The sequence below is a fragment of the Pseudochaenichthys georgianus genome, chromosome 22, assembly GCF_902827115.2.
Source record: "Pseudochaenichthys georgianus chromosome 22, fPseGeo1.2, whole genome shotgun sequence".
NCBI classification, from domain to species: domain Eukaryota; kingdom Metazoa; phylum Chordata; class Actinopteri; order Perciformes; family Channichthyidae; genus Pseudochaenichthys; species Pseudochaenichthys georgianus.
This window is the reverse complement of record NC_047524.1, coordinates 14,236,341-14,369,748: the sequence shown is the minus strand read 5'-3', so window position 1 is coordinate 14,369,748 and position 133,408 is coordinate 14,236,341. Positions and strand designations below refer to the sequence as shown.

At 40.6% G+C, this 133,408-nt stretch overlaps 7 protein-coding genes across 12 annotated transcripts; 4 read left to right on the top strand and 3 right to left on the bottom strand.

The window, feature by feature from the left end:
• The first annotated feature begins 18,054 nt into the window (after positions 1-18,054).
• On the top strand, positions 18,055-25,139 carry LOC117467558 (14-3-3 protein beta/alpha-like). The gene is made up of 6 exons (XM_034111242.1): positions 18,055-18,163; positions 18,686-19,110; positions 21,778-21,898; positions 22,672-22,835; positions 22,918-23,013; positions 24,075-25,139. Exons 2-6 carry the CDS (start codon positions 18,817-18,819, stop codon positions 24,147-24,149), a joined length of 750 nt encoding a protein of 249 aa, XP_033967133.1. The 5' UTR covers positions 18,055-18,163; positions 18,686-18,816; the 3' UTR covers positions 24,150-25,139.
• Positions 25,140-26,623: 1,484 nt separating this feature from the next.
• On the top strand, positions 26,624-41,528 carry LOC117467499 (disintegrin and metalloproteinase domain-containing protein 17-like). Of its 2 annotated transcripts, XM_071207148.1 has the most exons (20): positions 26,624-26,876; positions 27,098-27,230; positions 28,747-28,880; positions 29,185-29,273; positions 29,880-30,069; positions 31,517-31,647; positions 32,225-32,311; positions 33,216-33,338; positions 33,788-33,932; positions 34,610-34,698; positions 35,087-35,239; positions 36,185-36,384; positions 36,513-36,616; positions 36,702-36,836; positions 37,203-37,333; positions 37,502-37,580; positions 38,021-38,109; positions 38,238-38,297; positions 39,930-39,975; positions 40,133-40,218. In XM_071207148.1, the coding sequence occupies exons 1-19, from the start codon at positions 26,771-26,773 to the stop codon at positions 39,963-39,965; spliced, it is 2,214 nt and encodes a 737-aa protein (XP_071063249.1). In that variant the 5' UTR covers positions 26,624-26,770; the 3' UTR covers positions 39,966-39,975; positions 40,133-40,218. The 2 variants fall into 2 exon arrangements, with proteins under 2 accessions (XP_071063249.1, XP_033967028.1); XM_034111137.2 differs by lacking the exon at positions 39,930-39,975 and having other exon boundaries at positions 26,625-26,876; positions 40,133-41,528.
• On the bottom strand, positions 41,495-46,638 carry iah1 (isoamyl acetate hydrolyzing esterase 1 (putative)). Its single transcript, XM_034111140.2, has 6 exons — positions 46,505-46,638; positions 46,295-46,347; positions 44,431-44,582; positions 43,636-43,797; positions 43,404-43,525; positions 41,495-41,865 (listed from the first exon to the last, which is right to left on the bottom strand). Exons 1-6 carry the CDS (start codon positions 46,595-46,597, stop codon positions 41,689-41,691), a joined length of 759 nt encoding a protein of 252 aa, XP_033967031.1. The 5' UTR covers positions 46,598-46,638; the 3' UTR covers positions 41,495-41,688.
• A 374-nt stretch (positions 46,639-47,012) lies between these two features.
• On the top strand, positions 47,013-48,815 carry LOC117467590 (dnaJ homolog subfamily C member 30, mitochondrial-like). Its single transcript, XM_034111309.1, has one exon. The coding sequence runs from the start codon at positions 47,052-47,054 to the stop codon at positions 48,045-48,047; it is 996 nt and encodes a 331-aa protein (XP_033967200.1). The 5' UTR covers positions 47,013-47,051; the 3' UTR covers positions 48,048-48,815.
• An 85-nt stretch (positions 48,816-48,900) lies between these two features.
• Positions 48,901-56,263, bottom strand: cpsf3 (cleavage and polyadenylation specific factor 3). The gene is given in 19 exon segments (XM_034111314.1): positions 48,901-49,583; positions 49,674-49,711; positions 49,714-49,763; positions 49,873-49,939; positions 50,984-51,071; positions 51,187-51,281; positions 51,415-51,513; positions 52,195-52,303; positions 52,433-52,585; positions 52,945-53,091; positions 53,432-53,590; positions 53,673-53,848; positions 54,266-54,416; positions 54,502-54,561; positions 54,680-54,857; positions 54,943-55,071; positions 55,220-55,317; positions 55,842-55,905; positions 56,034-56,263. Coding segments are annotated over 19 exon segments (2,001 nt in total). The 5' UTR covers positions 56,072-56,263; the 3' UTR covers positions 48,901-49,481.
• Positions 56,264-56,368: 105 nt separating this feature from the next.
• On the top strand, positions 56,369-61,165 carry itgb1bp1 (integrin beta 1 binding protein 1). Of its 4 annotated transcripts, none has more exons than XM_034111313.2 (7): positions 56,369-56,452; positions 57,650-57,766; positions 58,165-58,243; positions 58,868-58,998; positions 59,098-59,190; positions 59,938-60,087; positions 60,177-61,165. In XM_034111313.2, the coding sequence occupies exons 2-7, from the start codon at positions 57,695-57,697 to the stop codon at positions 60,240-60,242; spliced, it is 591 nt and encodes a 196-aa protein (XP_033967204.1). In that variant the 5' UTR covers positions 56,369-56,452; positions 57,650-57,694; the 3' UTR covers positions 60,243-61,165. The 4 variants fall into 4 exon arrangements, with proteins under 4 accessions (XP_033967204.1, XP_033967201.1, XP_033967202.1 ...); XM_034111310.2 differs by having other exon boundaries at positions 56,371-56,452; positions 60,171-61,165; XM_034111311.1 differs by having other exon boundaries at positions 56,429-56,507; positions 60,171-61,165.
• A 1,230-nt stretch (positions 61,166-62,395) lies between these two features.
• asap2a (ArfGAP with SH3 domain, ankyrin repeat and PH domain 2a) lies at positions 62,396-126,792 on the bottom strand. 2 transcript variants are annotated; one of them, XM_034111378.2, is made up of 28 exons: positions 126,209-126,792; positions 100,550-100,622; positions 93,571-93,716; positions 90,323-90,397; positions 85,205-85,254; positions 81,727-81,856; positions 81,351-81,436; positions 81,201-81,276; positions 80,425-80,511; positions 79,151-79,254; positions 78,473-78,542; positions 78,003-78,090; positions 77,299-77,347; positions 76,582-76,748; positions 75,001-75,134; positions 74,362-74,456; positions 73,360-73,549; positions 72,052-72,137; positions 71,583-71,698; positions 70,640-70,707; positions 70,425-70,532; positions 69,415-69,643; positions 67,659-67,811; positions 67,033-67,126; positions 66,304-66,359; positions 66,054-66,133; positions 64,714-64,833; positions 62,396-63,135 (listed from the first exon to the last, which is right to left on the bottom strand). In XM_034111378.2, exons 1-28 carry the CDS (start codon positions 126,332-126,334, stop codon positions 63,061-63,063), a joined length of 2,931 nt encoding a protein of 976 aa, XP_033967269.1. In that variant the 5' UTR covers positions 126,335-126,792; the 3' UTR covers positions 62,396-63,060. The 2 variants fall into 2 exon arrangements, with proteins under 2 accessions (XP_033967269.1, XP_033967271.1); XM_034111380.2 differs by having other exon boundaries at positions 64,718-64,833.
• Positions 126,793-133,408: the final 6,616 nt, after the last annotated feature.

Sequence of the window (133,408 nt, the reverse complement as noted above, 5' to 3'; positions counted from 1 at the left end):
TGACAAGTGTCTAAGATTTACCATGGATTAACAGCAAGAAAGATGTGAACATTACAATAAACATTACATCTGTTTGACAATGTGTCCTTCCAGTGTAACAATGTTTATCTAAATAAACATACCAGTAATCATCAAATAAATTGCCTTATAATGAATAATTATAAATTATTCATTATGTTCTATTGTTATGTTCATTTCCTTCCTCCTCTTGTCACTAGAAACCCTTACATTATTCCACTGAATTAATTCCTTTTATCCGTGATTTTTATTTTTATTTAAAAGCTTCTAATGAGATTGCAAACCATTTATTTTGGGAATATAAAGTGCAAACGTTTTTCAGATGAAACTATTTGCTTATTTGACAAGAAAGGTTGTTTCTTGTGAAAATGTGTTGTTTTGTTTATTTGACCTCATAAAGCATGGTAAAGAAAATTGTACCAGATGAATTTGATCATTATGATGGCCATCAATAAGATATTTGAATATTGGGAACAGTACATTTACAGAAAACCTAAGGTAGCTTTTCCTGGATTGTCTCACTTAAGAGGTCTTCCTGACCAAACTAAGAAAGACAGTGAAAGCTCAGGAAAAAGCCAGTAAGTGGATCCCCCCAACAGCAATGCTTTTTTGTACGAACATCTTTTTAATAGGTCCAGTGGTCCAATGCTAACCATCTTTTTTACAAGACATCCCACCTCTCATCAAATCTTCTCTTTGTATCCACTACTTGTTAATATATTTTTGATATGACTCCAAGGTAGGACAAACACACTGCCACTGCAGTACCAGAAGGGTTTTTAACTTTGTATACAGGGCTTGTGTATACAGCTTGAATAGATATGAGCTCCCCTGCAGGCAGAGAAAAAAAGGCAGGTTAGACACAAGACAAAAATGCTCTTTAAACCCATGAATCTCTAATAGTTGAGTGTATATCCACTATGGTTTTTAACAATATGATTAAGGATATTGCCACCCTAAGAGATTTGAAAGTGTATTTATGAAACCTTATTCTATAAACCATTATGCAACGTTGTACTTGTTCTGTGTTCGTATAAGCACTGTCTGTTTTTCTCACACTGCAAGCTGTTAACGCCCTACGACGGTTGTCGTGGTGGAATGTAAACAGACTCACGATTGAGGGAAAAAACCTTTACTGTAGTGTTAACACTAGAAGCCACATAAAGACACTGACTCGCTCTTTCTGTTATTCTTGCTTTGTGTGTGTAGCACCACCAGGTGTTGGCCAGATTACCGACCAGTCGGTGGTGACACACTCTCCTGGCATCCTTCCTCTGTCTGCCCCAAAATCTGCCTCTCTCTCTCTCTCTCTCTCTCTCTCTCTCTCTCTCTCTCTCTCTCTCTCTCTCTCTCTCTCTCTCTCTCTCTCTCTCTCTCACGGTTGTATGTATGCACCACAAGACCTCACAGCAGATCACACATCACGCTGTGAGCATGTCAATCTGTTTCCTACTGTCCTTGGTCTCCATGGCAACAGTCAAATGTCAGGCAGTGGGAGAGAGGCGCTGAGCGAGGCAGGTTTGTGAAGATAAATCATGACAGGAAGCAGACCATTTAAAGCTCTGGGTGTGACTGGATGAGCTACTACAATAAAACATATTCATGTAGTCACAAGGGAGGGATTTCCACAGGGATACACCCCAGAGTGCCATTCACAAGGATAATTCGCTTTGAATGTTATCAGCCCATTGAATGGCCTTTATTAGCTATTATCATCAATGATTTAATGGTCCGGATAGGGAAAAATAGGCCAACTGCACTATGACAAACATCAACCTCCATGTCCTAAAAGAGAATTTAATGCAGTAGTGCCTTCAACCTGCCGTCTCTCTAACGGCCAGCAGGGGGCTTTTCATTGGTTGCGAAATAAAAAAATGTATAGAAGTCTATGATAAATGTAGCCTACGTACATTACCTCCCACTTGAATTATACGCTTAGTTAACATTTTCCTCAAGAGGTTATGGTCTCAATTGCTTTTTTCAACTCTTCTTCAATACATTACAATGTTCATTTTGTAAATGTGGGTCCCATTTAGAGTAACACATGATAAGGCGAGACTACCTTGTTGTCTGGTTTGTGTTTTCTTATGACTTTAACCTTTTTACAGTGTTTTCAGTTCATGACGGTTATTTTATAGTAGTTATGGTAGGTTATTTTCATGTAAAAGGGATGGACAAAATAAAGTCAAATATGAAAAATAATAATTTAAAACTGTTTGAAAATATATAATATTTTGCGGGGGATATTTTCAAGACAAAATGTAAAAAAAATGGGATGAAGACAATAAATGGGACTTTATTCAAGCATGAAAAAAAACGACAAAAGACAAATAGCAATAATCATGTAGTAGTAGCCTAGTATGTCAGTTACATAGTTAAGAAAATATAAGAAAGAGGACACGCTACAAATGACAGCTGAGAGTAATTTGGTGCAAAGGATCCCTTTTTTCCAAAGCTCTCTGCAACATCATCACAGAGAGGGGTCACCTTGGGTGAGGAGAGGAGGAGGAGGGAAAATAGAAAGGAGAGCAGAGAGCTCGTCATCAGAGCAGAACGTGACCTGAGGCCCGCAGCCTCTCTCTCCTCTGCCGTCTGTGCTTTTCAGCCTTTTAGCCAGATTACCTCAGTAAAACAAAGCCATTGTGTCGACAGTTTTGTGCATCATTCATCATAAGTGTAAAAGCTGAAGATCATGCTGATCTCCATCTGTGTGAGTCTAATGGTGTTGCATAATCAGCTCCAACAAGACAATACTTAGATATAATATTTACATTTCGCATTTAAATGGTGGTTGCTGCCATAAGCTGTCATACATTGACTTTTCATCCATTTAAAGCCACAAAACACGTTGTTACCTTTATCTTGGTTCTTTTTAAGTAGATATTCAAAAGCATTGCAGTAGCCAAACAGCATCTGAGAAACACTTTTTGATTTAACAAAGTGTTCGGGAGAGGAGCATAATTAAAAGAAGCTGCCTGCATTGACAAAAACAATGACATATTGTACGTTTAAAAAACACATCAATTGTATTCCTGCGATACACCATAGGGTTTCCGTGCTGTAAATATGTTTTGGAAAAACGTAATGATTCAAAATGTTAAATGGATGAAAAAAGTATGATGCAACAAATACAGTAACACACATAGCACCAAACATCTTTCAGATTTCCATATTTGGGTTATAAATCACTTCCTGTTAAAGCATTGTGGTCAGAAGACAGTGTGGCATCACTTCCTCCAGGGATATCCTTTGTGTGTTTATGGCCACAGGATATTTGTACCCCCTCTGGCTCCAAGCCTGTTCCAAATATAACTTAACGGATAGTAAATGAAGAAAATAGTGAACGGTGTTAGCCCACTTGTTCTTTTTCTGAGACTAATTCAAATAATATCTTATCATAAAACGGTTTAATCTGCTTACAGTGGAAAGTTCACTTATGCAGGCATCTTCTGTGTTTTCATTTCTATTCAATGGAGATGTTGTTTTTAAATGATAATGGAAAGCGTGGGCAGGCAGCTCACATTGCTATGGTGACAAAGAGCACAGCAGGAGGTAATAGAGGCAGAAGAGCAGGAATCTGAACCATGAGAGGGAAGAGAGAATATTGACAAGATGACCATGTTGGAAGAAAAAAAAGCATAGACATGGATATAATAGGGCTCACAAAATGACACAGAGAAATCCTTTCTAATGGAAGTGTAATATTGTAGAGAGCGGAAATGTCAGCATCTCAATGATATCTAAAACAAATACTTGGTATGATGGAGGCCTTTGTCACATTCAAATACAACCCAGTAAAAACACACATAGGCCTGCATGCAAAAGCCCAAATACACAGATTAGCACTTTGGGAACAATGTTTATTTGCATACTTACTGAGAGGTAGATGAGAAGATAAATAGCCTACTACCCATTGTTTACACGTCAAATATTAGGCTTCAGCCTGCAGTTTAGCTTTGTACAAACAACACTGGAAACAAAGCCTTGCTCTGTTAAAAGCTAACAAAATCCTCGTACCTGCACCTTTAAAGCTCTCTTAAGAAAAACAACACATTATGGTAACAGTAATTGTGTTACTCGCTAATGATTCGCAGTCTCCTGCAAGAAAACGTGCAGGGCCTCAGACAATGAGAGAAGTAATTTGTGTGGAAGCGGTATCTTTTTTTAACTAAATTCTCAGTTCACTGGACTGCAAGCTGAAATTGTGTCTCCTTGTCGCTAAAACAAGGCAAGTTACTTCATCTTTCTTGGACAAAGAGTTATTTTTACATGTTGGTGTTTGTACTACATAGACTAACGTGTTATTTAGTTAGCTTCAGACTTAGACAGCTGGCTAGCTGCCTTTCCATGCTCTCAGTGTTTTGTTGTGCTAAGCTAACAGGCTGCTCCACTTATGTTATTCTGTATGAAACCAAAAACTGGTTTCCTAAAGCTTAACGTATTGTGTACAATAGCCTACATGCTCAAGTGTAAAATATTATTGGTTATGTTTTCCTTGTTTTCCTTTTTATTCATCATTACTTCCAATATGCCTTATAAATCTACAGGAACGCTCTTTTCTGTAATCCTGTTTTTACCTGCTGTGTGGCTAATTCCCCCCCCCCCCCCCCCCTCTCTCTCTCTCTCTCTCTCTCTCTCTCTCTCTCTCTCTCTCTCTCTCTCTCTCTCTCTCTCTCTCAGGGTTGCAGTCCGACCCGGCTAGCTGTTGCTAAGTTTATCTCCGTGCCATTCTGTGCCCCAGAGGCATGCAGAGGCAACCCAGAAAAGACAGAGTGCACTGTCAGTTAGAATAATCAGGGGAGGGAGGAGGGGATGAAAACTCATGATGGCCTGCTCTGTTTTACACGAGCCGCGGGCTGTGGGCGAGCATGTGCATGTACAAATGTGGGTGTGTGATGGTTAAACCATTTGCACCATATTACAGTAGCATCACACAATTACTGTATATGCAAATTGTAGCAGGGTGCAGTTTAAATCAGTAGAAATGTGCTCAATTATGTTCCCAGTGACCTTTGCGATGCTGTTCGTCATCATGCCATAAAATACAACACTTAGTGGATTTCCGGTTCTTCAGCTTACTAGGTTTCTAGTCAGCCATGCTACAGCATACAGCATACATATGATAATATACAATATAAGCCTGCCTTAAACTAACCCAATATCATGATGATTATAACTAAATCTGTTATGATCTTCTGTCTTTTGTTTTCTTCACTAAAGTCTTGACACCAGAAACCAAACATGACTTAAGATATCCAAATATGCGATTGTTCAGGAATTATCAAGATCCTCTACCTAAGTAAAAGTAACAATAACACAATGTAAAAAATACTCTGTACAAGTTCTAAAGAGATATTAATTTTTGGTTGTATATTCATCTATTCATGCTGCAGTTGATAAAGGCGGGGGTGATTTTAATTACTTGAATTCTCTAGTATAGTACACATATCCCATCGTTATTCTTAGTATAGTACTTGAGTTAATCAGCCACAGCATGTATGTTCACAGTTCACACAGTAACTGGTGCAGTAGAATATAATCAAAACCCATTAATCAATATATTGATCACAAGTGAGATGTACTTGTGAATAATTGAGCCGTGACTCCTGTGCAGCGAGCTGACATGGCCACTCGTGTTAGGAGCCTAACGCCCTGCTGGTGATGTGCTGCATCCGGTATAGCTGAGGGCTTGAAATGATGCCGTGTCACTCAGTTAGAGGCAGAGCGTCCCGCTGCATAGCTCCAGGCTCGGCCGGCACTGGGACCCTTTGATACGACTGCTTACGGATGATGAGAGGCTGCAGAGAACAAGCTGTAAGGTCTTTTGTTAGTGAGACATGTGGCAGCCTACTGCTTGTTTTCTTCAGGGTCTTGTATTTTTGCTATTATTTCATACAGTTTTATTGTATCATTTTAATGTCTACAGTTGTTTCTAAGTTTTTCAATTTAGTTTATTTAACAGTATATATTGAATGTGATCCAAAATGACTACAATGTTTTTATTGGTTTCTAGAAGCTTCATACTCCTACATGATTGCGACTATAGAAAACATTTCCATGACTCATCTTTAATTTAGCTGCAGGAGCTTTCTCCTCGGGCATGTTGCAGCACAGTCAGGGCAGTGAATATTTGATACTGGCCCAGTGGTTGAGCCCTGCCCGCCGATGACTCATAGGCATAGACGACAGAAAAAGATGCATCTGCACTTTGTATTATGTCCATGTCGTGGTCAAACTGTTGCTATGTTGCTGGTCACAAGCAAATCCCTGCATTTATTAATCCTAAATGGTTTATCTGCAGCCACATGAGGGTCACGCCCTGTTACACATTACAGAGTGTGACTGTGAGGACTACAGCAGCATGCCACTCATCTCACCTTTGAGTAAACCACAGGGAGTGGCTGACAGTTCATTAAATACAGCTTTAGTAACTTTCCTTTTCAGAACAGTGAACCACAGAGGAGGAAGGGAGAGGCTTGTGTGATAGCTAGACGTCTTGAGCAATAGTTTTATAGTCTTAACATAATCACAAACACTTCCTTACTAATACAAACTTAAAGGGAACAAAGCATTGTGTTTGTAATTATTACTCATTAAACATTATTATTTAAATACATGCTGCACTTTGTTCATATTTTTGTTTTATAGTATTTATTTTTATTTTCCAATCATCTACAATTTTACATTTTATTTGGTTGCACATTTGGAGTCATGTTATGAGTCTTTATTTAAAAAAGTTGTATGGAAATAATGCACCTTAACAAAGCAGCGAAATAGTTTTTGTGTAAATTATAGATGATATTTAGTAAATGTGCTACAATAAAACTACACAGAATTAATAGTTTCAGAAAAAATACATATTACTGGTTAATCTCGCTTTGAGAAAATGCAGATCACTCCAGTTGCTGAACATAATATGTTAAACATGTAGAGAGAATGCTTTCATGCACACACTACTATCACTACAAAATGCACTCCTACCATTCACCCTCAGGAGACACATGTCTTTATCATGTGCACTTCCTGGGACCGAGCCCTCCCGCTCTTTGTAAGGCCTCATTCATTCTGGGCTCAGTGGGCTGCATTCCTGTGCAGGGTTGGCTGCGTCTCATCTCTGCAGGTCGACACAGGAGCCAATCAGCCCTCCTGTCGGATCTACCTGACGAATTTCAGAATGACTGATTGTATTTGGGTGTGTACCTTGCAAATACAGAGCAACAATGTGTACTATACATATGAAAAGGTTTTCTATCCAGTGGTGATATTGCATGTTTTCGAGAACTATCAGTTTATTCTTGAACTTTGCGGGGGACTGGAAACGGAGGCTTATATTTCAAACACCATGCATGCAGTCAATTTGAGCCCTAATGTGCTGTGAAAAGCACATCATGTGCTTTCTAGTGATGTAATACACATGAGGGTGTGGCCAGCAGAACACATCTTCTGTCTATTCAAAATGGCAAACATGATTTATGGCAGTGAGAGAGAAGTTAGAGATTAGTTAAATAATGTATAACCAGTTAAAGCATGAACAATACCTTCAAAATGTTTGATGAAAAAATCTATGTGTCATGTTTCTCATATTCCAGTATGAAAATCTAGATCTTTATTCCTGGTCTCAGGAGAAAAAAGGGGATATGTCGTACACCATCAGCATGAATAACAAATACTTTGAGGGAAAGAAAATAAAGCAGTGTGATGGAGACAGATGGTAAATGAAAGAGGGATTCAGCACTTCAGCCTACTCGTATCTCTGCTTCATTTGGCCGACTCTGGTGCTGTAGGTGGGAGTATTGGAAGCCCACTTGTTGTGTAACACCTTTTCCCTCCTCCACACTATCGCCAAACTGTGCTACAACAAGGTTGAATCACAACAGCTTTCATCTTTCACTGTGGGGTTTTTTAAAATGTTAATGCAGTTTCCATGTTTCCCCTTCTTCCCACTAAACCTATAGTGAATCAGACAGCAAGCTGAGTGGACAATCAGGTGGACCCACAAAGAAACAAAAAATAATTTCAACATGTATTATTTTTGCTAGAAGTAACCTGCTGCCAAGTCCGAAAACACATGACTAATCGATACTGTAAAAACAAAAATATATTAAATAATTACAGAGGTTTCAGGTACATGGGAAAAGGGCTTTCGGACAATGATTTACTTGTGTTCACGCAACAAAATTAATTGGTCATTGATCCGAAAAGGATCATGGTTGGTTTCAAATAGGTTAACTTTTTGAATGCACGCGTTCAGGGACAGGACCAGGAAGTCTTGAGCTGACTGTCTTTCTCAATGTACAACTTTCTGTAATCTCACAAGACCCATTTCTGAGAAAACCTGTAATACTGCATCATTTTTATGGCCCTATCTTTTTGGAACTGGATAATGCTGGATATGGATTGAATGTCTTGAAAACCCTTTTTTCTCTTAAAGGGCCCATGTCATGCTTTTCCGGTCATTACCCGTCCCCTTGTGTGTTATGAAGGTTTTTATGCATGTAAACGGTCTGCAGAGTCAAAAACCCTCAAAGTACACCCTGTAGCGAGTAAAACTCTAACACAGAAAAGACCTGTCTATGCTGCCCCAGAACGCCTCGTTGGAGATTCCTCATTTTCCATTGTTTGCTTCCTGGGTTCTGTACCGTGTGAACACCCAAATCAACAAAAATGACCGGATTGGCCCAAATGGACCAATCCGCAGAGCACCTCACACACCAGGATCCCTTGGCTAACTAACAGGGAGTCCCCATTGACTTGCATAGAGGTCCCTGAACGCTGGTAATAGACGAGTTGGGATTGCGGAGAAATGCTCTCCGCAGACCCATTCTCACAGCGTTATAAACCTTTTTCTTACTCTATAGCCGCTTTCACACCAAGTACTTTGCCGTACTTAGTGCCCCAGGGCATGCCACTTAGTGCCCCAGGGCACTAAGTACAGATCACGTTCACACCGGAATAATTTCCCTGAGGGAAGATTACGCAAATGAGCCGCTGACGTCACTTCGTCTTCTTCTGCTTTGGGTTTACTGGCAGGCCGCAAACAACCCAGCAGCTTCTACTGAAGCCTTCCGAGTAAATCGCCAGAACGCCGACACCTCCTCATCACTCCACCGCTCCCATGTTTTTTTTTGTGTTGCCATAAGTTATTCTCTCTCCGTTGGTGCGTGGGGCTAATGCTAATAATGCTAATGCCACAAATACAATGGCGGCTTCACAAAACGAGTTTTACGGGGCGTGGTTTGCAATTCGCCCAGCCAATAGAAATTGGTACTTTTTTGGTACCACCTCTCCAGCAGGCACTAAAAATGGGAGTAAAAGTTCCCGGCACTAAGTACTCTTTTTGGTGTGAACGCAACATAAGGGGTACTAACGGAACTAAACGGGCAAAGTACGGGGAAAAGTACTTCGGTGTGAACGCGCCTAATATCAAGCCACACTTATTGTTTTTACTTCGGCTGTGAGTGTTTGTGTGTGCTCAGGATGAGTATCGCTTGTTCTCGCTGTATCGCCGACCCGGAAACTTGTCCGCTCCTTGCAGCAGCTCGCAGCAGCAACGAGCCTCGCAACGTCCCGACCAATCAGAGCACACTGGGCTCACAGGGAGGGGGGGGGGGGGCAGGAGCTCCAACAAGCCGTTTAGGACAGAGAGTGAATACCTGCTGAATACACATACTATACAGAGATGCTGTATGAGAAACCAATGTGATTTTGGAAAATTGCACAATTTAAATCTTTTCTGGTAGACCTCAACAATGGAAATATGATCAGTATAAATGGCCATGACATGGGACCTTTAATTTATTTTATTTTTCAAGCTTATGATTTCTTGAATGAGTAAAAATTAGAATAAATATAGAGGATGCAGTACCTAATTTTGTGATATATCTGCATTTCTTTCACAATAACACTTTTATTTCATGTGTTTATCTAAGAACTAACATCAGTGGTGATCGATCAAGATGCTGCAGACGGCACCATTTGGCTAAAGAGCAATCACGCTTCCTGACGAACATCATTGATTTCTCTGATCTACTCTCCCTTGACCTCAACAATAGTTTTCTACAGTGCTGAGTTGGAGCATAGCTTCCTTTTACTTCAAGTTTGATGATGAGACAACAATAAAACAGCCTCTACAGTCTACATCATCATATTTAAGAGTTCTGCAGAAATGAGTCCAAAAACCTGAAAATTAGTTAGCATTAGTCTGGTTCATTTGTCGCAAAGTAAAACATGTCATGGGTTTCTGGTTAGATGCCTGACAAAGTCATCAAGAGATTTAATGTTTTGTTTAACAAAATATTTGTCAAATAATAATATCTTGCTGAACAAAATACGTAAGTATCATGAACCACAGTGCTTTGTTTCTGGAATCCAAAATCTAATTTAAAAATCTATTTGGCTTTCTGTTTGGCAACCATTGTGATGCTAACAGATTGACCTACAATAGTGCTCTCATCAATGACCTCCCACTGTATTGGACATGGATTTTTGTTGTGAATTTATACACATTTCAGCCACTGCAGCAGAAACTCAAAAGCATATGTTTTACCTTTATCCCATTACATCCTACATTTCTGATCCTTCTTTTATTTTCTCTGGATCTCTCTGGATTGTTCTCAGCGAGTGAAAACAGGCGCATTTCTGAACATGATTTTCTGTCAGTGATGAGCCAGCGCATATGTGTCTGAACATGTTTGACTTTTCCAGCATCTGAGGAACGGCTGAGTCAGTCAAAAGAAATACAGAGGGAGTGTGAGGCGGGGGGGGGGGGGGGGACTGGCACTGCGCAGACACATCGATTAACCTTGATTAATCAAAAGTCTGTGCAGAAGAACCATAGCAAATTCCGTATTTAAAATAGAGAATTTGAATAGAACGTTTGGTCATTTAGACCTCCTTTTCTTGTATCCCAAAACATCCAGGTGAATAATACACGAGAAGAAAAAGCACCTTTTGAACATTAAAGAATGTAGAGGCAGAAAATACAATTATGCAACCTGAACATTTGCATAAAATGGGCCCTAATGATCAGAGAAGAGAAGGTTAGTAAAAATTAATTCAGCTGGCTTTGTTGAAGGTCATGATGGTTGAAGGAAGCATGTCCTATTCGACACACACACAAACACATGTATAATATATATATATATATATATATATGTATATATATATATATATATGAAGTCTTGGTGCTGTGAATCTCTACAGCGATGTGCACTTTAGCACAGGTGATCTATTATTCATATAAGCAGTCAAAGAAAGAGAGAGGGAATGCAACCTGCATACCAAGCTCTCACACACACACACACACACACACACACACACACACACACACACACACACACACACACACACACACACACACACACACACACACGTGTATGTAGCGCATTTTCCTCACAGGCCTTAGCACATAACCTCTGTTTAAGAGCAGTGGATACTAAAGTGCTGAAGCAGAAATCCACTGCGACAGAAAAATGGAGAGGAGGCTCAGTACGTCAGTGAGATCTGCACAAGCTACGAGGTAAAACACATTCAACTGAAACACAGAAGGAGAGTTTAAATCCTCCTTGATAATTCAAAGACATTTTCTGTTGGATTTAATTAGAGCCTAGACCCTATTAAAATCCTGGTGTGTGCTTCCATGCGTACATGTGTCTGTGTGTGAGACAGTGTAAGAGGGTGAAAGAAAGTGTTTTAATTACCTCTAATTAGAGCTAAGAGATGGTATGTGAACTACAGAGGCCTAATTGCCATGCAACAACCACCCACCACTGTGAGGTGTGGAGCAGGGACCACGGTCTACTTTTACAGACAATTGGCAGTCACAATGGGGTTCACAAAATGCAGGAAAAACAAGCCACCGCACCAACATTTGTCACTAAACTCATCCAATCTTCATTTAAGCAGTTTATGCACAATAGAAGGAATTGAGCAAAAAATAAATAGATTATTAAAGAGAATAGTTATGTTTTTTTTAAGCACAGAATTGAATGAGGTTCAGAAAACAGTTTAATCTATCATTCTACCTCAGCAGCTACACACACACACACACACACACACACACACACACACACACACACACACACACACACACACACACACACACACACACACACACACACACACACACACACACACACACACACACACACACACACACACACACACACACCCACACACACACACACACACACACACACACACACACACACACCACACACACATACACACACACACACACACACACACTGAAAAAACAACGTCCATTTGCTGTAACACATTTACAAATGTAAGTGCCCGTGTTGATTGTGTGTGCACAATTTGCATGCAATTTTAATTATGTTCTTGAGTGAATACTCACACTAAATGTGTGTAGACAAATCTCATAAATCAATGCTTCTTTAAATCTGCTGTAAATGAGAAGGCTTTGTATATCCAATTAATCAAACATAAAACCTGTTCTTTACCTTTTTAGACAGCTAAATCTATTACTGTACTGTATGTGGCCGAGATGGGGAAAAATAGGTTTTGTTGGGAATTTGTTTGCTTTGAGTGCCTTGCTTGTGCCACTTACCTTTCACTGTGCACTTTTCCAAACTGCTTAGTCAAATGCATGGAGCTGCAACCCTTGTCATTGTCAATCAAATCGAGCAAGAGGGGGGGCTTTCCTTTCTGGTTTTGATGCTGGTGATTGTACAGGGGGACAATGGCAATTGAAGATGAAATGTTGATATAAGTGGTATTTCATTTAAATGAACTATACAATGAAAGATTAACCAACGCTAATCAAAAGCTTTATGTTGGCTCAAATCCATATTTTACTGTTAAACACATTTGACGTCCTAGTTTCCACGCAGCCTTCTCCTCAGGCCCAACAGGCCGATTTTTGATACTCATTGATTAAAAACACGTCATACAAAGGCCTATGTCCAGGGGTTATAAAGGATATAGTATTAACAGAATCGACGATCATGTGAATCGTCCACTACTTTGAGAACACGTTTTTCAAGCGTACTATTTTGTCTGCTCCACATATCAGAGGAAATGGGGGAAATGTGAACCTGAGATAAAGAAGCTGCCATGCTGCTGGCTAATATTCACACAAGCAGCTCAAAACTGGAGCTGATGCCATGGGATTTGCCAACCTATTAACCAATACTATTTATAGTCATCTGGCCTACTATGGACAAGAGACTTTTCATCTAAGAGCGCCATGTCTAATGACAGAAATAGATGTCTTAGTTTTTAGCCTATGGAGTTAGAGAGGCAATTCAAATATAGACTTTAAAGTTGGGGGAGGGGACCTTGTTTTGTTAATAAAGGTTTACATTACAATGTTAATGTCATGCTGTTGCATCCTCTCTTGCACTGCTGTATAATGGAACATGGGTGATATACTTTTAATATAGGGGGAATTGCCACACCAGACTATAGATCATATATGATTTGGGAGAGGATTTCAGATATGAAAAAATGAGTTTTACTTAAATTGCTGTCATGACCAATTTGTAAATATTTGAATCAAAATGGAGACTGTTTTGCAAAATATATGGCCTGCCTCGGCTCTTAAGGCACATTCACTCACAGCAGGTCTGACCAGTTCCTCCACATTCTGTAGAAGTGAAGAGAGCAAAACCAATTGATCTAAGATCTATACATGCACTGGAGACCATCAAATGCCATGAAAAAATGGCTGTGTAATTTTAGTTTTAATTTACTTTGAATAATTTTTATTATCGTTGATAATTTAACACATTTTACACTTTCCAAAGAAATGTCATTATTATAAAAAAAGGATAATACTTTGTGTAAAATATGTGTCCATGATTAGCAATCGTGTCAATAGTTGCTCCTTACAGTGCCTAAACTCTGCCGACAGAAGATAATGGCCAAAATGCACATGCAATATTATCAAACTGAACAACACAATCCAGAAACAGCCAGAGATAAAGTATATGATGGATGTCCACATGTCTTTTTATGTTTTACACAAACAGCATCTTGAAAAAGAACACAGTCGTGATTGAAGAGGTTATCTCCTATCTGTATTTTAGACTCTAAATAATTAATTGTAAAAGTGACCCAGATAACAGCTCAGAGTTGTTCCTCATATCACCAGTGAGTCCTTACTGCCACGAGTCGTTCAGACAGCCGGCTTCACCATCAGGGAGTCGCTGCAAGAGCAAGCCTGCAGTCGACCATGAAGAGGAAAGGAGTCACAGAGTAAAAAAAACTACTTTCTACAGCTTTTTAAAAGTATGTTTTCCTTCCTAAACCTTGTCTATTAACCTGTAATCCGGGCGTGACATACTGTAGAAATGCAATCCAACCATTAACTTGTGGTGGACTGTGAATTGTGTGTATTTACTCAAGTACTGCATTTAAGCATTTTGCACACTTGGGTAGTTTCATTTCCTGCTACTTCCTACTTCTACAACACTATATCTCAGAGGCAAATATTGTACGTTATATTTATTATCTGGAACTATTACTGTGAAGATTATGATTCAGATTCAAAATGTAAACTATAATCAGCAGTATACAAAGTAAGAACATTAAAGTGATGAACACATGAATGCATCAATTGTTATAAATAAATGATATAACGTAGACCTATATATCATCTGAAATGGGAACTATGCAGCATAAGTACTTTCAATTTTTGTGCTTCAGTATATTTTGAGGTTGTACTTTTACTTTGAACATTTTGTTCGCAGGACTTTTTCTTGTGACAGAGAATGTCAACAATGGTGTATAACTACTTTTGCTGACGCAAAATATCGAATTACTTCCTCCACCACTGCCAGTAACACAAAAGGGTTTATGATGTTGTAAAAAACAAAGCATGTTTATCAAGAATAAAACATGTTTGTCCGTCTGTCCTGATCGATGGATTTGATTATATCTCCTTTGAGCTGAAGCTGGACTGCTGTCTGTCAGTAATGGTAAATAACTGTGATTATCTGTGGGTGTATGAATAAGCACACAATGATACAAGCAACTACCAGAGGATGGTTTATGATTCTTATTAAACAAAGATAAAACTGAGGTAATGGTTTTTGGAGCCAAGGCAGAACGTATAAAAGTTAGCTCTGAGCTTCAGCCTGCAATGTTCAAAACAACAGATAAAGCCAGAAATCTAGGTGTAGTCATGGACTCTGACCTGAGTTTCAACAGTCACATTAAAACAGTTACTAAATCAGCCTACTATCACCTAAAGAACATATCTAGGATTAAAAGACTAATGTCTCAGCAGGATTTGGAAAAACTTGTCCATGCTTTTATCTTCAGTAGACTGGACTACTACAATGGTGTCTTCACAGGTCTCACTAAAACATCTATTAGAAAGCTGCAGCTGATTCAGAACGCCACTGCTCGAGTCCTCACTAACACTAAGAAAGTGGATCACATCACTCCTGTTCTGAAGTCTTTACACTGGCTTCCTGTGTGTCAAAGAATAGATTTCAAAATACTGCTGCTGGTTTATAAAGCACTGAATGGTTTAGGCCCAAAATACATTTCTGACCTCCTGCTAAATTATGAACCATCCAGATCTCTCAGGTCTTCAGGGACTGGTCAGCTTTCTGTCCCCAGAGTCAGAACTAAACCTGGAGAAGCAGCGTTCAGTTATTATGCTCCAAATATCTGGAACAAGCTCCCAGAAACCTGCAGGTCCGCTGCAACTATTACTACTTTTAAATCCAGGCTGAAGACTTTTCTTTTTGTCGCTGCTTTTAATTGAACTGTTCATATCTTAGACTGCACTTTAACTTTTATCCATGTATTTTTTCTTTTAATGTTTATTTTATTAGCTTTTCTTTTTAATGACTGATTTTAAATGCCATTTTCTTAATGTCTTTCGTTTTTTGTAAAGCACTTTGAATTGCCTTGTGTTGAAAAGTGCTATATAAATAAACTTGCCTTGCCTTGCCTATTGAACTTTCACAAAATGATTACATTCACTGTAAGCCAACAACTGTGTAAAATAAAGTGAATTAAAATATATAAAGCTGTGTAAAAAGAAAAACATATAAATACTTTAACGAAATATAGCCAAAATAAAACCAAATAACTAAAAATAGATAATTGTAAACATTAAGCACACAAGTCATTTACAGGTCTGTATTTTATTCTTTGTACTGCTTTTCAACCAGTTCGTATATATTAATTTATCTGAAATAGGTTTTACAGTTTCTTTATCATTAATAATATTGGTTTGTCACCTATTGTAGACATAGTGTAGGCATCATATTGACCAAAGCCACTGAATGAGAGCTGTTGTCAGGCAGGAAAGGTTTCTGCTGAAACCAAAACCCAGGGGGGTTTCTACACATTACGTAAGCCCAAGTAATTTCATGACCTCAGCAGCTTGTCACCCTGCCTTCCTCTGTGGGTGAGAGGTGAAGAAAAGGTGGGATAACGCAAGCACAAAGGTCAGAATGAGCAGGTTTAATTGTGTAAGAGAAATAACTATAGCTCAAGATAGACATTGGAATAGGGAGGCTGATGCTTCATGAGATTTGATCAGAAATGTCCCCCTAATTTTACTTAGGCAGAGACAAGAAACATACTGCAAGCTGTGCACTGAACAAGTGAGTTATTATAGATATACGCACAAATAGCTGTTATAGTTGACATATTTACATGTGATGTGAGTGTGTGTGTGTGTGTGTGTGTTTACATATTTTAATGAAAGCAAACAAGATAATTTGGGAAATTAAGTCAAAAAACATTGTAGAGTTGTGTAGGCCTACCACATGTTTTGATATCGTTTTTCCGTAGCTTAACACAGCCAATATTTACTCAAATTCATCAAGACTTTTCTCAATTGTTGATTATTTGATCATTGTGGAGGCCTTCAAGAAAAACTAAGGTTTTCTTCAAGAATTAAAAACAGAGGATGGCCATTTTCTAGGTATTTATTCAAATGGGGAAATGCTTGGCACAGCATGTGTAAGTCAATCTGTATCTGATCAACTATTGCCAAAAGTTCTCAGGTATAATTTCAGTTGTCCAACGGGGGACATTCCTGAGTTGAGATCCTTTTCAGGGAGTACATAGCCATTTTCATCTCCACCACACACTGGAAAACACAGCCCATCACTGAGATACCCTGAGTGTGTCCATCTATTGTCCTTTAATATAGGTTACAGATGAAGTTGTTTAAATAGACCCAAACATGACAGCGTTACTTAAAATAATGGTCAAGAAATCTCACAGAAACATCAAAAATCATTAATAGTCAGATACCTAAACAAATCTATCTGAATATAGACTACTTTTCTTTGTACAAATGTACAAGGCAAACCATTTAATAAGAAAGGCTGTATTTAAATGCAACAAAAGCCGCTTATTCAGTTTAAATAGAGAGCAATGTGTATTTGGTTAATGTCTGTTAAGGGCCCCAATTGTAACTGTCAATACTGGGTTGGGCACAGTCATTCATTTCGAAGGAGAGAAACATGTAACTCAGTTTTCCCCCCAAGATGACATAAATAACAATGTTTTGAAAAGAAAAGTAAACATTTTACTATCAAATGTGGTTTATTACACTAGGTTATTGTAGTCCTTGTGTGTTGGTGGGATGAGATTAAGATATTTGGACAACAATGGAGGTCTATGGCACAGATAAAAGAGCTACATCAGGTTTTGACTAAGCAGACCATTCGTGTGAGATGTACATTCATAGTTTATGTTGGTTATATAAACAATATAACATATAATTGTCCGTGAATAAAGATTTGAGAAGGCGAATTGTCTCGTGAGTGCCACACCCGCCTACAGCAAACTACGGCGTGTGAAGGCAGCGAGTGATTGGACGAGCATCACCATGGCAATGCGATGACGTCTTCGTCCCTTGCTCTAATTGGAGGAAACCCCGTGGCCCCAGCCGCTGCAGCGTTCCAGTCTACCAAACTAGCCCAGACGGACCGCCTCTTTCCCCCGCGCTAAACAACTATTCGTTTACACACCTAAATGTTCCTGACAATCAAGTGAGATTTCGACTAGCGATTGGATAGTTGATATCAAGTTGACCCGCCCCATTTGAGCATGTTTAGTTGTATTTTCGCTGCTGTTGCCATTCTTTGCCTTTCTGAGCAACCTCTCAAATCGGATCAATTTCAGGAGCAAATTTGGACCTCAGCAGGTCAGTAACGATGAGTCTTTTTCTTGTTTCTACCCTTTAAGAATATAAACGCTGGTTGTTTGCAGAACTGTGATATTGTCGTTCGTTTAATGCTTAGTGTGAGTAACGCTAACGTGACATTTTTTTTTTTTTAAAGGAGTGGCCGATGTAGCTAACGCCAACTAGCTTTTGCTAACTTGCATAGCTAGCAGCAGCAGCAGCAGACAGCTTTGTGGCTGCAATGGTAGTAACGTTAGCCGATTTCAGCTTATACACCGTGTATAAAGGCAACACTGGGTCTTTTTTATTATTGTAAGTTAAGATAATTGTGGTTGAAGCGAAGCAGTGTCTGTAAACGTTATTTTTATTCGTTCAGCGCATTTCAATGACTGCTGTTAACCTAGATGGTACCACTTTCCAGCACCACCACACCAGGCGGATGTATGTTGTTTCATGTCATGATAATCGGTGGGCCATTTTGCACTGCATTTGCTTAACGTTATATTTATATCCACACCTAATTGAATCTTCTCCTTTACGCAGCTTGTAACCTTACTGAGGGAACTGACACCGTCGATCTCTTGCTACGCCCATTCCTTAGCTCAACAATCCTACAAAGATTGTAGTGTCCCTCCGGATTTCTAGTCCATACGTCTCCAAGACATACAAACACTATGGAAAAAGCGGATCTTATTCAAAAGGCCAAGCTCGCCGAGCAGGCTGAGCGTTACGACGACATGGCACAATGGATGAAGAAGGTTACGGAGCAGGGAGAAGAGCTGTCAAACGAAGAGAGGAACCTGCTCTCCGTCGCCTACAAAAACGTGGTCGGGGCGAGGCGCTCCGCATGGAGGGTGTTGTCCAGTATAGAAACTAAGAGCGAGGAAAGTGAGAATAAACAGAAGATGGTCAAGGAATATCGGGGGAAGGTGGAAAGCGAGTTACAAGATATCTGCAACGACGTCCTGGTAAAATATCATATTTCTACAATTTATGTTTAAGACTGCCCCCTCTCTCCATGTTATCTGTATATGAGCTAAAGATCCCTTTCTTAAAAACCTCATAAGTACATCATTATGATTTAATCAAGTTTCATTAGTGATTGCCATAGCTGCAGTATGGTTTCATTCTTACTCTCGAGGCAAGTTGCCAAGGTGTTCAAGTGTATTAAGAGAAATATCTGATTTAGCTTAGATATTAAGGGATAGACTTTGGAATTGGTGAAAGACACTATGTGGTCAACTTCAGGTGTGATTCCATGCCTTATATGTATTCACAACATTTTAAGTGGTATATATTTATCCATTAAAGATGTGTTAAATTGCATCTTCCCTGTTTCCTGTAAGCTCCTCCTGTAACTATGGCCACAAAGGACAAGGAAGTATTATGTAGTCCTCCCACTGTTCATGTCTTTTGGGAATCTAGAATTAGAACAATGAGCCTGAAATCTTTTGAGGGCATGAACTGACAAAAGGTCATAGTTATTACACCAGCAAGGTGGGTCCGAATGTGTGGAGAGAGAACTCACAGGAAGATATGCTATATTCTCTTGCTCTATAAAGCTCTGATGTGTTAGTATCCATGTAGTCCCATCTGGCCGATAGAAGCTGAATCTGGTCAGTGCAAGAATGACATGCCTAAACAACTCATACACTCCCTGAAGCCCAGTTTGTACAGATCATCAAAGTGACACCCGCCTGCAGAGCCACTTATTGAACCCAATGAGGCTGTGATTGACAGTGGAGCTAAATGCATTCTCATACATTACACACACATGTAAAGGCTTAGCTTTGCTGGAGTACTAGGGGGTTGGTGTTATACTTTCCCCTCTTGTTAAATCTAATGCAACAGCACAGATTGGTGCGTTGCATTTTTTTTCTACCCAGCCTTGATAATGGATTATAGGAGATCTGGGCAGAAGCTTAGCACTAATGTTGAGATAATTTCCATTTGCTGCTGTCTTTAGAAATGCACTGAAACGTTGCAGGGGGCATTCTTGTTCAACCAGATTTCCATACGTGTTCCTGAGAATACGCACTTGCGCAGCTGTGACTCAGCGCTCAGTATCTCTGCCATTGAGTATTGACTGAGAGTTTGTCAGCAGAGAAGGGTGTGTCAGTCCTCATACCTTAACTTGTCTGCACAAAACCTGACGGGTAGGTTATTCACCCACAACGGCAGAAGTGTAGACACCGAAATAGTCAAGTAAGATGATTGTGTGCCCCTTTTCTAGTTTCCTTAAAAAAAAAGACTGAAACCACAAGCTCTTGCATCTCAGCTAAAGGCAGCAACAGGGACTCCAGTTTCTACACAGGATGTGAATGTAGGCCTCGTAGACTAGACGAGAGGCCAGCCGAGCTAAATTATGCGGTTCACTGATCTTCAGAAAAAGACACGGCATACTTTACCCTGACATCTGAAGCTTTTAAAGAAAGGGAATATATCAATTCCTGACATGTTAAAGATCTCACACACGTAAAACCAGGCTTTGATCCACAGCCACTCTACTTTGCTTTCTACTTGGTGCCTGAAACCAGAGCATTGTGTTAAAACACCAGGCTACCCCTCTTTTCTCTATTGTGTAGAGCATTTAGTGATAGAGGAATGTTTAGCACTTGAGACATACATGTGTTTCGGCTGAGCTAATCTTTATGTCAGTAAATTACAGGGGAGTGGCTCCTGGGTTGGGTTAGGCTCAGAAAAGCAAAGGTTATTTTCCCCAGATTTGGATGGGATGGCTCTTTTTAAAGTAAATGTATTTAGGTCCTAGCAAAAAAGTAATCTTAACAACCCTCTCAGGCAGAACTGTTGTTAGGATGAAGTTATTGGGCATTTTCATTCTGATTGTTTAGTTAATATATTCCCTAAATTGTTTAATATGAGCATAAGACATGGTTTCAATGATGCAGATCAGCCGTGGTTATTTTCCAGGATTTCATTTCATTTTTTTTACTGCTATATTACCATTGGTAAAGCATAGATTAAATACATGTTATGCTTTGTAATTTGATTCCAAAATATGTAGGTGTTCTTTAGTGAAGGAAAATACAGTTGCGTTAGAAAACTCACCAACACATTTATTGTGACTGTTGAAACTGAACATGCCAGCAAAAGGGTAGGGTATGGATGGTTATGCCTCATCTGCAACAAGACAGGAGTCAGCAATAAGGCACAGAAGGAGAGTAATGTGTGTACTTTTGGGCAAAAGACAGTTTGGGACACACTTGAGGCCTGGCCTTGTAGAGACTCCAACAGGAGAGACTTAAGCTTTAGCTCACACAGTAAGCCAATACACCTAATAGAGCAGAACTGTTCATATGAATCATTGAACTGAGCAGCCATGAAGTAGTAGTAGTAGTAGTGCTCTCTGGTGGATGGATGCTAGTAGGACACTTACAATGGGTGAGCCCCACCTATTTAGCGTTTGCTCACACACCAATAGTGCCCATTTTGACTGTGGTTTGAAACTGTTTTCTAAATACGTACCGTGTCTGCTGTTTCTGTTTATTCTAAATATCATCCTTCAGATTTGTCTCTTCATCTGTCAGTCAAATGTCACAGTGTGCCAAGTCTTACGGTTAAATATTTTCTCAGTGCATCTGATTAAATTGATCTTGTGTTTTCTGTCTTCACAGAAACTGCTGGATGAGTATTTAATTGAAAAATCCAAAACTTCCGATAGCCAAGTCTTCTATCTTAAGATGAAGGGGGACTACTTTAGATACCTCGCCGAAGTTGCCGGGGATGACAAAAAGAGTGAGTTCATGCCTTCCTGTCAAATTGTCTGTGTTGTTCCTGCTACTTTGCTTCTCATTTTATGTACGGTCTTTAAGATGGGTAGTCATTTAGAATGCATGTTAAAGGGTTGTGCCTTTTTAACCATCCAAATAGTAGTGTGTCCGAGCTGAGAGCTGGAAATGACGTAAAGTAAGACTTTTCGGCCATGTGACCACAGGTCCCCAATCTCACAGGACGGTAAACACGACTGGGTGGCAGCTAATTGGCCTGAACCTTCTAAACGAAAAAAATTGAAGAGAAAAAAAACGTCCCTATCTGCACTCCCTGTTCTCCTACTAGTGATTTGCATTTCAGATCCAATTATGAAAATAAATATTATACAGACATTTTCCATAGGCATATCTTTTAATACTCATATTGGCTTTGAGGTGTTAAGATTGACTTGTTAACAGAGGAAGAAAAAAAGCTGTTGTCGACAAGTGCTGACCTGTTGTCATTGTGCATCTTCATTCCAATATTCCACTAAAATGTCCTGAAACAACCTTTTGCAGTTTGATAAAACATCATTGTAATGTGAACAACAAAAGATGATTTAAAATTGGTTTAGCCCACAAAGCTTATGAAAAGACAAAAACTCCCTCAGAGGAACCCATCCTGTCTGTAGCTCTCTCCCTAATAGATTTTTTTTTTGAAACGACCTAAAAATACAGTTTCAATTTATATTTTAATATTTATTTATCTCTCAAAACATCAATTGACCCTTTTTGTTTATTCTGTTTGTTACCTTTTAGAGACCATTGCAGACTCACAGGAGGCGTACCTGAAGGCGTTTGAAACCAGTAAGATTGAAATGCAGCCCACACATCCCATCCGCTTGGGCCTGGCGCTGAACTTCTCCGTCTTCTACTACGAGATCCTGGGCTCTCCAAAGAAAGCCTGTGAATTGGCTAAAACGGTCTGTATGCTTCATCAGTCACTTTACCTCGTCTACAGGTGTACTATGTTGCATGTATCAACATTTTTCTTTTTGCTTACAGGCATTCGATGAAGCCATTGCTGATCTTGATAAGCTAAATGAGGAGTCCTACAAAGACAGCACTCTGATCATGCAGCTCCTCAGGGACAACCTGACAGTGAGTGTTCCCTTCTCTCATGGCACAAGAATGATCTTCACTATGTCACAATTGCACTATGTTTGCCTAATTGTCTTTCTTATAGTCTGTTTCCTTCAAACAAACTTCAAATGTGTTTGTGTTTTACTTGGGCAAGGACAAAAGCCTGATTTCATAGTAAGGGCGGAGACGCTATGAACCTTAACAATGAGTGTAATGGCCCGCACTTCAGGATTAACAAAAGGTTTTGGAAAATGTATTTCTTGTGTCAAGGATTATTTACACTTGGTGATGTGTACTCTGGTAGCTGCGTCTACAAAGACCTTACCATTTAAGGAACTATGGCTACACATCTAAAAATTAATAATGAACCGTGGCTCTTAAACTTTGACCTCCCTCGCCTTGTCAGAAAAAAAACGACTGCTTATCATCAAGCTCTGAAACAAAAATGACTTAGCATTGCGATGGTCAAACAGAATGGGAAAACAAACACCTGACTTCCTAATCAAAATGTACATCCTCCTTACAAATGAGCTGGGTGGCAAACAAGTGACGGCAACAAGCTACTATAAATACAAAAGTCGGTACCTCAAGAAAAAATAAGTTGGCAGGACAGCCTATTGGATACTGGATCACTTACACTTTGATAATCGGAAAACTTTCCTCATTTTCTGCACAATTAAGCTCTGGTTAAGGTGTTCTTTTGCTTATTATCTCCGATGCTCATTAACAGTTCATCTTAAACAGTTATGAAAATTAATTCCCAACAATGTCCACCCAATCAGCAGTCATGATATTTGCAGTGTCCTTAGTTAACCAACAGGTTAGCTAGTTTGTTTAAGCTGTTCCCCCCCCCCCACTTGGGTTTGGCAGCAGGGGTAACTTCTCATAAAGTAAGCAATAACCAAGCCCACAATGAGTTAGGATACTATTGGTCGTTTTACTCTAAATTATAATTAAATGGGTGTGAATCCTGATTCATGGTCTTGCCAGAAAATGTAACTTGTATCCTAATACAACTAAGATTGTTAAATTGCCTGTTTGAGTAAAGTTGTGTGTTCAATTTGTGTTTCTCTCTTCAGTTATGGACATCAGATGCTGCTAGCCAGGATGAGTGCGAGGCTGAGGGACAACAAGAGGCTGAAAATGAAAACTAAAAACCGCCAACCCTCGATGTTGGGGTCATCTCTAAAAACAACAAAAGGAAGAAAAAAAAAAACTTTTTACACATCCTTCATTCCTTATTGCTCCACTCAAACATTCTACCAATGAAACTGATTGCTGAAAAGAGTCATGTAAGGAAATAATAATGAATAAATAATTCTTTTCATAATGTAGATTTTGGCAACTGGTGAAAAGAGAAACCCTCCATTCCTTTGGTTTATGTTTGTCATGGCCTTCCCCATTTGTGCAGTTTCAGCCGTAGAAAAGTGATCCATAGCTTGACATGGTATCAAACCCTTAGCTAATTTTAGCGGCAGGATAAACTAAAGTCCCATCATTGAACAACTGGATGCTTTATCAAATCATTTGAGACCGTTTGGAATTGTTCCCAATAATTAATGTTCAATATAAAAACTAGTTTCTCCCATACCCTTTTCAAAGTGTGTCTGTCTCTACACAATTACGTGCTACGGTTACAGCAGCTGAACCTTAAACTGATTACATTTGAATATTGCAGGGAAAGCTAGTGCACTTTACATGCTGGCAACAAATAGTATAAAACAGCAAAGTAGTGCTAATTGGTTAGATCCTCACTTTCTGCCCTGGTTATGATGCCACTCTTTCACTGAAGCATGCCTGTTGTTTTTTTTGGGGGGAGGGAATCGCGTGGCTTGTCTGAACAAATGCTGGGACCTTTTTAATGGGAAGAAGACAATTCTGTAATGCATCTCTGGAGATATTACACTGGAATGGGAACAAATGCTGTAACACACATGTCAAAGTCTCAAGTTAAGTCATTTTAAATGCAGGTTTGTACACATCCTTTAAGTGGGTGATTTAAGTCTGTCCAGTGATTGTCATTAGAGATTTGGGCCACTATTGTTTTACTATTCATTCAATTGTAGTCCCCTAAAGCCTTGTGGAACTGTTCCAATCCCTATGTATCAGCTATGTTAACATAAATAAAACATTTTATAAACCAAGTCTGAGTTGGTATGTTTATTTTATTTGCTTGATAATGTACTTCATGTTGTCAATTCTCTATCTATTATTGCTACTTACTTAACAGCTTGATCACCTTTAAGAATGAGAATGTTTCTTTCTTTGGATTTAACATCATTATTTCCCCAGAATGAAACTTATTTTAACAACTTATGCAACTACATTTGAAATGCTAGGTAGAAAATGGATAATTTGCATATATAGTAAATGAACTCCAGTGCATTTAATTTATACTAAGCAAAGCAGCCCCACCTGATATCAGCTGCAGCATCAAAGTGATTATCACAACAATGCAAACATAATAATCTAATGATATAATATGTGCATTGTTCTGAAATGATCCATTCTGCATATTGAGTACACACTGACATTTGAGTGCACTTCTGGTCCCTATCAGTGGTGTAAAGTAACTAAGTAGATTTACTCAAGTGCTGTGCTCGAGTTCAATTTTGTGCTACTTTCTACTTCTACTCCACTACAATTATTTGATGCATTTAGTTACTTTACATATTTGGATTAATGATGTGAAATAGTATCAATATTTAAATCCAATTTACACCTGGAGTAAATTCACAAGCTACCCTGCAGAATAAAAAAGAATTAACACTTGCTGCACCTTTACCAGCTTTGATAACAATTTAATGCAGGGGTGTCCAAACTACGGCCCGTGGGCCAAATGCGGCCCGCGCTCCATTTTGAATCGGCCCTCAGCAAATTCCAAAAGTATAATGGAATATGGCCCACAAACTTGTGCTTGTCTTATATTGTACTTCTTAAATAATATATTACACAGTAGTATTCATGTGTTAAGACCACTTTTCAAATAAATTCAGTCAATTAAAGTTGGAAACTTTTTCTAACATATCTTAGTTGATAAGAAAAAAGCCCAATGACTTATTTACATAGCAAGCTTGAAATATACCCTTCCTATTTCTCCTTATTGTAATCAATCTGAGGTTTCTGTTTTAAGGGATGAGCTGCCAACACTCACAAGCATCATTGACCTACATTTGATTGATTTTGCTAACTTATGAGGCAATGTACCTCTAGTGAGCGGCCCATCCCTTCGTATATATTTCTGTATGTGGACCTCTGTGAAAAAAGTTTGGACACCCCTGCTTTAATGCATCAATAATTATAATTAAAACATATTATTCTGAAATGGACCAATCTGCATAATGAGTAATTCTACTTTTTGTACTTGTTTATGCTAATACTTTTCTACGTTTACTTGGTACAAAGAGTATTCCTACTATGGTACTTATACTTTTACTCAAGTACAAGCTCTGAGTACTTCTTCCAGCCCATTTCCATGCTAATATTTTTGTACTTTTACAACAAATATTTTTAAATGCCAGACTTTTACTTGTAACAGTATTTTAAGAGTGTGATTTGTTACTACTGAAATACATATATCTGAGTACTTTTTGCGCCTTTGGCATGAATAAACTACCTGTGTGTCTCGTCAACGCTTCCTCGCGGGTGGTGAAATCTAAACGCGGATGTTTTCCACTCGGTGCATTTCCGGGTAGCTCAGCTAGCTAGCTGTCCAGACAAACCGAGCAACTTTTGACAATGATAGCACTAGCTTAGCTGGCTGAATTGAGTGAAAATGAAGAGCATACTGTTCATTGCCTTTCTGGCTCCTTGTTGGGTCAACTGTGCTATTAAGTCGAGAGTTATTACGAAGGAGAATCACGAAGAAAACCCGGAGTACGGTGAGTAACGCAAGCTAACTCAGGCTAACATTAGCTAGAATGTTCAGGCTTTCTGTTTTATGAACCATGTGCTTTCTAACTATCTATGTAATTAGTATTTACTGTAATTATCAACCAGTATAAATTACAGTGTAATGCTTAGGCGATGAGTCCTGTATACTTTGAATGAACACACGCAGTTTCTGCTTGGTCCTGGATGACCGTCTCTCCATGTCTTCCAGATGCTCTGAGCTCCATCCTGTCAGATTTTGAGGTGCTGCCATTGTCAGGCCTCCAGCTGCACTCAGTAAGAAAGAGGGACGTCCACACCCAGTCTCACCTGGAGCGCCTGGTGAGCTTCAGAGCTCTGCACAGGTACAGCAGCCCCCTCATGTCTCTGACACAAGCCCACCTCAGAGAACAGCTGTTGTGTACTTTGGAGTAATGATGCAGAATAAGTTCACATTTTAACAGAGGTGGGAGAACTACTCGGAGTACTCAAGTACCAGACTGTAGGAATACTCTGTTACAAGTAACAGTCCTGCATTCAAAATGTTACTCAAGTAAAAGTACAAAAGTATTAGCATCAAAATGTACTTACAGTTCTAAATGCAAGCATGGTTTGATTCCAGAATTGGAGGATATTTCATGTCCCCCATATAAAAAATCTAATAATCCATGCCCAAAATGCTAAAACATGCACTTGTTGTGTTAAACATACTTGTCTTGAGACAAAATGTATATAAAGTTGTAGAAAAAGTGGTTTCAAAATATTATTTAAATGATCAAATAGCTCTCGAACATCCCCTAAAATGGCATTTTTCTCTTGTCCCCGCTTCTTGGTGACCAACTTGCATGTCAAATATAACATTTAAAATAGGGATTTTATTTACTTTTTTTGATATTATTTTATTGATCTCTTGTAATAGTAAAATCAATTTGTTAAATCATAAACATATTTTAAATAACAGTAATTTTGCACAGAAGGTGTGTCCCTCACCATGCGTTCAACCCTGTTACCCAAACCTTTTTAGATTGGCACAGGAAGTGAAACAACTGTAAGTCAGATGACACAGTGGAAGTGACATCAGCAAGCCATGTGCTACTACCATGGGTAGACCAAAACTAAGTCCTCTTTTATTTTTCATATTTTTCAGTCTTAAAAGAGTGTGGCACTCTGACCCACTCAACCCTGTTACTCATATTATCAGAATAAAGCATATTCATTTCAAAGTTATCTTTCTTGCATTAGATATCCAAGTTTGTCCTTGCCTTGAAAGTAGCATTACATGCTACATCTAGCAATAATTCCTGAGGTTAAAGCTGAAATTAGCATTGATTTTCAACCCTGTTACTTTCAACCCTGTTACTATAATTAGAGTAACAGGGGTAATTCTTCATTGGAAAATATACATTTGATGATGAAATTTGATTTATAAAATAAAAGGTTCATTTTTCAAAAATGTTGGTGTTTAAATTGTCTTCCAATTCTGGAATGACGTACATGTATATATCAAAGGTGGAACTAGTTTTAATAACTTTGTATGCAGCAGGGTAGCTTGTGAATGTTACTCTAGGTGTAACTAGTATTAAGTCTTATTTAAGTATTCTCTATATTTCACACTATAAATCCAAATCTGCAAAGTAACTTGTATAAATACACTATTTACCTCTGAACATTAGTGGGGTGGAAGTACAATTGTATTTAAGTACAGTACTTGAGTTAATGTACTACTTAGTTTATACCACTGCATTTTAAACATCATTGGCCAGACTATGACATATGATCGAATAAAGAGATATTATCCTAACAAAAGTACTTTTTGAAGCAGCAATGCAATCATGTTCAGGTTAATGTATATAAGCTTTGTTTTCTTTCTTTCTTTTTTAGAAATTTCAAGCTTTACCTGACCACGAACACACACCTTTTCACTGAGGACTTTAAAGCTGTGTTTGTTGATGAACATGGGAGGGAGGAAAAGTACGATGTTCATCTTCAGAACTATTTCACTGGACATGTTGTTGGTGAGTACAAACTTCTGGCATAAGGGATTCACCAATGTTTCATTTTAAATACAGTTTTTTACCCTAATTTGGATTTCCCAGGCAAGTTTTTTTGCATGTGCAGGAGGAAAACTTTAATCTGAGAAATGATGACTAATTAAATGGCACTATTTGCCATATTATATCAGCAATACATATAATGTTGGGCTGATGTAAATACTCCTTGGTCATTTAATTGATCAGTGCACCTTTTTACTTAAAACGTTACTCGATCTAGTTTGCACATGTCAATCGTTTTAAAGCTTTATTTGTTCTGTGTTTCCAGGGGAGGAGAATTCCCGTGTGCAGGCACACATAGAAGGAGATGAGTTTTCTGCTCACATTCTTACTGATGAAGTCGAGTACAACGTAGAGGTAAGAACTGACTGTAACATAATCGTTTTTATGTGTAGAGTCAGAGTAGAGAGGGTACTGACCCATTTTTTAAAATACACTTAACCCTAAGCCATTTTATCCAAGGCATTTGACTTAGTTTGACAGTAGAGAGGCCACACTGTTGAGGACTGTGATGGCCTTTTCAGCATTACCCAGTGCAATTGTACGCTTGACGCTACAAAACAAAAAAGAACATGGTGCTTTTGCTGTACTCAAAATCTGGGATGCTTTTGGTGTTTATGCCGTTAGATGATATTGCTTCTCAGCATAAAAAAGACTAGTCATGGTAGTGCCATCCTCTGTGATTGCCTTTTGGATATACCAGTGATAATTTGTTATATTGGTATAATAACCTGGGCTTTCTGTCTCTTATCATTTTAACAAAGGGTACAATAGTAGTTTGAAGTTATTTTTGATTTGCCCGTCCAAACTCCACCTGTAGTAGCTTTAGCAAAATATGTTAAAGATGTGAAAAAGGAAGGCAGCTTTTATGCCTTGTAGCCCAGTTTATCTCATGCTGAGAATTTCACATCAATCCATTTGCTTTTGTTCTCAAGTTCCACTTGTTTTTCTCTGGACTTCCAGCCCCTTTGGAGGTTTACAGATTCCCCAGCTGATGGTAGGTTGCTGGTTTATCGCTCGGACGACATCAAGAATCTGAGCCGCATCGCCTCTCCAAAAGTGTGTGGCTACGTCCACGCAGAGGCTAGCGATCTGCTGCCACAGACTGCCAGGAGGAGTTGGGATGGACAGGAGGAGGTGGACCAGGAAAAGGGTGAGCTTGGCTTCTGTTTTCCTCACTAAGCTGTCGATACCTGCAAATGTGTGTGGTGCTATTCGTAGCAGGAATGTGGAGGAGAAAGAAAGGGTAAGTACAGGGTTGGAGATACAAAAAATGTGTTGATCATCTGCTCTGTGCTCTTGTTTGTGGTTAGTTAAGAGTAGATACAAAAGTAAAAGAATAACGCATGTTTAGGATAGAGAGAAGAAAGGAGATGGCTGTAATGGTGAGACAAAAGAGGTGGGTGTTAGGTTTCTGTAACAGTCACTTTAATAAAAGCCTTTTTATCTGTAAAACCTAGCCCAAGCCATTCACATACACACTGCTGACAAGTGGGTATTATGTAACAGACAGATGCCTTTTGATTCCTTTGTGCTGCTTTGGAAATGTAAAGCATATAACCTTGATAATGTGCCAGAGGAGAAATCGAACACCTCTCACTGGCTGCTGCTTGAAAGTACTCATCAGGGATATGATGTGAGGTGAAGGTTCTTATGGAGGAGGCATTCAAATTCATGCGGGCTCTGCTGCCCAATCAGATGCCTCCGAGTCGTCACCGGTCTCCCACCACACAGGGCAGCGCACCCCCACACTTCTGAACAGTGTATGATGTAATGCTCAAATGGAATCTCTTCCTGTTTTTCCATTTCTGTCAATCTTCAACTACTCATTGTTTTAAGACTCAAGGTTTATGAGGCATCTCTGTGGAGTCTATAAAGCCCTGTGTCACAATGTTTTGCCCGGCCATATTGTATCTATACATCAAGGCCTATACTGCACACAAATTAGGCTTTTTATTTTGTCCACTAGATGGGTCAGTTTTGTAAGTAGTAATTCTTAGTCAACTAACACTTAACTGATTTTGTTATGCTGTAAATCAAGCCTTAATTTTCTGGCTGACACAATTGCGTAATTATAGCGAGGCTTGTAGACCGTTACTCAGTTGTTTATGTAAATGTGAACTACATAGATCAAAACTGTGGCTTAGCTATGCAACTCTGTCTATAAGGATCTAACCGCCCACGGGTTCACTACTCTACAGCCTTTACATTGTGCAATCAACATCTTCATTATAATACGAAACAATGTGCTTTCAGATTGAACATAAAATTGATGTATAGAAGTAAAAAACAGTTAGCTCTAACTGGATTTATTCTTGCTCGAAGAACAGAAGCAGCGTTTAATCAGTTCACATGTGAACTAAAAAGAATATGTGCTGCTAATTGTGAAAATGAGGGCAATTAACATTGTAATACTGGAGCATGGCCTCATTGTTTAACTTCCTTTCCTACATTAGTTTCCCTCGACTGTTGCTGCACCTCAATATGACAATGCTTAATGAACATTAGGGCTACTTTGTTCTTTTGCTTTTTGTCCGCCTGTGACCATTTTCCTTTATCTACTCCTTCTGTGTCTCTTTGTGCCGCTGGTGCTTCTTCAGGCTTCCTCCACAGAGAGAAGAGACAGGCTCACGATCACAAGAAGAACACCTGCCCCCTGCTGCTGGTCGCAGATTACCGCTTCTTTGAACACATGGGCCGCGGACAAGAGAGCGTCACTCTCAACTACCTGGTCCGTTTCCATGATGCTATGTACCAAAAATATTCCAGAGATAATTCACCATGTAAAGCTCGAACCTGCATCCATAGGGTATTATGAGGTTGATGTATGTTTTTTATTTCAACAGTTTAGTTTTAAATCAAATGCACTAATATATGATCAGCATGTCGACTATACATGTGAATATATCTAAGGCAAGTTTATTTTGCATCACACAATTCAGCAATACGGCAATTAACTGCTTTACATTAAACATCTAAAACATTGAGACAAAGCGCAAAAGAAACCCACCACAATGGGTGCTTTAATCCAAGTAAAACCGTTGCTAAATAGCTCCAAAAATGAAACATTTGACTACAATAAGACTGGTGTCAAATAAAAAAAAGAGCAACAGATAACAGTGCAGTGTTAGATATTTAATTATTTGATTTCATAAATGACAGCAGGAAGGTTTTCAGTCGGTCTGGATTTCAAATAATCGAGACTTGCAATGGATCTGTAAAAGCACAAATAATTGTTTTTGTGATGTTTAAATATGTCTTAATGTTAAAAAAATCGTCCTATGTGTTTTTTCCCCATCTCACTCCAGATTGAGCTGATTGATCGAGTTGATGACATTTATAGGAACACAACCTGGGATGATGAATTTATAGGCTATGGGGTCCAGATCCATCAGGTGTGTGTTTGTGTGTGATGATGAACTGCATTTTAATATAATTTCACGCCTAACTTGTGGAGCAATTTGTGGCGTTTTAGCATCAGGCATCCCTGCTAACTGACATCAGTGTGTTTGAGAACAGCATTTCTAAGGAGGAACTGAACGCCTTTGTGTTTGCCCTCCGGGGTATTTAATTTGTTCCACTGGCTTTGGGAATGAATGGAGACTCTGTATGTCATATTGTGAGTCCCGGGTTTTCTCATCTTAAAGCTATGCATTCATTTAGCTGCTCAGTTATTTTCTATCCATGCATTTCAATAAAAACTTGTAATGTTTAGGGTTAGGTTAGGGGGTTAGGGTTAGGTTGGTAGATTCCAATACCTATAAAGAAGGCTTCAACTGCAAGCCACAAAACATGATGCTGAATGACTGATTTAGAGTTACATAGTTGTTGTTGTTGTTGTTGTTGTTATTATTAATAATTGCATAGTTTTGACTGAATCTGAGGGAATGATCTTCACACTATCTTTGAAATATATGATGAAGCAATCATGGTGTGATATATATTTTTAAGAGGGTCTGTACCAAACAAGGGGACAACTAAGTCTGTAAAATACCTATGTAGGCCAAGACTCCTCTGCAGCACCCTCATATTTATCTCAGATATTTACCATATACTGCCATTTGGATATTTCATTAGTCCATACTGCCATTTTGAAAGATAAGACAAAGTTAAACAACTTAAAATGTATCTGTGACTTTAGGGGCAAAATATATCTAATGTGTGTTATGCATCTCGGAGTCTTGACTCGTGAGTTTCCCTGAACGATGATCATGAGCCAGTTCACTGAGATTTGTTTTAAGGCTTTGTATCAACTTTGATGAATTGTTCAAAAATTGTGTCTTTGGTTACCTCTCTCAGATCATCATCAACAAGGAGCCTACAAAGCCCCCCCCCGGGCACAACGCCCGCTGGCTCCACTATAACATGAAGGACAGTCCTGTGAAAGGAAAGGTGGTCTGGGACGTGAAGAGACTTCTGGAGGTAAAAAAGGAGACCTAGAAAAAGTGTACATTAGGAGAGGAGAGGTTGGGGAAATACAGTGGATCAGTCAAAACTTATGATATGGGGATATTCAATTTAGAAGAAATGTAAGTGTACGAATATCAAGGATATGTTCGAGATCCTTTGGAAAAACAATTGACTGGTGAAATGTCCTGCTCGGTTCAAATATTTAGATTTTGAAATAGTTTATCCTTTTGTTAATAAAGTTAATACATCTGGATTAGGTTTGATACATGTTTAGAGTAATGCTATCTCAAATAGTTGAATTTCAAAATGTTAATGTACTTGTCTTAATAAGTTCATAAAGTCAATGTCATAAAATGTATACAAAAGAGAACGTCTTACAGTGTTGAGACTGCTTGTGTGAGACAGGGAGTAAAAATAACAAACAAATGGAAGATAATATTTTAAATGTTGTCCCTTTTTAGCAATTCAGCTCGGACATCGCTGACAACGCCTCCACTGTGTGTCTGGCCCACCTGTTCACCTACCAGGATTTCGATGAGGGAACCCTGGGGCTGGCCTACGTGGCCCCCTCCAAACCTCAGGCCCTGGGCGGCCTCTGCCCGAAACGTAAGGACGCATCCCATCATGGCAAACGGCTGTGTGTCTTTCTCATGTAAAACATCACCAGTATGTGGTCAATTCAGTCTGCCATGGATCGATCTCAGAGCAATTGTTTGTCATGTTTACAGACATCTATGTTGACCTTTCAATGACAATCTCCCACGGTCATGTGAAGTTTTATAAAGCTGCTGATCTGTTTGAGTTGTATACTCTCACCGCAGTAACGACAAAAATTACACGCAAGTGTGGGAAAACAGATTAGTGGAGCCATGGGTTTTTTTGTACAGCAAACTGGATAGATAGATAGATCTTTAATTTTGGCATTGTACAGGTACAACGAAATTACAATAAACTCAAGGTGCCAACACGCAACAATAAGACAATATAAAAACAACAAGACACTATAAAAACAATAAATGGGACTTAAAATAGACATGATAGGGAATATGTACATAAATAAATAATAAATAAAATTGCACGATTCCCCTCGTATTGCACGGAAGGCTTATATAATTTAAATATTAGCAGCGTTTAGTGCACATATGGCCCTGGGAAAGAAACTGAACTTGAGTCTGTTTGTCCGGGAAGACATGGTACGGAAGCGCCTGCCTGAGCGCAGCCGTACAAAGTGCTCGTTACCCGGGTGGTGTACTGACATCAAGCTCTGATTTTTCTTCTTGTAGCATACTACCCGTCTAACTCTAAAAAGCCCAGTTACCTCAACACAGGCCTGACCAGCACCAAGAACTACGGCAAAACCATCCTAACAAAGGTTTGTATTCCTCGTTTTCAATCATTATCTCGCGCAAGGCTAGTAACTGGATGCACACGGTTTTAGCAGGATTTTATGCAACATGTCATGCAGTGTCGGCTCTAAGCAGACGCATACTATATGTGTGGGTGGTCTGAGTGAAGATGTTAACACTTGCATTTTGGCACCTCGGTTATCAGTTTCTTGCTCGCTCCTTAGCACAGTTTGAAGTGACTTTTTTACCATAACAAGAGCTTGGAGTGATTTTGTGACCTATTATAATATGTATGTTTTTTGTCAGCAATAAATGGGAGAATGTGCTATAAGACATGTTTTTTGTCCTGCAGTTTGTGCCATTCATTCCTGATTAATACAGTCGTAAACTATATGTTGATGCTTGGCCCTTCAGGAAGCAGATCTAGTGACGACTCACGAACTCGGCCATAACTTTGGAGCAGAACACGATCCTGACAACATCCCATACTGCGCTCCCAGCGACGACCACGGCGGGAAGTTCGTCATGTACCCGATCGCTGTGAGCGGAGACCATGTCAACAACAAGGTACTCGTAAAGCAGTCAAATGTTCAAATCCAACTTCAACATACAGAAGGATACAGCAGAAGCATAACCATCTGCTATACAACAAACTATGCAGACAGTTATGAGTAAACACTGACATTATTCACGCTGCATAATGAGACATGATCTGAGATGCTGAACATTCAGTGTTGGATAAATGTGAGTCACAGTTGTTCCTGTAGAACATGATGACGGTGAATAAACTGCACCTCCCCCGGCATCAGCTTTAGAAACTAATATGCATGACGATGCTGAAGTTAAGGGTTTAAAATGCTGCTGTTTATCAAATGGGATTTTCCTGCACATAAACAACAATACATCTTGGATCACATCAGTATGCATCTTTAAAAAGGCATACAAAGATAGTTAAACTGTTGATGGGGCTGTAACTTCATTCTTACTTATCCAAAGAAGAATCAAACATTTTTCACTGACATTTTATCCTTGCAGCTATTTATTTGACAGAGATTTGCATGAGGGCTGTGAAATATATCGATATTATACCAATATTGTGATATAAGACTAGATATTTTCTTAGATTTATGATAACGTATCTGTTTTTTCCTGGTTGTTAAAGCTACTTTACAGTACAGTTCTGAACCCACCAGACGGTTGAAGCTTTTTCTATTATGTACCTTTAGCTACTTCGGCATTATATCCACATTACTGGTTATTTATCAAGAATCGAATTGTGAAAATATCATGTGAAAGCACCAACAGTGAAGCCGGCAACAATGTTGAAATATCCATATTGAGGTATTTGGTCGAAAATATTCCAAATCATAATACATTTTCTCCGTATCACACAGCCCTAATTTACATGTTGTTGTTTTAATTGTTCCACTTTTAGCAGTCCTTTGCCACATCTTCTTTCCAACACTCCCACTCACTATCTAACCCTCGTTTACTTCTCCTTCCCTCGTGAAGCGCTTCTCCAACTGCAGCAAGATCTCCGTAGGGAAGACGTTGCGTTTCAAGGCCCCCGTGTGCTTCAAGGAGAGGAACAGCAAGGTGTGTGGGAACTCCAGAGTGGAGGAAGGGGAGGAGTGCGACCCCGGGCTGCTCCACCTCAACGACGACCCCTGCTGCTCAGCTGACTGCAAATTCAAACCTGGGGCAAAGTGCAGGTATGAGGTCCAAATCACAGATGCTTTTCTACTAAAAGTCTAAAAGCTCACAACATTTGATTAATTGAGCTTCAGATGCTTCTAGTTCAAGGCACTCACACATTCCTACGTGTCTGTTCTCTCCACAGTGACAGAAACAGCCCTTGCTGTAGGAGCTGCACGTTTGAGCATGCAGGAATAAGATGCCAGGAACCCATTAGTGCGACCTGTAAAGGCATCTCCTCCTGCACTGGTGAGCGCCTCCTGCTGGTCTAACACAAGAACTGCGCAAACGTTTTTATACATTTACACCTCTCTACCTTCCTTTCACCTATTAGGCAACAGCAGTCAATGCCCCCCTCCTGAAAACGCTGAAGACAACATGGTGTGTGTTGACAACGGTCGCTGTCTCAATGGAGAGTGCAACCCTTTCTGTGAGGCCATGCAGAACCTGCAGTCCTGCGCCTGCAACGGTGAGAGCTGCTGTCACAAGTGGATCGGTGTCAAATGGTTGGCCAATGGAACAGCAGAGTCCTAGTGATCATGGAGGCCCCCGAGTTTGACATGAAACATCAAGACATTTGAAAGAAAGAAGTTGAAATCATACCTTGGGGAAATATTTGTTCAATTCTGAAATACATAAAAACATTAGAAGGGCTTCTGGTAGATGTGAAAATCCTACAAGCCAAACAGTTAAACAACCTTTTGTTTAGTTTACATCCAGATATAGGATTTTTAAAGATTGTTTACAGGTCTGAATGACTGGATGTAATGTGTGCACTGCCACTGTTAATGCATGATACAGTTATTCTAACTATTTAAACATTTTCTGTTTGCAGAGACGGAGGACTCCTGTAAAGTGTGCTGCAGAGGGAGCGATGGCGCCTGCGCCCCCTTCATCCAGTCCAATACTAGTCTCCTTTTCCTGCGCAAAGGCAAACCCTGTACCGTGGGCTTCTGTGACGGGAGCGTGAGTCACCAAACCTGTTATATCTGTCCATCAGCTGATTCTACCATGTTTAGTTATTTGTGCTTAGTTCCTATTACTGTCCAGCTCTGAAAAGCCTTGTATGAATGATATATGTTTTAGCTTTATTTGGCTGTTTGAAGATCAGCAACGTCTTCCTGTTGAATACAGGGAAAGTGCATGAAGCAGGTGCAGGACGTGATCGAGAGGTTGTGGGATTTTATCGACAAGCTGGACATCAACACATTTGGTAAGTTTGTTACAACAGACCACTAATCATGAGAATGTGTCAAATGTAGGGTTTTTACAAAATGTAGTTCATTTGATTCTTTTTAGGTTTCGGAAGAAGCCTTAAGTGCTTGCCGTCAGAATGTATGAAAAATGAAAAACACCTCTTTTTAATAAAGAGTGTACCCCTTTATGTGCATGGCAAACAAGCTAAAATATGTTGCTACAAATGTGGATTAAGCAGAATACTTTGTGAGATAAAATTGACTACAGCTTTGTTTAATATATTTTGACTTTTGGACAAAATAAATGCTGTTTTTATATGATGCTGCAAACAATGAAGCTGCACAGCATTCTGTACAGCCCTAATAAAGCAGACATAAGTCATTATCTTCTTTTGGATGACCATTAGCTGAGTCTTACCTTTTCTTTTGTTCCTTCTATCCCCCTAAACCCCATCAGGAAAGTTCCTGGCTGATAACATCGTGGGTTCCGTCGTGGTGTTTTCACTTGTCTTCTGGATTCCTCTCAGTATCCTCGTTCACTGTGTGGTAAGAATCTGCTGCTCATGGATTTTTATTAATTTCCAGCAGTCTTTAATTTTTCAATCATCATTATACTATTATACCATTTTTTACTTAGTCAAATGTTGACAGTCTTTTGTGGTCTTTTTCCGCAGGACAAACGTCTTGACCAGCAGTATGAGGATAACACGAAGTCCCTTTACTACCCTCCAAGCGTAGGTTTCTCCTCTCTTAAATGCCCAAATAGAATCCTGTGCACTAGCCTTGCTGCCACACTAACTTAACTAATACAATCCCAGATGCTGACATCATTAATAAGGGAGGGAGAGGGGAGTCTGAAGGCTGATTGTTCAGGTTGAGTTACTCATTTTTTTCTGAATCTGTCGCTATTAAAAATCAGAAACATATTTTTTCTTCATTAGACTCAAAGCACAATGAAAACAAAGCCAAAATACAATAACAAAAAATACAAAGCCTCTCTCAGTGTAGGTAAACAAATAAATAAAAGTAAATTGGCGCTAAAGCATGTTCAACCATTATTTGAGATTAATTATACAATTTAACCGTTATTACAAACTTGATCAAAAGCTAAACACATTAAGATTACTTTAAGTAAACAACAAACACAGTAATACAATGTGTATTGTAATAAATAAAGGTACAAAATAAATAAAATAATAAGAGGGGCTTACTTCTTGAATTTGACTAAACATATCAGTTTTTTTAACAGTGTAAAAAAAACATGAAAAATGAATAATATTTTATTATGTGCTACACAACTGGCCTTTGCAACCCTTCTTAAAAAAGAATCTTCTTTGGTTAATTTTCTTTTAAAGGCCCTGTAAAACAAATGTTTGCAATCAGTACATGATGTGATTAAGTTAAAAAAGCTCTCGTGAGAAAGATATCAGACAAGAACACAGATATAAAGATTTTCGTAACACCATTCCCAAGACAGTCCTGAGATAACTGATGTTTAGTCTGACAGTGTTGAAAGCACGTGGTGAGAGCAGACCACACATGGATTCAGAATCCATCTCAGCCTCACTGTCAGGTTCCAGCTCCGTTGACCTGTGCATCACTCTTTGCCTTGGCCCTTTTCATTCTCATTGGAACTGCAGCAGATGGTGGAAGTTTGTAGTAGGGCTCCCGCCATAGGTGAGTGCGTCTGGCTTGGTGTTGCGTTGCCATGGAGTCCATGATGATGCATGGTCAGCTGCCCACGTTTGGGATATTCCTGCAGTCACTTACTCCTTGATGTAATCACTGATCTGTTTGCACGTTTCCTGCGTCTTTGAGAGGCTCAAACTGAAGCTAAGCTAATGTGACTGGATAGTTGTAATGTTGTCCACACAGCAGAGTCTTATCTGATCAGAAATTACCTCAAGAAAGCAAGATTGCATTTTAGGAGTATTCAAACATCGAGAGGACTGAACAGGTTGCACCTTGGTTGTGTTTTGTGAAATCGGATGCCGTGTGCGTTTTTTAAGTTTGTATCTGCTGCTGTTCAATGCTCCAAGAGAGGGTGTTTGTTATTCGTTATTTTATTTTACTGGCTGTGTACAATGTGTTCTGTTTAGACTGATTGGGAACTTGTGGAGACTGAGGGTACATTCCTCTATAGACGTTTTTCATGGCAGACATTTTGACAGGAAAAGCAAAGCAGCAACTAATGACATTAATGATGGCAAAATTCCACTTAGGTGTGACAGGAAGTCCTTAAAGTGAGCCAGCATGCACAGTGTGGATGGACTGCAGCCATTATTAATATTAGTTAAACCTTTGATTGACAACACAAAATGTCCACTGTGAGAAATGTTTCTTTTTACTCATTCCCACTTTGAAAGGGGGTGCTGTGGGTGGAGATGGCTGATGGCTATTAGTAAATTATTTGTAAGTATAATTTAACAGCTTTAGAGTTCTGATTATTAACTATAATGTGATGATGAAGATATAAGTAGAATGGAGTAAAAAGGGAATGGATCCCTCCTCAGTCGGAGACAGTCAGATTTGTTGTGTTTTGGTCTCACATGTTGTTCTCGCTCTGCAGAGTCAAGAAATGCTGAACAATCTCGAGTCGGCCTCCGTGCGCATCGTCAAACCTCCCTTCTTCTCCGCCGGCCGGACCGCGCCCTCCTCCCTGCCCCCCCCGCTTCAGCAGCAGAGCCCGGCCGGGGCCTCTCCCGGGGTCAGCACGAGTACCCAGGCCCCCGACCTGAACTCCGGCTCCATCCCGGAGAGCGCCGGGGGGCCGCGGATGGCCACCATCCAGGAGGACACCAGCAGCGGCTCTCACCTGGGAGAGGAGGGCCTGTCGGACGATTTCACAACCGCAGGAGCCTCCTCGTCGGCTACGAAATCCTCCTACGAGGATCTGACCGATCAGAACCCGCAAAGCCGGGACCGGAGGCGCCTCAAGAGGCAGGACTGCATTGACACAAAAGAGACAGAGTGCTGAGAGCACTTTTAGTTTAAAAGCATCCACATGTACATGGTGTGTGTTTTAGGGTTGGCCAGATGAAACCTGCTCTGTGGAAATAAATCCGCCACAGTTCGGCTTCCCAAACACATTCAATTATCTTTTTGTTGAATATGCAATTAAAAAAAGGTGAGCTATTTTCGTGGATCAGTTAGCTTAAAAAAACATCACGTTAACAGCCTCCTTCATGTATGTGCATTTAGTACTGTCTTCAAAGCAATGCAACCTTTGCCCCACTAGCAGATTAACAGGTGAATGATGTGAAATAATATCGATGATGTAGCTGTGGTTATTTTACCGTAAATTAAACATTTCAGTGTGCTCAGCAGCACAACTTGACTTTAAAATGCTTTTTTTTTAACTGCATCAAAACTGCACTTGAAGTATTTTTCACATCACTGGATGGTCTCTTTTTTAAAAGATATTTTATTATAGTTTAACCCTTTGAACCTATTAGTTTGTATTTGTCCAGCTGTTGTCTTCATGGAACATGGTGCCTTTTCTGAATTTGTGCCTCATCATTCTGAGCCAATTTATGTCTTTGCAAAGAGCTCCAGTATACTGTACGAGGCATGAATATAGACAATCATGAATTCAGTGATTTAAGAAACTTCCTGAGGTGATCAATTGATGTGTTTTTTTATTGTGTCAACACGTCTAATGCATCTGTTATTTTATGCTGTCTCCCCACTGTTGCCTGCTGTGTGACATGTTGTAAAAATACATATTGAAAGCTAGTTCATGGGAAAAACTAAAGTGTGGCTAACATTTACTCTCCTGGATTAATTTGAGCTGTTACACGAGCAGATGTCGTGTGTCATATATTCTGATGTGTATATTCTTAATGTTTCTATATTATAAAAAGTAAACCCTTGAGTTCCTTTTTTTTTTTTTTTTTTTTTTTAAAGTTCGTGCTTGTATTGTCTACGCATCTCAAAATAAAAATATCTTTATTGTGCATTTCAAACATTCATCACATTTTAATGGAAAAAAAACTGATCAAAGCTGCTTTGTTGTTTAAAAGCAGGAATGCACTCCTGTGTGAGGCTCTCCGGTTACTCTGGAATTAACATTAGTCCACCACACACAGATGATCCATCTCTGTATGATATTTCAGATCCTCTCCCTCACTGGTCACAGAGGAGGTTGCTCTCGGGGCTCTTGGCGTCCACGTCCCCCCAGTACGGCAGGATGAAGGGCAGGTGGGCCACGCGACTCTCCAGCAGCTCCCACAGGTGCTGAGACACAAACTGGTTCCCCTCCTGGGACAGATGCAGCCCGTCAGACAGAAAGGCTGTGTAGTCCTGTGGACCAGAGGACAAAACAGGAAGGTCAAGTAAAGGTCCATATATACGCCGGGATCCTGAGTCGAGGCTGATCCTGTTGCTGTGGTCGTGTGTCCTGGATCCTCTATCCTGAGTTCTAAATCTGAGTCCTGGACTTCGAGTCGTGGCTGAACCCGTCACTGTGGTCCTGCCTGACTCTCATCATACTACTTCCCTGATGGCTCCCACAAGAATGTTGACATCCTCGTGGATTCATCTTCTTATTATAGACACATGCATTTCCAAACATTTGGACTACCTATGTTGCAAATGTATTATCTCTTCGATTTACACACGGCATCTATTGCACGTCTGTCCGTCCCGGGAGAGGGATCCCTCCTCTGTTGCTCTCCCTGAGGTTTCTCCCATTTCCCCTTTAAACTGTGGGGTTTTTCCTTGTACGATGTGAGGGTCTAAGGACAGAGGGTGTCGTATTGTCATACTGATATTCTGTACAAACTGTGAAGTCCACTGAGACAAATGTAACATTTGTGATATTGGGCTATATAAATAAACATTAATTGATTGATTGAAAGTTCAATGCTTTCAGTCAATCTCATATTGAGACATTTGAAACCTAAGGATGCAGGATTGACGATACATACTACATTTATATAGAATCATTAATATCAAACAAAATACTGACATCTTTGACTGCCTATTCAATTTCTTAGCTTAAAATTCTATACGAATATTGTACAGATTCTGCTGGCCTTTTTTTTTTTTATAGCTGTAAGATCCATTTAGGCACATTATTTTATGGTAATGAATTATGGTATGGTGGTGATGGTAACTCGAATGAGCTGAATAACTATGAATTATAATTATACTGTTTTTGTAACGTATTATTTTGCTTATGGACTGCTCTAGTTTTATGTTTTGTTATTATTTATAGAAAGCAGAATGTAGTAGCGTGCTCAGGTATAAATGACGCTGCCAGCGTGACACAGCAGGAAGTCTAGAGAGGAAGTTGGAAAAATGTTTTGACCGCACACATCCGTACGACTGTTGGATTTGTTTGTTTATATGTTTAAATACCGTGCAAAGGTTGCCAGTCGGCATTGGGCCGCCAGCTGATCCATTGAACTTCCTAATAAAGCACTTGAATGGAACGAGCAAGGTATTTGGATTTCTTGAACATCCGCGAGTCAATACTCAAATTCACCTCTTAGACTAAGTGACCTTTGAACATTCCTTTTTGCATAATTGGCCACTACAATAGCTTTTATGTCATGTGACCCACTTACTCTAAATTGATGCAGCATTGTATTTGATTGTATCTCCTTTGTTGGATTTTAGTCCACTTCTATTTCATGACTATTTTTAAGAAGTTCTTAAGGTGTTTGCTGCACAAGCCTACCAATGATACTAAGAACAATGGCGTGCTCCAAAAACAAGAGGAAAGACCTCTGGCCAACGTTTGTGGTAGTTCAGGCAATGGAAAACTGCTTAATTTACATATAAATGATTATATCAAATAGAAGAAACACTACAATCCATCAATAACAAGTACGCACCTGTCCATCTTTCTGCATGAGTGTCCAGAGGTCCAGCACGTCTGCACCACACTGACTGGCAGCTTGGACACACGCCTGGGCATACTGACCCGCTACAGAGTTATGGCGATTGAGCGTAGATCCTGAAAAAGAGATGAGCAAGCACTCTTATTCTTTGTAGGCCTGAAGCGTATACATGGCTTGTGTAAGGATAGAAGAACAAGAGAGAGGAAACATTGTGAATGAGCGTTACCTTTCACAATGCACTCCTTCTCCCACGCCGACTCATTAATGGGAGGAGGGGTGATGAAGATGATTCTGTCTGCTGACACTCCCACTGAAGCCAGAAACCTGGTGATCTCCTTCAGGTTCTCTGAATACTCCTGCAGAGGGACGTGCTGCTGTGGGTTTTTATCTTGGTAACAGGAACCAATGAAGGGGGGATACATTTATAAAAAGGCAGATTATTATTGGTGACAATGAAAACATTGTTTTCAGTCAATTATCTAGAATAATCCCCAAAAAAAAAATACTAAAAAAGTATGCCGTTTATGCTATATATTGTCCTACAGTTAATTTACCAATTCACACCTGCAAAAGATTATAAAATGTTTTATATAAATAGCAAAGGTTGTGTAAAGATTTGTTGGAGTAGTAAACAAAGCACCACCTTTCAAATATTCATAAAGCAAAAGAAAATCCAACAAGGGATCATGTTAGATATGTGGGTCTTCATTACGATACACTTTTGGGGATAGAAAATAAATAGTATATATTGTTTACTTTGTGTATACTATGGCATACAATACATAGTATGTTGGTCAAAAACCCAAAACTAAAATTGTATACGATAAAAAAAAGTTAGAATGTCAAAAGAAAGTCATAGAATAGTGTCTATAAAAATGACAAAGCATTGTATGTTCTAATAATGTAAACAACATGTAAATACTAATAGTAGTGAATACGATAAGCATGAAGAATTGTGTTGGATCACAAGCGATGTTTACAACACAGGCTGTGTGTTAATAAGGTGTTAGTGAAACTGTACCTTGCAGAGCACAGTCGTTGGATCCAAAGAAGACCGTGACAGCAGCTATGTTGTTTTCTTCTGAGTTGGTGCTGCTGAAGAGGCGAGGCAGCAGTATCTTACCCCACCTGGAGTTGTAGCCAGACAGCCCTCTGTTTAAAACATCACACTTCCTGATGGAGAAAAACAGTGTGAGAAAAAGTTTTTAGAGAGTACTTGTCCATGGACAAGTGAGTTTGGCAATTTACTTGTCCGAATACATTTTTCACTTGTCCAGAATGGACAAAAATTGGGGCCACTGGAATCTTCTTCTTCGCCATCATATTTTACATTTTCCCACGGTTTTTATGACACCGCTTACGTAAGTGAGCGGTAAGATTTTACTGCATCACACAAAGGGTTGGGTGCCGTTTGGATTTTAACGATTCCGGTTTTGCTTTTCGGTTCCAGTTCTTTGAGAAGGTCAAAATAAGTCCCATGACAAACTGGGAGAAAAATATATTTCTTTAAAACATTAAGTCAAATCTGTATTCCTATTTACAAATCACTTCATACTGTTTAATTTCGTACGGTTATTGAATACAATTATATAAAAATAATCTCTGCATTGTTTAGTTAGTTCTAAGTGGTGCAGTTTGAGAATGTAGAATTTGCCCAGTCTCCTCTGATGTTACACTGCAACCTGCCTGTGAGACAGAGTCCAACCACACATGTCCAACACATAGGACATAACATAATAATAATAATACATTATATTTATAGCCTATAGGCCTAGCGCTTTTTTACAACTCAAAGACGCTTGCACGCATTTATTTAGCCTACTTTTACAAACAGTGAGCAGCTGCCCAGCTGTTTGTAAAAGTATATAAATAGTATTTTCATTTCAATAATGTAGCTACTTTCTATACCCTGCTTCATAAACAATACTGACATCCCTGTGCTCCTCCTAGTCTGGGGGTCCGGGGATGTGAGGACAGCGCGAGGACACAGACTGGGAGGCTGCTTTACTTCATAAAGGAAATGGCGGTCAATATTAACAACACATGAGCTAAAATGTTTAATAACCTTCATTACGTGTTAGAGAAAGAACATAAGAAAGTTTGACAAAGATGAGACTGTTAAACGGGCAGCGGATCTGCTGTGTGTAGACAGAAAGAAAGAGAAAGAAAGAAAGAAAGAGAAAGAGAGAGAGAGAGAGAGAGAGAGAGAGAGAGAGAGAGAGAGAGAGAGAGAGACAGACAGAGAGAGACAGACAGAGAGAGAGAGACACGCTGAGCGGCACCGTGCAGCGATCAGCTGATACGGAGCATAGAGAGAGAGAGCTGCGGTCAGCGGGGCTCGGCCTCGCTTACTGTCCTCACAACTCTTATTAATCCCGGTACTGGACAATTGTTTGTTACCAGACTAGTTTTGCTTCCCGCCCCGCCCCTGTGCTACACTTCCCAATCCCGCCCCGTCTAACTGTACAGAAAGCGGCGAGATGCATTTCCTTAGGAATCGACAAGCAGAACCGAAACTAACATTTCTAAACGAACAATGGCGGACACGTACAATTTGCGAATGAGTTCTGCCTTTTGTAAACTGAATGTATTAATAATTTGTCAATAAATCAGGGCGAAAAACGTCACTTGTCCGCCGGATAAGTCAATTGAAAGATCTACTTGTCCGATATTGTAAATAACACGTCCCGGACGGTGGGACGTGTACTTTTTCGCACACTAAAATATATTTTACATTCAGATATTAGTCAATGATGCTTTATTTTTGGTTGATAACCTACATTTAATTAAAAAAAAAAAAAGTGAAATATAAAATAAACATTAAGACGAGCACTTTCATTAAGGTTACAATATATTAAGAACCAATAAATATAGTAAATACGTACCTCGCTAGCTTGTGGGCAATGTCTGCACCCCAACCATTGGGTTGAAATGAACCCTGAAAAAAAACACAGCAGTTGTATTTGTTCCAAAGTTAAGCTAACAAGCTAGTAGCTAACGTTAACTGTGACTACTGCTAGTAAGTTAGAAAGTTAGCATTAGCTGCTAGCTTGCAAAATACATCAGCCTTTAAGATATGTTTTGCATGAGCTTACCTGTGTGATGGAGTCCCCAAATAAAATCACTTCAGGCCAAATTACTGTTTTGATTTTAGACATATTGAAATGAAACCTGCTGAACTGGCTCATGGATGTATAATAAGAACTGGCTGCACAAAACCACACTTCCGGGTTAGGAGGGATGTTGGTTGAGACGTTTTAACAAACTTCAAAAATAAAAAACATATTTACATTTTTTAAAGTATGCAATTTACGAGAAAACGTATTCAATAGAAAAATCAACACAGGATTAATTGCAGGACTGTATATGAATCAATTAGTTTTAGTTATGAACACATAATGCTAAAATATTTTCATTGCCATATCTACACTGTAGATACTTTGGATATGACAATAAAGCCTTCGAATCTTCGAAAATCCTAAAAATATATATACATGTATTTCTTATTTTTGTATCGTGTAAATGTTTGTTTGATATTTTTAATATTTTTTTATTTTATGTTTCACCACATGGGGGCGCTGCGGGCAGACCCGCCCGCATTGGAATCCCGGAAATCATCTTATTTCTTTGCCCCCTTCCAACATGGCGGAGGTCAGGCTTCGCTTTAGAAGGGGAGCCTACAACTTTGCACTCAAAACCTATAATCGACAACTCCTTGAAAGTCAGAATAAGCAACGTGAAAGTGCAATAACAGCCCCGTGTGTCTCTGCGGGGTTTGGATGTGGTGCGTTTCAAGATGGAGAACTTTATGGAGCTGACAGAGCGACCGCGGGAGTTTCTCAGGACAGTTACACAAGGGTACCACCACTGTTTGGTAATATTGACAATGGGAATGTCGCTCAATATCACTCCAATGAAGAGTATTTACTTTCTAATAAATCTCCAATTCAGAATATAGATCTACATCTAATTTACGCCAAATTACGTTGGACTTCCTGGACGTTTAGACCAGCTGATCTACACCAGAGCCTCGGTTTGTGTGGAGGACATCCTTCACATGTTGTGTTTATCAGAGCTTACAGTAGCAACGGGGCCAGATCCGAGCCTCTTTACAAAACCAAAACAGAATACTATGAAATCATGGAGGTGTCACCCACCGCCAGCCATGCCCAGATAAAAACAGCCTACTACAAGCAATCCTTCCTGTACCACCCGGACCGAAACGCAGGCAGTGAGCACGCCACCGTCCGCTTCTCGGAGATAAGCGAGGCCTACACGGTGCTGGGAAACAAGGCTCTGAGGAAGAAGTACGATCGGGGTCTGCTGGGTCCGTCAGACCTCTTAACAACCAGACCCTGCGGCAAGGACACCGGGAGCTCCGAGAAACAGCACGCCGGGAGTAGACTGCGGTCTGTGGTGGGCCTGCGAGAAACAGCCGTTGACTTCGACAGGTTTATCAAGAGCCACTATAGCGAGCAGCTCCAGAAAGAGAAGAACCGCAAGGTCCGCAGAGAGGAGACACGGAGGAAGCAGGAGGAGACGTTTCGGGAGAAGAAGTTGAACACGGCGAGCGAGGTGGGAATTCTGGTGATGCTGATAACAGGCGTGAGTTTACTGATCAGCGTATACAAGGCGTGATGTTCACTCACATGGAGGATGTTGGACTTCATTCATCACCACTTCTCATACTACAACAAAAAGACTGCTGTTGAAATCTCTTTGTTTGAACCCTGTTTGACCGCTCTGCTTGAGAAGGAAACTTTTGTGCAACTTTATTTTTAAGTCAATGTGACGCAGTGCAATTATAATAAGATCACACTGACAGCTACAAATACCACACGGTTCAGCACAGTTCTGTATACTGTCTGTCTGTGGGAACAGTATTCACAGTTTTATCATGGTGTAGCCTTTGTCAAGACTTGAAGGTTCATCTGTTTTTTAACACCAACGGCCATGTAAATCAAAATAACATTATAAATAGTGCATTAAAATCATTAATATTACATTAATAAGAATACAAGAGTTTCACAATACTGATGCAGAAACACTTGATCCAGTACTCACAACGATCAGGTATTGAGGTTTTTAGCTCCACCCATGAGTTTTTAATTCCTTACTCTTCCTTAATGGTGTCTTTTAAATATAGTACACAATTCACAGTTAATTTGTGGCTTTTATAAAGTCATCTGTCATGCAGATTTCTTTATTTTTGATTATGGTTTCAAGTATTGCTATTTAGAAATATTTCAAGCAATGTAAAAAAGTAAGGGATGTGTGAATTAAACCATTTAACAGGGGCATAATAGGAACTGTATGTTTATGCTCAATGAAAAGGTGCCTTGGGATGATATTTATTGTAAAATGTTATATTGTACAGATATTTAACTAATAAATGGTTTATGAGCAGTGCCTGTGTTTATAAACGTTGCCTATAAAACCTCTCAAAGCAGCTGAAAAGTGATGAAAGCAAGCCCATTGCTCAAATATTCAAGACACAAAGCTTTGTTTACGTCTGTTTTAAACATCATGTATTGAACACAACGATTTAGTGCATTAAGAAATTCACAGTTCACATCACAGTTAAAAGTAGACACAATTGTCATATCAGTGCACATTACTAACAAACTGGCCAAACATGACTTACAGTGCATCTACAAGAATACTGATAACTTATTAAATATAATCAATGCTTGCATAACAAAATCAACACTAAAATATATGAAAAAACACAGCTTATGCAATTCCCTTTTTTTACATGGTAGCTCCATGGTCAAGAATAAACTTGTATAGGCCGATCTAGCCTAAAGTTAAATGATCTGCAATGTGCCGATTAGTTTGGTGAAATGTAATTGGGATTAAAAGAACTAAAACACTACAGGGTAGGGCTATCACTATGATTCTTCTGAACACATCCGGTTTTTAGCAAACAAATACAAGCTTCTAATCGGCTTTCAATGCTGAACTTGTGGAAGTATCTTGATGTTTACATCCTTGATGACTTAGCTTCAGAAACTCTGTGCCTCAGTAGTTTAAAGGTGACTGGATTTGAACACGCCTGCAGTCCATCTCTCCTCAGATGACTGGGTTCAGGGCGTCGTAGAGCCGCTGCACTGACAGCTCCACCATCTCTCTCAGGGAGTCGTCGTCGGTGCTTTCATCCTCGTAGCACACCGACTGATTAGGGGAGAAGAAGTCAGTGAGAGAGATAACAACGATTGTACAGCACAGACATTGTTTTGGTGCGTCATTCTTAAAGCTTCTCACCCTCGTTTCCAAGAAGATGTGAACCGTCTTCCCATCTACGAGACGTTTTTACCATCACTGAAATCCACACAATCTAATCCAAACATGTCCCTAAGGAGAGAAGCAATATGTTGTGTTTATACTAAGTTAGCGTATCCAACATAGGTATTCAATGTAACAATGTCATAAACAAAGTTAGTATGAATTGAGCGGCACTCACTGCAACATGACTCCTAGTCTGTTCTGGAAAACCTCCATGTCCAGTATGGCACTCTGGGTCTCCATCGCTGTTGATCATGAATCGTATTAAATAATAATTCATACAAAATAAAAAAATCCATCGCAATAACAAGACACAATGCAATAAATGTAAAGTTAGGATTGTGTTCAGTGGGATTGTATGAGGTATTTATCCATGGTAGGTATTTTAGCCTACCTAAAAATGGCCAGTATTGTAAATTACCCAATATTTACAATATTTTGATCACAATAAAGGGATACAAATATTCAAGACAAAGCATTTTTAGTTGGCTAAAATACCATTAGCTGCTGCCTCTGTCCACAGCAACACATTGCTTGCTCTCACGTGGTAACACCTGACTGTCGCTCGGAAGAGGGGGCATGCAAACCACGTCACTATATACCTAATACAACCCCACCTCAAGCAATCTGAACTGTCCCTTGTGGGGGAAACTTCTGAAGCAATTGGAGTCAGGACTCAGAGAGACACGAGGAGAGCTGGAGCTTTGATGGCAAACACTGACGGTTTATTTGGAGCTTCGGCCAGAGAATTCACAAGACATGTCACGGGCCACGGGTTGACCACACGGTTGAGATGCCACCATCAATTCTCAAAAACCCTCTTGTAGCTCGAGGTTTTAACTAGTTCAGAGTGTAATAATCAACATTCTTCAATAGATAGACTAACAGCTGAGGACACTGAATCACATTTGTTGTCGCTTATGGCTCGGGGTCATCTACACCCCGAAAAGGATGTGTTCCAGGTTTCCCACAACAATAACTATCTCTGACCGACAGTTGCCCGGTCACAAACTGGTAACATCAACAATATGCTAGGGCAGCCCCTCCTTATGGGAGATAACGGCTGCTCAAGGTCGGTCAGCTGCGTCAGAGGGCGAAGGAGGACATGCAGGGTAAATTATTGCATAACAAAATCAACACTAAACATCCCTTACTTTATTTTTTCTTGATTATTGAGCAAATGGGTTGGAGTAAAAGTAAAGTAATTTATTCTATGCTTCCCACAGTCCATACATTATTAAAACTAAGGATCCAGATGAGCAACATAAACAGATGGTTGTCAGACTAACCTTTCTGAGCCTTGGGGTTGGACTGGACTTCCAGCACTACAGTGGTGACGGCGTCAGCATACACGTCGTTGAGAGGGTTTGCTAGCCACTGAAATAGGAGATAGAGAGAAAGGGTTGTTGGGTAAATTAGACTGGAAAGGGTTAAAGTCTTGCTCTTCTGCGTAGGACTCAGCAGGACCATCGCTAAGGGCCTGACCCCTCACCTCCAGCAGCACCATGCCGGCCTCGTGGATCAGAGTGATATTTAAAAAAATCTACAGAGTGTGCTTCTCCATTCCATCAAGCTCTTCCACTTCACCTGAGACAAGAGGAAAACAAATTGCTAGTCAGTATGGTGTAAACTCAGAAAACTGTGAAGCACTGCATGAATGGATCAGAAACAAGAATTATTTGGGAGAAAGTTTGCACACCCGCAAATATGGCAGACTTACCAGTGAGGCTCCTCAGGTGGCAGACGAGCAGTGAGTAGGGCCCAGTGAAGGGGATGGCCTGGGTCTGTTTCACTGTTCCCATGGCCAGCTCTGTGTATGCTGCAAAACAAACACGTCGGATCACTACATGATGCCTTGCTTCTTCGTCCAGTATTGTTTACAGTCTTGTTTCAACAGTTACTTTATCACTTTATTTTTGTATTGTTATCAACATTTTTATTCTATTTTATCTCTATTTTTTACCTTGTGTGAATCCTGTTTTTCACTCTGAGCCCCGTTTTTAGAGATTTGGGTGTGGAGGAAAAGAGAGAGGGTTGTGTTTTCTGACGCTTGGTGAGTTCCCTGACACACCGGGGACACATATTCATGTATAAAAGACAAAAGTGCATTTTGCATGATAGGTCCCCTTTAACAAAAAGGGCAGCAGTTTGCACAACTGAGTAGAGAGATGGCAGAAACACAAAAAGCCTTAGGGGCCAAAAGAAAATGGAAAGAAAATGATCAATAGTACTTTGATTAAATGTCTCAAGTGTTCTTCTTGGTTAATATGAGTTGCAAATATAACAAATAAATATCACACATGCATTTTAAAAAGGCCCATTATAGCACAAAGTACCTATTTTTTATTTTTGTTGTCACATAAGTCAACACGTTTTTTTTACCCTCTTTGACTGAGATTCTCAAATGTATCGTAGCCAATGAAGTGATTCTCCTGGGGCTGACTACCAACGCACAGACGCTGCATCCTACATGGGGGACAGTTTGTACTAAAATACTTACTGGAGAGGTCTGAGGGATTGAGGATGTGGTAGTTGAAGTTCTTTTTCACCAGTATGCCCGACACTCTCTGGCCTTGAACACACTTTTCATCAGCCAGGGAGCCCATCACCTGAAGGACAAGCAATGTAACTCAGGTATTAAACACGTCTAAGCCAAAAGAAGCCCAGAGTGACTTGAGAAAAGGAAATCTCCAATTAAACAGTCTCAGGGATAGAGAAAAAGTGAAAGGTGTATTGACCTTGGCCAGCTTCTCTCCTCTGAAGTTGAGGGTGACAGCTTCTGTGTTTCGAGGGTTGTGGACTTCGATGTGAACCTGGTCATTGTCCTCGTACTCCCTGATCAGGGCAGCCTTCAGACGGGCCATCTCATTCTGCTCCCTGTGGACCAGGATCTGTCGATAAGATGTAGACAGAGAGTAAGGATTTTCATTGCAACTGATACAACTCAAGGGTACAGACAAAAGAGAGGATTGGAACACAAATCAATGCGCCTCATTCAGCACTCACCGTTCCTAAGAATAAAAGTATTTCTGAAACCCACTTAGGAGTTTTCACAAACATCCTGGCTTTGACCACTGTTTCTTATTTCTAATCTACATACACTCAAAGCACACTTTTGCAACTGTCTGCAATTGAAGAACACATCCCGAATCTGACATTGACTTATCTTAGGTCCTTTCTTTATAACACATTTAAAAACCGACTCAGGAAGATATTGGTACATTAGCTAGTTTATTTGAGCTCCTCCTACCACATGTGGTGGTTTGAGGGCCCTGATGAACTCGCTGGTCTGCTGGTAGTCAGTGTGGGCGGAGAAAGAGATGTAGTCCACCGACATCTTCAGCTGCAGCTTCTGCCCCGACATGGTGGTGATCTCCTCGGGCTCAGACATGATGTGCTGCAGAGAGCACAAAACACCACAGTTAGCAGCTGTAATTATACAATCATTGTTTCAACAAGCACATCTGATTTGAGTTCATTTGGATAAAAATGTATATAAATTATGTCGCTTTCACCCAATAAACTAGTTACACCTGTCTATAATGCATGCAGCCACTATGGTTTCTTAATTTTAAAGAATTTTCCCTTTTTCTTAAATTATGATTATTATTAATTCATGTTTTATGTTAATTCCAAGTCTACAACCCTTATTTTAAATCACTTCGTGCAGCATTTCTTGTATGAAAGGGGCTCTAAAAATAAGGTTTGTTAATATTATTATGACAGATCTGCCTGACCTTGGCCAGTGTGCCCTCTACACAGTATCCAGCGATGATGACTCCGTTCCTCTTGTCTGTGCACCAGCTCTCAAACAGCTCTCTGGAGAGCCCGCTCTGCATCATACCCGGAGACGCCATCACCACGCTGGGGCCGATGTCATCGAAGTGATCCATGCTCTGGAAAAACACAGACACCACGTTTACAGATATTCAGCAGCAGCCCAAAGATAAAACAGCCTGTATCTGTTTGGCTCTCTACCTTGAGGTTGCTAGTGTGCTTGAAGACAAAAGGGGTGTTGATATTGATGGCCTTGCGGATCTTGTCGTTCATTGCGTTGACGTACGTCTGGTACACGGCCATGCACTTCTTGGCCAGGGATGAAGCGTAGTAGATGGGGATGTCATGGAGCTCAGGGTGGTTCTGCCAGTATTCATCTACAGGAGAACATGAAACACAATCTTACAAATTGAGATTCAACAGAAGAAAATAAATTGTAAAACAATGGAAATATTAAGCAAATCAGGATAAAGGGCCCTTCATGACAGTTTAGAGTACGGCATGTCAATTTCTGCAATAAACACATCACAAAAAACTGAGAAGGATACTACACATTAAAAAAAATCTTTTTTTTGTATTGGTTTATTTTTATGTCCATAAAAGAATGTTGGAAATAATTTCCTTAAATTATTTTGAAAATTCAACAAGCACGTTTATTTTATTACAGAAATAATAGGAAATCTTATCTGTTTATTTATCCCAATTATTATCAATCCACCCTAGCAGAGAGGTTAACTATGTTGTTCGAATTTGGAGGCACAATTTCGATCAGGGAGTCCCTCTTGACTTCTCACCCAGGATGAGCAGCAGCTCCTGGGCCCGGCCCAAAGCGAACACAGGGATTAAACAATGACCTTCTCTGTTGACAATGTCATGGACTGTGTTACAGAACCGAGCCTCCCGCTCCTCCCTCTTCTCATGGATGTGCGTGCCATGGGTTGACTCCTGCAGAAAGAACACATGTATGCACTTTCCTATTTGATCAGCTAAACATCCATTAAAATTGTGTTCAATGTGAATTATTACATACTATGATTAGGATGTCCGGTTTGACACTGGGGATCTCCGCTGCCATCAGATGCCTGTCTTCCTGTCGGGAGAAGTCAGCAGCTTTTGTAGGAAAAAACACACAAATAATCGATTTGTGAAGTGAACCTATTTTGTATAAATGAACAGAACTCTGTTAAAAGAAAAACAGAAGTAGTTACCTTGACTCCGGCTATTTCGATCATGAACATGGCGGCTCCCAGCACATGGCCAGCGTGGTAGCACCAGAACTTTATTCCAGCCACCTCCTTCACCTCGTGGAAGTTGATGGTCTCAATCTTATCCATGCTCACCTCCAGGTCAGTCTCAGTGTACAGCATGTCATCTGCAGAAATGTTGCTGCAAAGAGAACAAATAACTTAATGGTTATACATATAAATCATTTGTAAATATGTTCCATATCGACATATGCTGTTGCTTCTACCTGACTTTGACGTAGTCCGACAGTAGCCAGCGGTAGATGGCCTTAGTGGCGTGGGTCATGAAGGTCCTGCCTTTAAAGCTGGTCTTCTGGAGGAACCAGGGCAGAGCTCCACAGTGATCCAAGTGGAAACTGGTGGGAGGATACATACATCAAAATGAAATATTGTTTTAGAATAAAATCAAAATGACATACAAGCAGGAGATGCCATAGTAAGGAAATAAGCATTTTAGTTTGAAAATATACATTTAACACACAAAAGAGAGAAGGGAAGACTCACTGGCTGATGAGCAGCAGGTCTATCTCAGCCGGGTCGATCAAGTCTATGTACGGGAGAGCATCCATTCCCTCCAAGCCAGGGTGGATACCACAGTCCAGCTGCAAAACACAAGTATTAGTGTCTACAGAGAGAACATTTCTTTAGATCCTAGGACATATCAAGAGATTTAAAAAAAAGACAGATTAGAATTGTACTTCTCTAGTCTATAAACTATAATAACCACAAAGGTACTTGTGTCACGCAATTGTTTGCTAACATTACAAATCATTTGGTATTGAAGATCTCATAATTTGTTATAAATCAGTGTGCCTTAGTATGTTTTGGTCACTATGACTTGGTTACAAAGCTAAGTACAAGTCTAACTTCTCTCTGTTTGCCCTCACAAATATTACTGTATTTATTTCACCAAGGACAATGCACTCAGTGTCAACACTGCTTTCCATGAATCATCGGCACACAACTAACACAGGACTCAATAAAGCAACAATACAATCATTAAAACATATACAATAATAACAACAGTGAGCCTGCACAAAGTAAGAACATATAATTGCACGACCTATATTCCAGCTCCATAATAAAGATGTGTCTCTAACCTATTCAGTCACAATATAATATTTACCATAATTTTCCTTCCTTTGAACTCCAGAATGATGCATGATCTCCCAACCTCCTGACCAGCACCTCTGTAGTTACATACAATAAAATAGAGGTTAAACTAACATAACATTTATTTCATGTCATACTGGTTAAATAAAGAGGCAGGCGTACAACACCTTTATTGATTTAAAAAAAAGAACCTAAATGAACTCACAGTGGACGAATTAGGAGCTGGTCGCTCTCCTCTGCCATGCAAAATGTTGCAGGACAGTTTAAAATATAGAAGTGATAAATGCGTTCATACTGTGCTGCACTGTTTATAAATGAGGGGAGGTGACGTCACAGTTCCGGTGGTGTGTCAAAATATAGCCGACGAGAATTCAGAAGCGGCAGAAGTTCCGGGACAACCGTTAGCCGGTTTTTGCCGTAACGAATATAAATTAACAAAATTATTAAATGTTACAAACAGTTACGTTCATCATAAATATAACACTTTCTAGAAACTCACAAAAATGTGTTATAAACATGGCTTTCGGCTACATTTGATGTCTTAGAAACTTCGTCGTGTCCCCTTTAAGTGGTGTTGGGTGTAGGCTGTGAAACTCAAAGGGAAGCTAAAGAGTCAAACTGAAGGTAAACAGAAAGCTACTTTGAAGAAATTAAAACTGAGAAGTTACGATATAAACAGGTATTCATTGTGTAGCGAGCTCTATTTAAGATGTTACGTGTGCCATTGCCAACCACCTGTGAATCCTTTTCAACTTCAGTGTGAAAATGACTGCGGTGGGGGACATTTAAGGTGGAGTAGGATGAGTTTCATGCATGTATAATATACAGCATCATTAACGAGCAATGTATTATTCGGAGCATACAAGTAAGGTTGCTAGATAAATGATGCTTTCAAGTCAAACGTAACCTGTTGATTGTATTGTCTGGTGTGACATTAGTCGTGGGGGGCTCTGTTGTAAATAGTTTATGCCCCCCAAGCCCAACCTCTCCCCCCGGTGTGGATACTCCCTCTGACCTGCAATAGTATTTCACTCTGACATGATGGAGAATGGGGTCTTTTTTTACAGTAGCAGGTGTAACACTTAAAATGGTTTCCAATTTAACTGGTGCCACTTTTCACAATACCTCTAAAGCAGTATTACTAGTTTCAATACATTTCAGCCTCAAAGTTAGATAAATAATAGTATTTGAATAAACATATTCACTCAGTATTACAAGCACAACAAAAATACTATGTATTACACTATTATTCCCATATTAATGTTTACATATACAGAACATTCAACTGTACAATAGATATAGGTCAAAGATGGTCATACCTATATATTAATAATTATTGAAACAGTCACCATTTAAAAATGAGTGTATGGCACAATAGAAAGGTGAAGCGTCAACCTCAATTTCTGGTTTTTGAAGTCAATTTCGATGCAATGTTAACAAAATATATATATTTGGAGGAGAATGCTGTTTTTGAAATTGATTGATATCAAACCTTAGCAGGAGATCCTTAAAAGCTATTGGATGCACATTTGTATTTATCAATTCCTTGCAAACCAATCTGTAATGAATGTGTTGATCTCAGGTTCTTGAGACGTCCTAAATAAATACATCTTTAGTAACTAACACTCCTATAATGTGAATACATTTACAGAGCTGTTACAGTAACTATTAAACCATGCAAAGGATAGCTGAAGGATCATTATGTAGCTAAAGGTCCACCATCAATTATTCAGAACTTAGACCTCATTCAATTATTCATCATGTCTATTGAGAAGTGAGAAGGCAGTCCTGTGTTTAATGAGGCCGTCTGTGATGACTCAGGTTTTGGAGAGGCTGGAGGGCTGGATGCTATCGTCATGGTGAAGGATGTTCCGGAAAGTCAAAAAGCGGCACAGTAGCAGCAGCTCGCAAAGCAGTGAGATCAGCACCAAAAGCAAAGTAAGCAAACGTACACACGTACGCACGCACACACACACACACACACACACACACACACACACACACACACACACACACACACACACACACACACACACACACACACACACACACCATGTATACATCACTTCAGGGGACATTACATTGTCTTACATGCATACATGATTTAGGTCCCCACAAGTATAGTAATGCTAGATCACACACACACACACACACACACACACACGCACGCACACACACACACACACACACACACACACACACACACACACACACACACACACACACACACACACACACACACACACACACACACACACACACACACACACACGTTACCGGAGAGCCATGTTCCTCTTGTTGAGCAACCCCCCCCCTCTTGTTTCCAATTCATGTAGTCTGTGGACTCCAGTTTGGGGGGGCTCTCCAGATCCAGCACCGCCGCCAGCCTCGACACTGATTCCACCAAGAGCTCAGGTCAGCTTTCTACGCCTTTTTTTTCTGAATGAGTTTTTTATGTATGTGGCAGAGCATACAGAGACCATATATTTTACTATATTTTTTAAATGTTATTATAGTTTTCTTAAAATAGTTTTCTATCTGTGTTTTTATTTTTTGCTTTATTTTGATGTAGGGTGCCTACAGGTAGGTTAACACATACGAGGAATTTGACAAATTCCTCGTATGTGTTAACCTACCTGCCTGGTAATAAACCTGTTTATGATTCTGATTCTATAAATGTTGTATTCATTAACTCTTAATTAGTTTTTATGTTGTATGATTTCAATTTGCTTTATGTTGCATTTATATGTAGTCCAGTCAACTGCTTTTATTTGGGAGCAATTTGTTTGATTATAACCCAAACTGTTTATGAATTATGTGTATTATTGCCAATAACAGAATCAATGACATTTTCAATCAGTTTTTCTACCCGAATTATCCAAAGATGCAGCTTATGGTATGGCTGCACAATATGAGGAAAATGTGTTTTATAAAAATCAAGTTCAATGAAAACCTATATTAAGAGGTAACACTTAAACACTAACGGTTTACTGTAGTCAAGTGTTTAGTCTTAAAGGAAATGTTATTTACTCTCCGTAGGTAACAGCACGTCTGAAACATGCGCTGAGTTCAGGGTGAAGTATCTCGGAGCCATTGAGAGGTTACAGTTTGACATGAGCAAGTCCCTGCAGGAGCCTCTGGACCTCATCAACTATATCGATGCTGCTCAGGTAAACAGCTGAAGGCCACACACTTTGAGAAGACGTACAGCAGTCGATATCACATTTTTCAGTTATGAAGACGCCATAAATACTCTGCTCCTTTCACAGCAAGATGGAAAGCTGCCCTTTGTGCCCGGAGACGAAGAGATGATACTGGGAGTGTCGAGGTACGGAGTGAAGGTGGCCTCGCTGGACAAGTGTGTGAGTAGAAACAAACTTTGAAAACTTAACTTTAATTAAATGATCATTGACTCTGCAATATTTCTGCTTCATTGATACACCCAAACAGCATGTGTTTATAATGAAGCATCAATTTATATTATGGAGATGATACTGCAAAGCTGCTGACTCAAATATGTCAGCAGTTCCCTGGATCTTTGGTGTCTGCCATATTGCTACATTACTTATTTGACACTAATGTTTAAAAAATACTGAACATATTAAAAACATTGCTCTCATATAATTTCATGATACAAACTGTTAATTAAAAGAAAAGAGACCAAGTCAAATAAACCGAACAATTGAGAAAGGTTAAGGATATGTTTGTAACAGACTGGTCTATTAAAAATGGTCAACTCACGGAAATCATCATATTCATTAATTTCCTTTACAATACTGACAAAACAATGGTAGAGAAATTATTTAGTTTTATATTAAAAAGCTACTATATATCTGCTATGAATAGCAGGTAATACGGTATTTTATCCTGTTAGCGCAATTACTGAATTCTGCTTGCAGTCTAACGTACTGTAGATAACCTTAACCACGTTTTTGTTATATTTTGTGTTACTTGCAGCGAAAATAATAAAAAAACACATGCTTATTCCTTACAAATATGACATGTTTAACAGAGATTTAGTTAGCTTTCTTAACCACATATTACAAATAAAGAAATGTTTGCTTGCATGAGTGGGTAATAATACACTTGAATTGGTTCCTCGGGTCCAGGACGTGCTGCACCGCCACCCTCTGTTCCTGATCGTGCGCATGCTGTGTTACGATGACGGCCTCGGAGCAGGGAAGAACCTCCTGGCTCTGAAAACCACGGACTCAGAGCAGGAGCAGTGCAGCATCTGGGTGTACCAGTGCAGCAGCTCGGTGAGTGTGACGCAGAATAAAATGAAACAGTTTTCTGGACTTTTTGTATTTCCCCGCCTGTTACCTACCATCTGTCTGAACAGGAGCAGGCGCAGTCCGTCTGCAAGGTGCTGTCGGCCTCCTTCGACTGCGCGCTGACCTCTGACAAGTCCTGAGAGAAGAGGGAAGAGACATCTGCAAAACACGAGTTAATCACAAGACTGCCAACATATATGCAACCGTTTCCCTTTTCTTCCCTATGTTGCTTTGTTTTCTTTTAAAGAGATTATCTGGAGCACACATCTGGTGTGTTTGAGCTGATTCAAGCCTTTTTGATGATGGAACGTTTGTGATCCTTTTCAATTATGGAGAAATCACTTCGCTTAGTTTGCTATACACACCTTCATGTTATCACAATTTGTTTGATACCTTGCGGTTTTTATTTTTAAACCTTTCCGGAAGTCAAGAACAAAAATGGAAACTTTAGGAATAAAAGGAAATGGTTGCATTTTTTTTTAAATAATTTGAATGCAGTGAACAATGTGAATGAATATCATTTGATGTAAATCATGATAGAAAGTGGTACATCTATGCGGTAAACAATCATTTGACAACATGCACAATTTGTTTGAGTTTGAATTTACTCAGAACTCTTTCAGTTTCGATCTGCTTTTGTGTGTTTTGTCGTGTTTTTTAACAGTATTGGTACAGTAGCAGTCACTTCTTGACTCACAGGTACAAAGTGAGAGTGTGTGAGAGGAGATTTACCTCTTTTATTTGTGGGATTTGCTCATTTTTAATGACTGTTCTTATTGTATTTTACCAAAGCTTGATTTTATTTGGATTTGTTAACGGATTGTTTTTAATGTAGTGAATACAAATGCGTACATTTCTTTGGATTTGCTGGCACCAGATAAATCCTAAAAGGCCGTTAGAAGCTCATAAAAGATTTTGGAAGAAAACATGTTTACAGTTGTGGTACTTACTTGACTTCACCTTGTACATAATAATAGCCAATCCCCCCTTTACCCTTTGGTTTGGTACAATAAAGGAGTGGATAGCTTTTATTTTTGACTGAATAAAGTGTTATTTCTCCTTATTCCTTCAGTGTCATCTTTTCTTATGAGTGTGTGTAATGTTTCATCTTTGTTTTAATTATAAATAACTGCAGTGTTTTCCTGGGGGCCCATAAATATCACAATGTATGTTTTTACACTGCAGTGTTTTCTGAACCCTGGATAGACATGCTAAAATAATGCCCATCAGAGGGAGCTCTTGGTACATCTGACTTTTAGTTGACACAACTCATATTTTTTTATTGGGAGTGAAACGTCAATAAATAAAGGATGTGGTGTGAGCAAAAATTCAGTATGACATTATTTACTCAAACTCATTAAGAAAGAAACCAAAGCCTTGTGTTATTTAATATTTTTTTATTCCAGTTTCATTTCCCCACTTACTTGCACAATGGAGTTAAACGTCGATGCAGTGATCCACAGACAGTAAATGAGAACGCATGAAGTTTATTTCCCCAGTAATGTGTGTGTGTGTGTGTGTGTATTTGTGTTTTCAGCACACACACAGGTCCAGCTGAGGTTGCATCTGTAACTGCTCGTCACCTCAGCACATTAAAATACATTTACTGCCCAGCTAACGCTTGTTTTTTTACATATAAATATCAACATAATCAAATCTATTTACATGAATAGATTATTAAATCTTCCTGTTTCCAGTGAGTTCATATTAAACATGAAGAAGAGAGTGCATCAGCTACCAATCACACGCTCACCTCTCGTCATTCACAAACCAACAGAAGGCTCTGGGTTCAGGTTAAACGCCTAACATATCAACATTATGAACAGAGAGAAAGTTGCTCTGCAACCAAAATGAAGTTAATTACATTGTCTTTTCATATTTATTTCACAACACTATAGATAAACCCATATTCCTACATTAGTGGACCCCAAAGATGTACACATGAGGTTTAAGCTGTAGGAAGGATATTCTCTCAGTATAAAGTCAAAGATGGAGACAGACGACTCATTTAGGTGGAAGTAAATAGTCAGAGAGCTAACTCCTGCTTTTGATCCCATTTCCACGCTCCATCATATCCTCTTAAATGCTTTCACTCTGAGCAGACAAAGACACGCACACACAACCACTTCCTGTTCCTATAATAAGGCAGATGACAGCCGAGGTGTCAGACTCGGCACTGGCGATTCCAGTGAGTGTCAGTAATGGACCTAAAACATCACAGCAGGAAGTGTTGAATACTATCCTCTCAGGTGAAACCGCAATGTGTGGAAAAGCTGCTCCATCACACATTCACACCGGGGTAAGATGAAAAGCTTCTGCTAGGTGTGAGTCAGAGGCTATTTTTACATTATTTTAGCCCCTTTTCAACGCTGCTCTGTCTTTGAAACGGGGACAGGGGAGCGCTCCTTAGGGTGCAGCTTCTGGTATATTATGCGGTTTACTTAGCACCATTAGAAAGACCTCCACACTGCTACAGAATTTAAAGGTCACACCTATAAGCAGGAAGGCATCTAAAATCGCTCATGCACAGGGGTGGAATGTAAGCATGTTGATCACATTTACAGTTGTTGGAAAGTTAAAATACATCGCTGTCGTCTTCTCATCTGAACATATATGGATTAAATCAATACTGTACATATTAACCTTCATCATGTCACATGTCGTCTTATGTTGTCACGAGGATAAAGACAAGCAAAGTGCATTTATTGCGAGAGGTCATTCATTACAGTCTTTTTTTTAGAAACATTAACAGCAAGCGTCTAAAACCACTAACAGTCCCATGACTTTCTGTCTGTTGCAGCAGAGGTGACGATACAGCAGTGGCACTTTAAGAAGCTCGCTGATGAAGACAACAAAGACAGGGACGATGGAGGAAGTTGTGTGGACTGGCCGGGCAGAGACGGGCGGAGGAGGGACGCTGCATCCGGCGACACTTCCTGAGACCCGGAGAGGAAGCTTTCAGTCAGCGATGAAGTGAACGAATGTCACCGGGAAGGCTCCTCTTCTCATCGGATCGCCTTCGATGTGGCCCAACTGGAGAGAGGGAAGACAGAAGGGACGTCAGAGGATTATCAAAGCCAGCGAAGAAGACTCACAACACTTTAAGACGTGTAGTCAGGTTACATCTACTGGGGGAGGATAACTGATTGAAAACTAGAGCATACGACTGCTTTCAACAACAAAAAAGGTCACGTACTGTAGGGCACATAAACATCAGGGTTGTACCGAACAGATTAAAGCTTCTTTCATAACTTTGATAGCTTTTATTTAATCAACATTTTACTGCGGTCGAAAATCTGTATTGCTTGGGGGTCTAGCAATAATGTCAAAATTATCTATTTTTTCGCCCATTTTTTTGCGTGATGACATTTAATGTGAAGACATACATTGAAAGAATTCAAATGGACTTTAAGAAGCTTGAATGAAATTCGGTACAGCCCTGTCTACCACACTATAACACCAATAAACACAAGGGCTAGGTTACAACATATTTAGAAGTTCAATATCGATACTTAAAAAACAATACTGATGTACACTTAACATTATGCAGCGACTTGTTACGAAAAATCAATGTAGAGTACAATAGTGTAATGTAATATATTCATTGATACAGACATGTTCAGTTTACATGACAACAAATGTACATTTAAATTGTAATTTAAAAAACAATAAGGATTTCTAGGTCGAATAACATTTATTGCAATAACGATTCAGGAGAACATGAACTACCATCTATCCTTACTGGTCATCATCTAATGGACACAGCACACTAGTGGACTATGGGAGGCTAAAACACAATTAAGCTAATTCATATTTAAAAAAGGCATTTCCGTATTATATTACCTTGGCTGATAAAGAAGAAAGTACTAATCATGTCCATTTAAGTCATTTTAAACGTCTTCTATACCTGAAAATAAAAAGCTAGTACATGTTTCTGCTCCATCAATGTGTACACGAGGCTAGAGGCGAACCATGACAAGCAAATGAAGAAATAAATACAGAACAATCATCAATTTAGTTGGTACTAGAAACTTGTGATGTACTTCCATCACGTATTTCACTTCTCTTTTGAAATAATGTTATGCTCAGTTTTTAAATGAAACTTTGAAGCATCCATCAATGATGTTGTCAATCTAATTCCAGTCTCATAAAAAGCACCACAGTCACACTCACTGCAGCTGATTTCACTTCTTCCTGCTGCCTGGTTGATATTCGATATTTCAGCCACTCAAAGAGTGATAATGCAGGAGAGAGAGGAACCATTGGGGGTCCTCGGGGGACTTTAGGGTCCACGCAGAGAGGGAGAGTGACTAAATACGGTCATATCTGCAGAGGTGGCTCAGAGGAAAACAAGTTGCAGCTGGTCGATGCTACACAAGGGGCTCCACAGAGGAAACAGCAGCAGGCGGAAAAAGAGGAGGGGGGGGTGGTATCAGCCTGCATGAGGTCATGGCTTTTTGCACCATGGTAACCGAGTGCACTGACATCCACAGGGTGAAAATAGGACCAGAGTTCGACATGAGTTCGTCTGAGAGCGCTTTGTGATTTAATCAAGTAACATTTTTGAAAACACATCCCGAAATATTCAGTTTATCAGCGTGAGATACTGACCCACCACTCCTGGTCCTCCTCTCCGTCCACGATGATCACCTCGCCCTCGGAGAAGGTCAGCTCGTCCGGGTTGTCAGCCATACAGCTATAGATGGTTTTCACTCGCTTCGGCCTCTGCTTCTGTCAGAACAAAAAGGGTTTGTTCAAGTTGGTGAAGAAGAGAGAGAACATGTAATGGATGCAGCAACACAGTCACCCGTGTATGCTGTCTCATGTTGCCCATTTTGTCTGTATCAAAAATATTGTGATTTTTTGTAGTCATTATAAAGGACTTAAGCAAAGTACAGAGTGTACCTGTACCACCTACTAAAGGTTTGAGGTTGATTTTCAGTGGGTGTTGTATACTGTATTTATTCTAAAGCCCTGAGAGGCCAATTTGGGATTTTCGGCTCTAAAGGCTGAATGAGCAAAACACTTTGTCTTTTGTAAAATAAAGGGACTTCTTGTCATTAAATGAGCACCTCTTCAGTCATCATTAGTCAATATAAGGAATAAAACCAATTAGACGTGAGATCTGACCCCTCCACAAATCACTTCCTCCATCATGAACAAAACTAGATGGACATTTCTCTACAGTTATATAGGACACCTTAATTTACCCCTTCTTTATTAACTGGACATCTATGGTGTGTGTATTTTGTTCCGTTTCAGTATGTTTTTTGCCCGCCTAGCAAACTAATGTCTTGCTGGGAATAATAATAATGTCTTGGATTGGTCCAAATGGGCCAATCCCCGCACTTCCTCACACACACTCAATCTTTTCTCAGCTGCAGCTCCACCGATTTCTCCTCCGAAACGGACGCGGCGAGGCTGTGTGTGAGCACACACACTGACTCACAGCCAGGCTGCGGGTGTGTGTTCGGGCTGGGTTTCGCTGTGTCTCGCTGTCTCGCAGACGGCCACTGGGCTAATAGGGGGGCAGGAGCTCAGCAGCCAGGGGGGGCAGGAGCTCCAACAAGCCGTTTAGGACAGAGAGTGAATACACATACAGAGATGCTGTATGAGAAACCAATGTGAGTTTCGAAAATTGCACAATGTAAATCTGTTTTAGTAGACCTCAACACTGGAATTATGATCCGTAGAAATGGCCATGACATGGGACCTTTAAAAAATCCCAAGGAGAGCTCAACAGCTTCTCTACAAAAACTGAGAAAGAGCTCTTTGCCTTTCAGAGAACAGGAGGGGAAATGACTGCTGGAGTAGGAAATTAAACTACTGAATAACGGGATGAGTAATTACTTGGAAAATCAGCAGCCAGTGAATCTGTACAACAGATGAATGAATAAGCACTTAACAGTCCACAATATGTTGATGACAGTAAGAGGAGGAATGAGACTCACTGGGTAGGCCTTCCTCTGCGTGGGGGCTGCAGGCAGACACTGACCCATGGAGTTCGGGGGGCATCCTGGCACTTCCTTAGCTGGAACAGGAAGAGGAAATTATATCACAACGACAACAAAACTTTCCACGTTTCCACAGGGCAAAGCGGATCTGACAGATAGTAGAACAATGTGAATGCAGCGTTCTGTATACTGGACAAACACAGATTCAACAGCATGGATATGTTGTGTCTCTTATCTGCATGCTCACCCGGTCTTTCGATAGAAACACTTCGATTCAGGGGTCTGCTGTAGCTTTTATCATTGCTGTAAAACAAAACCGGAATGAACTCATCAACAAAGTAATAGTTATATGAAGACACACATCCAAAACGGCCCAGCTCTAACTGCTCTTCAGCTGTGTTGCAGATTGATGGCAGCACTATCAGCCGGTGGGAGACTCAGCGACAGCAGGGCGACTGTAGAGGAGAGTTATTGTTGCTGCAGAGCCGGGAAGCTAATGAAGCGGCTAAACAGCAGCCCTGTCGGCTCATTCTTCTCAGGAAACAGACACAAAAATAAAGACACGCATTCAACAGCAAGATACACAACCCTGGGGTCCAGCACCGTGTCCCTGTGTGTGTGTGGAGAGTTATAGCAATCTGTGAAGCTAATTTAGCTCCACTGGGCTATGACCGCAGACTCAAAGCAAGGTGTACTTCACTCACAAAATAAGCACATTTATGTCAATTATTCACTCTGTTTGAAACTGAATTCTTGAAGCAAACTTGATATTTCATGCATGCCTCCACAGTAAATTGAAAATTAAATTAAAAAAATAATCAAGTTTTCATTCAAGAATTGAAGCTAACACTGGGTGAGAAATTGATGTACAAATTCAATTTTTTGGGGGTGAAATTTTCCTTTGAACACTAACATGTAAACGTTACAGGTATAGTTGTAGACATCATAAAGGGCGGTAGGGGTCTTCTGCTCTTACCCTGCAGGAGATTTAGGGGGCGCCGCTCTGGACCCCAGCGGTCCCTGGCTCGACTTGGTCATGGACTCCATCTTCGCTACAGGAGGACCCAGACCTGAAAAAGACAGTAACACTTTCATTATTTATTTTTCCTTTAATGTCTATGTATGTAGTACACGTTTTTGCATTCTAAATAATCTCTTCATTACGAGATTACATAATACATAAATAATAGTAAAATTAGTGGTTGAAAGTAGAATAATCAATAACAACACTAGTCATTAGTTGTGTCCTTTAATCTTCTTGTGCTGCTAGAAAATTGGTCATTTTAAAAGATGAGAAGAAATGGGAAACTGAAAGCAGTGTCCGGGTACATTGTGCGCATAACTGCTTCCCGATTATTTTTCATTGTGATTTATATATTTTATGAAGATGCTATTAATAAACAAGAAGGGTTATTTTTGGCTTGAACAGTTTTAATTGTTTTGTTGAAGTCATTTGTTATTAATGCAAATAAAAGAACACATGCAAAGAATTTAAACAAAAACAGACCACTTTGAATCTACCACACTATATTAAACTAATATGCCTTCACTGTATCAACGGTGTAGTTTAAGGTGGAAGAATGGGTCGGTTGGGGTTCATACCTCCAGCCGAAGTGAGTCTCAGGGGGGGGACAGGAGGGTGCATGTTGGGGGGGTCCGAGGAAGACCTCTGTCGGCCACCAAGGTCTAAAGGACCGGGTTTCCAGCTGCTGGACGCTGAAGACAGACCGATCCCCCCCAGGCCGGTTAACTGGACTGAGATGTGATAAACAGAGAGAGGTCATTTAGATTAAGCTACAATAATCGTCACACAGCTGTATGCCTCTGACAACATGTCAAGTTGCAGTTTACATCCATATCTGTCTGATCACTTCATCCTATTAAATATCTGTGTGAAACTGTCATAATGAACACATGAAGTCTTAAGTTATAGTTCTAAATGTGTTTTGTCAGGTCACGGTGACCTTGGCCTTTAACAAGCAAAATCTAAATCAGTTCATCCTTCAATCAAAGTGGGTTTTTGTGCCAAATTTGAAGTAATTTCCTTAAGGCATTTCTAAGATATCATGTTCACGAGAATGGGATGTACTGACGGACAGCCCTAAAACATTAGGACTCTGGCCCTGTTGCCAACGTGGAGGCATAAAAAGAGACAGAGAGAGAGAGAGAGAGACAGAGAGACAGAGAGAGGGCACTGCACTTTCCCAAGACCGGCGTCCACTTTAGAAGTGAAGCTGTTTCCATTTGAGTGTAATTGAGAGCGACGGTTAATGGGGAGAGGGAATGTGCAGAATGTGAGGTGGGCAGCACAGCTGGTTGTTTTACTCCGCTCCGTTGGCATTGCTCCAGACGGCCACTGATGTTATTAAAGAGCCACTGAGCTCGATGCGTCACAAGTCGGTAAGCCAGTAAAGCCATGATGAAGGTTTCTTTAGCAGCACATAAAGAGTGTTTTATCATTAAAAGTTTTTTTTTATCAACATAACATACCGTCTCATTACACATAAATTAGTGCCCAAAAACATTCACTCACAAAATGAAATGTAAATCCTGCCAATTTAATAGTGTTTTTAAGTGCTGCATGAGCTGGCACCAGGTTACTTTATTAAACAGCTCATCCCCTAATCCATCTCTCAACCCCTCAGATCTAATCACTGATCTTCCTTCGACACCCAGATATAACACCAAAGGGGATCAGGCATATTCAGCAATGAGCCAATTAGATCTTCTGTGTCCCTTTATACATTTAAACCTGTCTAAAGAGCCATCCTTTTTCTTCATCCCCTTAATTATCACCACAAAGACCTATTCTGACCACACTCTGGTTTACTTGTATTCTCTTATTTATGTATTTGTCTTCACTCATTCATCCCTGTGTTAAATGTCTTTGTAAAGTACTTTGCTCAACATCAGTTTTCTTTTTTAAATAAACTTGACATGACTTCAAGTAGTAAAGATGTCAACAACTTTCTGTAAAATCTGCCCATCCATCTGTCTCCAATGTGACTTCTCCCTGCTTCAGTACTCAGAGACATCTGTGGTGGTGAAACAGGTCAACAAGTCACCAAGACCTGCATAGTAATTACAAAAAAACAAAAAACTGGAATCTAGTGCAACGGGGCCGAATGAGACCAGGCTCTCACAGATACTGTAGATTTAAATGGGGCTTATTTTCTAGGGCAACTCTTCCCCGGGGAAGGTGAGGAGGTCAGACTCAGGAGGTCAGACTCAGGAGGTCAGGATCATCTGGATCCTTTTTATCCATGTAGCATATTTATAATAGTATGATGAAAGAATTAACTCCATTTTCCCTATAAAGGCTAAAATTGCCTTCGAGTGCTGCTGCCTCCGAGCTTACCCAGGTTCCTCGGGGGCAGAGGTGGAGCGGAGTTGGAGGCAGACTGAGCCTGGTTGTTGTTGAGGATGGTGCCGTACGTCTCGTTGTTGACCAGGCTGGGCATGTAGGCTCGCTGCTTGTCCTTCCCGAGGCCATCGCGGCCCGCAGAGCCCAGAGCGCCCTGCAGGTGGGAGCTGCTGCTGGGGGTGTAGCAGCTGACCGGACGCTCGTCTCTGCGGTGAGGGCTGGGCTGCAGGGGCGGCAACATGTAACGGGTTAGAAGTGCGAAACTAGATTGATCTATTGTATGCGTTTACTGAGTGCATGTGGGTCACAATGGCTTTTTACATTTTCTGTTCTTTCTTTAAGAGTTTTTTCATAATATTCTTGAGATTTGCCCACTTTCAAATGTTGTGATATTTTACAACTTTCAAGTCACTAAGGTTGTTATTTTAAAATAACCCTTAAAAAAAACTGCCATTTCATCCTTATTCTACTTTAATAGCTTTGTCACCATACTTTTTGCATAATGCGTTGGACTCCACAACCAACATGATTAGCTCAGGTCAAACAAAACGTAACAAATATGAAAACAAATACCAAACAAAAACTACATTTAAAAAAGGAGACAAAATAATTATTCTTCAACTTGCCCTGAACTGAGCGTTTTGGGAGCTGACAAATATTTTCGGTTAACTACAATATTTAACAGAGTCTCCAAAAGCACTGCATTTATAAAAATAAATGGTTCAGGGAGAAATCTTAACAAAAACACAACGCCGTGGGACTGCTTTATGTGTCTAGTAGTGCATAGATCTTTCAGTAAATAATCTATTAATATATTCAGGGAGAAAAACGCAGAAAAAAATTCGAACAAAACTAAATAAAATAGCCATTAGCAGAAATCTTTAGGGCCCTTCAGTTTGAGGTATAATTATCCTCAAAATGTTACCTTTAAAATTACACCTTTCTTTGGAATTTGTATTTATTAAACTACTCTTATTTCTCACACTGATTACAGCATGTCTCACCTTCTCATCCAGATCTTCGTCACTTTCATCCAAGTCTTCATGCTGCAGGCACCATTCGTATTCAACATGGACGTGAGCGTTGAATTTCCCCGACAGTGCTTGGCTCAACTGCACACAGAAACAAATGCAAACACAAATGACTGACAGCTCTTTACACCGTTTCAGAGAGTGGTATTGATGCAGGCATAAGCCAGGTCTAAACACAGCAGGCTCACCAGCTCTTCACACTGTAGGTGTTTGAGCCTCCGGGCGATATCCAGCGGAGTCTCCCCGGCCTCATTAGCTGGAAGGGACAACAACAACAGAAACATATCATCACTACTTATTCCACATGCCACAAATACAAAGCCCATGGTCCTTCCCCCCGTCGCGCTGTGACATGATACATGTGTGATTAGGCCGTTTCCCACACTGAACAGCACTCTTGTCCCTCGGTGTCCTCCCTCTCTGTGAATCTTTTATCTGGCTGTTTTGTTGCGGAGGAGAAAGATTAGTGTTGTGAGAAAGAGTTGCCATGGTCTTCTGGCAGAGCCCGCACCTCTGGGAACTCCAAGGGGAAGACGAGGATGAAGGGGTGTGCGTTTGAGGGAGAGAGGGGACGTTTGTGTAAGACAGTGGTGGACGAGGTAACCCGATCATTTAGCACTTACTTAGCAAAAAGTAATAATACAGTAATGTAAAACTGCTTGGTTTCATTAAAGGTCCTGGATTCAAAACCTTAAATAATTAAAAGTGCATAAAATATTAACAGCCAAATATTCTTGAGCGTTTACATACTCACTAAGCCTTGTTTATTGTTTATAGGATTATCTTCACTGATACATAAACATGTGAGAAAAACCATAAAAAGTACTTGCAGTGTGGCCTGAATGTTTCAGCTTGCTTTTAATTCAGTTTAAATGTGTATTTGCATATTTATAACAAGACTAAATAACTCATAGAATCATGAAAAATAAGATTTTTCTTGTGCTGCACTAGCTGTTCTTAGCCAAGATATATCTTGAATTGTAAAAGTGCAATGTAATTTAGATCATCAAGCATTAGTTTGAATTTAGGAAGCAATATACATGTGTTTTAAACAATTGGTGCAAATTAATCCAGGTGTAAAATGGAGAAGGATGGAAAAAAGGAGTAGGGAAAGAGAGTCTGTTTCCTTACCGATCTCTATGGAGGCTTTCCCTCGCAGCAGCAGTTTCAGACACTCGCTGTTGTCGGTCAGGCAGCAGTAGTGCAGTGCGCTGCTGCCTTTAGCCGTCTGCTTATCCAGATTTAAACTGCAGAGGGACAGACGGAGAATAAAAACTTAAAATTCTAACACAGAAGGAATAAACACTCCGTCAAGAATGTTGTTTTGCACTAGTGCAATATGTGAAATATTTAAACCCTATATTTATTGTGGTTTTTCACAGTAGAAAACAAAAAATATGGCTCTATAAGAATGAAACAATACTGTTAAACGAAAGAAAGATACAACTAAAATGCATTTTTACACATCAATTTAAAAGAGTAGCATATTCAATGATTGCAAAGTTAAAACCCTCTTCGGCATATTGTATTCTGTGAGTAATACACAAGTGAAGTGAAGTGCAACCTACATTGTACTGTGTTTTTAACTGAATTTGTTTACCTGTTCTGAGTGAGGAAGTCAACAATATGAAGAGACGTTCTGTCCACCAGTCTGACCGCCAGATGGAGGGCCGTCTCTCCTTGTTCCTGAAATAAAAAGATAACACATCTATTAAATATTGTCCCCTGGGTATGCGAGGTGTTTGTTGAGAATTAAGGTAAAAAGCACTAAGGATGCAACAGATTGTTTAGAGCAGGGGTTCTCAAAGTTTTGATGAGTGAGGGCCAATTTAGGTACCCAATGTTGGATTGAGGGCCGCCCAAGAAAAAACGGAACACAAAATAATTCCAAAACAAATCCTTTCTTTATTGTACTAACCAATTACCGCAACTCGCGAGATGCCTAGTTGCCATGAAACCAGTAGTCTAGCAAACTTTCCACAAGCTGTCATTCATAATTTAGGAATGACAACCCAGGGGGCGCAGTTTTACCATTCTTAAATTCCATTCTAATTCTTACTAGATACAACCATGGAGGATTAAAATATAACATGCATTTCAGCGTGTCACATTAACGGCCCCTACACACGGCGGCTTGCGTTGCCGCTTCAACGCTTCTGCCCATTCACTTTGAATGGGGTGACGTTACGATTCGCCGAACTGCATTGAGGGAGCAAAGCATAGCTTCTCTCGCGGTGCTCGCTGCAAAAGTAGAGCAATGTTCTACTTTTGCCGCCTCGACGGAGGCGTCAGCCAATTAAATCCCGCGTATGCAAATCTGACAGTACAAGCACTAGCCAATCAAACCGTGTGTATGTTGGGAGAGCCAGACCGCAGTTATTTCCCATATGTCAAAAAATGGAGGAGAAAATTATCGTGGCGGTAGGGAATCACCCGGTACTATATGACCAGTCCCTCTTTACATACAGGGATACAAACCGGAGGAGCCAGGCATGGGGGGAGGTGGCAGAGACAGTGGGTGAAACTGGTAGGTTTTCGCCTGTTTGGGGAGTTTATATCCAGTGTACTTCGTTTGAATGGACAGCTAGCAAGCATAGACAGTATATTTAGCCAGCATGGATGTAGCATGAATGCTTTGCTTTGTATGTCCGGGGCGGGACATTCATGTGATTGGTTGTTGGTCGCGTTGCTCGCGTTGACTCCCCAAGCTCAAGACACGCCCACCGCCAAGCGGCAACGCACGCCACTGTGTGTAGGCTCCGTAACTATCGCGGGCCGCCAGAAACATTTCCGAGGGCCGCCATTGGCCCGCGGGCCGCACTTTGAGAACCCCTGGTTTAGAGTAAGAAGTCAAACATTAAGTTTCAAATGGTTTCAAACATTAGACATAAATATGTTGTGTCCCTACGTGTCCGTTGGCCAGAGGTATGGGCTCCATGAGGTCCACTCCCTCGGCGTAGACCTGGATGAGGGAGAAGATGTCCCGGGCCTTCACCGCGTCACACAGCGTGTGGAGCCGCGACATGGCGTCAGGACATTTCTTCCTGGCGAATCGTTTCTCTGTGTATTTGGCGGTGATGAAGTCTTTCCTCGCCTGCCTGTTTAAACATGTGAAGAGACTCTGTTAGAGCTGATCATCTAGTGCGTTTCATTAGTGCTTTAAAACTGGGGATTCATCAATAAAAAGCAACTAATCATAACTGATTACAATTTCAGTGTTTGATAGGGTAAATAGTCTACATTGAAAGGAAAGCAGTGACATAATGTCATAGAAATATTAGTGTTAACATGTTTGAATACAGACAAAAACAATGTATCATCATTACTTATTTGTTCTGGTGTGAGCTGTTCACATGTGCTATGACTTTCGTGTTACAAATAACTAACTAATAGGCTAGTGTTATGGCAATTATGGGTTTAAGTTGCAACGACACTACCCTTCAGTACGAGGTTTCGGCAATACAAAAACAAAAACAGATATCTTTAGTTATATAATTTCATTGTTTTTTTACATATTTCTAGTGTGGTTTTTAACATAATTCATGGTCAATAAGTAATTTGTTCCAGTATTTTTATTTCAATATCATTTATGAACTTTCTTTTTAAAACAACTGTTCGCTTTGCTTTTATATAGTTTTTAAAAAATGTATTTAAAAAGTTTGAATCTATTTATATTTAGTCGCTCTATTCATCCGTTTCCCATTTCTCGTCATCAACGTATGGCCTGATTTTACAGTCACATGATCAGAACATTGCTGGATAAGATTTTGCCAATATGTCAGTGACGGTGTGGACAGTTGTTGATCAGCTATGGCAGAGTGTAGTGCAATACAAGTGAGAAGAGAGAGTGTGGTAGATAGAGAGGGGTGATGTGGAGATTGTGGGGGGGAAAGTTGAACGGGTGACTTACATGTCACTGGATGGGTTGGGTTTCACCACATTTTCAGCACTCAAACATGCCTCCATGATTTCATTAAAGCCTGCATTCCCCACATTCTTGGCCAGCTGTGGAGCACACACACATGGACACAGCAACACACACATTACAACTTAGATATAGTAGACATTTTCTGCACCACACGCATTAATCTAAAGGTCATCATCTCTGCCTGCTGGATGCAGTACGGTGTGTGTGGAGCCTTATAACCGGCACAACGCCCGTCTCACTGTGGGTTACAGGACTGGCGTCTGCACACCGAGGAAAGCAATCACGACTGGAAGCATTTAATCCCAACTGTCCCACAGGCGGTAAATCTCTACACTAAACAGTGATTATAAAAGCCATAAACATCTCAGCTATTCTGAGTGCGGAGACTTCCAGAGGGTTTCGAAGGGAAGAGGAGAGGAGATGAGGCTACTCTGCTTCCTTCCTGTCTGTCTCGACTTGCTGTCCCTTATTTCCTCATTTCCTTTTCTTCCAGTTTGATCTGCTTTAAAATCTCCGCAGAGATTCATACAGAAAAATCGATATAATGGAAGGACTCAAACTGCGACATAAACAGGGCGTGAGGTGATTCAGCTAATAAAACAGGCGCCAGCAGTGATTTACCAAGAGCTCTGAGGTGCTGAGAACGTCCAGAGTGAGGGACTGGATCCTGGAGTAGTGGACTCCGAGCTCTCTGTGGATCCCCGAACATTCAATACAGGTGAGGATGCCCAGGTTAGTGGACAGCCACGTCGGGTCTGGGGAGGAGAAGGGGAGAAAAGAGGGAGGAATGAGTTTGGGTGACAGGCTGTCCTTGGGCAGAAACCACTAAAGCGATGGTAATTTCTGCAGCACGCGAGCCAACTTTGAAGTGTCCTTGTGGAAAGCTAAGGGCTGGAGACATTTAATAGCTGCCTGAAGGGCTTTCTGCCATCTGACAGCACACAATGTCAGGGGAAAGTGACCAAGCTGACCTGTAACCAAGTCTGCACTCCATTCTCAGTGCATGTGTGATATATCACTGTATGTGTGAGTTAATGTATACACACACGTCTGGAGGAGGACATTTCATGGGGTTTTAGAAAAATAACTGGGGGACAGAATAAATCAACAAATACAGAGTATCCAGTCTGCAGGACTTTATCATACCAACACCATCCTAGTCTTTTATTCAAATGTACTTTTGATAAACTTTACAACTAACACCTTACAAAAACTACACATTTTTAAGACTGATTTCTAAATGTAAAAGCAAATCTTGTTTTTATTTGTTTTACTTTATTCAAATCCAGAAACTGTTTCAAACAATGTAGTGCAATGTACATATTGTTGGTTTAATTTCCTTGAAGGTAAGGAAGCAAAAACTTGAGTTGAAGGATTGTCAGTGATCTTTATAGTCGGAGAATAATGATATAGGGATTTCTGAAAAGAAATCTAATTTGAAACTGTGGATGATTACTGCTATATCCTTGTTGATCATGTACCGTTGTAGGGATGTTGACCAGCTTCTTTGTAATTGCTAAAAGGATTATAATGTATGTAGTGGCCAATTTTCCAATACAGGAATGTTCAAAGGTCACTTAGTCTAGGAGGCGAATTTTAGTATTGACTCGCGTATGTTCAAGAAATCCAAATACCTTGCTCGTTCCATTCGCTTTATTAGGAAGTTCAATGGATCAGCTGGCGGCCCAATGCCGACGTGCAACCTTTGCACGGTATTTAAACAAACAAATCCCAGTTGTACGAATGTGTGCGGTAAATAACTTTTTCCAACTTCCTCTCTAGACTTCCTGCTGTGTCACGCTGGCAGCGTCATTTATACCTGAGCACGCTGCTACAATCTGCTTTCTATAAATAATAACAAAACATAAAACTAGCAGTCCATAAGCAAAATAATACGTTACAAAAACAGTATAATAATAATTCATCGTTATTCAGCTCATTTAAGTTAAAATAAAAGAATATTCAATTAGCTCACCAAACCATAATTCATTACCATAAAATAATGTGCCTAAATGGCTCTTAGAAAATCCATCTAATATTTATTATGGGTTCTGGAGAAAGGTCAGCGTTAATGGAAACTATGAATAATTTGTAGTTTAGAAGCTTAAAAGCACACAAAACCACTGGTGTCCTCCTGTTTGCCATCATTATCAATCACATTATTATCTTTAAATATGTCATTTGTCTTTCTCTGCCACTCACTGGGCGCTCCACAGTCACAGCACAGGTCGTTTCCCGTCATCCTCTTCACCTCGATCAGGATGGCCTTGGTCAGCTCCTGCACGATGTTGTTCTCTCCGACATGCTGGTCCCCTTTGAAGGCCTGATTCAACGCCTCCTCCTTACTGTTCTGCAGCACGGAGATCCAGCTGGAGGAGGGCGGAGGGGAGGGGGGAGCAACAATGAGAATAATGACAGAAGAAGAAGGAGAAGAGGAGGTCGAGGGAGGAGGAGAAAGTAGGTTTATAGGTGAGGATGGGAGCAGCCGGAGGAGGGAGATAAAAAGGGGAGAGAAGGCCGGATTAAAAGGCTGTTAACATTCAGGAAGTTGGAGGTAAAGACAAGGCCGAGCGTCTGACTGTGTGTGAGGTAGGAAGTGTGTGGAAAGTGGACGAGGCGGTAAACAGGATGCACTTAGGAGCACACACACACACACACACACACACACACACACACACACACACACACACACACACACACACACACACACACACACACACACACACACACACACACACACACACACACACACACACACACACACACACACACACACACACACACACACACACACACACACACACACACACACACACACACACACACACACACACACACACACACACACACACACACACACACACACACACACACACACACACACACACACACACACAGAAGGAAGGAACAGGCACTCACATCTGACAGTCCTGGTCGTCCTCGGCCTGAAAGTGATACGTTCTGTCGTCTGAAACAAAAAGGAAACGGATGACACAACAGCAGAGAGATTTGGGAGAGGAAAGAGAGGACAACATGAACTAAAGAGAGGTGGAAACACAGGGAAGATCTCAGAGCCACTAAAGTATCCTGCTCAACTGAAAACAGTAAATCACTTTTTCAGCGCTTTTCTCTGTCTTCAGATGTGAATACTAATAACCTGGGAGGACTATTTTTAAATCTCTGTTTCCAAAGCAACCTACATCATTTACACCGAAGCTGAATCCTTGCCTCTCCAGCTCAATGGCACTATCTCTTACGTGTGGAAAAACTGGCCAAATTCAAAAGGACTGAAAAGGAAAACAGTTGCTGAATTATTTTCTGTCAATTTACAAATCAATTAATCACGCCAGCTTTTTTGTGTTTTGTTATTACATTCCAAGTTCACGGCTAAATGCTACACTGATGTGCGGGATGTGTACATTTTGAAAAAGCTTATCTGTGGCTTTCTGCCGTTTGCTCAATAGAAAATAAAACTGCTGCACAACAAACCTTGGTCAGCTGCTGCCTGAATGAATGGAGCTAATTAAAATGTGGCATTGAAATGCTACGTATACAGATTATGAAAACCGTGAGAGCAGGACGGCAACATATGAAAAAGCCAAGAGAGAGACGCCTGAACTTACGTGATATGAGGTCGAAGCTTCTCTTCTCTTCAGGATTGTGTTTGACCTGGCAGGTGAGCAGGTTGAGTTTAGCTGGTGGCCGGTTAGCCTGACGGAGAGAGAGAGAGATGGGGAGCAGAGGGAGGGAGGGAGGGTAATGATAACATTGCAAATGAGTGAGAGTGTTGTTTTTAACCATATCTGACTGCAGCTGCAGCCAAGTGAAACATCTGATAAGAGCTGCGTGTGAGAGGCGCTGCTTCAAGGAGCTAAATCTTTATATGGGAACACACGAGAGGCTCAGCAATGAGAGAAGAAATGAGAACTCTCTGCTGTTAATGAATTCATGTTTAATGGGTGAAGATAATGATTGCCTACCAGAAAAGGACACTTTAATGTGTGTGACTAAATTAAGTGTGATGTGTGTATTTGTTTTAACGAGGACACACACATAGATCCTGTTCTTGTGCAACTGAAAGTGTTGTACTCACTGTGCCGTGTGAGATGGTGAGGTAGCCGTTCTTCGCTGTGCACTTTCTCTTCTGCCACACTTTCCTCAACCTGTGACACAGACAGCAGAGGTAACAAGTCACATACACTAAACTCACAGAGCAGACACTTATGATAACATATTTAATATGATCACATGTTATGATAGAGGATGCATTAGTTATGACACACAGACTGAGCAGTGTATTCACATCTATAATTTAAAAAACAAGTGAGATCACCTGAAGCAAGCAGCTCCATTGATCCACAGAAAATGAATCGCAAAAGGTTTCGATAAATGATTATTCTCTTGTGGTTTTTAAAAATCACTAGCTTTTCCAAAAAGAGGATTTGATGATTGTCTGTTTTTTCTTGTTTGTTTGATTTTATATTATAATATTTAAAACAAGCAATTTAAAAGATATCACCTTGGGCTCAGATAAATTGTGATGTGTCATTAACAACTAGTGGAGTAAATGAGAAGGTAACCAGCAAGTTGAAGTAGATACATTATTGTTTATTTAAAATAAGTTAAAATCTTTGTTTCCCTTTGTTATATTATTTTAATATATTATATAACACATTTAGAACTCAACACACAATGGGAACTTACTTCACATAAATTGTGTTTTAACCCCTACACAACCACAACTGATCATTTGAGCTAATTTGCCACTCACCCATCACTCTTCTTGTAGAGGCAGCCGCTGCGCTCCGTGCCGTGCTCCTTGTTGCCCTGAGGCTGGTGCAGGCTGTAGGTGGTGCTCTGCCGCACCTGTGAATCCTGGGAAAGCAAACACAAAGAAACAGACACAAGAAATCAATGCCTACAAACAAACAAAGAAAACTAAATAAAAAGCAGGCGCTACATGAAGGATTTGCAAATTCAAATTGCCGTCTATAGGAGCCACTGAAGCGGTAAATGGCTCTGATTTAATGTCTGACGGAGAGTCTCCTGCTCCTCTGAGAATTTAGAAGCGAGTATGAACAACAAAAGATGGCTGTCAGCCTGAATGATATTGCACACATGGGGATGAGACAAGAATAGAAGCTTTTACACCTCTGAATCTAAATCTGCGACAACAGTTTGCAAAAAGCTTCCAGGATAGAATTACAAATCCCATTTTGATCGTAAGCCTGTAAGCAGTTTGAACAGATTAAACTTGATTGCATTTAACTTTATATTCAGGTTTGAGTGCAATGTAACAACACACAAGTGTAAAAGAAGGACCAAACAAAGGCCAGCGAGTGACGTCATTTCCTGTCTGGAAACACTACGGGGAACAGACTTCAGAAGGCAGCCGTTAATGTGGCTTTAATGATTCTATTGGTGTGTGCTGTTATCAGCAGACACACACAGCCAACAGGATAATCTTGCAGGAGCAGGAATGCAGCTTAAGCTTTTCTCATTGAAAAGTTATTTAAAATAAAAAGCACTGAAACAGATGCGGATTTAAAAAGAACATAACAAATATCAATCTAGCACAACGACAGAAGCAACACAACACAATGGAAACAGAATGCACACAACCACAGACATGTTTTCCATGAAATCCACTTACTCTCCTAGACTTGTTTCACAAAAGACGAAGGCAGCGGAGGAAAGGAGAAAACAACCTTCAGGTGAGACCAGGAGCTGCTTATTTAATGGCTCGCTAAGCAAAAGGCTGGTATAAGTTACAAATCATTTCCACTCAGTCATGTGGAGTGGAACATTGATCATAGCAATGCATGTATAAAACAAATGGGAATCACCTCAGATTTAACTTCTACCACAGACCCGCAGTCTAAAAAAGGGCTGAAAGATAATAGATTGAGGACTGTATATACTTATCATAAATCAGATTTTAAACTATGTATAAGAATTGAGAAACCTAAAATATGATGTTTGACTGACATTGTTATTTGATGTTCAAAAGACCCTCAGTGCTACGTGTTCGTGAGTGTGTGTTACCTCTTTCTGCTCCACCTGCAGTGCTGTCTTCAGGACGTCTCGTAACTGAGTCAGCTGTTTCCTCTCCTCGTCCTGCACCTGCTTTATCTGTCATGAAGAAAACATTTCAAGATTCAAGGCAAGGCAAGTTTATTTATATAGCACCTTTCAACACAAGACAATTCAAGGTGCTTTACAAAAATGAAAGACATTCAGACAAAGGCATTTAAAAACAGTAAAAGACAATAAAAGAAACATTAAAAGAAAAAATACATGAATAAAAAGTTACAGTGCAGTTTATGATATGAATAGTTCACACAGAAGTTCCACTTTACTGATGAACACAACGGCTCAGTTTCAATTAAAAGCAGCGGCAAAAAGATAAGTCTTCAGCCTGGATTTAAAAGTAGTCAGAGTTGCAGCGGACCTGCAGGTTTCTGGGAGTTTGTTCCAGATATTTGGAGCATAATAACTGAACGCTGCTTCTCCAGGTTTAGTTCTGACTCTGGAGACAGAAAGCTGACCAGTCCCTGAAGACCTGAGAGATCTGGATGGTTCATCATTTAGCAGTAGGTCAGAAATGTATTCAGAAGGCTATATTGTCATAAGCACAGTAGCTACAGTGTAGATATGGAAATGGAAATCTTAAGTCCCAGGCTCCTCCAACAATGCAACAAGACCCAAAACAATAAAATAATGCAAGATTATTTTGCCAGACCAACGTGCAAGTGATCCGAAAACAGAGGAAAGGGAGACAAGCGAAAGAAAGAAGGTGAAAGAGTGGACGTTTTTCTCACCGTGTGCAGATCTGTGGCCAGTTTTTCTATGGAAGGTTTTAGGTTGTCCACAGCTTTTAGACCATCCTGAAAGAAACTGAACAGGAAACATGTTAGTTTAATAAGTATGTATGCAACTGATCCCATTTCCCTGCAAGATTTCTGTCTTACTTGCACTGTGCGTGGAAGTACTTGATGAGGTTCTGCAGCAGGTCCACTCCCTTCTTGATTTTGATCTCATTGACTTTGAGGAGATACTGTAAACACATGGAATACAGATTCAGCATGAGGCCAGGTTCAGTCGGAGGGAAAGGCAGCTCCATTTCAAACATTATTCATCCCTTTCATCTCATATGCAGACACTTCAAAGCAGAAGTCTACATCTTTCCAGTGAAGCTTCATTAAAAGTCAAACATCACAGAGGTCCAGACCACACACACGTCATAAATGTAATCTAAGATTTGTATTTCAAAAGTGTATACACATTATGAACTACACAAACTTCTTCTAGGTTTGACAGATAGTTGCAGTAATTAGTCAGACTCACCTCACACATCTGCAGCTGGAAGAATCTCCTCTCCTTCTCCATCTCCTCAGCGATTTCTGCGCCGCTGATTTCCGTCCTGATCATCCCGTGCTGCCTTGCGTGCTCCTTCTTCTCCTTCTCTATCTTGGTGCTGGAAGGAAGTGACATCACAGGGGTCAAAGAGCAAACAGCAAATGCATGGCAGTAGCATAAAACATGGGGGAAACCGTGTGGTTTTGTGGAAAATCAGCTCTATTGCTGACTTTGTTGTTGGAGGAAATGTAGGGATTTGGAGGGTGTGTCGCGTAACGATAATTATGCCATGCTTATACTTCAATGTTTAAATTAAAAAGGGAGTTATGTATTGTAAAAAGTTAGGTATAGGTTTCTGGTATGAGCAAAGGAAATAAGTAGTTTAAGATTTTGATTACTCTTTCATTCCTGCCTCAGGTGAAATCTTTCAAACACTAGGGCCCTTTCTCATTTCATCAAATCCCCCTCCTCGACTCCTCGGTCCTCCGGTAGTGACTCGGAAATGAATTTCAGCGCGCCATGTTGAAGGACATCTCATTTCTCTAAATGCACTTCGAGGACCGAGGATCGAGCATCGAGGAGGCTCTCTGGAGGAGCTCTAACCGAGGAGACACTGATGGGTCCTCCACGGTCCTCCACGGCTCCTTCGTGGATGCATTTCCGGCAACAGAGATGTTTCAAAGAGTCGTGACGGACGGCCGGACTTATCTCAGCCAATGACAGCTCTGCATGCATCCCCTGGATATTATTTTATTAACTGCTCTCATCGCGACGCGATGTTTCCAGAGAGAACAGCTGTGAGGTCCGTGCAGAAAGCAGAGCAGTGTGTATAATATATATCACTCAGTATAACAGGCCTACTCTCTTTATTTGCTGTAGTTTAGTAGATATCTACAAACAAAGAGTTGATATTTTTCTAAAACCACTTAGTGCTTCACATAATAAAATACACAACGGCTGTTCGCTGTAGGTGCGTGTGTGTGGTGTAGGTCTGTGTGGTACAGTGTGTGCGTAGATGCAGCGGACAGACAGGTCTCAGTTGGTTTGGTGTCCTCTGCTTACTTTTAATACTTGTAAATACAACTTTTGGCCCATCATTTATTTTCCTCATTGTAGCGACCAGAGAGGAGAGGGGGGGGGGGATATATCCAGTCTCTGATAGTGTTACGTTATTATGAGAGTGCTCTGTTTGATTCTGAAATTATATATATATATATATATATATATATATATATATATATATGTGTGTGTGTGTGTGTGTGTGTGTGTGTGTGTGTGTGTGTGTGTGTGTCTGCATCTGTAGCCTGTTATTGTCTCATTATACCGCACTGTGAATGAATCAAAGTAAATATATAAGTCATCATGAACACAGCTGTCCATCAGACAGAGGGCTGCTGTGCCTCTTGTCATCATTAATGGACGTCTCTTTAAAATGACCGCTCAGAGGAGAGGAGTTCTCATTTCTCTAACCGCCTGCTGCTTCCCCTCCTCTCTCCTCGGTTCCCCTCCTCGGCTCCTCGGCTCGCATCTCCTGTGGGCGGGACTAAGTCTCAAGGATAGGAGTCGAGGAGGGGAGTTAGAGAAATGAGAAAGGGCCCAGGTTACCTGCCAGTCAGTATTCAGGGCTGATTTTTCACAAATACCATAAACTCTGCATACAGTAGGCTATCTGTAAAAAGCAATCCGCAAAACACACACACAAGGGCGGGGGGGGGCACAAGACCATGCAACAGGGCATTCTTTTCCATATGCTGTTTTTCTGACAGCATATTCCCTACGAAGACGATGCAGCAATCTGTTCCCTCTCGCAGAGACGGGACAAGAGTGTCAGTGTTTGCAAGCTGTTCCACAGATTTCATCATGATTCATGAGCATCAAGCTGTGCTGGTAGGTGGACTTTGCGAACTTTTAATAGACCCAGGCTGTAGCTCCATATTTAACAAATATTGTAATAATATTACATATTTGTTTTACGGTGAATAGATATGAGCTCATGAAACTTCACATTCAGAAGGCATAAAGCGCTACAATGATGTTGCAACACTTTTAAAAGGAAGCAGAAATCAAACTTGTCAAACTTCGCAATTGCACAATATCTACTTTCATGTGTTATTTGTCATGTGCTCAAAGGCTTCATGAAGTAGACACTGACTTGATATTTATGTGTTTGTCATCAACTGTGAGTCGCAGTGGGAGGAGACAGTGATCAGTTTCTGTTTTACCAAGGAAATTGTTTTAGACATGGTTGGAAAACCAGAGTGAAATGAACCACAAAGTAAAGTTAGTTTTGGTTCGTACATTTGCCATTCAGTGCATAATGCCAAAATTAATTTCATCGAGTACAGAGCGTGCCTTTGTCAGCACATGAATCCTCAGCGCTGAGAGTGTTACAACATCATCGGGCTGAGACTAATGGAGAGACACGTGTTCGCCAGGCTGTTTGGACGCCTGCCAAGTGTTCAACTGATGATCGGGCTGAGAACCAAGTCCCTTTCAGTGCCGTCAGTCCAGGAAGTGAGCCACCAATTAGGAAATAAAGACAGGAGACGCAAGAACTTTTGAAGACGCATCAAATATAGGGATAATTTGACTTATTTTAGGAACTCTTCCTGAATGAACAGCATTGTAAACGAGACAACTCCCGACCAGAACACTGAAAATGGATTCCAAACTCAAGAGTCGGATGCAAAGTGCTTGCAAACCAAATCAGGGATTGAGAAATCAATACTGTGCGAGACAAAATGATGCATCTCTTTGTGTCTGTGAATATAAAACAGCAGACTGCAGAGAAGTCAGAGAAGACCGGAGGATCATTGATAAAGAAGAGAGCGGCAAGAGACATTGGGGGTGTTTTCCAATTAGGCAGAAAACTGGCCTCTTTTGATGGTTTCTTTTCACCATCAAAAGAGTAAGCTCAAATGCAAAAGGGAAAACGGTCGAAACAGTCATACAGCATCAGGATGAAACTGGATTTTCGTACAAAGCCCGCACTGTCTGATTGAAATGGTTTGGAGAGAAGATGCATTACCCTTTCAGTAAAGAATGTCCTTTGCCGCTTGTAAAATATATGAAAGTGCAAAAAAATGTCGTGTCCTTTGGATGCACAATCAGTGGAAATGGTGTCTCAGTGTGGAGAGGGAAAGGTGATGGTGAAGGCGAGTTATTCACATCACAGATGTGTTGACAGATCATCACAGATGGGGGTTAGAGGGGGGGGGGGGGGGGGGGGGGGGGGGGGGGGGGGGAGCAGTTAGTCGAGACAAGTAGACAGAGACAGGACACAAACTGCAGTTTAACATACTGACACGTGTGGCTTTAAATTAATCTAAAATAAGGATTGCTGTGTTATAACAAGGTTTAAGCATTGGGTCAGCAGGGAGCACAACAATGTAATCAATTAACTCACACACTGGTTTTATTTATGAAAGAAAAGTAGTTTTTGAAGTATTCATAAAAGGTTTCTTACACTTTTGTCTCGTAGTCCTTCCAGGCTTTGTCAAAAGGCTTTTTCAGATCCTGTCAAAAACAAGCAGACAAATTAAATTGTGAACAAAAGTCAAAAATATAGTGCAGTAATAAAGGAAGGGTTTGACAGTATGAACAGACCATTTTTAGAAATTGGCAACCAATTCCTAGCCTTCCAGGCCACTTTTTGGAAGCCGGCAATATTCAGTTGTGCTTTGAGGATGTGGGATAGGTATTTGACACCTACAGTATTTAGGACACTTTATAGACCAGACAGTTAAAGGAATACTTCCACCACAAGGCCATTAGACAATCATTGAAACACCTTCACAGCAACCACATCACAAAGATCTCAACATCATCACTGTCACCGCTAACCAAATGTGACAAAAATGTTCCTACTAATGAGCAATGCTACTGTATCTCTCTGGGGGGGTGGGGGTGTGTGTGTGTGTATGTGTATGTGTATGTGTATGTGTGTGTGTGTGTGTGTGTGTGTGTGTGTGTGTGTGTGTGTGTGTGTGTGTGTGTGTGTGTGTGTGTGTGTGTGTGTGTGTGTGTGTGTGTGTGTGTGTGTGTGTGTGTGTGTGTGTGTGTGTGTGTGTGTGTGTGTGTGTGTGTGTGTGTGTGTGTGTGTGTGTGTGTGTGTCTCATTATGGCGTGAATCGTTTATCTGAATCATCCTCCTCACAGGTGCAGAGCAGTCTACAGCTGTGGAGGAGCTGTGTAAGATTACTGTGTGGAGGGTTTTTGGGAAGGCAGATGAGTTTTGAAATGGTCACACTGACAACGGGTGATGCTTCCTATTGTCATGGGTGTGCTCTCTACAGCTGCTTGAGCAACGCGCTTGATTAAACAACACCGCGTACACTGCGGGGCTGATTAAACAGCGATTATGTGAAACAAAAGCAGACATCGCTGGGTGTAATTGGCTGTAAAAACTACAATGCATTGAAATTCATTGTTGTCCGATACCAGAGCCAGAACGCCAGGAGTCTGCCCCCGGAGTTTAGACGTCTCTTTGTGAATAAATACCAACAACTACAGTTAGCACCTGCTGAATCCTGGCATGGAAGTCTGATGTTTAGAACATACTAACAATTACTGTTTACTGTGCATTTCTGTCCATGAATGTGAAAAGCACACATATTTCTGTTCGGCTACCAGGCAGCTTATGGCCTCAGTGCGTTGTTAAAGCTCCAGAGTGGACTGTGATCCTGCTGTTGACCTCCACTCCAACAGCAGAGGAGTGGCAGGCTCACCCCGTTAGCCCCCAGGAACACGGCCCAGTTCACTGCGCCAAGGAGCACTCAGCCAGGCAGTCAACCAGCTCAAGAGCACAAACCACCAGAGGAAAGAGAGCATAAAAGGACGATAAAAACACACAAAAGCTGAAAACCAAAAAGAACGCAAATCTGTAAAGAAAAAAGCCCAAAGCAAGAGAGGAAGCAGCTAAAAGAATGTACTGTAGGTCAGCAGAGAGTCAGAAATAACAGAGAGGGTGAGCGGAAGGAAATGTCATAGCCAGAGAGGAGAAAAATGGTAACAAAGGCTAAAAATACCAGAATCAGGCATTGCTGGGCAGGGACCGGCTGAGCAGAATAGGCCAGAGCACGGGGCAAATCTCTCCCTGAAGGAGCAGCGAGCTCTTAGCGCCCTGATTCTCTGTCTGGCTGAATCCAAAGGGCGGAGGAGGAATGTCGTGCCCTTGAAAAGGGCCTCCATTCGCAAATGTATCACCTTTTCCTACCTTCCGACCACACATGTCCATGAATAGCTGTTCCTGTTTCACATTCCTCACACCTTTCCCCACTGCAGTAATGAGTTTAGTTTGGATCTGTAGATGTGGATGTGAATATTTGTAATGGCAGTTCACCGAAATTATAGAAAAGACGTTCTCCCATTTAAAGCTAGGGTTATCTAGCATTAAAGCAACCAAAACCTCTTTTTAATGCAAAAAACTATAGTCCATCATATGAGAAGTAAAGACGAAAAACTAAGAGAAAGATATCTCTTAAAACTTGGCAAATAAAACCAAAGTTTGCATACCAAGATACCACTTGAAGTAAAAAAAGAAATTGTGCTTTGTAATAAATGGATTGAACTGACCCTTTATTATATCTGCTGTTTCTAAATGTATGTTCAGTTATTTTAAAAACGACTGATGCTGCTGATGTAGTTGATGGCAGATTGTGCAAATAAATGTGGCTGATTAGTATTCCAAGCTTATCTTTATCTCATACAGCGAGCATGTGTGGGTGTTTCGGATGTTCACGACCCACTGAACCACACTGAGACCCCCTCCTCACACGACTCCTTACTTACACAAACACAGTAGACTGCGCAGGAACTATGCAGACACTGTAACTGAGCGGTGATAAGCTGCTGTGACTCATGGTGGGTTAGAAACACAGACTGGTCAATGAGCAGGGGATGAGAGGAGCGGTATGACATCATGCATGTGCTTCGTCCACTCTGAAAGGCGCTGTTAGCAGAAAGCTCTCGTGGACTCAGCACTTTCCACTGATGGAGTGTGTTTATCTTCAGTAAAAACACCCCTGGGTCTTCCAGGGACCCCACCAAGCGTTTATGCTACTGCTGCACTAACTGAGCTGTACCCTGGCCTGAATATATACTATAGCTAAATATTGCTTTAAAACAAAATGTCTTTACAGAAACACTTTACCTGCTTCTGAATTGCCCTCTGTCGTGAACCATGGAGGTAGATGAGGTGGAAAAAGGTAGATTTGAACATCAGTGATGGGTTGCTAGGTGGTAGCCCTCTAATCATAGAGCCATTAGTGGCTACCCCCCCTCGGGGTTAGTTCATCACACTCATTGTCAGAGGCAGCACTGGCAGAATATTAACAAGCTCGGAGAGAATAACGGCAAACAGAAAGCCATTAGGTCTCAAGTTAAATCAAATGAAAACGACTGGTGGCTATTATAGCCGCCACATACAGCAGACGTAATTGCAGTGCATTTAAGGATACCAGTTTGCACTTTTTATGCATTGACAGAAGATTAAATATCTTAAAATAACTTGGCATTTACCTGAAAAAGAACCCGAAAAAAGTTATTAAACTAAGTTGAAGTCGTAAATATATGCTACTGACATTTACTCGAGGTGTATTTTTTCACACAGCTCATATACGAATCTTGTTTTTACTTTTGGATAATGACACATCAAAATGATGACTCTGTATACATCTCTCTTCCTCTCTAAGGACGTGCATATCAACCCAATATTATCCTGCTCTCACTACAGCCTTTCATGCAGGTCTGGGCTTCTTCTGCTTTCGCCTCTCCTAACAAGTACTTCCCCTGGGAGACGACAGGAGTGAAGAAGTGGGATAATGACAGAGGAAGAGGAAGATGTTGAAGAGGAAGGCTAAGGGAACTGCTTTGGGCTTTGGAGTTGAGAGGGGAGATGTAGCCATGAAGGAAGAGGAGAAATAATCATCACAGAATGTCTAGATTCTCCTGGCACTGAGGTTAATGACATTGCAACAGTGGTGACATTAACTTAAGTGTGTGTAAATGTGTGTGTGCCCTAAGGTATGACATAACCAGCAGCTCATTAGCCCCCCCCCCCATGTCATTTTGGGTAATAGGAATCATCAGATGGCTAATGAGCAATAAGCGGGTAAGCTTCACAGATGCGACAGAGTGAGGGGTCAGCGGCGGGGACAGAGTGAAGGAAACACAGGGAAAGAAATAATGGGAGAGACAGAAATGATGTAAAAAAAACTAAAAAGCGAGGAGAGAAGCAGATAGAAGCTAATAAGAAAAGCTTGAGATGCACAAAAGAGCAATGGAAGAAAACAGAGGGACAAACAGTCCAGAAGTCGAGAGGGTCACAAGGACAACCGCCATATCCATAGCAACCAGCCTCATTAATGAGCTGGCTTAATCGTATCATACCTCGGTAGAAACTGCAGCCAATCATGTGCCTGCAGAGTGAAAGGTCACAGAGCGGCAGACAGTAACGAGTGCTGATTTCATTACAGAGCAGCAGGGACTGTTAACCTGAGTCTGTCTGGGTTCAGTCCGCTCGCTGACGCACATGACTGACTGGCTGACTGACTGCTGTGTATTAAACCTCAATACCTTTTTGGTTTGTCGCACTAACTATTAAAAACTCTCAAGTACAAGGTAAGGCTGGGCGGGAGAAGTGTTGCATGTCATTCCTTTTGTTTCCCTCCTCTTTTTCCTGTGAAGTCCGCAGAATCAGCAGGCATAAAATACCCTCCAAAATTGCTTTAACAATTCTCAATTCCTGTTTTTAGGGAATAATTCTTAAACGCCTGCTTGTATAATGACTTCAATTTGTAAATTACCCCGCTGCGGGACTAATACATAAAAGAATCCTGACTATATAACAATTCAGAACATCTTGGGGAAGGATTTTGCGGAAAAACATCAATTTCTTAAAGTTTATTATTCAAAATTATGAGTTTGGCGTTGGCACTGAAACGTTTCCACACATTTATAATTCCCTAATATCTTTAAAATAAGATTTTAAAGCAGGAATACATTGCATTTAACTGTGTTCAAGTCTTTCAGAGGCAGATATTACTGTTTGCCAACTTCATTGATTAGATCATTATCCCCAACATGATCCAGTAACTGGTTCACCCTGATGATACAGGCAAAATGTGATGTAACGCTGAGTTAATATCAGCCCCATGCTGACACCTTTTCACCTGCTCGATTGAGTGATTGCATGCTTCCACTTGAGCATAAATGATGTTGATTGATTGGAGACTGCACTCAAAATTAAACACATTTTATAGAGTGATGGTCATTTGCTCCATGCTGACAGTTTTGCACTACTTCATCATGTTGAGTTACTGCAGGCGTCATGTTAATTCTCACGTCAGTAAATGATCAGAGGTAAATAAAGTTTGGGATTTTATTTCTCGATTTTGAAGCTAGGTGTATTCTGGTAACCCTCAATCAATCTAGCCTTTACCCAATTTACCTTTTAATAACACCTCATTGTGATACTATACGTGTGGTGTTCACTGAGGCGCGAGGACAGAGCATTCATCTCCTCGTAGAACACTTTCTGCTCAGTAGTAGAGTAACACAAGACCATGCTGTTTTGTTTCCTTACCCCTTTGACTCCCTTGAGGTCTCCTTTCAGCAGGCTGTCCAGAGGAAAGGTGATGATGTTGTTCATGTTTTGGAACTGGAGGAGGGTGAGGAGAGAGACAGATAAGAGTTGAAGGGTTACATCAGAGGATTTAAAACCTGCAGGAGCCTAAAAGTCAGGGGCACCCGACACCACTGAGAGTCAATCCTTTAAGTGTGTTGTTTAAGTGTGTTGTTTAAGTGTGTGTGTGTGTGTGTGTGTGTGTGTGTGTGTGTGTGTGTGTGTGTGTGTGTGTGTGTGTGTGTGTGTGTGTGGCCTAGCATTACTATTGTGACAAACTGTAAAGCATTAACCCATCACTGTACCCTGTATGCAAGGGCTGGTTTGCTTTCACTAACTGTACGGAGGCTCAGTCACTGGTACATTTTTATATACAAAGCCATGCTAGGGAAACTTCCATCTTATATCTGCTCCCTGATCTCACGGAGAATTGTAAGTGGCTACTGCCTGAGATCGAATGCTGTGGTTTTATTAAATGTGCCAACTGCTAGGACTGTCTTAGGGAAGACAGCTTTTAGATGCGCAGCTCCTCTGTCTTGGAATAGTCTGCAAATTAAATGGAAACGGAACAATCTGGTGCCACTAAATGTTTTTAAAGCTCGGTTGGATGTTAGTCAATCAGAAGCTATTGCTGCTTATGTGGATAATTTTGTAAATGATGCTGTATGATGTCCTTTTGTTGTTCTATTTATGTTTTTATGTTTCATGTGGAACTACTTAAGCAGGTCTCCCTTGGAAAAGAGATCAATGATCTCAATGGGATTTATCTGTATAAATAAAGGTTTGAAATTAAATACCTGTTTACACAGTCACGTGTGGGGACTCGCCTCCCTTATGGGGACAAATTGGAGGTCCCCATAAGAGGAATCATTCATTTTAGGGTGAAGACTTGGTTAGGGTAAGGGTAAGGGTTAGGCATGTGTTAGTTATGGTTAAGGCTAGGATAAGTCTCCAGGAAATGCATGTAAGTCAATGTAATGTCCCCTGAAGTGATGTATACATGGTATGTGTGTGTGTGTGTGTGTGTGTGTGTGTGTATATATATATATATATATATAGGGCTGTCAGTCGATTAAAATATTTAATCGCGATTAATCGCATGATTGTCCATAGTTAATCGCGATTAATCGCAAATTAATCGCACATTTTTTATCTGTTCTAAATGTACCTTAGAGGAATATTTTTCAAGTTTTTAATACTCTTATCAACATATGAGTGGACAAATATGCTTTATGCTAATGTTTATTATCATTTGAACAATGACAAATATTCTCATGAATATTAAACACAACAACCTCTGAACATTACAAATATTCGCCTCAATTCAACCTGGAACCTCTCATACAATACAAATTGTGTGTGTGTGTGTGTGTGTGTGTGTGTGTGTGTGTGTGTGTGTGTGTGTGTGTGTGTGTGTGTGTGTGTGTGTGTGTGTGTGTGTGTGTGTGTGTGTGTGTGTGTGTGTGTGTGTGTGTGTGTGTGTGTGTGTGTGTGTGTGTGTGTGTGATCGTTGGAGCTATGTGCAACTCAAGGCATATGCTCGAACGGGAGCTGCCTGGACGTTGCAATCATGTTGCTGCAATCATGAGTGTGCTGACTTCTCCTACAATGTCCCGCTGTCTGCTTCCTGCATCAAGTCAAGTGCTCGGTGCAGTTGTGTGGATAGAGCGCTCCTCTGTTTTCATTTAAACAGCTCCTTATATCCGTTAGCGCAGCTAGCTAGCACCAGATGCTAACAACAACAATAGCCACGTTCACACTGCGGTAATGCACGTAAGGTCTCTCTCTCTCGCTCGCATCTCCACACACACCACACACACACACACACGACCACACACACCACACACGACCACACTACACACACACACTAACACACGACACACACCACACACACACACACCACACACACACACACACACACACACACACACACACACACCCACACCACACACACACACACACAACCCACCACACACACACCACACATACACAAACACACACACACACCACACACACACTACCACACCACACCACAACACACACCAACACACACACAACACCAACCACTGGACACACACACTCCCGGTCTCTCCCAGTGGCCAGTCGGTTGCCTGCCGTGTGAGCGTTGGAAGTGTGGGCTCTTGCCACCAGCGGGCGGCAGGAGCGGGGCTGTTCAGACAATCAGCTTGTAATGGGTTATTTTAAACTCTATGCGCTCTGAAACTACGGGGCTGCCGACGAAAAAAATACACAGGCGTTAATCGCTTAAAATAATTAGTGGCGTTAATTTTTTTTTGCGTTAACGCGTTATTAACGCGTTAACTTGACAGCCCATATATATATGTATATATATATATATGTATATATGTATATATATATATATATATCTCCATCAACAAACCTGACACATCTGTGTGTGTGTGTGTGTGTGTGTGTGTGTGTGTGTGTGTGTGTGTGTGTGTGTGTGTGTGTGTGTGTGTGTGTGTGTGTGTGTGTGTGTGTGTGTGCGTGCGTGCGTGCGTGCTGGGTGCAAAAGTTAAAACAAATCTAATTATTTTTTCTGAACAGTAAAGATGGTGATAATATCCAACACTGAAGCAATACGGGTTATTGGGTTGAAGTGTGCCCCCTCAGCAGCAATTGCACCATCTTTATTTGCACATTTCAATTTTACATTATTAAAATACATCCATTATAAAACATTACGAACCTCCCCTGTGTGTATTGCTGCACGTGGAGTCTAGGAAGCGAGAGCTCAAGCTTCGAGAGATTACATCTCAGACAGGCAGCTCATATTTCTTTAATATAAGGTGTTGAGATAACACTAATAAAAAGAATCTCCTGATCTCAGTGTGAGTCGATACAGTGTCTAAGGCGGAAGCAACAGACCTCACATGATGGTGTCAGGTTTTTCCAATAAAGCTCTGGCCTCAGTACAACAAAACTGGCTTTAAGAGATCAGGTTGATTTAGATCCAGGAAATATGTTGTGTTGCAGTAGCTCTTTGGCCGCCTCAATGGAAAAACTAGAGCTACCTCCCTGGGGGCTTTAAGTTCCAGCTGGACTCGGTATGTGCTCGATGTGTGTGTGCTAGTTAGAGACTCACAGGGACTCAATGGGATGGAGACAATTAGAGAGGAGAGGATGGAAATCTTGCTTGTTCCCAGAAGATTTTACTCCACCCCCAAATGCACACAACGTAGGCTCACCAGGTTTTTGAAGAGCGCAGTGAGCTCCTTGGTGAAGACGGAGAACTTGAGGAAAGCTGAACCCAGATCCGGATCGTCTCTGTACACGCAGTTCTCTCCAAACTTCTCCAGGGCCTGAGTGTACTGCTCCTCGTTCTCGACATGCGCTGAAAGACACACACACACACACACACACACACACACACACGTCAGCTTGGATGGGCTAGTGTAATCAAACTAAGGGCTTTCACTTTCATTGTTACAATTCAATAAACAATCTCTGGGTATGAATAATGGATGGTGTTCTTCTAGGAGGCCAAGATTTTCCTCCCATTACATTTCAAGGTTTGCTTCTGCACACAAGTGATCGTTTGTATATTATATTTGATATTTGAGTGTAAGAAAATCTTCTGGAATAAGGACAATGAGGTGAGGAGTCTCTTCGATACAATGCTGCAGTTTTCTCATGCAGCTTAATAATAGCTGCATATAACTTAATAATAATTAAAAAAAATTAAAAAAAACATTATTATAGATGTCAACTTATGAGGGAGGTAAGAATCCTGCATCACTCTGACTGGTTCAACTAGTTCTTCTGACCATCACCAAGAAAATAGTCATGAAGTTGATTAGTAAGCCAACAGAAAGTTATTTGCCAATGATCTTGATGGTGAAGGAGGTGATGTGAGAAAGGTCATTTGTATATACTTTTATGCAACGTTTAAATGGCTATGATCCTGATATTTCTACCTCGAATAGCTTCTGCACCCTCGCCTGTATGTGTGATTAAAAACACCAGAGGTAGAAGAATATTTTGATCCTCACTCTATTAATAATTGTACTGAGAGAGGTGAAGACAACTCTCAGAAGTGACAGGTAGGGACAGAGACAAACAAGTGACGGTAAAAGAAATGTAAAGACAGGAAGAGGAAAATAAATATATACAGATTTAACCCCCAAACTCTAAAATAACCCCAGTCAGTTACCAGTGAGGGGGGACCCATAAAGCAGCTGTGACAGAAGTCTCCCAGCGTGTCTAAAGTCGACCTAATCTACCACCGGGCTAGGCCTAGATGATTCCACTTAATTCACTTCACGCCAGGGTAGGCAGCTGATAACAGCTAATGACATCGGGACAGCAGCGGAGGGATGGAGCACTGGGGACTGTTGCTATGACAACGATCACTAAGAGACAGAAAAGGATTTGAGGGTGGCGTGAGGAAAGGACTTAAGGAAAAAAGAGATGTCGGTAAAAGACACCTGCTGCCACATCATGACTGCTTTTTATCTGCCACACACACACACACACACACACACACACACACACACACACACACACACACACACACCACACACACACACACACACACACACACACACACACACACACACACACACACACACACACACACACACACACACACCACACACACACACACACACACACACACACACACACACACACACACACACACACACACACACACACACACACACACACACACACACACACACACACACACACACACACACACACCACACACACACACACACACACACACACACACACACACACACACACACACACACACACACACACACACACACACACACACACACACACACACAGATGTGTCAGGTTTGTTGATGGAGCTGGATAAGCTCATGTCTCTGCTGCAGAGATATCCATCATGTTATTAAAAGGGGAAAGCTAAAAGCTTCTGAGTCACTACCTGCCGACCTCCTCACATCAGACAAATCTAATTTAAACCGCAGCTGAGCTGATGATAAAGCTCCGACAAGACTCAGCACACAAGTGGTAAATGAGGGTTTTGAACAGCTGCTACTACAAAGTACCTGAGATAGTGACTTTTTCCCACTGCCTCGAGAACACAGACAATAAAGTTCAATTGAGTGGTTAATGGTTTAGTCTTAAAAAATATAGTATATGTGAAGTTGCATTGAAAAAAAATACACACCCAATTATTATCACTCAGTCATAACCTTAAACCAGTAATTAAGTAAGTTGTTTTTTAAGCAGCTTTAAAAACATAAATATTTGTCATCTAGACTTTTAGTAAACAACCTACAGTATCTTTGGGAGATAGTTGTTGGGCCAAAACAAGCATTGCATCTTGTTGACGCAACAATTCATAGATTAATGATATTTTAAATAAGCCTTATAAAACAGCTTGTGGTTCAAAGCAGTGAAATGAGTCGCACATATAATAAACTTTAAAAGTGCGTTTTGTGTCAGACACTGAACCTGACCACACACTCCACTGTTTACATATCAGCTCCAGCTGTTTGGCTGCGGCTCTGTTGTTTTTGAAGTGGCACATGAGCGCCGACTAACTGCCCAATCTACCCCCGGCTGCTTAGTGATGTAGTACATGTGTATTTATTGAAACATGAAACGCATCACAAATGCAGTCTGCAGAGCAGCTTCAACCCAAAAAAAGAGTGCATTACAAGCCAAAATATGTATGTACTTTACTCTAGTAAGACGGCAAGTAAACCAAGAGCAGTGACACCGAGGGCAGAGGCAGCCTTTGCTTTAGTCTACACTGCAAACAGAACCTGCTAATTCAATGCGGTTCAACATGTTCACATTTTCAGTGCATTAACCTGATGTTAAAGAGCTTTCTTAAAGTAACATTGTTTTTGCATGCTAACAGGTACTGACTCTGAAAACTACCCCCTCTTCTGTAACCTTTTGTCAATATTACATGCCATTTATAAACGCTGAACACCCACTACTATTGTACCATTTTGATGCTTAAAATGCTTACAACAAATCTATTTCTAACTGTGGCACATTGTCATCAGACATCACTGTTGAGCATTGCTTTATGCGACCATTTGTGAGGATCCCAAACTTCAATTTGAGAACTAGTGAACTACTACTGAAAGTGTCTTAAGGCACGGGTAGCATAACACCATCTACTTATTTTGTTACTGACAACATCTTAGTTTAGCTGATCTGACCAGATTGCGCTGTTTTTCTGGAAATGAATTATTCCTTTTCATTTTAAACCTTTATTTAATCAGATTGGTCCCATTGAGATCATAGATCTCTTTTTCAAGAGACCTGCAGCATATAGGTTCCACATGAAACAATAAAGGACATCATACATTATATTTACAGGATACATTTACATAGTTATAGATATTTACAAGTGTCCATAGTATCAACGAGCATTTCATTTAGCCTAGCTTTAAAAACATGCAGAGGAATGAGATTGCTCAGTTTCAATTCTTGCTGAAGATTGTTCCAAGCAAGTGGAGCTGCGCACATAAAAGCTTAAGCCTATTATTAGCATTTGAGAGCTCATTTATTTAACTAGTAAGAGTTCCTCTGCATTTACTTGTACTAGTGATTTTATACATGTGGTTACGTTCATTACAATTTTACATATTTCCTCATGAGATTAAACTTTGTAAGTGGGTTTTGGCCCATCTAAAGGGTAAGAGATATACTTTAAAATGTTTGTTTGGCACTAAGTGTAAGACACAGAGAGACACAAAAAAAAGATTCCTGTTGCTTGACCTCGGGAAATGATAAGCTTGTGTTATCTGAAGGACAGAGGCCATGATGCGGTTGAACAGACAAAAACACACTTTTTCACCCGGCAAAAATGACTTTCTCATACACAGTTGTTAACAACCTCTTTTACAGTATCTTTACTGTTAAAAAACACATTATAAAGTGTATAAGTCCCTGCTGAGGCTTCTCTGACATCCAATAGGCTTGTTTCTCTATCTTTCTTTCTCACTCACAAACAAACAGTGACACACAGGGTTTAATCACCAGATAGCAGACTGGTCTCTGCTTCCTCTCTCCCACATTCATTCGCTCACACTCTGTTCTGACGGGTCAACGTTTGACGCGCACACAACATATGGCCGAGCTCATATCAATTCCATATCGCTCTACAACTCTATCAAAAAAACACTTGAACCCTCATTTACAATATGGGCACATCTAATATTCCATTATTATTCAGAAATGTGACAATATTCCAAATGAGATATGGGTCATGTTAACACCATATTCCACTTAGATGTTCCTTTATTAGGGCCTTATTCCAATTGCAGCATTTCTGATTAAGACACGATGTTATTCAGGATTAAGAAACATGTGTAGAGCTCATTCGGTATATGCATCTCAATTGGGGGTTCTTCAGAACTTTGCCACAAACACACCACATTTCTGGTCAAAGGAGATACATACTTTAATTATTATGCCAAAGTTGGATATCAACAGGTTTTTGGATATGTGTAAATATTAAAGAGAAAGGCTGTGTTTGCAATGTCGAGCCCAAATTGAAAACATGCTATATTTCATTAGCCGTGAAAATAGCTAAGAACACATATTGCCTTATTTCGAGAAATGTAAAAAAAGTCAAACATTTTCTTCATTTAAACAGTCAGTTACCTTGCAGGCAAGAAATAAATATATGAGTGTGCAGCCGTAACTTAAAAGACATGGCAGCCATCAGTTTGAGTGTTTTCAATGATGCAACATTGTCTGCATTATTCAGGACTTCCTGCCCTCCTGCCCACCTATAGGTCTGCCTCGAGTCGTTACCTGTACAGCAGCTTTGGCACGTCTGTCCGAAGAGCTCTGCTGCAGGTTCTTCAGCGGTTTGAAATGCTGCTGCTGGTTTATTCATCAAAACCAAACATCTGACAACCTGACAGGCCCCTGCAGCAACATGGGGCTCTCTCGCTCATCTGTGCAGCCATTCCTGTATTTTCCCCATTTCTTTAACTGGCAATTCCAATATTTTTTGTATTCACTGCTACAAAATTAGATTGCTTGCTCAGCATCTCTGGTTGTAACCATTCCAACTACACCTCCATCTTCCTCCCTATCCTCTCCTCCTCCTCATTTCATTTCTTTTGTATTTGTCCTGCTCATGGTACGCAAAACCAAATGTACAATAATTGCCACAAAACATGACTCTACCAAAACACCATTGAGCGAAAAGGAGCAGGGAGAAGAGTAAAATCTGATGTGACCTGCCCCTTTCTAAAAAAAACAAAAATAAATACAAATAGATGGTCTGCCTTTCATAATAATATATATATTTTTTTTTTTGTTTCACAGCCAAACATAACAGTATCTTAGGATACTAAGAGCAACACAAAAAAAAAAAACTTATTTCCCACTTGACGGTTAACGGAAAGAAACAAAACAACACCACATGTATAAGGAAAAGACAAGTGCAACACCCTCATCTGAGTCCTACTGGAGAAGAAGGTGGAAAGCGACGCATGATGATGATAATAACAATAACAATGGCATCACTACTATTCCTCACAGCTGAAAATATGCTTCCAGGGTTTGGGCTCGACAGCCTGTCATACCTACAGTTTATCTCTGAGTATTGAGGCAGTCCGTGTTGAGGCTCCCTATTGTGTTTCTCATTATTCAGGATTTGTCACGCATCATCTCTGAAGAACATGCTTTCACTCTCTTTACGGTTTGCTTTAGGTACTGTGTAACAGCTGCTTAGTGCGTGTCAGCAGCAACAGTAAGTATAGGTTGTCTTTGCTTTCTGTGATTGCAAAGCACATTTTCCTTGGGCAAATACAGTCGTCATCTAATTTAGGAATACATTTTACCTGCATGATTTTTAAAAGCTAAAAAAGGGATATATATTTGTTTACTGCCAATATTATTTCTTGACTGAATGAGCGGAAAGAGGCTGAAACACAATTGAGCTGAAAAGGTATAAACTATCTCTACTTCTGTCAGTAACAGCAACCCCTTTCACATTAAAATAACTTGATCAGCTGTTGACATACAACTATTATATTGTTGCTACTGTATCTGCAGTAAATTGGCGTTAACTTTAATCTATATTTGGAACATACATTATATCTTAATCATGTGATTTCTACCAAGTACCCTAGAGTTACAGGGTTGGCAATGGCATAAAACAAAAGGGCTCCAGAGTGTCGTCTTGTTTGTTTTCAAAACAGATCAGAGTCTGGCAGAGATTCCCTTGGAGAACTGTGAATGATAGCATTCCCACAGATAATACAGTGTTTCTATTTTAAACACTGATCTGGACAAGCTTCACACTTTGAGGCAAAAATGTGCTTTCTCACAATTGTTTCGACAGAAAAATACTGCCTGAAACACCGGATAATGTCATACAGGTCTACGTTCCTGCAATAAAGTATAGATTGAAATTAAGGTTATATATATATATATACACACGGTATAAACAACAGGTGCATTTAATCTGGCAGCTGAACGGGAAAACACATACTGACTCGCAATACCAGCCTTTTATGTCATGGGATAACAAAATAGAGGATCTTGTAGCCACCAAAAGGCACTTCCTATATGTAAATGCAAAGTGAGGTGTGTCCATGCCTCAGCACCCACACACAAAACGCAGCGTGTACCCCTCCCCAGCTGTTCCTTTGGGGGTCTGGATCGGACAGCTGCCCCTCTGAAGAGAGCTCACACTGTTCTGAAAAAGACGTGCTCAGCACATTGTTCAGAGGTCCCTCTCTCCCCCTCTCTCTGCGGGGAACTGTAAGGCCGGCCAAACAAAAGACACTGCAAACACCCGACACTGGCCCAACCAGCCACAATGAGCACGGTAATAACAACACAAAAACTCCCCTCCCTAACTCTAACTCCAAGGCAGTGGAACAAATGCATTATGGATGCATCAAATCATATTTTCAAATGTTTATCCATTTTGCATTTTAGTTTGTACCTCATTATACTATGTCAAAGACATATAAATAGAATAAAATGTAAAAAATAGCTGAGTATGCTAACTCAGTCCAGCAGCCACTAAACCCCAAACTCAAAGAGATAGTCATTTGATAAAGAGATATCAGAAATATGAAATCAATGTCTTGATTGTTTTCATCGTGAAAAGGAGCTAAGTGACATCTTTAAAGGCTTCCGACTGAAGTGAAAGATAAGAAAATGGAAAGCCAAACATAAAGAACAGACAGGAGGACTCACCCAGACCAGACGTGTAGATGGCCTTCACAGATTTCTTCATCTTGTACAGAACACTGCGGTCCACGTCCAGCGCCTGCAGACAGACACAAAGAGTCAGAGGCTGAAATGTCACCACTCAACTCAGTGTAGATGTACTACTTCAACTAATTACTTTAATTTACTTTGCATATTTCAAGAAGATAAAGGAAATTTATATATTTCAGATTTCTTTAAATAACGCTTGTTGTCATTTTCCTGACACTTCTTCCAATTAACGTTACTTGGTAGCGAGCCAGCAATGTATGAGTATGACATCCACATTTTATATTCCACCTATAAAGCTTTGATTTGGTGACCTGAGCACAAAACAAGAACTGTGTGAGATGTACGCAGCGATTTATGGGTGTAGAAACAGGTTAGTATTCTGAGACAACAGCACTGTAAATCACCTTTGTATGGATGATAATGTTCAGTGTGTGTGTGTGTGTGTCTTAGTGCCATCTCCATCCGAAATGAATTATTCAAGAGTGAGCTAAAAATAGACCATATCCATCGTCAGTTAGTGTGTGTGTGTGTGTGTGTGTGTGTGTGTGTGTGTGTGTGTGTGTGTGTGTGTGTGTGTGTGTGTGTGTGTGTGTGTGTGTGTGTGTGTGTGTGTGTGTGTGTGTGTGTGTGTGTTTGTGTGCGTGCGGCAAATGAAAAGCAGAGTCATGATGTGCAGTAGCATCAGTATAATAGCTTGTAAGACATGCAATAAGCATCTGCATGCTATACATGAAGCATAATCTCTCTAACCTCTCGAGTTTTATTAGAGGGAAACGGTTTGTAGAGTGGCTTAGACAGGCCGGGGAGTGTTACGATTCGTAGACACAGCGTACCTCCTTATCTCTCATCAATTTCCAGCTCCAGTGGGGACCTTGTTCCCTGAGTGTGCCTCTCCACTTATGTTTCTTACTCTCTTACTTGCTACCCTTTGCCCTCAACCTATTCTAAGGGAGTGCTTGTTCTTCCGTCTGTCTGTCTGTGTCTGTGTATTCTCTTGTTCCGATTAACCCGGCAATTTTTGTTCTTGTTTTGCGTCTATATCTACGCCGGGATCCGGAGTCGAGACTGATCTGGTCTTGGATCCTCTATCCTGAGTTCTGGATTAAGTCGTGGACTTCGGGTCGTGGCTAAACCTGTCTCTGCGGTCCTGCCTTGGGTCTCGTCATGCTGCCTCCCTGATGGCTTCCACAGGATTGTTGACATCTTCGTAGATTCATCTTCTTATTATAGATGCATGCATTTCCTAACATTTGGACTACCTATGCTGTAAAATGTATTATCTCTTCGATTTACACACGGCATCTATTGCACGTCTGTCCGTCCAGGGAGAGGGATCCCTCCTCTGTTGCTCTCCCTGAGGTTTCTCCCATTTGTTCCCCTTAAACTGTGGGGTTTTCTCTGGAAGTTTTTCCTTGTACGATGTGAGGGTCTAAGGATAGAGGGTAGAGATGTCCCGATCCGATCACGTGATCGGGGATCGGAGCCGATCACGTGATTTTCAAAAAATCGGGGATCGGGATTTCTTTTTTATAATTTTTTTTATTTTTTTATTTAATGTTACAAAACAAAAATGACCATGTTCACGTCTTAAAGTCATCCTGAGGACTTAGTTTTGGTTTAAAATTACACAACATTATGTATGTGTTGCTTTCTTTGGGCTTGTTTTCATAGACCTGGTTGCTTATTTCTCTGAAATCTGGCAACAGAGTGGGCAGGGCGCAGTGTCTAATAGTAGCAGTAAGCTAACGAGAGGCTACGTTCAGCTGGTGACTCGGGAGTCGGGACAGAGAGTTTGGAAGTATTGAAATTGAAATGTGTAACCACATTAGTTTCCAAATCGATCAGTAAGCAATTTGAATTTTTAGCCTTAAATATAGAAGTGGCAAAGGGTCAACAGGTCATGGTAGTGAGTTGTTACAGACCCCCCTCAGCTGTCAAAGACTCCTTGTCTTCACTAGCAAATCTTTTATCACAACTAGACTACAAGGAAATAGTCCTACTTGGAGATTTTAACTGGGACTGGTTAACTGCAGTGTCAGAGGATTTTAAAAACCTTTGTATCTCAATGAATGTTACTCAGATTGTGGACAGTCCTACTCGCCCAAATATTAAGTCCCCTAATAAATCCTCCCTAATTGATCTAATTTTAACTAATGTTCCCCATAAATATTCATCTGTGGGAGTATTTGCAAATGATCTGAGCGATCACTGTGTTGTATCCACAATTAGGGACACTAAGGTCCAAAAGGTTAAACCTCGCATTATCATCAAGAGAGACATAAAACATTTTGTGGAGCAGGGTTTTGTGCATGATCTGTTTGATTTTGATTGGGGTAAAATCGATCTGTGTGCTGATGTGGAAACCGCATGGTCTTATTTTTATCTTGGTTTTATGGAGATCATTGATAGACATGCACCCCTGCGTAAATTTAGAGTAAAGGGACGAGACAATCCTTGGTTTTATGCTGAGCTGTCTAGTCTGCTTCATGAGAGAAACAAGGCCTGGGCAAAGGCTAGGAAATCAGGCTCAGAGATAGAGTGGCTGCATTTTAGGCAGCTAAGGAATAGCTTCACTTCAAATGTCAAAAGTGCAAAGTCGAAGTACTATTTGTCAGTTACCACAGAAAACCTAAATAATCCTAGGAAATTTTGGAAAGCAATAAAATCGATATCAACCGGTGAGATCCGTAATGAGCTACCTCCGTGCCTTACCACAGCATCTGGCTCTATATCGGACAGGGCCACTATGCTAAATTGCTTTAATGAGCATTTTGTGTCCTGCGGTTCTATGTTTGATTCTGTGACTAACTCTGCTTCTGTGAACACTACAGTCTGTGACTCTGAACAACGTGGTCTGGAAAACCCTTTCAGTTGTACTCCTTTTACTGTCAATGTTGTTCATGAAGCCTTATCTAAGCTAGATCCTAAGAAACCGGCTGGCCCGGACAACTTAGAACCTTCTTTTTAAAGATAGCTGCAGACTTTATTGCTCCACCTCTTACTTCTCTTTTTAACCTCTCCCTCAGCACAAATACAATTCCAAAAGTATGGAAGTCTGCTTATGTCTTGCCTTTACTGAAAGGAGGGGAGGCAACTATTTTAAATAACTATAGGCCAATCTCTAAATTGTCAGTTCTGGCTAAGGTTCTTGAATGCCTAGTGAGTGAACAGGTAAAGGAGTTTTTATGTACAAATGACATCCTGTCTAAACATCAGTCAGGCTTCAGAAAGAAACACAGCACCATCACTGCCACAATGAAAGTGGTGAATGACATTACTAGTATTTTAGATAATAAGCAGAGTTGTGCAGCTCTGTTTATTGACCTTTCCAAAGCGTTTGACACCGTTGATCATCGCATCTTAAAGCAGAGGCTACTCAGTATTGGCATATCCAGCCTTGCAGTGGGTTGGTTTGTGAACTACCTCTCTGAAAGGTCCCAATGTGTTCATTTTGATGGACTGTCTTCTGAGTGGTTAAACATTTCTAATGGTGTACCACAAGGTTCTGTTTTAGGACCACTTTTATTCTCCATATATATTAACAGTTTAGGTGAAAATGTGGATGAAGCTACTTTACATTTTTATGCGGATGATACTGTGATGTATTGTGCAGGTCCCACCATTAAGGAGGCTGTTGTTAAATTACAGGCTGTTTTTTAACACTATTCAGACTCAGTTCTCTGAATTAAAGCTTCTTTTAAATGTAGATAAAACCGTGGTAATGCTCTTTTCAAAAGCAAAAAAGACACCAGAGCCTGTTTTAGATATTGTAACTACGCAAGGAACAAAACTTGAAGTTGTTGCCTGTTACAAATACCTTGGTATCTGGATTGATGATTGTCTCTTTTAAACTTCATGTCAATAGCCTGCTAAAAAAACTGAGGGTTAGGCTAGGGTTCTTTTTCAGAAACAAGTCCTGTTTCTCGCTTGAGGCCAGGAAAAGGCTAGTCACTGTGACCTTTTTACCTGTGCTGGACTATGGGGATCTGGTCTATATGAATGCACCTGCCAATTGCCTGGTCAAGTTAGATGCTGCGTATCACAGTGCACTGAGATTTGTGACAAACTGTAAAGCATTAACCCATCACTGTACCCTGTATGCAAGGGCTGGTTTGCTTTCACTAACTGTACGGAGGCTCAGTCACTGGTACATTTTTATATACAAAGCCATGTTAGGGAAACTTCCATCTTATATCTGCTCCCTGATCTCACGGAGAATTGTAAGTGGCTACTGCCTGAGATCGAATGCTGTGGTTTTATTAAATGTGCCAACTGCTAGGACTGTTTTAGGGAAGACAGCTTTTAGATGCGCAGCTCCTCTGTCTTGGAATAGTCTGCAAATTAAATGGAAACTGAACAATCTGGTGCCACTAAATGTTTTTAAAGCTCGGTTGGATGCTACTCAATCGGAAGCTATTGGTACCTGTTTATGTGGATAATTATGTAAATGATGCTGTATGATGTCCTTTTGTTGTTCTATTTATGTTTTATGTTTCATGTGGAACTACTTGAGCAGGTCTCCCTTGGAAAAGAGATCAATGATCTCAATGGGATTTTATCTGTATAAATAAAGGTTTGAAATTAAATGAAATGAAAGCGAAGGCAGTGTAACAGCCAGATGCAATGTTTGCAAGGCAGAGGTTCCGCGTGGTGGAAAGAACAGAGCTACGTTCAACGCGACCAATCTAATACGCCACCTGAGAAACAAACACCAACGTGAAAAGGCCAACACAATAACAGCCAAGATAGCTGAATTCATCGCGTTGGATGACCAGCCATTATCTGTTACCTTTTTTTTCTCTTAATGCATTGCATAAAGATCGGATCGGAAAAAATCGGTATCGGCAGATTGTCAAAATCAAATGATCGGAAGCAAAAAAAGGGATCGGGACATCCCTAATAGAGGGTGTCGTTTTTTTTCTCATACTGATATTCTGAACAATCTGTGCTATTGTGTTAGCTGTAAAGTGTCTCTACTGTAGGCTATTTTTATTATATGTACAGCACTTTGGCTGTCGTTTAGAAATGTGCTATATAAATAAAACTTGATTTCACACACACACACACACACACACACACACACACACACACACACACACACACACACACACACACACACACACACACACACACACACACACACACACACACACACACACACACACACACACACACACACACACACACACACACACACACACACACACACACACACACACACACACACACACACACACCACACACACACACACACACACACACACACACACACACACACACACACACACACACACACACACACACACACACACACAGATGAGTGAGGGAGTCTCTGGGGGCGAGGGGGATTTTGGGATATTAGTTTTTAGGGACTTTATTAAGCACGTCTGCCCGAGCTGGCCAAAGTCGGCGCCACTTTTTCCTGCTCTGCTCCCCGACTGACTGAAACACATGAGATCCCCAGACTCTCCGAAACAAAAACACACAATGGCCCCCATTCAAACACACCAATGCTGTACACACCCACACTGCACTGCAACACCACTGCATGCGATGACAACATGTATTACATCCATACATCTGTGCTGTATTTAAAAATCCTAGTTATGAGCTAAAATGGAAGAACTATTCAGAACTTAGTTTTCCCATGGGTCATATTTCACTAACACACATACTTGCAAAAAAAACAAACACATAATGGAACAGAGAGAGAGACAGGCTGACATGACTTTAAAGGAGAACTGACAAATAAATCAAGTGTCAATGGTAGAGGCAGAATGAAAAAATAATAAAAGCATTGACAATATGCGCCTTTTTCAACTACATATTCTTTAAATATAAGGATATTGGCTGAGGTGAAAGTGTAAACAGCCATGCATTTCCTACATTTATTCCATTTTAATCTGTCTTATTCACCTCAGCAGTTACGTTTTACACCTTGGGAAAAGTAGAGACAAAACAAACTAATCAGTCACAAGAAAAAACTCAAGGCTGAGCTGCAATTCAGTCAACAGCTGATTATTGGATTGATAACCACCAGCTGCTGGAGAGACAACTTGACTTGGACTCTTCTTGGGTGACTCGGACTTGGACTGACTCGAACACAGGGAATGATGACTCGGACTCGACTCGGACTCGAACACAGGTAATGATGACTCGGACTCGACTCGGACACTCCTTGGGTGACTCGGACTTGGACTCGAAGAGTGGTGACTCGAGAGTGACTTGGACTCGTGAATTGGTGACTTGACTACAACACTGAAAGGCACACAAAAACTAAATTCTTATGCTTCAGTCTCAGAGTCTTGGTGGGTTGCATGATGGCTTGTGATTTTAAAACTGTTATTAAAACAGAACCATTGTTAATGTTTTTAGTAACACCTGTGCTTTTCCTGCTTTGAAAGGCAAATTGTCCCCAGTGAAAATATTTCAGAGCCTGCATCAAGTTTGGACGAAAATTGCCCACCTCATTTATGTTGCTCAACAAACTGTGTCAAAAAGAATGTTAAAACATAAAAAGAGAACAGCACCATTACTAGTATTACTTCAAAATGTTTCATATATTAACAAGGCTTTTGGCAGTGATCGCAAAATATCGTTGAGATGTTTTTTTTCTCAAGCAACATAAATTACAGTTTTATTCGATCCAAATCTGAAACAATTCAAACTAACAGCTTAAAACAAATGTACAATAACCCAAATGACAAAAACCAGAGCAGGAACCGTTTCCCAACAAAGGTTTTGACGCAAACAAACTTCCAGACAGTAGTATAGCCACTAAAAATAAAATCTGATTTCTTATGGGAACTGTGAAAATTAAATGAAGCCGACCAGAAGCTGCTTGTTCCTCTGAGTCAAGGTAAGACTTAGAGCGATGTGGTTTTAGTTAATTCAAATGTTGTAAAATGACTCATGTTACATATGCTATTATCCTATTAACTGTAGCTGAGACCTCACACAGCCATACTGTTAAACAGGTACTCTCAAAACAGGCAGAGACACAGTGAGAAAAAATACAGCTGCAGAGTACTATCTTTGTCCACACCACCAAACCAATCCAACCACACACAGACTTTTAAAGGGTAACTGGAGACAGCCACTGAGTGTTTTCTTAGCAGAGCTGATACCACTCTGCTCTCTACGTTCAATCTACTCCCAGGACTCAAAGCTAACGCCTTGAGAGCATTTCTGCTGGTAGCCAAGCTTCTGTCAGACAGTAGAAGGCTTGACAGTGGATCTACATTTAAAACAAGAGTTAAGTGTACAACTTAGGATAAAATACAATATTTCACTGGATGTGTAAATCTCTTTATACACTTGTCTTTCACAGAATAAGATCTCTCCTTTGTTTCAGTTGTGCTGGAAGCAATTTCTAAATGAGCCCATAAAACCTTTATTTATCATTTATTGATTGACTTTTTGATGGTGTGACTGTTTGGTACTGAGGATAAGAGGTCAAACGAGGGTGAGCTACTAAAGTCGAAGCATGTAACGGTGTTTGCAGAAAAGACAACAGACTGTCTGCGAGTGCGTTTCATCATGCATCATTTTATAATTTCATAAGAGAAATGCAAAATACTTTCGAAACCAATCTGTGAATGTGGCTTTCTGTTAATAGCTTTGTGCTCAAATATTGGTAAATGCAAGTCACAGATTAGTGTAGCTAGCATGACATCACTGAGTTTATACACAGATATGATAAATCAGGCGGTAAATGGACACGCAGCACTCTGACCAGCTCATCTGGGCTCCCTGGAAGCAGCATTGATGTTTTTGTGGAGGAAGACAAGCCAAATGGACAAAAGATTTATAGTAAGCTGTTCACTTTGTGAGTAAAGCTTTTGATGCATATGCTGCAGCAACACAGTCAGTTTCATGTTACTGCTTTGGTAAGAGAGGTGCTTTATCGGCTACATGCAGCACAATGCAACTATTCAACCCTTTTTGATTGGTTGATTCAAATCACCACAATTGATCCTTTAATGTCATTATCATGGGCTGCCTTGTGATCCAAAATGTGACATGTGAATTTTCCAAAATAGGCTCGAGTTAAAACAGAGCGTGTCATATTGTTAACCGTGTCTACACAATCGCCAGATAAGCAACTTTAAGAGGCCAACCTTTGCCACATTCCAATTCTATACGAATAGAGCATTTGGCGTTTATAGCATTTCCACACTTTGAAAATGACAAATTCGATTTGATTAAAGGCTTCTTACTTTCAAAAGCGTGCCTTGGATCGTTCTTTGATGCACTTAATCTGCTTGATGCAATGCTTAAAAAAGGAGAGAGGAACTACGAACAGCTGAAAAAGAATAATACAAAAGCAGATTCTGGTGAAACGGCTCCCAGCAGAGTTTGGGAAATTAAACAATTTCATATGTTTGCTTGGCAGAGGCTTTTTTTTTTAGAAATTCCCAGTTTGGCTCACATGCGTTGTTGGTGCACAGACATTTCCCTTCGGTATAGAAAGGTGAATGATCAAGACTTGGTGAGTACACCGTCTACTGACACATTGGTAGATCTAAGCCTCTGGTTGACCTCCACGTGACGTCAGTAATCAGCCTGCGAATCAGTTTGATCAGTTTAAGCCTTACACGCATATTGACACTTAATCAGGCGGTATCACGCTCCAGCAGACCCTTTCAATATTCACAGAGTGGTCCTACGGGAGAAAGAGGCGAGACAGGTGGGGGGCAGACAGGCGGGGTAATAAACCAATCGCAGCTGAACACAATAAACACACTGCTCTAAATCATTCACACTCCGATGACATTGCAGTCACTTTCACACATTTCCCCTCCAACGTGCTCTCCAGGGTTCAGCAGAGTGACTCTTCCCCAAGCACCAGGCCACTCTACATGCGAGAACTCGTTAGACTTTTTGAACCCAACAAATGTCAAAGCAAAGGGGACTTCCACTGTACTGTGTCTGGGTGAGAGCTGCATCCTCACACAATAGAAACAGCCTCTGAGCTGCCTCACAAGCACTGTACATTAGGTTACTGCAATGTCAGAATTTTTCCTCTCTTAATAGGCACTCAAAGTAAAAGGAACCAGAGTGGATCTTCTTTCCCTTTACAGCCGCTGACTAATCTTTTTGGAAGGAGGAGAAACTCCCACACGATCCAAAATTATTAACCGCCTTAATGCATGACATCATCTTGCCATCATCATCATCTGGATTACTATAAGGCACCACCTGCTGCCAGCCAATCTGCAGAGACTACCACAACACTGCAGGGTCATAGGGGTTGTCGCCACATTGATTCGTTCACTTATGGTGATGCATTTTGACAAACAGTAGAGCAACGTGTATAAGGTGACTGATGTCTGTGCAGAGATAGTATCTTATGTGTTCACATTGACAAAAAAAGCAGGAAAGGGCTCACTTTAAACACAAAGAAAACACAAAAGATCGCAGCTTGCCTCTCAACTAGGGATGTAACGATATACCAAATATCGCGGTAAATAAAAGGTCCCAATACCGTCGTGAGACTGACAAAATCTACCGCGATTTAAAAAAATAAAAAAATTAATTTAAACCGCTTTTTTTGTTTTAAACCTTTATTAAAATCCAGGTAAATCCAGGTGGTCCCATTGAGATCATTGATCTCTTTTTCAAGAGAGACCTGTCCAACATGGCAGCAAGTAGGTTAGAACATGAACATAAAACAACAGAACACAAAAGGACATCGTATTTACAGGGCTACATTTACACACCTAGAGACATTGACAAGTACTAACAGTATATTTATATCTCGCCCTGTCAATAAGCCTCACCTTCTTGGCAAAAACTGTATTGTTTTTGAAGTGGTGGAGAGACAATGCACAGTTTGACCCACTGCTGTCACCCATGGCCAAAGCATATCTCTCCGTCCCACTGAGGTGGCGTTAGACTTTTTCGCTGTCCGTCATTTTGACAGACAGGATCGTAAAATGTCCGTCATAATCCCTTATTACCCATCGGGTCTGAACAGTTAACGAGAGAGCACGCTCGTGAACTGTCAACGGGGGGGGGGGGGGGGCGGTGTTATGCCGTGTGTGCATGCACCTCGCGGGAGCGCGCACAGCGTAAATCAAAACCTCCCAGATATGTATTGATCTGTACGGCAAAGTACGGTTTGGAAACTATATAATTTCCTTTTGGAGGGCATGCATAACACGGCATAACACCAGAGCCTCGCTGCGGGGAAACGTTGGCGCTGTTCCGAGTTTGTTCTAATCTGTGAAAATGACAGATTTTTCCGTCATTGTTAAATAAAATATTCGGTTAACGCGACCACTGCTGTCCCAGCAACATCAGTACCAAGCGAGAGAGTGTTTTCCAGAGCAGGGGATATTGTAAATGCCCAAACATCCCAGCTTATAAATACCTGGAAATGTGGACATTCTCATATTACTAAAAACCTGTCTGATGATGCTGAGTGAGTGACTAGTGAGTTTGAGTTGAGTTACTTGAAAAACTAAAGTGACGATTTATTTTATTGCAGGGTCTGATTATGAAATGTCCTTGTTTATTTGTGAGATGCAGTGGCACAAAGAAAATGCCTACTTTGTTTGGTAGTACTAGTAGGTACAAAAACACTGGTTTTCTTGTTCCAGTCTGTTACTGTCACTTTGACACACACACACACACACACACACACACACACACACACACACACACACACACACACACACACACACACACACACACACACACACACACACACACACACACACACACACACACACACACACACACACACACACACACACACACACACACACACACACACACACACACACACACACACACACACACACACACACACACACACACACACACACACACACACACACACACACACACACACACACACACACACACACACACACACACACACACACACACACACACACACACACACACACACACACAAATGAGAGAGGTTCCAGGTTGAATTGAGGCGAATATTTGTAATGTTCAGAGGTTGTTGTGTTTAATATTCATGAGAATATTTGTCATTGTTCAAATGATAATAAACATTAGCATAAAGCATATTTGTCCACTCATATGTTGATAAGAGTATTAAAACTTGAAAAATATTCCTCTAAGGTACATTTAGAACAGATCAAAAATATGCGATTAATCGCGATTAACTATGGACAATCATGCGATTAATCGCGATTAAATATTTTAATCGACTGACAGCCCTAATAAATACATCAGGTTTCATAGAGCAAAAACATTTCAAGTGCTACTCAACTGGCTTTCGATAAGCCAGCCCTTTATTAGTATATAAGTGCTTTGTTAATAGTTCTATCGCTCGAAGTAGAGTCGATAGAGATGAGTTTTCAGTCTGCGCCGGAAGGTGTGCAAGCTATCTGCTGTCCTGATGTCAATGGGGAGCTCATTCCACCATTTTGGAGCCAGGATAGCAAACCCACGTGTTTTTGCTGATGGGAACTTGGGTCCCCTCCGCAGCGATGGTGCAGCGAGCCGTTTGGTTGATGCAGAGCGGAGTGCACGTGCTGGGGTGTACGGTTTAACCATGTCCTGGATGTAGGAAGGGCCAGATGCATTCGCAGCATGGTACGCAAGTACCATTGTCTTGAAGTGGATTCTAGCAGTTATCGGAAGCCAGTGGAGGGAGCGGAGGAGCGGCGTGGTGTGGGAGAATTTAGGAAGGTTGAAGACCAGGCGAGCAGCTGCATTCTGGATGAGCTGCAGAGGTTGGATGGCACATGCAGGTAGACCAGCCAGGAGGGAGTTGCAGTAGTCTAGGCAATCAATACTGTAAGGCTATAAATATATCATAATTTGTTCAAATCTAATTAAGGAAAACTGTCATAGTACAAAGAACACACGAATATAAGCATTAAAACAAGTCAATTGTGTTTTCAAAAAGGCAATATAGCATCACAAAATATTATATTGCGATTCTAATTGTTTATGTAATTTTCTTACACCCCCTAGATTTTACAACCTTTCAAAAAATATATGATTTGATTATAGTGGTGAATGAAATCTCATTCAAAAAAGAGAGGGATGGCCCTCTACCAGGCCTCATCAAAACCACCTCTTATTAGCCCTGCAGTTACCACAACCACCTTTTTGAAGAAAAACAGCAAACGTATGCAGAAAAAAATCCCCAAATAAGCGACTAATTTCTGCATACAATTGCATTTTTGACCCACAAGGCAAATCTAAGGTGGGTAAGCACATAGTAGAACGAAAAGTGCCAAAACCAGAGCAAATGAATCCAAAGTGCTTGGCTCAGCATTTGCCAAGGTCTTCAAAACCAAAACAAGAAGGGGAAATTATCACAAAGTCTTCACATAGTGCAGCCATTGTCCACTTTCTGGGTTGTTCACATGAAACGCTCGATGTCCCTTTATATGGCTACAACTCAGGAAGAATGCAAAGCTAGTCCTGGATACTACACAAGGTGGGGACATTTTGGATGAGTTTTCTGCTAAAATGGTACTGCAGTTGGGCTGCTCGATTATGGCAAAAATCATAATCTCGATTATTTGGGTCAATAATGATAATTGCGATTATTAAATGCCATTATTTTGACTTTCAAAAATGTGAACAGTATGTTTTTAACAGTTTATTTACTTTAAGTATAATTCAACTGAAAAACGAAAAAGAAAAGAAAAACGTAATAATAATAAAAAAATAATCGTTTTATTACGTTGTTTCGTAATCCTTGCAAGCCATAGTCGTAATCGCGATTAATTGAGCAGCCCTACACTGCAGTTCACTGATTGACTACTATTTGCTGAATACTTTGTTTATAAATCAATGTATTTAAAACAAAAAAAGAGGCTATTTTTTCATTTCACAAATTAATAAGATGTTTGGTCTGGTAAAAATGTGGGGTTGCATTGCCCCAGGGGGGGGGGGTATTTAAGCACCTTCAGAGCATGAATAACATGGGCTTCTGTGAACAAAAAGCTGACTGCACATGAACACAGAACAAACGTCAAGAGGGCAGGACGCTGCTGTCTAAGAAGAAAATGAAGTCCAGCCTGTTTTAGCGGATAGTGCTCTCCACCTCTCACTCCGCTGTCTGCAGAAGAAAGACATTCCTGGATGATTGCATGCTGGAGTGACTGACAGACAAGACAGAGAGCCATTCCCATTGTTCCTGCAGACTAACTATCTGCTGATGACAGCATGTCTGCTCGGCAAGAAGCTGCCCTGCTTTTCTCAGATCACAATACAACACACACACGTTCAATTTCAACAAAACACAATCCATGCAATCCTTCCCATCTGTAGTAACACTGTCGTCATCACCACACACCATTTTAAAGCACACACACACACACACACACACACACACACACACACACACACACACACAGGTGGTTCTTTTAACTTGTCTGCTAACCTTTCCGAACCCCTTAAGCCCCTTCCCTGCGACAGTAATGCGAGAGGACAGTCTGCCGCACAATGTGAAAACTCTGGGATAAGAATGACGCAGTCTGGGATGCAAATGTCCAACTTCTGTGGTAAATGTGTGGGTTCAATATCTGTGATGGTTGTGGTGGATTGTAATCGTGGTTTTATGAAGGTGCCAGATGTTAAACGCTCAAACTTCAAAACCAGAGAAACTTCACTCGTCAAAGAAAACTACTAAAACATCTAAGAGTGTGTTAAAAGGGCTAGCTCTTGTATAACTCACTCACACTTACCCTGCAGGACTATAAATAAAAAGCTCTTGTTTTGATGTGAAGATCATGGGTAAGACGTGACACCATATTAATCATATTTATTTCACCACAGCAGTGATGCCAACCTACGCTATATGGAGGACAAACTAGAAACTGGATTCCTTCCTTTTGAAATCAATCTTTTTGATCAATAATTGCCGCTGGCTGTGGCACATTGGTGATATCCGTTCTCCTGACAAGCATCAGTCCACTGAATTACAGTTGGGCTGTGATATTTTCACAAAAATCCAATGACATCCGAGTTAAAGGCGTTGAAAGATTGGACCACCAACAAAATATGTATCAGTCCATTATCGGGAAGGTCAAGATTCCCAAAATCCCAGACTGTTCCCACCTCAAGCTTAAAGACTAAAAGGGGTCGAGTGTTTGTGGTGAGGGCTCCTCTGCTGTTAAAAGACCTGCCGGAGAAACATAGGCTTGCTTCATCAGTATCTTTTTTAAATCATTTTTGAAAGCTCTCTTTAATATACTCTTTTATTTATGAGCTTCTTTTATTTCCTATTGATTTACACTGCTTTGTTCTTGGGTGTTGTTGAGGTAATACACCACAACTCCCATATGGCTGCCAGTAGTTATGTTAAGTCACCTGAAAGAAGTGTATGGAGCATTTCCCTGTAGAAAAACATAAAAAACATCCTCAGGCATAGGCAGTCTTGACCACTACATTACAGGAGGAGACACGTTGGCTTTTCTGTAGGTGTGGCATTACAGTGGGCGTCTGGCGCTGTGTTTGCACTGCTGGCCAGCTCTCTGCCAGAGAGAGGGCTCCACATGTGGCACAGTAAGGGTAAACAGAGGAAGGGCACACTCTTTTTACCTCAACATCTACAGAAGAAAAGCTGTGACTCATTCAAAACATATGTCAAATATCCAGTGCAGTCGTCAAAGAGAAGGTAGATCCCTGAGGAAGACGGTGCTCTACTTAAACTGTTCACTGTAACTTTGTTACACTTTAGAGATATCCGATAAGATCGAACCCCTATCCGTGAGACCAACTCTCAACTTCAGTCCGAGTTTCTTCAATGAAGTACAAAGCCACTCTAAGAAAAGAAAATCCATCTGAAAACACCCTTTCAAGTGTTTCATTCACAACTGTTCTTCATGCTGAGAGAGTAAAGTCAATATTGGGATAGAAGTTGGTTCCATGGAGCTGACCGCTGACAGGCCATGGTTTCAGGGTTTCTCTGTGCTCACAGCTGAGATGTGTGTAGTCAGTCTTCCCCGGGGACCACATGGAAAACTCCACCATGCAAGTTCATTGGTAGGCAAGAGAGGAAGGGAGGGGTAGGGTACTTTTTACTACAGTTCGCCTTAAGACTTAATCTAACACAAGCTAATTAACACACACAAGCCCAAATGCACAGATATTGAAACCTACCTTGCGAGACTCAACGCCAAAGATTGACTGAAAACTAGAAGGGCTTCTTTGGTTTAGTTTCCCCTGCAGCTTTTTCTGGCTTTGCCGCAAGTTATTCAAATATCTCATCTACCTTCTGGTATTTTAGCACCGGGACACTTGGGGCTTTATAGCTCCTCGGTGAGCACTACAAAGACCACTGTTGGACCAGAGCCCTGACTGCCAGTTGCCAGAAATCACACTGGGGTGACAACATAAACTGCAGTGATTTAAGTGTTAGAGAAAACAATCTTTTATGTTAACTGCTCGGGCGTTGTTCAGAACTTTTACAAGGTGATATACCAGGGCAGTACCTTTGTTTTTCGTTTAGATTTCCCAGGCGGCTGGTGATAATCCTTCAGTGTCAATGTTTCTTTTTTGTGTATTGTCTTAAGACAATGACTTGTTAGAGCCTCAATGTTACTAACCAAGTTTTAAGTTCACTTAACTGTTGTAATTTAAAGATGAGCATTTACTCAAAGACTGCAATTCTTCCACCATATATTTGCATCCATCACAGCCTCAAAAACAATGGATAAAAGTCCCAGTGGAGACCTGATGACGGCAAGTTTAAAACCTCTTAAAAATGGTCCACCCGACATTGAGGGGAGTCTTTAATTAAGTGTGTAAACTAGCAGGAGACTAATAAAAACCAAGTTGAGAGGAGTGGCCATGAAATAAGGACCAAATGTGCTGAGCTTTGAGAGAGGAAAATCTCCTCTGACTTCACCTTTGAGTCTCTTTGGCTCTTTTCTCATAGATGTACGTGTCGACCTTGTGGCGTTGGAGCAACAACGCCAGAGGCAAAGTGCCCAACTGTTACCGCAAAGTTCTGTGTGTTAGGTTGATGATGTCTGAAAAAGACAGAGGGGAAATTACGTGCTTTCTCCTGGAAAGCACAGCAATGAAACACTACAGAGAGCGTGTGCTTGTATGTGCACCACTGTGGGTTTGAGATCTCCCTTCAGACGCATAAAAAAGATACTTCTTTTAAAGTCCACTGGGAACTTATAACATGAAAAGACAATGACACAGACAACCTGCAACTTGGGGGATGTTCCAAGTCCAAAAAGGTGAAGTTAAAACACTGCAAAACACTAGAATTAGATTCCAGTGGTGGCAGCGTAGGATTGTTTTCTACTCATTTGATGCAACCATTTCCAGTTACTTCATGTTTAACCAACTAAATAGACATTCAAAAAGTGTCATTAGAAGCTTAAAATATAAACTTGTAAAATGACATTAGGTACAGCCCTACATACAATTCATCTAGTTTGTTCTCTGTGGATTCAAAAGCATGCAGATTAAAGCTACCTTGAGAGGGAGATCCCAAGGAGTTCAAAACATTGCCCAACAAAGTAAAAATAAGTTCATAGAGAGAAAGTGACAGCAGGATAACACAACTGTGAGGATTCACCCCTCCCACCCCACTATGGCCCCAATCAGAGCCGAGTGGCCAGGACTACAAATCAATGGTGGAGTTCATTAATGAAGAGGCAGGGCCTGTCAGGGAACAATAGCCGCCAACAGGGGCCTTCTCATACAATATGGGCAAGGACACTGATGGATGAGAAGTTTTAAGATCCCATTTACCCCGAGTGCCCCTAGTGTCCAACCCCCTAACCTCTGAGTCTGACAGAGCACCCTGATCATCATGCTGGACTGAGTGTTACCTTCCTCCAGAAGAAACAGACTAACTAGGACTAGCAATGTCAAATGGTCAATCTTTGATATACTGTATATTCACTAAAATACTAAATGAAGATAGATGGTGTATAAAAATGAGTAAAATCATATGACGTCAAAACATTTAAAGCCTATCTGGGGATAAAAGACATCATGGCTTTGAATCGATGGGGACAGGACTGTGACCTTCGCCCATGGTAGATCCACAGGGAGATCTGCTGCATTATCATAGAGGGCCGGATCAGAGCCTGTCTCTGGGCGATAACACAGATCCTGATCTAACGATCCCGAAGGCTGAAAAGACACCTCGCATTCAGAAACAAAGGTCCCACTGTAAACACTGAGGTACCACACATAGAGGATGAAATTGGGCTTGGACATTCCCAAGGTTAGGGGATTTATTTATTGAAATACCAAAAAAACGATGCATCAAGATATACATTGTTATCAAGATATGAAATTACTTACATCTGGGTTGGAAGATCTGGCGTTATGTCCAGCCCCTGTTAACTAAGGCCAGCTAGCCAGGTTAGTTCAGTCAGTTTATATATCAAGCATCATGAGTGTGGACAATCACATTGAATGTGCCAAAGCTTGAGATCCCAGATCACCTGTTTGGTGTCATTTCCCAAACTATACTACTGTCCAGAACAGAGTTCAAGTAAACGCTTACAGGGACACCAATGAAGTTCTGGTCCAAAACTATCCAGATCAAAAACACTCACTTAAGGAAACTCATGAACAATTATTTACGTAAAACCAAGAGTTCTCGCTCAAGATTTAGATGTAAGCGTGTAGTTGGCATGGCTTCAATGTCCTTGGCCTACTCTGGTGCATTAACTACACTATGGCAATGTTAAGGGACAGTGGCGCAGTGCACAGAGTGCGGGTGTTGAGAGGAGGAGACAAAGCTGCAGTGATCCTGCCAGAAATCTCATTTCAATTATAGGAAGCATTAAGCTTCTTAGGTGGTATGGACTGAGTGGCTGGGGGACTGCTTGCTTGGGCCAGACTGCACACTAAGACCATGTGTGTGTTAAAGCTTGTAGATCCGTCCGTGTGTCCCTAAAGCTATTAAATGTAGATTGTCCCAGCATTGATAATCTTTCAGTCTGGAGCCTTGTTAAAACTTTCCTCCTGACCACCTGTTGCAGGAGGACAGCTGTTGTCCCGAGCCAGGCCACAGCCGTACCCCCCAACCTTGGGGAATGGGGGTGGACTCAGGGCAGCAGAAGTCCAGGCCTTCCCTTGGCCCGGGAACTACTCAAGCATCAACATAAGCCGGCAGACTGACACATGGAGAAGACTTACAACTAGGGATGTCCCGATCACCTTTTTTTGCTCCTGATCCGATTCCGATCATTTGATTTTGACAATCTGCCGATACCGATTTTTAGCGATCCGATCTTTATGCAATGCATTAAGAGAGAACAAAGGTAACAGATAACGGCTGGTCATCCAACGCGATGAATTCAGCTACCTTGGCAGTTATTTTGTTGGCCTTTTCACTGTTCTGAGGCAGTTTCTCTTTCCTTTTAAAAGTCTCTGAAAGTGTCGGTTGTTTCAGTGCCATTACTTGAGTGGCCGCTGTGTACTCGTCGTGTTGTTGTTGGTGTTTGTTTCTCAGGTGGCGTATTAGATGTTGAACGTAGCTCTGTTCTTTCCACCACGCGGAACCTCCACCTTGCAAACATTGCATCTGGCTGTTACACTGCCTTCATTTTCAATTTGATAATACTTCCAAACACCTGACATTTTCTCTGTCCCGACTCCCGAGTCACCAGCTGAACGTAGCCTCTTGTTAGCTTACTGCTACTATTAGACACTGCGCCCACTCTGTTGCCAGATTTGAGAGAAATAAGCAACCAGGTCTGAAAACAAGCCCAAAAGAAGCAACATGATACATGATGTTGTGTAATTTTAAACCAAAACTAAGGCCTCAGGGTGACTTTAAGACGTGAACATGGTCATTTTTGTTTTGTAACATTAAATAAAATAAAAATATTTTATAAAAAAAACAATAAAAAAAAAAAAACCTGATCCCCGATTTTTTTCTCCCGATTCCGATCTTTTGAAAATCACGTGATCGGCTCCGATCCCCGATCACGTGATCGGATCATCTCTACTTACAACACACTTGCCTACAGTTTTTAACACATTGGACATTAATCGTTGCATTTTAAATGTGACCTTTCAGCACAAAGTGAGTGAGAGTGTTTTGTTCTGCAAATACCGGTTATTCAAAGTCAGAGCAGTGTGGCCACAGAGGCAGCTGGAAATTGATATTATCTTGTACTAAAAGAAGGTTTGTGTCAAGTTAAAGCCGGTTGTTTTTGAATACATTCAAACTAACCGGTGGCCTGAGATTAAGCTTAGAGGTGCTATAAAGAGATGAGAGACTAAAGAAGCTCACAGCAGGCACTTGAGTTCATTAAGAATCTACTTACAATTTGACAAGCCCCATTATTACCATCAGCAAAGTCTGAAACAGTCTGTGAGAAGCAGACTCTGCCAACAGTTGCCTGTGGATGCTGGGAATACCGTTGCCATACCCAGAGGTACTCCCTCATAACCTCTCAACAAAAGCGCCAAGGCGGCATGCCATAAGACTGCATAGCTGGCATAGCTGGCATACCAGTCAGTTGGAACTCAGTTGGATGAATTCATAGCCAGAATGAAGACTAATGATGCTTCAGGACTGAGTTAACCCTGACCCCCCTCAACACCAGTAATGACCCATGAAAAGATGACTGGGCTATAAATAACTGTTATTCATGGGTGAAAAATGATTAAACTCAACAAAAAGGGACATGGGACAGAGGGAGAGGCGCACTGGATGGGTGGGTTTCTGGCACTATATAAGGGAGGTTATAGACCATGGTGCAGCACGGTTTTCTCTCAAGGGATACAGGCCATAGATAGCGGCAGTATTGTTGGTGGCTATTTGGCTTCATGGATTCTACAATACATGTTTTTCCTTTGGAGAGACTTCTTTCTCCGTTTGAAAGGATCTCACAGGAACAGATGATAAGTTGCCTTTGATAAAGATTGTAGTGTTACTTCTAATTGCATTTGTTTTTTAGCTGTTTTGTATGTTTGACTTTTGAGCTCTGTGTATGTTTACAAAGGCCCATCTAGGGACAAGTGTTGCAAACTAGCTTCCTTGACAATGGTGTGGTAAGTGGTAGTGGTTGACAATATGAACATGTCCTTCTAAAAATAAACATTAAGTAAATATATAGGGCTTAAAAGATAGACAGGATGAGGACATGAAGTGCAATACCTTTCTTATGTTATAGGCCAAGTGGGTCCAGAAGAAATTGAGGAAATGTGTATTTAAGTGATGTCCAAGCCTGAATTACAAGCATGCGCTCTGCCTGTCAAGCAACTGTAAATAATAAAGCAGCTGTGATGTCATGAGACCTATTATGTCTCTGTCTGAATAACTACATGCAGCTGACAGAATTATCAAAGTGCAACACTGCTGACAACACAAAAGCTGTCTTGAATGTCAAGTAGTCATGGTCGCTTTGCAGCCACAAGCCTTAATACTCAGCAATCTTCTGCAGTCAACTGTATGAGTCAGATCCGTATTGTACTCATTTTGAGGGCTCTTGATGTAATACGCCATTCTGAAGCCAATAACTGATCCACTCTGCCAAGTCATTATTACACCAACAAAGCCTTTAATACTTGCCACAACTGCTCAGTGAGCCATAAGTGCAACCCAAATGTACTGGTATATAAACCTGAGCAACAAGTGAATGCACTTGACAATTGTTCAAGGAGACAGCATCATTAATTGCATCATTTTCAAAGTCTCCCTCTGACGGGTAGGATTCAGTAACTAGGGCGTGAAAAAACCGTCACAGATACAAGAATAGAGCCAAGAAGACTTCAACTTGTGCCAGTTTCTGGCCTCAGACAGACATCCTGCAGACATCCCCATGAGTGTTTCTTGTATGAGACAAAAGCAATGGGGCACTTTCATCTAGATCAGGGGTGGGGAACCTCCAGTCTCCGGGCCGTATACGGACCGCGAGACCATTTGGTACAGCCCTCAGGTAATTTATAAAAACACACGCAAAAAAGAAAAGAATTAAAGAAATCTAGACCGCAAAATAATTAAACAATCGAGTGCCTGTTTTTCCTGGCCAAGGTCAGGGTCCTTGAACGAGCCTAACGTGTCATCACGTGGTATATGTCTCGTCTGACAGGGGTGCGGTTCTGACGGAGAGCACCAGAACGCCACTCCGGCAGAAATTGCAGTACCCATAAGGAGCCGTACACACATGCCGCAGTTTTTACGTGGCTGGCCTTTAGTTGTAAGCCCAGTGGCGTTCATCTGTCATACTGATCATACGGTCAATAACTTTGTTGTTATTAGCATCTGGTTAGCTAGCTATGCTAACAAATATAAGAAGCTTTTTCCACAACCAGTGATGTAAAGGCACATCTTTATATGATCATTATAGTTATAAAAGAGTAAAGTAAACATGTATAAAATACTATACGACAGTAAAAAAAAGTTGTTATTAATAAACAAGAATACAGTTTAAAGTGATTTGTAAAATTATCCATAAAGAAAAATAAAATCTGCTTCCAGTTCTGTTTCATATGGGTGTTGAGAGATGTATCCATAGATCTCTTCATTTTGCTCTCAAAGTGCACCAGATTGATGCTTTTAACTTCCCCCGGACCCCCCTAGAGGAGGTTAGGTCCCCCCCACTTAAATCATGTTCACATGGATAGGAAACTAAATACATTTGCACTAGGGATGGACGATATTGGTTTTTTGAAACCGATACCTTCCTGCTTCTCAAGACCGATACCGATAATAATATAATATATATATATATATATATATATATATATATATATATTAAATGTACCTGTAGTTTTGGCACACCTGGTGGTAAAAAAAAGACTAGTAGTGAGCAAATGACATGAGCATTACTACTATGAACAAAACGAAGCCAAGAACAGTTTTGACTCCATATTTATTTTCCCAAATAAAGTTCTTGCCTTTTTCAAAAGCCTCGTCGATAGGTAAAAGCCCCGGTGCCTTTGCAGCTGGCTTTGGATTCGCCGCTAGTTCAGCAGCGCAGGCGTCTTCGTACGCTTTTAACACACCATCGTAGCGATGGCGATTTTTCAGGTGACTAATCAGGTTTGAAGTATTATAGCTCGTTGCCTTTTTCCCTCCTCGTGGAACTTCTGCATTGCATTTGTTAATACAAATAGCAAGCGAACTATCTAACTCTGAAACTTTGAAATAGTCCCATACCACCACATGTTTGTTTACTGTCCTGGCTTCACGGCCGCACACCATTTACGTCACAGCCAGGCATGAGTTAGGGAGCGCTGGATTTGTGAAAAACTCCCCTCTTCCTAAACCACTAATACCACAGTACTGGCAAAACGGGAGGAGCCGAGGGAAAAACAAGCGCCCCTCATCCCAATCCACCCACACCGCAGTACTTTTTTCTTTTTTTTACCCAAAAAATATATTGTATATTATCGGGGCTATTAATACTGGTATCGGGTTTATCGGGATGACGTCATAATTCCTAATATCGGACCGATAATTATCGGACCGATAATTATCGTGCACCACTAATTTGCACACATCTTGTGTCCATATCTTTCTGTTTTGGTGGTCATGCCACAACCGTGCACGTGCATGCATGCACGAATCATGGTAAGATATCTGGATTAAGAGGTTGCTTTTTCTTTGCACAGCATGAAAGAAAGGTGAAAGGTGAAATGAATGGGCTGTGATTTTAGTATTTTTAAGCAGAGGTCAATCATTTGTACGGCCCTTGGAGGATGTTGAAAAAATTGAAATGGCCCTTGAGAGGAAAAAGGTTCCCCACCCCTGATCTCGATCAATACTTAACACAGAGGTCAGCTCAGCCCTCGGGGTATATGACTTATTTAAAAAAGGGAACTTGTGGGGTCATGTTTTTTACCACAAAAGGTTGAATGCAGAATTGGCTTTGTGTTAACATGATGAAGAGTTAGACATCTGGCAAGGAAAAAGGATGCCATTCAACTTGTCAACTTTTCAAATAGGGACAATTATTTGGAGTACATTTCAAATTGTGTTTTAACTGCATTTCAATGACACACAAAAACATTAGAGCAAAAAGGACAATTCTACAAGAAGCAACCTTTTTTTAACATACATGTCTTATAAAGGCTCATAAAGAAAGAGCAATCAGGAAATATCCACACACCATAACAACGGATCAACTTAGACACCCACTAAGCACTAATGCCATCCTGGTAATTTTGACACTTTAAGGGGAATATCCAGATCCGAGAGCTCTTATTTCTGAACAGTCTGGACTTGCCAGAGAGAAGTCAAGACAAGAGTGGAAGACGCAGAGCCATTACTCACAGGAGCACAGAGGGGGGTCACGCCATAAAGCCTGACATCCTCTTACTGGATAAACAGGTTTTTATTGCTGTCGTTTTACCCACACACACACACACACACACACACACACACACACACACACACACACACACACACACAAACAAGCTCTCTGAATGGCTTCTTAATAGCAGTTTAAAACTACTACGTAGCTTAATCAAGCTTGTGTCAGATGGAATTAGGTTTAGAAAGGAGGAATCCTGCAACATCGGTGCACCCATTTACATTTCCTATACACAAGAGATAGTGGTCAGTTTTAAAATTATTTTTAGACGGTGAAGCTGTAAGTGCATCAGCAATTTTAAACAAGTGCATATCTTCCAAATAGTCAAAGGTGCTGTTTTTGTCCACTACGTTGTTGCCATACACCATATGGTGTTTTTACAATCTGATATACACTCCACAGATTCATAATCAGAACATCAGATTTAAATAGCAGCCCCTCTACTGCTGTCAGTTCAAGGATAAAAGACAAAAAGTCAGCGCTTGTAAAACAAACTGCTCTTTCTAGAGGTCAGAATCAGCACAATGTTTGAAACTCAGCACAATGCTGAAAACAGAAAAATCTGATATTTAGATTTCCACAGTCTTCATGAATAAACAGAATATGGATGTAACATTATACTTGAAGGTGAAAGTGTCCACTTTTTGATGGTCTGTCAAAATGTTCAGGAAGTGCTTACAGCAATATAAAAAGTGCATTCTTTAAACTGCATAAATGACCAGCTACTTGTAGATTCCTGTTTCATGTGTACATATGGAAATGCACTTTTGTTTGCGTGCGTGTGTTTGAGATTCTGGGCAGGCTGGCAGACAATAAGTGGAAGTGTTCCCTGTCCACTGCAGTGTTTAATTGGTCAAACAGCCAAAAGTGAGCAGGGTCTTGTTGTCCCAACAAAAGGCCTTGTGTTCCCTGAGCCTCAGCGTGGGGAGGTCACTGTGAAACAACAACATGCTACTCCACATCTCTGCAACAACAATTCAGCAGCTTCAACTGCAAGGTTGCAGGATTGTATTCTCAACCCAACCTCACAAGCCAGCAATTACTGCTGGGCTACTATTTTAAAAGCGTCAAATCTACACACGTATTTGCTTACTCCTACAGAAAAGCACATTCCTCTCAAAGCAGTGGTGAAATCTTTCCCAAAAGCAGATTAATTATTAACCAAGATAAAAAAATGAACCAGCAGTAGCAGCGAAAGCAGAAGTTTGAATTAAACGGTGTTTGATCCTTGAGTGAAGCACCTGTCTGTCTGAGCAGGTGTATGTGTGGCTCAGCCCTCCACAGACACACGTTACAAAGTAAGTGACTACTTATCTCGTGTTGCACAATCTGAATGTCTGTTGTTACAATAAAAAAGGTAAAACATACAATTTGTCTCTCACAATTTAACTATAACTTTTCCACAGTGAAATCTGGAGGTAACTGTCCAATTTATCACACAATATCACATCAACAGCGCAGAAACACACACATAACACACCGAGCTGCTCATGTGGGAAATTCTATTTTTACCATGAGTCAGGGCGAGGCTCTACCATACAGCACAATAAGTAGGGAAACTATAACAAGGGAGGGAGGGAGGCGGTGGAGGGCTGTCAGGGAACAAAGCGGAAGTGTCCTTCCTCCTGATGACCTGCAACACAAAGTGTTCTCTGTGCACATACAGTGCGATGCAGCTGCAGTAAACTGGAGGAACAGAGTAACATTTCTCCATTTATCGCTGAGGGCACTAATATGTAGGCAGAAAATACAGTATAAATCACCCTGTATTTGCAGTCTATATATATATATATAGTCATTCTGTTGCTCTCCGTTTTCCCTGTTGTTGTCTACACTATAAAGAGGAGATGTATTACATTTCTGTCTAACCTGGAAGAGGGATATCTTGTCTCTCGCTCTTCCTGATGTTTTCTATATTAAAAGGGTATTTTTGTCTTACCTTAACTGAGGGTTTGTAGAAGGGGGAGTTGTATATTGGTCATATTGTAAAGCCCATTGAGGGACATTTGTATGTCATGATGTTGGGCTTTAAAAGGGAACTGATTTGACTTGACTCTTGCTGGCTTATTGTTGAGGGGACAGACATATTTCAACTTGTAATCAACACTACTGTAAAATGGCACAATAGAGATCCAGTACAGTAATAAAAGGTTTTCTTGGATGAGCTTGTGGGAAAAGGAACATGGAGCATGATGGATGAGTAGAGGTGCAATAGAGGGCACTTTCTTCTTGCATGCGTTGAGGTCACCTAAATCCCAGAGCTGACATACATATTTTAAATTAATATTGATAAAACATATCATGGAAGGATAACATAAGAGGCCATTTTGCTCAGATTAGTGTTTATGGAGATTTCTATCCCAGTGCCACTGAAGCCACTCACCTCCTCCAGAGCAGACACTGTATTCCTGCAGTGGGACATCCTGGTGGTGAAGTTAGAGGCAGTCGGTGATTTATAATCTTCATTTGTCTCTGCCACAAACTCGGAAACTGTGATTTGCTCCGGCATAATTAATACTTTGACTGGTGATAAGAATAAAAATAACTTTTTTTTGTAATCCAAGTTCTGTTCTGTACGGTTTTAGGACAGAAAAATTCACAGCAGCAGCAGTAGTTGTGTCTCTGAAGGTCCCCTGGCAAAGTTAACCATCTCTGGGTGTGTTTATGTCATTCCCTTGTTAGTTCCCAACACAATCCAGAGCAGCGGTGTTACACGCTGGATCGAGGAGTTGCACGGTGCCTCGCACACACGGTGCCGAGCTACAAGGTGATGGTGGGATATATTCCTTATGGATTTCAGCCCACTACTATCTTTCCATTCGATTCACGGGTCGTACTCTGGTCACAGCAGAGAGTAAAGCTGCCTCGGTGGAGTCTGTTATCCTATCTCGGTGTTCCCAAACCTCCGGTAGCCCTTGCTGAACAACTTCTTCCTCCTTGCCCGGGGAAACAACAAGCAGGCGTTTCAACGGGAGCGCAAGAAATTGACAAAGATAGAGGAGGGGATTCAATGGACGCGTAACCGCCAATGAGGAACACCAGTTGGTAATTGGCAGCCAATGGAAGCCATGGAAGGCGTGGACTCATGCTGCCTTAAAGTGCTCCTCGTAAACTTTAACAAGTAAGTTCAATTGTATTGTGCTCAGCTTCTCACATAATATTTTGTGTAAATATTGTCTTTATTTTTAATATGTTACAATTGTCTTGCAATAGTTTTAAAAATAGCTTTTATAATAGTACTATTTTTTTGTTTGTATTTTCTATATTCTTCTTTATGTGTCTTTGTATGCACCAAATATACCAACCAAATGTCTTGTATGTGTGTAAACCTACTTGGTTTACGATTCTGATTTAAATATTTGTTTTGGTTATTCTTTAATTATAAATGAAAATCACACTCATAACAGTGCATTTTTATAAATATAATTATACAAAAGAACACTGCTTTTTTATATTTGGCACATAAACTGAAAGGTTAATGTGCATCATTTTTTAAGCGACCCACAATGGTGTGGCAGACAGCACTTTGATATAAATGTTACATGTTTTTACAATAAAGAGAAGATTGTGTTTCATTAAATAATTACAATACTTGTACTTAGTAAGCTTTCAGTCCTAACCTGGTCATGTTAATGCTTTACAGTACTGACCAACTGTGTGTAAACTGATGTTTAATAGTCTTACATTTTCCTGACTTCCCTTCTTTCTCATTTGTTTCTTGTGTCAATGTAAGTATAGACAACAATGCTAGTTCTGATTACCAATGTGGAAAACACTTTGGTGCAATAATGGTCATTAGGAGTTTTAGCACTGAGATTATGATTAATGAAGCTTGTTAGCAGCAGTAGTAGGCTACTTATTCTTCTAGTAAAAAGTGTATGCACACTCTTGGAAAGAAACATGAGCCTGTACTTATAGTTACAGTAGGTTGCTACTTCCCAACTTCAGCAACCTTCCTGTTAATTAACTCAGATGTGACACACATTTAAAAAAAAAAATGTCCTCATTTAGGACCTTGATTGATCCATTGCAGTACAGGCTTTTGTTGCAAAAGTATTTCCAACGGCACTTGAAAGCAGCATCTTGATGTCAGCACCACCAGTAGTTTTTTTAAGGTGGAGATAGGGGAAGCAGCATAATGTGAGAATGATGCAGTGTGTGTTTCTGTGTAAATGTAATGTATGTTTTCTTTCTGATGTGTTAAGGGTGAAAGGCACATTGATACACTCTGTGAAAAACAACTGTTCAAAGAGTTCAGTATCTCATATCCTGGATTAATTATTCACTCAATGGAAATAACATCTATCAATGCAGTGACCTTTCAACACAAGCTACCTCACCATGACACAGGAACCACAGTACTGTTTTAACATGTTGTCAGTGGTTTATGTATTTATTTGAACAAGTATACAAATACATTAATCTCAGAAAAGAAAATAGATGATTTATAGATAATAGTTCTGTGTTTTATAAGGATAACCGATAGCAGTTCTGTACTGTATGTGATCAAGAGTTCACATGATAGCAGTCACTGCATAATGTGAGAATATCTTAAGTTGTGTTATGTTGGACACACCCAAGAATAAATATCTTTCTTTAAGAAAGACTTGTATTTCCCCAAATCCTGTTGGAAAAACCAAAGGAGGAAAAAAATCTGAAACTTGTGAAGACTATATCCCATGAGTTTTAATCAAGAAGAGTTTTACAGAACTGTAGCCTCTGCTCCCTGCATGCCTGCGTTTTTCCTGGGCCATAGATGAAAAATATGCTGATGCTTCCCAGCTCAATCAACGCCGGTTGGACAACTACTGGTATAAATAGCATCCCAGTGGTCGAGGCAAAACCCTGGGCAGCCTTTAAATCACAAACTGGGCTGTGTTCACACATTCTTTTAGCTCTGCAGCGTCTCCTGGCAAGCTGCTAAATGAACAGCCTGAGACCCACGCTGACCCTGGCTAGCTACTCAGGCCTCTACTCCCTTATGAAATGAATACACACACTCCCAGCGAACATCTGCTATCCAGAGACAGAGCAGCTCAGTCAGTGAGGTCAGCAGGATCAAACAACACCAGCCTTCCTCTTCACCGCTGAATTATCTGTACACTTTTTTAAGTAACATCTGCCTTTCTAAATGCATGTTTTATCTTTTAAATCAAGACCAAACCAGGCAAAAAAAATCTGTACTGCATTTCCCTCTTTCTGTTGCTGGAGAACAGCACAGGAAACCAAGGTGAATAGGGTCTTCCAGCATGTACAGGTTGGAAACATCACATGAAAAGGACATTGTTTAATATTTTATGGGACCTGGAAAAAACTCAAACAGGCATATCAGTGAGGTATCATACAAATGCAGCTCAAGGAAACACTGATCAAATACACTGTGCCATGTAACATTTGCATAAATAATCCATACCATACTTTTATTGCATCATATAATCCTCAGTGCCCAAAAAAGATACAAAGGCAGCTTCCTTGTTAAAACAGAACACCAACACCACCCATCATTTATAAAGACCTACTTTGCATGCAAACAACTCAAAGAGTAGTGTAACAAGTCAGAGCGGTATAGCTGGTGGATGCACAGTGACTGAAAAGTGATTTAGTGAGACACCAAACTGATGTGCGTTCACTGCTTTGGTGCACAGTAGACTATTCCCACGAAAACCGAACTGATAGTAATGTAAAAGTGAAACACAATGCAACCAGGCAGCTGCGGACAGAACAATAGCAGAAGCAGATGTCATACTGCTTCTGGAAAAAGATGCTTGTAATTTGTATTGTTAACTTCCCCAGAACCCCGGGTGTGTCAGTACACACGCATCTGATAAACTGTTTTGGTATTTGAATTTTAGCAGGAACAGATAGTCATTGATAGTCATTGTCATAGCAATAGAGGGGACTGGGGTTTGAGTGAGAGTCACTTTTTCCTAATTTCACTGCCATGACATCATTATTTTGTAACGGGTGGGATATCCTTGCAATCCAGCTTCATATGTTCCAAAAAGGGGGAGTTAATGACTTTATTGTTTAGAATAAATAGAAACTAATGCTTACCATCCTTAAACTGTAGATACAATTGCATACCATGGGCCAAGCTCAATACTCAATCATTCTCACATGGGGAACTTATCTTTGCTTCTCATAGATCAAAGACCACATCCGTAACTAAATACTGCATACAGATGAGGGTTTGTTACACAAATCAGTTGGCAGCACATAGGCTTGAACTGATCAAGCGGTGCCTGGTGAACCTGAGTGGACGCTGCACGCTGTGGGACTCCTAATGGGAGAGGGACGAGGAGAAGGGCAAAGGAACAAGAGGGGTGGGAGAGGAGCACTGGGGCAAGAGCAGTGAACTGTAACAGGCGTGTTTCTTTACAAACAGTAATAGAGGACGCTGAATAAGGAATAGAAGCAGAACTACTAAGACCTTTATTTAAAAGGATTCTCGATACATGCAATGCCTTAATAAGAATAATCCAAAAACATTTAGCAGCATTTGAAACAAAACTCAACTTTTGTTGATGTATAAATGTGCTGTGTCGACACAATTGGATGGGAAACTAGATCTGATCTGTTGTTTGTGATTATAGCTGTAGATGTTATACATTTCATCATCACTAAATGTCATTCTGTTGTATTCATTCCTTCATGATGATGCCAACCACATTTCTGAAAGCCAAAATCGGAAGAACAATTCATACTTCTCCACACACTGCCAACATGAAATACCCAACTGCTGGCACCAATCACAGGCAAACTGAAGTAAGTTATAGTCTGGAAATATTTTAGTTTTTTTGGATAAGAGTACTTTGTGGACTCAAATTGAGTTTATTTATTGACGTGTAGACATATCACATCACAGCTCTTAGGTTAAACAGTCTGCCCGGCATATTTCTGTACGACCAGCAGCTCTAGCTTACTGTGTTGCTCGTACAAAACAATGCCCTTGCTTTTTTGGTAAAAAACCTGTTCATAACCACTGTGGCATCTGCAAAATGAAAAACAAAACAGTAGATTGAGTCAATTACTCACAGACCCATAGCCAAAGACATTCTTTTCAAGCCAGTGAAAATGTCAAAAAGGGTCAAAGGTCAGTGGTGGATGCAATTACACAACTTTCAATCAACAATGGAAATTCAATTAGCTACTGGAGATTAAAATATCTCCTTTGCTATGAGGCTGGCTATAATATATGACCTATACACTGCAATGTATGATTGATTGTGTTCATTTTTCTTTACTGAATAGCAAACAAATAAGGTCATTTGGTTATTAAATCCAGCATAAAGCCAACAAAATGATCGGCAAAGAATCACATTGTTTACCCTCCACCTCCAGCTCTTGTACATTTGAAAAAGCATTAGGTTTTCCTTTGTATTAATAATATCCAAATGTTAGCTCGTGACTTTCATTCACACACACACACACACACACACGCACACACACACACACACACACACACACACACACACACACACACACACACACACACACACATACCATGTATACATCACTTCAAGGGACATTACATTGACTTACATGCATTTCCTGGAGACTTATCCTAACCTTAACCATAACCAACACATGCCTAACCCTAACCCTTACCCTTAACCTTACCCTTACCCTAACCCTAATCCTAAACCTAACCAAGTCTTCACCCTAAAATTAATGATTCCCCTCATGGGGACCTCCAATTTGTGGCGAGTCCCCACACGTGACTGTGTAAACAGATTTAGGTCCCCACAATAATAATAATTAATAATTCCTTACATTTATTATAGCGCTTTTTCAATGACTCAAAGCGCTTTACATATACACACATTACACATATATCATACATGCAATGGTCAGAAACTGTGGACAATACCCACAGGAGCAAGTTCAGGTGAAGCGTCTTGCCCAAGGACACACCGGCTTTACAGACGCAGCAGCGGCGGGTTTCACCCCTTGATCTGATGATCATTGCACAGCACACTGCGCCACACCGTCCATCTTCACGCCTCGAGGTCATCGAGGCGCTTTTACAAGTACACATTAGTATCATACATGTACTGTGGACAATACCCACAGGAGCAAATCCAGGTGAAGTGTCTTGCCCAAGGACACAACGGCCTGACGCAGTGGCGGCAGGAGCAGGTTTCGAACTGGAGTTCCCCAGCACCCCCCTTGATCTGATGATCAGATGCACAGACCACTGCGCCACCCGTCCCGACAAAGTATAGTAATGCTAGACCACACACACACACACACACACACACACACACACACACACACACACACACACACACACACACACACACACACACACACACACACACACACACACACACACACACACACACACACACACACACACACACACACACACACACACACACACACACACACACACACACATCTGAGGAATGGTCGCAGAGAGCCTGGGGTCATCATTAGGAGAAAGTGGCTTTTACTGTAATTATTGCTCCTCTTAGGATTTGGCACTTTGAGCCAGAGCATATCAAGTGCCCTGAACTTCATTATACCATGACAGTCTGTGTGTCAACATGCGGTCATCTCTCTGCTTCCCCTTCACTGTAACTCAAGATGAACATAAAGTTTGTGTTGCATACTGCAGCAAAAGTCTTGCCTTATTGCATAGTATGCTGTCCCCTCTGACAGTATGTGGAGGAGGACATCTCTAGTGAGCTCTCCCTGGCTCCTAATAAAAAGTTGAGTGGCTTTGAATTCTTTCTCTGTATATATTTCTAGTCTTCTCCCTTGGCATTGAAACCACAGGATATTATTTATTAAATCGCAAAACATAAACATGATTAAGGTCTCGGAAATCTTAGCAGTTCATTCCCTGTGTCCCTATTCTGGGAATGTAAAGCTGGTCAAATCACTGCATTGAGCAGCTTTACTGCTTGTACACCACATTAATGACATTAAAATAGCAGCCCCACACAAAAAGAGCAAGAGCTACATAAAACAAAACATGCAGACAAAATAAAACAAAAAAAGGTGCCTATGCAAAAAGAAGCACTTCACAGTATGCTGTACAGTGAAGGATCATGGTTTAAATGCAGAACATCACTATTTCAGCATTATCTTTGTCAAATGTCCACAGCTGTATATTCATTTCTCATCATCGTTTTGGATAAACAGACACACTCAACACAGTACAGGTTTACTGACTCTTCTGAATCAATGTTTGCAGGGATCAATTGAGGCCAAAAGAAGAGAAGACAACAATCGTGACAAAAAGTGACACTCTTGCTCTTTTCAAAGTCAAGATATGCAGAAAAATACATGTCTGTACCCAGTACCTCAACTCTAGATCTATATCTTTCTGACTCCCTTACACACATTTAAATTAAACCCAGGGGTAAACACTAAACCAGGGGGTAAAGGTACTGACTGCATCTGCATGTCTGCAGCACCGGGAATCCCAATCAGCCTCATTGACAGTCCAGAGCAATGGCTGTCATGGTGAAGGTGGAAGTTCCTTCTGATGCCACGACAGGTGAGTTGAAAGCCTCTCTGGCATTTGAAGTAGCTGCATTAAAGATCAAGAGGGACGGAATCATAGTGGGAGATA

Coding starts and splice junctions, on each gene's coding strand:
- LOC117467558 (XM_034111242.1), top strand. CDS start 18,817: ATGGAAAAAGCGGATCTTATTCAAAAGGCCAAGCTCGCCGAGCAGGCT. Junction 21,899..22,671: donor TGCCGGGGATGACAAAAAGA/GTGAGTTCATGC, acceptor GTTACCTTTTAG/AGACCATTGCAGACTCACAG. Junction 23,014..24,074: donor TCCTCAGGGACAACCTGACA/GTGAGTGTTCCC, acceptor TTCTCTCTTCAG/TTATGGACATCAGATGCTGC.
- LOC117467499 (XM_034111137.2), top strand. CDS start 26,771: ATGAAGAGCATACTGTTCATTGCCTTTCTGGCTCCTTGTTGGGTCAAC. Junction 35,240..36,184: donor GAGACCATGTCAACAACAAG/GTACTCGTAAAG, acceptor TCCCTCGTGAAG/CGCTTCTCCAACTGCAGCAA. Junction 37,581..38,020: donor GCTGGACATCAACACATTTG/GTAAGTTTGTTA, acceptor AAACCCCATCAG/GAAAGTTCCTGGCTGATAAC.
- iah1 (XM_034111140.2), bottom strand. CDS start 46,597: ATGAGCCAGTTCAGCAGGTTTCATTTCAATATGTCTAAAATCAAAACA. Junction 46,348..46,504: donor TTGGGGACTCCATCACACAG/GTAAGCTCATGC, acceptor GTTTTTTTTCAG/GGTTCATTTCAACCCAATGG. Junction 41,866..43,403: donor TCATGCAGAAAGATGGACAG/GTGCGTACTTGT, acceptor TCTGGTCCACAG/GACTACACAGCCTTTCTGTC.
- LOC117467590 (XM_034111309.1), top strand. CDS start 47,052: ATGGCGGAGGTCAGGCTTCGCTTTAGAAGGGGAGCCTACAACTTTGCA.
- itgb1bp1 (XM_034111310.2), top strand. CDS start 57,695: ATGTTCCGGAAAGTCAAAAAGCGGCACAGTAGCAGCAGCTCGCAAAGC. Junction 58,244..58,867: donor TGATTCCACCAAGAGCTCAG/GTCAGCTTTCTA, acceptor TACTCTCCGTAG/GTAACAGCACGTCTGAAACA. Junction 58,999..59,097: donor ACTATATCGATGCTGCTCAG/GTAAACAGCTGA, acceptor CTCCTTTCACAG/CAAGATGGAAAGCTGCCCTT.
- asap2a (XM_034111378.2), bottom strand. CDS start 126,334: ATGCCGGAGCAAATCACAGTTTCCGAGTTTGTGGCAGAGACAAATGAA. Junction 81,437..81,726: donor TCCAGCTGCAGATGTGTGAG/GTGAGTCTGACT, acceptor ATGTGTTTACAG/TATCTCCTCAAAGTCAATGA. Junction 64,834..66,053: donor CGCAGAGGAAGGCCTACCCA/GTGAGTCTCATT, acceptor TTGTTCTGACAG/AAGCAGAGGCCGAAGCGAGT.